The 122,032-nt window shown below is 41.8% G+C and overlaps 1 protein-coding gene across 1 annotated transcript; it reads right to left on the bottom strand.

Annotated features, from left to right (window-relative positions):
- Positions 1-17,338: 17,338 nt before the first annotated feature.
- On the bottom strand, positions 17,339-107,955 carry carmil3 (capping protein regulator and myosin 1 linker 3). Its single transcript, XM_053438375.1, has 40 exons — positions 107,898-107,955; positions 102,919-103,013; positions 91,796-91,846; positions 90,259-90,318; positions 90,049-90,170; positions 84,401-84,495; positions 83,747-83,817; positions 83,471-83,544; positions 76,743-76,818; positions 75,244-75,332; positions 71,835-71,929; positions 70,298-70,384; positions 65,223-65,332; positions 62,301-62,378; positions 57,164-57,240; positions 50,941-51,045; positions 47,379-47,448; positions 47,185-47,266; positions 44,280-44,376; positions 44,128-44,182; positions 40,917-41,089; positions 39,975-40,043; positions 39,503-39,596; positions 37,937-38,035; positions 37,691-37,810; positions 36,092-36,205; positions 34,957-35,132; positions 34,777-34,864; positions 32,341-32,466; positions 30,162-30,228; positions 29,510-29,697; positions 28,358-28,437; positions 26,504-26,623; positions 24,979-25,144; positions 23,110-23,479; positions 20,760-20,866; positions 20,459-20,666; positions 20,088-20,159; positions 19,618-19,737; positions 17,339-17,943 (listed from the first exon to the last, which is right to left on the bottom strand). The coding sequence occupies exons 1-40, from the start codon at positions 107,953-107,955 to the stop codon at positions 17,903-17,905; spliced, it is 4,245 nt and encodes a 1,414-aa protein (XP_053294350.1). The 3' UTR covers positions 17,339-17,902.
- Positions 107,956-122,032: the final 14,077 nt, after the last annotated feature.

The following is a 122,032-nucleotide window of genomic DNA, read 5'->3' as shown; positions in this document are numbered from 1 at the left end:
TTAGAAAATGTTGATCTAAGTGCCCCTTTCGTTATCTACAGATCAGGGACTAATAGACGCCCCCCCACCATTACGGTTGAACTTCTTTCATAAAACCCTTACATGCTCCGATAGACTCTTTAATAAACCGTAACCCTGAGGATAACTTGACCTGGAAACAAGACCTCAATAGACCTTTTCCTGGGGATATGTGGGAGGCAATACTAAAACAGTTCATAAATGATCCCTACACTACAGACGCAGCTTCGTCAAATTTAAGATACTCAGGCGTACCCACCATTCTAAAACTAAGGGGGGATATGACGGATGCAATGCAGCTTCAGAGACTCTGTTTCACATGTTCTGGGCCTGCCCCAGCCTTCGCTCTTTATTGGAGAAAGTGCTTACATCTTGAAGCATATGGCAACACTCGAAGGTAATAATATCTCTGATATGTAAGCCGCCATATCAGGTGATATGGGAGCCAGAGTCTGTGCAGTAGCGATCGTGGGATGGAGATGCGGTATCAAGGTCCCGCCGATGCACACGCACACCGGAGTCAGTCAGCTTTAAATCATGATCATTTCACCCTGTTAATACATCATCAAATAACTAACTCACTAAATTTACTGATGAACACTTTAACTAAGGGCTAGCTAAAAGGACTGAAACCATCTTTGAGAAAAACTTAATTAGAGAGTTTCCAGGATTAACAACACTAGTTCTAACATGGAATTTGACATTTTAATTTGGTCCATATTCAGTCCATTAAACGAAAAAGGTGGGATTGATGAGCCTTACTGCAGCCGGCCACTAGAGGGGCGATCAAGATGATTTGGCATCACTTTGGGGAAGCTGTCATGTTGTGTATCTTTTGAGACAGCCAGTGACTTGTCACTCTCCACTCTGTGGCTCTTCGGCCTTCCTGCGGTGTGGAAAATAACAACAAGGAACTGTGTGACAATTTCGGTGCTTCACACATGATATCTCAGTCCATTCCTTTCCTACAGTTCTTACAATTAAACTCACAATCAAATCTTAAGAAACACTACACACGCTTATATGGATGGCCTTCTTGTTGATCAGGCTGTTGATAATGGAGATGCCTTTATTAACATCACATTTTTAATGCTTTTTGTTACCTGGTACAAACTTCTTTTTGTCTTATTTCTCGTTTTCATTTCAGACCATTCCTCTCCAAAATGCCCATGAAGGGGACTGTGAGCACTGGTGTAAAGTAAAACCTGGATGCTCATAGCTCTTTGCCTTAAACAGATCCTCCGTGTGGGATTTAAGTACTGTGAAATGACAGTGAATGTCCTGACATCCTTTTAAGGCCAGTGTGGTAAATGCCTGTCACACTCGAATCAATACCTCTCCAAAACGCTGATCCGGATGATGAAGTCTCTTCCATCGTAATACCCATCTCCTGAAGCCCTAAGATATTAATCTTCTCTCATTCTCACACTACAGCCCTTTCTGCTCACTGCCGCTCTTCGCTGAGTATTTTCCAGAGTACATCAGGCCTCCAGACACGTCGGCAGGGCTGCACTAGACATACTGAATGGAAGTGGGAAGGATCCCCTCAATGGGCCTGCTGAGCGTGACTTAAATTTTAAGCTTTCACTGATCTGTAGACGTAATTAAGTCTCATTAGGACATCAGCGCTCACTGCTGCTCCGCGCTGTGTGAGAGGATCACAGCACAGACAGATGACACAGATAAGCGCTGTCATTAGCCACCAAGACGGTATCGACGCGGATAGGCCTTCTCCCTGCCAATGGAAGCGTTCAGTCATTAGAATGTGGAGCGGTGCAGTCTGGGAGAGATCAGGTGGTCAAGGGGCAAACCAAAAGGTTTCTTAGGTGCCAATAAGTCGACACGTGCAAGGTGAGAGAGTACTTTATGGACTTATTGTCATCACATGCCAACCATCCACAGATCTACAGCAGATAATGGCACAGCTGGATTTGAATGACCTTCTTCCCATCCATTGTAATTAAATATGACATGGTGGGTGAATATGACTTGTGAGTGTGAAAATGGATTATGCTAACAGATGTTTTGGCCAACGGTTACTGAAGTATAATCAATATTTGTTCATTTACCAAATGCCCTTTATTTCTTTTTAAGATCAAATCCTTGCATTGAAACCCACATAGATACAAAGAGAAGATACTGCCCTCTGTCTTTGTAAAAGAAGCTGCAAAGGTTTAGCACCAAATATATATTTCTGTCCAAATTAAGTTAGATTATTTAACACATCTCTGTTTTCCTTGGTGTTTGTGTTTGAAAATATATTATTTTAAAATAGCCCATGATATCATATACGTCTAATCACGGCAAAGTAAGGCAGTTATATTTATAAAGCACATTTCATACAAAGGTAGATTCAAGGTGCTGTGCAGGCACATTACACAAAATTAAATCAGAAAGAAAAATTTAAAACAAGTTTAATAAGAGGCAATAGAAATTGAAATTGAAATTAAAAAGAATAACATTTGTAGATTAAAAAAATAAATGATACAATTCATAATCCAAAGAAAATCACTGTCTGGTGTCCTCTAGACAATGCAATACAGTAGTCTGCACACGTCAGGCCATAACATGGGTTTACTTTAAACTGGGATTCATAAATATTAACATATTCTAGATTATTAATTTGAAGATCTTAATTTAAAGAGACAACATGAAATGTAATGAAAAACAACAGCACCCCAGTAAATCATCCAATGAAAAAAACTGAATATAAAATCTTCACCGCAGATAACTGTTTAAGCACGTTTATACATTGTAAAGTGGGTGTGTTTATATCAGGTTCAAATGTCAGTGTGTGTTTCAGATTAATATGTTAAGATTATTTCTGATGCAGCTGCAAAAGAAACCCATTCGATTATATTCCAGGACATCGTAAGGGATTCCAATGCCCCAATATATTTAAATCTGTGCTTTACATCTCTCACTATGAATAGCCTGACAGCAAAAACCCAATTATACGCCCCCGGTCAATTTGTCAAACAAAGCTGCTGACCACTGCAAGTACCGTGACATGCCCTTTACATTGTGTTATCAAACTACTTGGGATGTAGATTGGCTCCACTTGCTGGGAAGTCATTTTCCCCATGGGGTCATCTTCTGGTGTGATTCTTTGTGTCAAATCACAATTTAATGGAGGCTTTTCCACATTCAAGCTCGGAACGTAACAAGTACATTTTTATTGATGCTTCTCATAAGACAAGACAAGCCTCATTTCACAAGGTTACAGAGATGACATTGAATTTAGATAATGCTGCAGCCAAGAGATTTACAAGGAGCTTTACAGTGAGCCAGCGTAATACATTGTGTTTTTACAGTGTCACATGGCTGAGTAATGAGGTTACAAGGTTGTATTTGTTGTTTTAATTGACGACATGTAATGTAAGGATGTCCTGTGAAGGTTTCTTAACACCGGCAGCACTCTGTGCACATGCTTCATGTCATACTAAGGTTTGTGTTTGCTTGGATGGGTTATGTGAGTCAGTGTGGACTCAGCAGGCACCCAACAGTCCCTGAGAAAGGCCGTTAAGACTGCAGGTTCAGGTCCCACGTGGGAGGTCTGGAGACATCCAAGTTCAATGACCTGGATTTTTTATATGAGGATGTGCACTTTGATGTAAAGAGAGAAACTGCTTTGTGTGTCTGTAAAAATCCAGTTCTGCAAATGACCTCCTCTGAAAGCTTCCCACTGCAAGGACAGGGAGTTGCTTAGTGACTCTGGCATTGGGATGAGGAATATAAACCTTGTGTTTTTATGGCACATGATGCATTCTGTTTATTATACACTTTCATCTGTCTGAGAGCTAAACCCCTCTCTCTCTCTCTCTCTCTCTCTCTCTCTCTCTCTCTCTCTCTCGCTCTCTCTCTCTCTCTCTCTCTCTCTCTCTCTCTCTCTCTCTCTCTCTCTCTTCCCCTTCTTTCTCCGCTCACCCCAACCATTTGAGGCCCACTTTGAGTCTGGTTCTGTGGGAAGTTTCTTCAAGTTCAAAGGATTTTTTTCTCTCCACATCACCACATGTTTGTTAATTGTGGGAACTGTTGAGATATCTATAATTTTGTTGGGTCTTGGCCTTACTATGTAAAGCCTTGAGTTAACGCAGCCTATGTTGTGATTTGGTGATATACAAATACAATGTTGAATGTTACAAAAGCAAACAGGAGGTGGCTGAGAGTTCAATGGGATGTGTATATAAAGCATGTTGCCATTCATATATATGAAAAATAACTTCTTGAGATGCAGGTTGTTTGTCAAGGGTACATTATTATTGAACACTTTAGTGTGTACTAACTCTACTGAGTCAATCTGTGTGTCAGAGTTTGGTGAGTGAGAGAGTGTGCCGGAGGCTGAGGGTGTGTCAGGCATGGGGGAGGGGCAGGAGCAATACGCCAGGGCTGTACAGGTTTTCTTCTCAAGTGCTTATGAAAGAAGGAAGGCAGTAGCATCCGCAGCTGACGTACTGCTGGACGTGACAACAGGAAGTACAGCGGTGGGTTCCAGCACGGTGCCAGACACACAAGCAAAATGGCCGCCAGGGACGCCACCTCCCACAATAACGAAACTCTCATCTCCTCATTCGGCCCATGTAATGGAGACATATCTGAAGGAACCGTAGGCACAAATGTTCCAACAGGAGAGGCCGCAGAGCTAACACGAGAAGACATAACATTGACAAATTCAATCGTGTAATAAGGCAACCAGCTAATGGCAAAAACCAGTGTTGAACCAATCAGCAGAGCTGTAGCTTTCTTGTTGCGGCGGTCTGCGGCAAGGGTCCCCCGGCATCTGTGGAGGTGAGAGATGATGAGGCCGCAGTTGATGGCGATACAGAGGAGGGGGGCCACATAATAAACCAGGAAGGCAGGAACTAGGAATAACAGCCACTCGTCTTGATCGGCTAACCACGTACAACCGCCATTAAAGTCGATGTAGGTCACCTTGGGTAACGCCATGGTCACTGAGACCAGCCAAATGGCTACCACAGTGCATAATCTACGGGAGAGGTAGACAGAGTACAAGTTTATTTATTGTGCCGGAGGATCACCTCAGACCTACTCATTTCGGTTCAGCCTCCGAAGTCTCATTAGATCAAAGACCCCGAAGGTTGCAACCACTGATTTGGTACACAGCTCATGTTTTGGTCCTTGTCAGGTTATGTACAATGCGTTTATCAGACCTATTTAGTTTTTTTTCGGTTACCTCCACCAAGGAGGTTATGTCTACTTCAGTGTTAGATTGTTAGTCTGTTAGTTAGAAACTTTACAAAATGAGCAACCGGATGAATTACCAAGTGGGGTATGGGACCTATTTAATTCTGCTGCGGATTCGGATCAGGGGGCGGAGCCAAGATATCACTCTCTGTGCCATTGTGAGATTTTTTAAACAGCTTTATTAAGAGGATTGATATCTATGAGTCTATGCTTTAAAAAGCTGCAGAAAACTGCAGAGTTGGAGGATTTCTGTTCCGGGCATGTTACCCGTAATACTTTCCCATTATAGATAATCACTCCATCAATCGTTAATAAAACATATTGATTAGAACAGCTTTAAAGTACAAGGCTGGGGCTATATTCGTTTTTTATTATGACAAATTCGTTAAAAAAGACCAAAAGTGAAAATATGTCAGACTTATTCAACTTTACCAAATAATGTACGTAAATCTTTTTAGAGAACATACTTCAAAAGGAGTCTACAATGCATTTGTGGGGACTATTGTCAGCCATGGGTCAACGGATATTTTTGAGGTGACTACTTTAGGTGTTTCATCAGACTTTCACAAACACACCTCTGCTCCCCCCATGATACTCACACTTGTGTCAGACTAGCAGGCGGTCTCGTCCGCGGGGCAACAATACGATACCGCAGCACTGACAACGCTGCCAGGCTGAAGCTCTCCACTCCCACTGTGACCGAAGTCATAAACCCCAGGAGGACGCAGGTCCCGCCTCCCAGCTGCCAGTTCTGGAAACTAGCGCTCAGAAGCACACAGGGCAGGGTTAGCAAGGCGCCCAGGTCTGCCAGGCTGAGGTTGAGGAGCAGGACGGAGCTCGGCTTGGAGCGACTGCGTGGGTTCCTCACCAGCACCAGCCACAGCAAGAGGTGACCTCCGACCCCCACCAAGAGAGAGATCAGGCTGACCATGGGAAGCACCACAGTGAAGGAGATGGTGGTGTTGGTGTAGACAACGTTGAAGAGGAGGTTGACAATGGCAGGCATGGTAAAGATGAGGCTTTAGCAGCTAACACATAAAAGACAGGGGTAAAAGACAGATTTAGAAATTGAGGACAGTTGATACAATACAAGAAACGGTGGGTCGATACAATGCATAAGGATTTCAACAAAAGAATTGGAGTAATTCCGCCAAATAGGATTGTGGTGGATGAAGAGTGAAAGGCTAGATGAGGGAAATAAATGAGCAGGAGGTCATGTCGGGGGTAAGAGGAGATAATTGAAGAAAGAATGTGGGAAATTACCAAGGAGATGAGACAGGAACGATGATGGGAAACCGAATGCATAATAGAGAGAAGGATATTTTAAGGGGAAGAGAATTACCAACAATTGTGAGAGCGAGGTAGAGAATTTAGAGAGATACGCAGAGTAATGGTCTTTTTGAAAACCAGTTCTAATAGTCATCTTATCTACCATGTATTGTTCATTTTTATAATGTCTGCCTCTCCTCCTGTGTCACCTGCATTACAGAGCTCACCAGGCCTTTCCCTGTGACTGACAGGCCTGATGATTCAGATGAGACGGTCCAGTCCCCGCTCCTTCCCTCTCAGGAGACTTCAGCAACAAACCCTCGGTTACATCAGCAGTTCGACCGCATCACAACACACACAAGACACCTCGCCTCGGCAAGCGCATGGCACAGACACACAGGAAGGGAGCGTGTTTGTTCCCCGGGGGATAAACAACAAACACACACACACACACACACAGACAAACACAGACACACATGGGGTATTTGTGCAGAGGATAGAAGTGCAGTCTTCGGTAAAACATTTTTAAAAAGCAGTCAGTGGACCAGAGCGCTGCAAGTAAACAAACCACTTATCCCCATAACTAAACACGGCACTTGTTTGCTGTTGAAGCGATGACACGACTACCTACGCACTGACATTTGGGAAGTCTCCCTGAAAAATGGATTTTACTTCAATGTCTGTGCAGAAAGTCCAACATTTGCCTTCATCACTTAACCCCAATTGAATTTGGGATGGCTTCGTGGATCGATTCAGCCTCTTGAACATCCTGAAGAAAACAAACCACAGCCCTTTGATGGCAGATTAAAATAAAAGCTCCTTCAAACACCCTGGGAATTTTCAAGTGAGACATGCAGACTTCATCCATTTTTTACTTTGCCACATAAAGTACGCATTGAACACTTAAGGAAATCTGTTTATTTGTTTATTTCAAAGTCCTAGATGATAAAATCGATATCAAACTGCTGTGTGTGTGTGTGTGTGTGTGTGTGTTTATTGATTATGCAGCTGGAGTTACCCTACCTTAGCATAAAGACAAAAAGCAGGCAGTCACAGCTAATGATGTTCTGCCTGGAATTAAAACACACTACCAACGCCTGTAAAACTCAGTTAGAGGTGATGTAGGTTTAATTAATACCAATAACACAGTGTATCCTGGTTAACATAAAGAACCTGAAGGACACTCAATCAGAGCACATACCACCACCAAGGGTTAGGGTTAGGGTTAGGGTCCCCTTATGTCCCCTTATGAAACCATATTATATTCACCAGATCTGGATTTTATATTTTGATTAAATTTTGATTCATTATTAAATTATGATTAGAAGGTTTATTCTTTAGATGTTGCATTGAATGCTCACCTAAACATATGTTAAATGCAGCTGTTGTATACTGATAAAATTATAATTATTTGAGCATTTAGCATATTCCAACATCCATATTTTAACATAACACAACAGCTATTTAATGATAAATGACAACTGTTTTTGCAATTACATATTTTATTGTGATGTGGTCCGGTCTTTCAGATTTCTATAAAACTAATTTTCTCAGACATTCTTATTAATTATCTTTAACTATTAGTTTCAGCCGAATCAAAGTCATTTGGAAATGATGGAGCGTAGTGGTGGGAAGCATCATTACTCCAAATTTGTCAAAAATCGGATGAACTCTATCCTCGATATTGTTTGTGTGAGGGACAGATGGACGAACAAATGAACAAGCATTTGTTCTTTCCTTCCTCCATCTGTCCCCTTCGTGCAGAATCTCACTCAAACTTGAAATCCTTGTCCAAATTTCATCTTCGGGGTGGATGATTATGTGAGGCTTTGCACAACACAGAAAAGGTCAGCAAGGCAGCTTTGTGTGTTTTTTCACAATCCACTCCAGCTAATGATTTCCTGCAGTGAATAGAGGTCTTATATGAATGCGATCACAGGAAGAATTATTTAATTGAGGGGGAAACATGAATGAGTAGCCTCATTCCAGCCGTATTGAGTTGTATTTAACACATTATAACATCCTAACAGAGCTCCATCGTATTTGTATAGATGTTGTCAATCTAGTTTGATTAGTATAACAGCAGATGAGGAGTGGAGAGCAGAAGCAGTGGAAAAGAGCTAAAAGTGAAAGACGGGTCAAATGAGGAGAGACAGCCAAGAACGCAAGTGATGGGAGGTACAGAGATATGAAATGAGCAGCACCGGGCTAAACTAATTGTGTTTAATTTTAGACACATTGACCTCGTGCTGAACTGATTTACTGATTTAGAAGTTGTGAGTGGCTCTGGGCTGTTTTCAGTCCAACTATTCTCACTCCTGAGCCACAGTACGGATTTATCTGGGGCATGAAAATCAATCCAGACTGTGGTTTGCAGAGGAAAACAGAGAGCAGAAGGAGACGTCCGAATTACGCAAACTTAATCTGGAAATACAGATGGATGACAAAAAAGAAAAGGCTGAAATAAGTGTCTGGAGAAACATAAGGGAAGCAGATGCTTCCTTGACAGACGCTCTGGTTATGAAATGATTTGATGGATAAACATACAGTGAATCATATGCTCTTCACACTCAGATTCTTGACATGCCGCCATTATCACCAAAACTCCAAATGACTATATGAATTTATTAGATGAATGGTATCCATTTCTAATCATTATAAAGAAGCTGCTATGGAAGCTTGTGAGGGATCAACACCTCAGCAAGACAATGATTTTTTAGAACATGACATGACAGCTCCCCAAAAGTGAAGTGGCTGGCTGCAGTATTGAACTTAAACCTCGTCCATGTTAATGGATGGGATATGGAAATTAAAAAGTTCTAAGTACAAGTCAAATGAATGGTTTCTGTGATTTCAGCTATAGTTCTTATCACACTGATTCAAGTGGTTCTTTTTCTGCTAAGTTTGGTTTGAATTAGTTATTCGAAATAAAACGTGTTGAAACGTCATGATTGACAGATAAGACGGATACATACTTGGTCTTTAAGGATCTTTCTCGGGAAAACAACAACTCACGACAGCCGAATTAGCTAACAGCAACAGAACTTTGTCTTTATTTCCCCTAAAACAGTGGTCTTCAACGTTTTTCTGACCTATTACATATGCTGTACTATATTGTGTGCCATGTTAAACTGTGCCTACAATACCATTTAGGATAGCTTATAGTTTCATGCGAAAAAATACCTTGGATTGAAAATAATATTTACTGTCAGAGTTATACTCCTCCTGCCTTAGTGAGATGTCCGACCCTGGCGGGTGGCACACAACGTGTCTCTTCTGAGAGGGATGGAAGTTGTCAGGGCTAAATCAGCCTCAGGCTACAGCCTTAACCAAATAATATCCTTAAATAAACAACTAACTAGTCATTTGTTTTAATAAGATACTAGTTTTACGTTATGAATAGGTGCTGCACAGAGATGTATGCTGGCCAGCTCCTATGACTGCAGGAGGAATCTTGGGTAGCTTTGATTATGTTTATCAATTTTTTTTTAAGAATTAACCAACTCTGTGATATAAATGTGTAGAATTCATGTTAATGTGTATTTTCAGACATATTTACCTTTTTGAAAAATTTATAAATAATTCAAACAACAATTTGTCGGGCCCCCAAAGGGGGAAGATCAAGGCCTTAAAGCTTAGACATTGAACCATGAAGCTACTAAACACCAGCATGTTCATCTGGCTCCTGACAGCATGCTAGCATTTAGCCTGAAGACAGAAGTCATAGGTCTCTGCCTAAAGAGGCTTATGATTTTATTGCTTTATTAAACAGTTACAGTGATGTTAGCCTGACATCAATATTTGCTTTGTTCAACCCAGCGAAATAAATTCCCACAAAGCAAACCAATAGTTAAACAGTATTGCTTTTTAATTGTCCTTTTCTAAAGCACTGGATAATGCAATATTTGACAAGGCAAGGATAGAGAAGTTGAAGACTGGAATCAGAGCTCCCTTAGGTTTCATTGGTAATATTTAGGGTCTGCACTAAGTATTTTAAGGAAAATACCAAAGTAAGGTATAGAACAAGAAGAAAATACAGAATTACATCCATGTGTGCCAGAGCATCCACATCAAGAGTTAAATTACAATAATGTGAATAGGTGCTCAACAAAAACGCAAACATGTCGTTCAGCACTGTTCAATCTGAAGGTCCTGAGAGAATCAGAGATTTAACAGAGTGCTAAGGTGAGGTAAAACAGAAGCCAAGAATTTAAGTTAAGCTTTACCACTTAGACCCAGGTGGGGACTAAAGGTGTAACTTGAAAAAGCAGGCAGAGCCACAGGAAAATATAAAGAGGATGTATGTGCCTCACTTACTGTGGAGAGGGACCGGCTCCAGGGAAAAGCCCCCTGCTCACCATCAGAGGATGTGCTGTGTAAAGAAGCGAAAGGGAGGACACACACCTGGGTTCTTCTCTGCATCTGCTCCTCCTCTCTACACGCACACACACACAAACACACAAACACACACTGACACACACAGAGCCACTGATGATAATCAAAGACACAATGAATAAATTCAGTATTAAATGTGAACACTAAATGGGCCAAAAGTTACGGGCACATACTTTGAGTAATTTTTGGTGAGAATGTCATCATAGTTTGGATGAAGCCCCTTACTTTCAATTAAGATACTTCTTTGTATTACAACCCAGACTATTATTTCTAGTATTTCAGCATAGGTTGTCATATAAAGACTAGCTTCAAACTCTGTGTTTAGGGAAATCCTGTTTCAAGGTGAAAATGCCTCACAGCATAAAGCCAGATAGATCTTTAAAGAAATGGTTTTCAGAGTGTGTTGTGGAAGAACGTGATGGGCCTACTGAGCCCTTACCTTAAAACCATCCAACACTTGTGAGATTAGCTGGAATGCCAGGCCTTATTAACTGCAGTGCCAAACCTGAAAGATAGCCAGAGATTTGCAGGCACTCTCATAGCATCGTTTTTGGCCATACGAGACAGCTGTTTTCCACAACAACAGTTCTAAAACCCTACATAACCCATCTCTCCAGCACCCAACACCACACAAACACAGTGAACAGCTGTTTGGGGAGCATAGTCGACCATCATCTGCCAGATGTTTCCCTCAGGAGTTGGTAGAGACCATTGTAGAAACCCCAAAATAGAGCTAAAAGAAATGAACTGCTACAATTCACGTTATTTTCTTTGGAGCAACACACAATTTGTTCTTGGGTGAACTCAAGGGTCCCCCCCCCACCCCCCCCCCCCCCCACACACACACCTCCCCTATAGGTGGGACAGTTAAGGCTACTATGGTTTTTATCAGTGTTGTAAATTCAAATCACACTTTGAGCCTCTCCAGTGTTTACAAGATCATGGAAAACAAAATGTTAAACTAAGAAGCTGAAAAACCATTGGTGACTGACAAGAGTTGAGGGTTTTATGCAAATATGATGCATATACTGTATATATGAGCTTTATTGGAGAGATATGAACAGTGCTCTTTGCTCTACCATCAATCCCTCTCTTTCTACAAATGTTTGTTATAATATCTGTAACCTTTTTACCATGACTAATGACCCATGAATGATTATTTTAAAAGTAATTCATCCAGAGATACCAGGTTGGAATCCTTTTGCCACTTTTATCTAGGAGTAAAAGCCGGTCCTGTATTTATTCTGGTTTGGCTTCTAACTTGGTCAAATTCTCTTATGACAGTAAGCGTGCTGCAAATGTAGGCAGCAGGAAACTCCAAAGTTTCACAGAGCAGTTCAAGGAGAACCGGGAGATAGAAAGTTTGTGCACTGTCAAAATGATTTGAAAGACATTATTTTAAGTTTAAAAAAACAACAGCATTGTGCTGCTTTAAAGGGGACATATTATGAAAATTCCACTTTTGTATTGCTTCTACACGTTAATGTGGGTATCTGGCATGTCTACCGTACCAAAAACACAGGAAAAAAACAACTCCCGCCATTTGTTGTGGCTCTTATATTCCAGAAATTATACACTAGAGTGCGTCGAGTGGGATTACGACCAGAATTGACGTCACAGTCAGTCCCCGGAGGCGGAGATCTGTCGGAGGAGGAGACCGGGGTAAGTTACGAGCCACAGCCCCCTCCTCAGCTCAGGGCGGTGGGTGTTAGCTGGGAAGCTAGCCGAGGGGGGACGCTAACCAGCCGGGGAGCGGGGTGAGAGGCGGAGGTCTGGCCGAGAAGCAGAGTAAGGTAAGGGTAAGTTACGAGCGTTTGTTCCGGGGACGTGTCGGTGTTTGTTTACGGGTAGCAGCAGCAAGCTAACGCTAGCTTCTGTGTGTGTGTGTCGCCCCGGTAGAAGCTGCAGGTATAAATAGAAAACAGCTGTGTTTGTGGAGCTTTATTAGAAAATAGCAGCGGAACGTGTTTCAGGACACCCCCTGGTCTCCGGCTGCATTGTACCCGTGCTTGTGCGATCGCTCAGCCTACAGATCCCCTGAGGAGTTTTTGCTGTATTTCTGACCAAAAGACACTATGCATATCTATATCCTACTTCTAATAAATATGATTGATGCAGTTTATGAGGTTCCCCATGTTATTAAGTCAAAGCATGTTCTAACTCTTAAAAAGTCTTTAAGTTCCTCAAGTGTGAAAAGTTACCTCCACACTATGACTTGGTTTCCTCAGTCAGTGTTCCTCCTCTAGGTGTTTGTTGTCTACAGCTCACGCCCACTCAAACCAGCGCCTCAGCTCATCCAACTCCGACCTCATTATCACATAAACTTACCTAAACACCTACACAAGGGCAAAGACAGCTAGACATGCACACAGCTTTAACAAACAGACAAGGGGGAGAGAGAGGGGGAGACGTATATAGTACAGTATGAGAGAGGATGAAAAGAAGGGCAGACTGACTGCCTCCACCGGGGCCTGTGTGGAAAGTGTCAAACACGCCTCCTCCATTGGTAGAGATGTAGCCACATTTTATGAACCTGAGAGGAAAAACACAGCGACAGCTGCGTTGGTTGGAGATGGCTGAGTCGTGCAGAGTTCAGGATGGAGACAGAGGAATCCAGCAAGTGTGTGGTGCTGGGCTGCGTCATGTTCAACCTTTTGGAGGACGGACAAAGAAGTGGAAACCTGCGATAGGCAGGGAAACAGAAGCAGTAACATTTATAGTTTTATTGCTTCACTTGAAGTTGTCATAAATAAGCTGGTTTATTGCTCTCTGAGGTTTTAATCTTGATGCTGTTTAACCGGATGTAGTATATTTGTCTTTTTCATGTGTTATGATTTGTTATTTTGGCTCAGTTGGCTCTTTGGGACTTTTATATATTGCATGTGCTGTTATATTATATTGTATCCTACAACAGGCCCTACATCGATAGCTATAGAAAATACAATTAGCCATATGGTTGACAAATGCTATTAAAAGACATTTACACCAAGTTCATACCACACACTGATCCTAAGCTGGTTTTGAGTTTGTAATGTGTTCACACCATGTAAAGATGGACGAAGGCCTCCACCTCCTCCTACTATCCAGCAATGCAGCTAAAATACAGTGGATACGAACACTGCCATCTTGTGCATATAGAGCCAGTGTCTGTGCAGTAACGATTGGAGGATGGTAGCAATGTCCCATCGACATATGCGTTCGACCAATCAGGAGTAAGTCTCTCTCAGCTGTCAATCAGAAGTGTTACCTCCTTCACACAGGAAACGTGAGGAAATACAGCACACTCAAACCAGACAGTAAACATATTAGAGATGTTGAGAGTGCATAGTGTCTGGTTTGATTTTTGCACTGGTGTGCAGCTTTTTGGGGGAAATAAAAGAGGGACTAACGGTGCTCTCAGTGAATGTTGTCACCTGACATTGGTATTAAAGTTGAGTTGACGTAGTGTTATAAATAATGCTCCACTGGTAAAATGAGAAACAAAAGACTCATGTCATCCTTTTACATTAGCCACACTTTAAAGGTTCAGCATGCATGATGAAGGAAGGGAAGAGTTGGAGCCTTGAATTCCGACAATCCACTACACAGACGGTTTCTAAAGATGGAAGACATGACAGCCTCCCATAAGTGAAGGCATATCATGTTCATCACCCCCTTGTGGCTGGCTGTAGTACAGGTCAAAACCCCGGCTCTTTCATATTAGCAGATGGATGGAATGGACAAAACTAATGATTCAAAATACAAGGCAAAATAGTTTCGTCCAAAAATGGTTTCTGTCATTCTAGTCAGCTCTTATCACACTGATGTTCAGACAAGTGCTCATTTTTCTGGTAGGTTTGGTGTTAATGAGTTACTTTATGCCATAATACAGGGTAAAACATCTTGATTGGCAGCTGGGACTGACTCTCGATTGGTGGAGCAAACGTATCAACAGGACCTCAAAACCAATTTTCACTAGTGCTCAGACCCTGGGTCCAATAGGGCAGCACCTGTATCAAAAGAGAAATTGTCTTAATTTTTGTGCAATGGTAGGAGATGGAGATGTGTCCCCCTTCATACACAGTCTATGATCCACTCTTAATAGAGATTAGAAAATAATGTGTGATCAGGGTCTTTTAAAGTAAATATATAGTGAATTACTTTACATTAGTAAGCAGCCTTGTGAGCTCTTACAAGCGCCGTCCTGTGTGCGTGCAGGTAACCTACAGCCTCTGTGTTTGGACGGTGATATAACAGGGCCGTTTCCTGCTGTGATGACACTAATCTGAAATCCTTTTATGTGTGGTGGGATTATATTACCCAAGACAGAAACTCAGCAAGACCTCAGATCATTTTTTTTTTTTTTTACCACACAAAGAGTGAAACCCTGTGTGAGTCATGCTTTGTTAGCTGCTTCTGTGCTGCCCAGTAGGTGCATGGTGGAACCATCAGTCTCACACAAACTCCTTACTGGCTTTCCACTGATAACACAAGTGGCTGAGCTGCTGACCTCTGCACATGGGCGGCTGAGGCTGAGGGGGTAGAGTGGTCGTCCTCCAAACTGAGGCCCGGCAGTTCGACCCCCAGTCTGACCCATCTGCATGCCGAAGTGTCCTTGGGCAAGATGCTGAACCCCGAATGGCCCCCCATAGAATAAGAAAGTGCTGCGAATAGATGCTCTGTATGAATGTGTGGGTGAATGTACCAACTGTACTGTAAAGCGCTTTGAGTGGCCATCAAGACACTATATAAATACAAAGCCATTTAGCCATGTAACACACACACACACTCTCTTAAAAAAGATCACTTCTCTACAAATACTGCCGAAGGAGCGAGCTTGCGAACATGAAGATAAGCAAGCTCAAGATGAATAAGCCAGAACACCCTCAGATATGAACATGCAAACACACACGCACAAGTTTTGTGTGGTTGACCACTGTGTGTGTGTGTGTGTGTGTGTGTGCATGTTGAACTGTATTGAGCCGAGCATATGGTGTGTGGGACTGTGTGTGTTGATGGAAAGTTAATCAAGCTTATCCTGTGACCCAGTGAATACCCCTGTGATCTGCAGTGGATGGAAGGCAGATCAGGTGACTGGATGGAGAGAATTGGAGGCGTCTCATTGTCACTAATCAAACAGGCCGTTCATTATTCAGAGAAGCTGTTGAGCTGTGCAGAGGCTGATCGCACCTGTGTGGCCGAGACAGACAGAGCATGCAATCTAGAGCGACTGCACAGGTCTAATATGCAGCTTACATGTCAGAGATAATACTTAATGAGCATGTTTATACTGCCAGTTAAGTGCTGATCTCACTCATTAGCACGTCTCCTCTAGAATGAGAATCCCCATCATGACAGCTGTATCATCATGTATGGAGCGGCTTCATTAATGCAGCGACAGAGGCACGACTATGGTAATGAGGACAGTTCATCAGGACTTGTCAGTGGAACAATGAGAAAGAGCCTTTGGATGAGTGTTCGGTCTCTGCTGCCATCTGCTGCTGAGAGGAAGCTACAGTCAGTCAGAAAGATTCAGAACATCACCGTGAGATAGTTAAATGAGTCACCATCTGTTCCACCAAGTGTTATTCAGTGCCTTTAAAAGATAAGTATGAATCCATGTTGATTAAGAATTAATTTACATTCTCATTTTACCCCAACAGATACTATACTATACAGTCTCAACATGTCTTTGAATTTGGTTCTTCACTGATGTTATATTGTTATTGTAAAACAGTGTGGGACTAAAATGGTAAAAATCCTTTGAAGAAACAAAAGGTGTGATTTCACTTTTAGTATTTTTGTGAGGAAAAGGTTTACCCATACACATATATGCAGATGTTGCGCAAGATGAGGAGATAGATACCTAAGAAAACATTTAAATAGTTTACTTTAAATAGATAAATAAAGCCCCGCTTCAATGGCTCCAGAACCAAACTTGTTGCAGAAATCAGTGTGGTATCTTCTCATATCTCTTTCAGCAAGAGGGCAATAACACAAATGTCAAACTATTCGTGTAACATGTAGTCACCGAATCGACGAGATGTGGACCTCTATGACATCAGGGGTCTTTCCTTAATGCCTGAGCCACAGAGGACGTTAAACTGTTGAGTTTGACCTTATTGTGTAAAACTGTTTTGTTTTAATGTCGTCCAGGGTCTACCCCACCTCTCGCCCAAAGTCAGTTGGGATTGTCTCCCGCCCCCCTGCGACCCATTAGCTGTGCAGGTGACATGAAAAACTATTCCTTTAGTTGCTTGTTGCACCTGCAACTTGTACAAAGACAAATACATTGGATTAAATACATCAAGAAAACTTAAATAGACTAATTCCTTCTGTAAAGTCAATTTTATTTATTCTGATTGATAGAAGCATTTTTAGAAAATATACTCATTGTCAGGCCTGCAGAATCAGATTAAAACTGTGATTCACGAACTTAGATACTCTTGAAGAGATGGGAGCGCACAATAACACAATTCTCAGTCATCACCGGCAGCATACAACAAAAGCATACTAACAAACACATTTATCAAATGATATATTATAACAAATAAAAACATTATTGTTAACAAGTAGTTACCACAATGGCTAGTGCAGTCTTAATTTCAGTATTTACAACATCATGAGTAATTAAAGTAAAATTTCACTTTCAGTAGCCGCAGATTGTCAGCAAAGGACAGGGAGGGGGTGAGAGTATTATCAACATTAAATGATCTCTGCACTAATGCATAAAACAACAGTTACTGAGCATACTGGAGAGACACTGAAATACTGGGTGTTTGAATGACCAGTACTTTATGTACTGCAGGTCACAGCTTCTTTTATGCCTGAGAAAAACCATAGCAAGTGTAACCAGCTAAAACAGAAGAGCATACAGCACATGCACTTTCAGCAACAAATGTCAACATGGATTAAAAGAAGAAGATAAGAAACAGCTGCGTCAGTTGAGTGCACAGTTTTAAAAGCTCGTCTCTCTCCAGTCCTCCATGTTCAAGTCCGGTGTTCCCTGCGAACCTCTCCCGCTCCACTGGTGACGTCATAGCACATCTCTGTTACCGAGCTGGGGACTGTCACAGCCTAAAGAAGCAAACATAACAGTGTTGCATGATTTAAAAGCTTTATCGTCATGTGTAATGTCTGAGATGTCGCCGGTAGAGACAAGCCCACAGACGATTGCCCCCCAAACCTTCCCTCTCTCTTCTGAGAGATTACGCATGATGTGTACTATACAGTTTTATTCCACTTTCAATCAATAGTCTTCAGTGAAAGAGCTCTGTAAATCCACTGTATACGTATGTACCCTATACAAGCCCACACAGACATGGCAGCTGGTGAACACAGCCCAGCCTTTAGCAGATTACAAGTCAGATTTGATTCAAGAGTTTGAACGGAGCTGGAAAGGAGGCCAACATTTGATTCATTAACCACAAAGCTCTCTAAATAAATGCCAGAGCTGCTGCAATCTGCTGGGTGTGTAAATATTTAATCTACGTGCTTTGGTTGTTTCTGTGAACTCCAACTGGCCAAAGTAGCAATTAATGTTGGTCTTAAGCAACAATAATCAATATTCCATATTTACAATGGGTCAAATACAGTTTGTAGTGCAACAGAGAACTATCTAATTACACACTTGATCTGAGCTCCATCAAGTTTCGATTCAATGTTTTACATTAATGACCATGTGTGAGATGTTTCAGTCACCGTCCTGCAGTACCAAACATCACACACAGTCAGTTAGCAGCTAGCCAATGAGCATAGCAGCACATTTAGCGGCTAAATGCTACAAGGAGAATACACATTGGACTAGCATGGATCAAGTGGCAGGGAAAGCTTTTCTAAATGAAAACTAATGTTGGCCTGTGTCTTCTGGGTGTTCTAACACAACACCACATCATTTGTATGAGATGAAAATATGCCAGATGTGTTTTAAGCGGCTTTAAGCCTGCTGCGCTGCCCCCAGGTGGCCAAATGATGCGAATGTAAGTTTCCTAAAGAATTAGTAGCAAACAGATTACCCACAGAAGTAATCCCTCTTACACTTTAATTCAGGTTTATGTGCCTATTGGCCTGAATACAAAGTATCTGCTTGATGTTTCACACACCCTATATGACCAGCTCAGCCACCATTTGTGTCACGTGGACCCTTTTATCACTCTCCCACTGATGATAATTGAATTTCCCTGCAGCGGGTTTTTGAATTATATAGTTCTGCATCACAGGGGTAATTGGCGTTGGTTTTGCCGCGTCATTCGAAGCCCCTGAATTCATCTGCCTGAGGTTTTCCTCGTTGGTGCCAAACCTCTCAGTGTGGAAAGTGATATCGAAGCAGCTAAACACGGCTGCCTATTATAACAATAATGGAGCACGGTATCAAATAGGAATCAGGAGTGACAAAAGGTCCTAATTTGTCAAATGATGAAGCTCTCGTTTAGTAACACGCTTATCCAGGCAGCGTCAGATCCGGCTGCCAGCTGCAGTGACAAGTATCTGGGAAACAGCCAAATCCTCTTTTTAAATGACATCTGGTGATGTCTTTCTTTGGTCAGTCATTTACTGAATACCGGAACAAGCGTGCCTTCAACACACAGGGTACGACTCATATATGCACTGCTCAGTGAAATGAAAAAGTTTACACACAGTCAAATATTTGGCAAAACTTACACATGTTTTGTTTGACTTCAATCAACTTTCTAAATGTCGCAATAACTTTGACGGTGCAAACTTTTCCTGGGAAGTGAAACAGATACATACACCTGGTCCCGGGAGAATAGTCCAGAGATCTGTTTCTGTACTGGGGGAAACAGGGCTTTTTCACAGGGAATCTGCGATCGGAGGACCTCTCCAGATCGTAGGGACTGTCCCGTTCCATGCCTGAGGGAAAGTGGCAGGAGACACACACTCACAGTGGGGTGCAGGAACTCAACCGGGGGGGGGGGGGGGGGGGGGTTACAGGATAAAGCTTCAAAGTGGTGCACAGCCAGCGTGTTCTACAGGCTTGGGAGCACATCAAATACAGACTCGTGCTGCTTTCATTTGATAAAAAATAACAAAGGCTGTAAGCCATCGTTATGAATTATGGTCAAAAACAGCAAGATGTGCATTCAGCTATGACATCCATGTATGTAGTAGCTAAACAGCATGCATACTGTGTATATATATTATATACGCAGACAGGTGCAGAACAAAAGCAGCGGTCTAATACACAGTCTGTAAAACTGTACCTATGTCAAATGAGTTGGACTTCGTGTTGTGATGTGATGTCACTGGGAATCCATTACGTTCTTCTTCCTCATCTGATTGGTAGAATGATCATAATCATAGTCATTATCATCACATGCACACCATCTGATTCTCTCTTTATGGCCTTACTGACGACAACATATTTTATCTCCCTGAAGTTCTAGTAAAACTCCCAGAACTTGGATATTAGCATTAACAGCTACCATGACTGTACAGAAAAACAAAGAGTGCCATGTGTGTGTGTATCTATTATATATATGCCTGAGAAAAATGACAATAAAGTTGCACCAATGGGATAATACTTCTCCTATCAAGGCGGTGATAGCAGTCCTGTAAAATGATGTTACCGTACCCTGACTGATGGCAGGGTCTGTCTCCTCGGTCCCAGGCTCGGCAGATGAAGCCAGTGGGCTTTTCCTCTCAGCGTTGCCCTCGTCTTGACTGATCGGCTGAGCTGGAGGCAAACTCCTCTGCTCGCTGCTGGGTTCTTCTCCTGGACTGACAGGTGAGGTTTTGGTGTTTTCTGGAGAGGTCTTGTCTCTTGAGAGGTCAAGACTGGACTGAAAGTGGAGCATACAGGAGTATTCAGTGAAGTAGGAGTCTAGTGCGTCAGAGATGCTTTTTTCCCCTACATGCCTGGTTACATACTGTACCTTATTGGGAATAGGAGGACGCTGTCCATCTTGTCCTCTTGTTTTCTGCTTCTCTTCTCGGTTTTTTTCACTCTGGTCTCCTTCTCGCTCCAGCCTCCCGGCCTCTTCTGGTGACAAAAAAAGAAAAAGACAACACAACCTTTACAACGATCGAGCGAAGCTTCTCCTCCTGCAGAAGTATTTCATGTGCTGTCTGTTTAACCAAGTAAACCTTGGTTGGATAAGGGCAGAAATCTTTTCCAAACATGGATCAAATTAATGAAAAAAGAGACCTACGTATAAAGTAAAACTATGTAATGAAATAACAATGACCGACTTGTTTCTCTTGCATTTACTGCATTAAGACTAAGGGACTACAATGAGCAACCTAGACAGATATAAATAGAAAGATATATAGACAGAGAGATACATATACAGAGAGATGGAGAAAGATGGAGCATTAAAGAGCGGCACAATGATTGAGACAGAGAGATTTATATAAATAGAGAGAGACATGGACAGAGAAGGAGACTGATAAAGATAAAATGAGATAGAGAGTTACAGACAGACAACCATCTTTTTTTACATATTTGTGCAGGTGTTAATAAGCAAGTTCATTTGTTCAGTGATGTAATGTGGAAAACTATGCTGCAGTTATTTTTAACGCTTTCCAATCAGAGGGGAAAAGTGAACATCTCTGAACCCTTTCTCCATTTTTAATGTCAAGTTGCAGATTCTTACATTGATCATATGACATGACCAGTTGGGCCTCCGGCTGATCTTTTAATTCCTTCTGAGCCAGACGGCAGGTTTACAAGAAACTGAAACCTGAAGAGGTTCAGCATGTTACATAGTCTAGACCTGAAACTAACAATAGCCCTCAACAATTAGCCTCTCTCTTTGTAAAGGCCCCTGAAGTTCAGAGCTGCAGACCTCTGGGACTCAGCTTAGTCAGATCAATGCCACTCTTCTCCTTCATCTCTCATTAAACTCACATTGACAGAGCTCCCTATAACCAATGTTCGCTTAATGAGGCCGAGTTTCCAGATGTCGAGCTGCTTTATTTCAGGCTTTTTACCCAGAGACTTTGAAGTGGGAAACAGACACGCTTCATAAAATGTAGAGAAATAAGAGCATGACAACATTGTTCATCAATTGTTCATCAACAGCATCTAGCTTTCATTGCAATGCACACCTCCTCAAATAACATCAATGCAATGATGAGTTTGGAAAACTTGAATTACTAATTGAATATGGCACATCACTGAAACTACAGATAATTAAATCAAGAGTTTAACTTCACGATGCATCATCAAACCATGTTTCAAATTACTTGTAAATGTATCCATTTAAAAAAAGAGTGAGCTAGCGCAGCGATATTTAAATACTTGAGAATTCTATTGTTTACCCCATTGATTCATTTAGTGATTAAAAAAATATTTCGCCTTATTAAATAGCAATGGTAAATAAACAAAAGAGAAGAAAAAAAACTTCTGGTTTCCTTTTTAGAGGATCCAACATCCAACACTTTGGTTAAACTGCAAACTAAACCCATTTAGTACATTGAAGTGCCATCTGGTTTAGAGAAAGATGCAAGAAGATGTCTAAAGACATTAAAAAGGTTCTGGATGTGGTAACCAGTCCACACAGACACAACACAGACGTGTGAACATGTCCACGAGGGAGAACGAGGGAGCGAGAAATAACAGTGCTGCTGCTCACATGAAACAACGTTAACAAATACCCAGTGACTGATCTAATATGTCATGTAAAAATAATTCTGACCATTATGAAAGTGTGATGAGATGAATTGGACTGAGGCGGCCACAGTTTGAATAATTCACGCGAGACACTGACACTTCAAGGGGAACCACAAGAGTGAGGCTGCCCACATTAGGTTGTCGAAACACGGTGACCACTGGGTACTACATCTGAGTAACTACAGTAATCATTTAAAACCTACTACAGTGATAAGGAACGTCTGTACTTCACTGAAACCGATACTCAAAACAATCATTTACAATCAAGTCCCCTTGTTGTTTCCATTACTGATATTTGTTTGTAACTGTAAGAAGCATGTCATTATCAATTAAACAAAAATGCTTCTCACCAGGGTTGAGTTGTTAAAGTAAACCAACATACTTGCATTTCATTAGGTGATCAGCTCAATTCATTACAAGTGGGACTTATGCAAATATGAGGTGTCTTGTGTTTTGTGATTGTTCTTTTACACTTTGAATGTACACACACCATTTTGTGTTTACAAAGGTAAGAATTCAGAGAGTCAGTATGGCTGTTTGCATCAGGTAAATGAAACAGTGAATACCTTAAAACTGTTAATACAATACTGTTAATGTTTAACTTGCAGTACCTAAACTCTCCTGCAGGTGTCTCTGCCTCATGGCAGTCAGACTGGGCTTGGAGCACTGTGGTGGCGGCTCTGGCCTCAGCCCACCTGGGGTCACGCTCCCACCGCCGCTGTGTGTGTCCTCCTCCATCTCGGCCCGCGAGTCTGTCAGAGGTACGATCCTCTCCTGCCGGCCCGCCTCCATCTGTCCTCCCGTCTGCTGTATGGAGGACACCACGTGGCCGTTAGTCCGAGTGTCTGTGGGGGCATCTGAGATGGTGGTCGATCTGTCGGTGTCCTGGTCCATCGCCTTCATGTCACAGGAGCTGCTGCCGTCTGAGTCATCGATTTCCGCTCCAATGCAGCTGTACACCATGCTGACCAGGTCGGTGGACTGAACAGGGACGGAGAAAGAGAGACACATCAAATCTGCAATCAAACCTTACAAATATTACACCTTATATATTTACATTTATGATATCTGGTGCTCTCTAGTTTCCAGACTTGTGATATGATGATCTACTTAGATCTGCTTGGTTCACGCAGCTCTCCAGTCTGGTGGTAACAGTGGTGAGAGTGAAGCTTATCGATGAGATTTTAAATTGTAGTGAATTCAATTAGGCCCAAGCTAAATTGTCTCATTTAGCAAAGTTCCTCAGAGCCTCTCAAGGATCAGTGAGGACCCACAGACTCTGTTTTGAGAGTCGAAGGGATTTAAATGACTTCAAATCTCTTCACACACACACATGCATGTGTTTTCACATGTGTGAGCGCACGTTTGAGCAAAGATTTAAAGGCCCCCTATCGTTGAAAGAGAGATTTATATGTCAGTTTGATTTGATTAGAGCACTGAATCCACAGAGATTTGCACACAGCCCATATTCAGACACTGTGCCTTCAATGGAGGCGCCAACACCCAGGTAACATTGTGATGTCACAAACAGTTTCTCAGCTACTCTCTCAGTACGGCCCACTAGCTTTATTAACAACACAACAACACGCAGTCATTGTGTCACAAGTTTAGGAGTCAGATCTTTGGATGTCAGGAAGTTGTATATTTAATTTCACAGAGGCTAAAACTGCTCCAAGGTTTTGTTTGACCCCTTGTTAAGTAGTCCTTAATGTTTGCTTGTGAGCAAGATGGCACAAAAACGTTGAATGTAAGGTGACTCTTGGGTCTTGGCGGAGATATGAGCTGCCATTCTAAATCTTTATAGAATACAGGAGCTCTATAGTTGGAATTTGACCTTCCAATTCATTTCTGTGCTGACTGACCATCACCAATTGTATTCACTGGTGAATTTTTAACAAACTACAGTGGTCTCCTGGTCGTGTGTTACTCAGAAAACTGTGCCCACTCAGAAGACAGGCTGAGAAACCAATACAAAACAACCTGTTCTTGCTGGAGGTCCCAAGTGAAGCATGAGAGAGATGTTAAAATATACTCAGATGGATTTTTGCTCTTAAACCACAAATACACCTTTTTTTTTTATCAAATTTTCAAATAAAACACAGGAAAAGAGTAAAAGGTAGTCCTCCACACTTAAGACAAACAGGCTGAGACTGAGAATAGCAGGTGGTGGGCACAGCACGTATCTATATATGGTGTCATGTAGTGTGGGACTGTAGGATTTGGAAGACGGATGCTGACAACGTGGATCCTGAGTTTGATTGGAAGCAGACTAGGAAAAGAGGACTAGAACAAATTTGCGTTAACTTTAAATATTCTTCTATGCCAGATAGGTGCAAAGTTTCACAGAGCAATGTGTGCTAAAAACACTATACCAATATGGAAGTAAAATACAAACTCTTGTGCTTTCAATAGCACAATTAGATATAGTGCAGCATTGAGAATTCAGTGGTCACAGCATCAGACTGTCCCAGACGGTGTACCTGTCTCTGGATGAGGCAGGGGGGGCTGGCAGGCCTCATTCCATGCCCAGGTGCAACCTGCATCGGCCGAGGAGACGCTATGGTCCCGTTGGCGCCTGGAATAGAGCCCTCCGGCCTCGTTGGGTCCTTAGGGTGCTGAATCATGGAGTAGACGTTCTCTGAGGCGCTGCGGGGGCAAACAGACGGAGAAACAAAAACATGTTTGATGTCTGAGTTGAGTCTTGATCCTTGAGGCCAAGACACAATGAGTGGTTTGTCCTCAAACTGACTCACACTGCTGTATTTGTATATGCTGTAAATTTAACAAAACCTTTTTAATCTCTTAAGAGGCGGGTGAGATTCGCTACAATATACAATAAAAGCATGTGTTTCATAGGGTTGGGTTTTTTCCAATACCTGTGGTAAATCGATACTTTTAAAACATTTCCGGTGCCATAACTGTACCAGAAATGATACGTAAATGAATAAGTGAAAAACTCTTTTAACAGAATCACAAAACCCTAACCCAACAACAATAATTTAACACTAGATAACAGATTCAGCAAAAATACTCTAGTTCGATAAATTGTCTCCCTACTGCCGTGGGCAGGGTTGTGTTAACAAGGCCTGTGCAGTGATGTTCACGTCCCCATTGGCAGGGCAGGAAATGGCTTATGAACTGAAATTCAGCAGCAAAATCTGCACTGGGATTCAGTTCGGTAAGTACCTGCCGTGTAGGCACCTGATTTCAGTGCCCAACCCCCCTGCATCCTTTTCACAGAAAAAATAAATAAAAGAAGTCCACAGTTAATGGACAGATCTTTGTTGCAGATACTATATCACTGTCCTGCAGTAATGAGGACAGAAGAGATGGAGTTGAGAGGAACGCCAAGTTAACGCAGCAACAACCTCTTTGATTGCTAAGCAACAATCTGGAGGTAAAACGCAGTAAACAGTTTTAAGAGGCTGTTCTTATCTGTAGCTGCCTGGCCTTCGGATGAGTCATCCATTCTCATGTTCCTCTCTGTCACGCTGCTGTACTGTTGTAGAACTAGGCTGTTGACCAGCAGAGGCGGCTGCACCACCAGGTTTTGGTTGAGTCACAATCCTATTGGGCTCAACTTGGAACCACTTCTGTCAGCTGAAACCCATTGGAGCTCCCACTGAGTGCCTCTCCTCCATGTTGTCCAAGCGTATACTGTTGCTTTTAATGTTGGAGTTTGCAAGGAGCGCCAGTCTTTTCTTTCTGCTACTATCCGTGTTATTGATTTAAAAAAAATTAAAAAAGAGTTTAAAGATTGTACGTTCTCATTTATAAAGTACGGTTCCGTTGTAACAGCAGCTTTGATGCACCCAGTGCCATAAATTCAAACCAAAGTAAAAAAGAGACGGCAAAATATTTCCCCCCATTAAAATATTTATGAAGCTATAAAGCAAGGTTAATGCCCAGCACTGGCTTAATTTAACAGCCGTCTCCTTCTCTAGGTCTGTGCATTTCAATGTTACTTTCACTCCCTTCCACTCAGCCCCTCAGCAGTGTACTAACTCGGAGTCCTGATTAGAGATGATGGAGTTGCGGCTCTTGCGGAAGCCAGAGAAAATGGACAACACGCTTCGTCTTTTCTTCCTCCGCAGCGACTGTCCCTGATGGAGGGATGACAACTGACTGAAAGGACGAGAAATCAGAGGGAGGAAAGGAAGAGAGATGAGGTTATTGGTAAAAACAGAGTGAAAAGGCCTAAAAACAGTAAGATCGAGAGGTAGAGGTCATGTCCCTGAGATGGACTGATCCATCAGCCCCAACTGTAATTGACAAGTTTTCTGTAGAAGTCTGCACTGACAACCTGATCCCTCACAGCTGCCTACACTGTGCATACTACATTACTTATGCTAATGCTCCATTTAACACTGACAGATAACAGACTTTGTATTCTGAGTGGCCTGTCTAGATGGTTTAACAAGTTTGACAGAAGGCATAGTTTTTGCTGCCAGTTAATCTTTACTCATGCACTGTCTGCCATTGTTGGCATTGAGCACATTTTATCATGCAGCCTCATCATTGGCTGGGAGCCGTCACCATCATGTGGCTGGAGAAGACAAACTGCAGCTTTGAGTTGCACGTTTATGAGCATTGTTGTGGATCAACCTAAAGTTTTTGAGCTGTGACATGAATATGCTATAATTTGGTAATAAATGGCTAGAGTCAGTATCTAGCACCACCTTAAAACACTGAACCCTAACTGGGGAGGTTGGAGGATTTTTTTTCAATACAACCACTCACAACGCACCAATTTGAATGTAATTTTACAGCAAACAAAGTATTTGTTTTTGTATTTCTGTAATGGTTAATATGTCACTGACAAAGAAAAACGACAAGTCAACTTGATCATGGAAGAAATTGGTGCGGTTTCTCTTGCATGTAGAAATAACTGTACGTAATAAACAGGAGGAATCCTTTTTGTGATGTGTGTGCATATTAATATATAGGTATTATTGGTGCAACAGGTTTTATATTATTTTGTGTTGTTGGTTCTCTAATGTAAGACCATGCATCTTATTCAAATGAAACACAATTCAAGTGATACAGTTACATTCAACTCTATGTGATTGAGCATTGATGACATTTCTATATTTAATGCACTGATAGTATTAGAAGATAATTCAGAAGCTAAATCACATTCACCAATTGAGAAAAAAAAAATCAGAGCATTATCTCGTAATTATAAAGTCTCCAATAATTAGGACTCAATGTGTCAGGATTACAACTTGGCATCTTGTAATTAAATCTCCACACGATAATTTTGAGAAAGCTGTGCCATAAATATGATAAAAAGTCCAGTTAGAATTATTTATTTTCAGAATTACTTTGGACATATAATCTAATCCATCCATCTATATGGTATCATTGGTACTATAAATGTGTCAATTTAACCCTGGCATCTCAAATTACTGGACTTGACATTACAATAACAGCATTTTTCCAACACGTGGGTCATTAGAAGTTAAAAGAAAACCAACTGACTTGAAATGGTAAATCCCTATGTAGGCAGTACCTTGTTTGCATACCCAGTAACAGGCTACTTGTATATCAGTTGAATATTGTCAAGCAATAGCATAATCTGCCTCAGGTCCCATTCACCGACATTGATAACTTGGCCAAGGAGGTTAAAACTACGAGACGGATTTCTTTACTTGGTGGAAGGAAAAACCCATTGAATTTAGCTGTGGCTCCGAAACGATTCATTGATCTTGATTTAAAAAAAAAAAAATCTGGAATGTTTTGGGAACTGATATGAGTGTGTGTGGTCACCATGGTAATTCGATATTTACATATTTTGTTTATATTGATGAGCATTTTTTTCATGACAACACATAAATAAGATGTGATTCCGCCAGCTACCTGTCAGGTAGAACTCTCTTGCTGTAGAAATCAGGCAGTCCATCCTCCAACATGTTGACTGCTCCGTTCTCTGAGCCATGCTACACACACAGACACAGATAGAACAATAGAATAACAAAGATTAATCTGCCACGTCAACAAAAAGCTAAAAGATTGGCAGAGGGTATTAGCATTTCAAATGTTTGGCTGGTAAACCTGAATCCACTGCCAACAGAAGTCTGTTTTGTAAAACAACTCCTCACCGTGCTGCCCTAACTGAGCTTGTGCCGGGTTTGAACAGCAAAAAAATTAAATAAAGCTTTCATAAAAGTATCTAAACAAACTCACTAAGTTGGAGGCCGCCCCCCCAGCCCCTAGGAGATGGCTGTGTATGATTAACATTTGAGTCACTCAGACACATGCGACAGCTTCCCACTTTAAAAGGAACTTATTTTTGGAGAGTGCCACTGGCATGCAAAACAAAATGAAGAACAAAGGTTCACACAAAACAGTCAGTCAACAGATTGGAAAGAATATATATACATATTGGGCTTATTTTCTCACCTCTAAACCCTCACTGTCCTATAAAATACATGGACCTCTTTCACACTGCAATTAAATATATGTACCATGCTGCCACTAACAATAAAACAAATTAGTATTATCCGTCATAAAATCAAGGCAGAATCTCATAGTATTCGTTGAGTGGGAGTAGGGATGTCACAAGTACTGAGATGATGACAACATTCTAAAAACGCCACAGTACTCTTTTTATTATAATTTTACATTTTACAGTACTGTAGATATTGTATAAATCGAATATATTAGTGTGTGTGTGGGTGTGTTTGTACAATGGTTGTTCAGCCTCTGCTCTTTGCTTACAGTCATGGAGCTATACCTGATAACTGAAATCTTGTAATTTTCCAATTCACCACTGTTCTGTTTTTCTCTGTTAATAGTCTTTTCTTTGTATTTATTACTTGAAGGCTACAGAGCCACTTTTGTGTTTTTCGCTGTGGCATTGAATTGGGTACCAGGAATCCTGGAGCGAGGAGGCAGGGCACCTATACTGCCGCCAGCCACCAAGGGAGAATTAAGCTTTGTCTTCCCTTCTGGGGAGCAGTCATGTCATCCATCTTTACATACAGTCCACGCTATATAGCATCAACTCACAGATTCAGGGGGGAGGTGCCCTGCTCTGTGTCTCCGCGGGGGGCGTGGCCGGACTTGGGTCACGTGACGTAAGGGCGAGCCGTTGGTGGGGAGGGTGGACAGACACTCCCATGATGCTGAGTGGGTGAGAGGGGCAGAGTGGGGCTGGGCAGGTGGGGTGGGAGACGAGTTGGATTCGTCACCTAAACCTAAAGTGAGACGGAAGACAGGGACGTTGGCAAAGCTGACATTTTCATTTTCTCTCTATGAATTATGAAAGAGCTCTCGAGATCAGACTTTTGTTAACTCAAATATGACTTTTAAATAAATTTGATATAAAAAAAAAAAAGAAACACCAACAGGTCGATTGCTGTGAAGCAGAAAATGGTTCACAATGTACAGAAACTCTTATTATACTAATAAAATGACCACCAAAGTGAAAAGAGTTTAGCCTGAGGACAACATCAGAGAACAATGTTAATGCTTTAATTCTAACATAACTCGCATGCAAAAATGAATTTTAATAGGATGAGCTTTGGCACAGACTGAGAAAAAGTTGCATATTTGTGTAGCTGATGAAATGCAGTACTTTTTTTTCTCCATGTACTTGAACGTCAATTGACCCTGAACCTATGTGTTTTTATTTAAATACATCACGAGGCAGAACACTCACTCAGTCTGGTGGAGACAGGACGGATTCTTCTGGTTCTGGAGCTCCGCTTCTTAATAGCCATGGTATCCTTTCATCAGAGGAGACAGTTATATAATCAGAGGTGGTTTTATTTGTGAGACAAGGTCCAGGTACACTCAGTTTATTAGGCAGAGCTGGCTACAACTAATAAAAGCCGATGTACAACACTGCTGCCATAAATCCCAGCTCCATGAAGGTTTCGATGTTCAGGTTTTGATGAAACGGTTTCAGAGACGTGTTAATTCAACTTTATGGTCCTGTTGGAGACTGCAGTCTGTGCTGCTGTGGAACTGCCTCTTGTTATGAAAGCTGCTTCGATTCTTTTTGTTCTCCAAAATTATGAATCCATCCACCCACCCACTTATTCATCCATCCATCCATTCCTCCAACTACTGACCAATGCACCCATGCATCCATCCACCCACATATTCATCCATCCATCCACTTATTCATCATCCATCCATCCGTCTACTGACCCATGCACCCATCCAAATCTCTCCGCTCTTCCGCTCCCTTCACTGGTTACCAGTGGCTGCCCGCATCCGTTTCAGATCATTAGGCTCCTAAATGGTGGAATGAGCTCCCCAATGACATCAGGACAGCAGAAAGTCTACACATCTTCCACAGCAAACTAAAATCACATCTCTTCTGACTATACCTTGAATAAAAAATACAAATAATCTTTAGTTTAAACTAAAGATTTTGCAGCTCTTAAATGGTACTTACTTATAGCACTTTGTAGATTAGCTTTCTTGAAGAAAATTGAAATTTCTTGATTCTTGTTGTTCTGAGTTTGTACCCACATGGTTGAATGCACTTATTGTAAGTCACATTGGATAAAAGCGTCAGCTAAATGAAATGTAAGTTATGTAATAAAAATCGCTGTCTGTGACTCACATATCTCAAGAAATGTTCATCTCATCAGATTCACACTTGTCACACGGTCAAATTCATGGTGTTTTGGACACATGATATGTTGAATATTAAGAATGTCAGCACAGGCCGAGTACACAACCCCTTCTTAACAATCAGGTTTAGCACGGGCACTGCACTATTGATGTATAACTCAGCACAATTCAACAGCCCTACAATGTACAGTACATCCTCAAAACGATGTCTCAGTTACTGCCCATACTGAACATTATAACCTTCATGGAGGCAGGATTCACTGCAGGAGTGCTGTGGGTGTTTCCCCCCATTGAACGTATTTGGTGCAGAATCTGAGGAAAAATAAACCAATCTCTACTGTGCTGAAGAGAACAGTTTTAATAATAAACAGTAAGGCGAGAATATAAAAAAAAAGACTTTGTGTTCAGGTTCGCCAGTGCCCACTGCAGGGGTAGGAACACTCTCAGTAGACTGGAAAGGTTTAATCTGTGTGAGAGAAGCATCGACTCGCTACAGTAACTAAGTCGGCTGGCAAATGGCTGCATGCACTGACTGAGAGGGAAACGCTTGGAAGACATTGAAACTGAAAGTCTTGTTTGTTTTCTCTATGGCACAAGGTGCGAACACTCATGGAAACGTGAAGGAGTCCTTCAGAACCTGATGCTCAGATCATATCTGTTTTATTTTTAATTAACTTATTGAGTGGACTTCAAAAAAAAAAACATATCCCTGTGTAGTTATTTTTGTAGTATTGCTTAAAATGAGCAATTACATTGGGAAACCAAAAAATAAATGGTGGCCATGAGATAATGAGCGTCCACAAAAAAATTATAATGAGATAATTAACAACACAGGGCCCTAAACTGTGTTTACATGTCCAGTGCCCAGGGAGAGAGAGAATCAGGAGCCAGCCTGGGGATATCGGTGCAGACCAACTGTTGTAAGGTCGAATTTTGATCCTTATTAACTTATGGCTATGACTTGTTTTTTTCCTCTAATTGTCTAAAATTGGCTCCGTGTATTAAAGTCACAATAGTCTAAGATTATGCGACACTGCATTGTTCTTAAAGAGACATCAAACAGCCCCAAGGAACATTTTCAAACAGATTTTTTAAAACAGTCAAAACTCCAATTAGACAATAAGTGTTTCAAAAAATGAAACTATCACATTTCAGAAGTTGAAGCTGGTGAATGTTTTCTCCCCTTTTGTTCAGGAACTTTAACTTTATCAGTATATAATCAAAATTGTTTAAAATCAAATAACTGCACTTACTATTCCCAGGTTGACTCCGAGGTCCTCATCAGTGAATTCCAGAGACTCCACTATTCTCGACTGTCTGATCGTGCGTCTTCCCGTCCCAACGTCGTCCCAACGCTTTGCCTGAGACACCTGCCGCAGCTGTGACACACACATCAAACACGTGCACCGTCACATATACGCGACAATATGCCTCAACACAGTCTCAGAGGAGACGCATGTCCGCCAGTTGAACTTTGCACTGTTGCGTTTGTAAATCCTGAGGGGAAAAACAGAAACAAAAAAATATACAGACATAATATAGAGAACAAAATGCAGTCTCTTCATAATCAAAGTGGACGGAGGCATAATGAAGTACACTCCGGTACTTCAGTGAAACACAGGAAGGAGGATGAGATGTAACAGTTGAGTCAGTGAATTGAATACAAAACACAGCAGTGGAGTGTCCCTGCCAGAAAGCTATTTCTGCCTCAGTTTTCACTGGCTTCACTTTAAACATTTTAATTTTATGGAGAGGAGAACGTGCAGGGTGCGATCGTGTCCTCAGCTGGCTCATGATTTAGCTGCTATGTCGTCTCTGAGGACATGGTTCTCCTTGCTTTATACTTTTGATCCTTAATTCCAAGAACACCAGATTTTCCAGAGCCTAGAATATTCACATCGAAATGTTTCCAGAAGCATCACTGTTTGACATGTTAGAGAAAGACTTACATTTAAGTTTTGCAGAATGACGGATTCTTAACTCAATACATTGAAACACAGTTTGGTTTTGATTTTGACATTTTATTGTAATATGGCAGCATTTCTTGTTGTTCTAATTGTTACAGGCTGATATGGCTTGAGGCATAGTGATATAACAATATCAATAATGTTTGTGATCTGTAATAGACCTTTTAAACACTAATGGATACACGGCTTGGAGAAAACATGCTTGTTCCCTTTCAATCCATGACACATCTTTCTATGAAAATATATTGACTCACAAACCATCATGTCATGCACAAACACGGCACATGTCCCTGGATGTACACAGCCACGAGTGGCTTTCTTGAAGCTGTAGTAGGTTAAATATGGATTATTATTTAGATAGAAGTAATAAAAATATGTTCCTGTTAGTAAGAAGCAGGTGTGAGAACAATCCAATGAATGAGGCAGAGGGTGTTTGGATGAACATCAATCCCAGGCAATACTGGATGGAAACCAGGTGTGTGTGAGTCGCTGGACATCGTTCATTTAATTTTGCTGTCCAGCTTTCTGGGTAAGAGCGGCCACACTGTGTGAGCTGCGTGTCTGAGGCGTGTCTCCTGAGACCACTTTCAAGGTCCTAAAACATGTTTAAATTAATGATGAATCACACACCGACATGAACTCACAATTTACCATGGGTTTTGTGTTCTCCCCATTCTGACTGAAGTTGGACTGGATGTGAAAAATACAACGTCACATAAATACAGCATTCAGGTTACAGCAACATTTGAGTCACAAAAGATTTTGAGTTGTTTCCTGATGTTGCCAGGCCACTGTCAAATAGGATCAGACCACATGTATACACACACACACACACACACACACACACACACACACACACACACACACACACACACACACACACACACACACACACACACACACACACACACACACACACACACACACACACACACACACACACACACACACACACACACACACACAGCTCTCTTGAAGGAAATTTGAGTTTGGAACTCTTAATAAATAACACAGAAGAATCTTTTTATTTAAAGACGAAAGTTGCTTGTTTAGTAATATTTCTTGCAGAAGCTTCGAGGAAAAAATCAATAGGCTTCTCATCCCTGTCCATTAAATATGAGTCTGGAGCCAGGAGAGTGTTAGCTCAGTTTAAGACTGCAAAACACAGAGAAAACCAAAGGCAACAACGATCTGCCTACCAGCACCTCCGCTGTGCTTGTAACTTGTTTGTTTGATTCAGACAAAAAGTGAAGTGTAAAGAAACGCGTGGGACTATTTCTTGGCTCGCGGTAGAAACTTCCTGCAGTCCTGTCATCATCACAGCCAGGTTGCTAGGCAACCAGCTGAAACAGACTACAGAAAGTATTTAAAAGATGAAATCTGTGATGTTTTTTGTCGGATATATATTTATGATCTATCTTAAGATCATGTGCTCAAACACAGAAAAGTGTTTATTTGTTGCAGTTGGTGACACTCTGCAATCCTCGTGGGAAAAGGTGGATGACGTTTGCTTGGCGATGTTATCTTGTTTATTGGGAATGTATTGTTAGTAACATTTCATAACTTTTCCAAAACCAAGCTGAATCCACCCTGAACACCACATCAGACTTTCAAATCAATACATCTGTGCTAGAAAGTTACAAAGTTCAGCTTTAGACGAGAAGTCTAAAGTGTATTTTCTACCATCCACAGAGAAGTCATGCAAAGTTACATTACCAGTACCAGTGATTTATGGGTAGTGTAGAGCTCTTGTAGAATCTGATCCACTATGGAGTTGGTCAGGTAAGAGACCACAGACAACTTCACCTCCCTGAGACAAAGACAGAAACACAAAGAGTTCAGTCCGTGTCTTAGCCGAGCTTCCTTGCTTGATGCTGCCGATTCACCAGCTCCCTCTCTTACTCCAGGGCTCTGTTGATGTCCTCCGCTGCTCTCTCCATCAGGGCGCTGCGGATGGAGGAGCGAGGGATCGAAACCTGTTCGGAGATGGACGAGAGAGGCGGGCTGAGTCTCTCGGCTGCCGAGCAGGACATGGGACACAGTTCGCGGCACAGAGACACCATAGAGTCCACAACGACCTGGACAAAAAACAACAACAGAGAAGTTATGTATTATGTATTTTCCAAATAAAAATCTCAATTTAATAAAATATATATACTCTATAATATTTTCAAAACATTTAATTAATCATTCACAGTGTGATCTGCTCGCTTAACCTTTTCTTATATATGACTCAGTCATTTCAATCTATGTTGGTAACGAGGCTGCCCACACACAAAGGTCAGTCTCACACGAAACAGATTATGAGAGACAGGTACACAGAATAAAGAGTGATAAAGAGGTTCTCACTGAAACGATGAGGTCTGACTGCGTGGACGGTAAAAAAAAAAATGAATGCACCATAGCACGAGCATGGAGGTAGCTAATTGCAGTGTGAGCATGCTGCAAGTAGCACAAGTTATAGATCTCTTGTGTTATTATGATTGAAAAAAAAGGGTTGGTTAATTATGAAACTGTAGAGGGACTAATTAGAATATGACGGACGGCCAAATTCAAGATAATTAATGGGAAACACTGGTATCTGCAATGCAGAAATCCAATTATCCACATATCAACCAGTAACTCTTCACTCTGTTCATACCTTCACCAGTTCGGCCCAAACCTGGACATTTTGTGTGGGAATTATTCACCAATCGATATTTCTTCAATGTAATTGATTTTGACCTTTGCAAATTGGAATCGCAGCCTCATGCACGGTGAGAAAATTGGAAAACACAAACAAGGATTTAAATTGGGCCTCAGTAAGTTGATATTCAATAGATTCATTCCTCGGGGCCTTTTTTATCATTCAACCGCCTTGCGCTGCAGAATCCCAACATTACCAGAATGGAACTAATTTTTTAAAAAAGTGGTTCCCCCTGTGAATTTAAATTCGGCATTTCTTTTGAAGTCAGCATACCTCCGCGGCTCACACAGTCACACGCTATTAATTGGCAATTTAAATGCAACTAGTCGAGGGCTGTACTGTTTAAAATACCTGCAGCTCTTTGTCCGCGGCTTTGGCCAGTTCTCCTGCCAGCGTGTCCAGGCGCTGCCTGACGGGACCGTCCACCGACAACACGTGGGCCAGCTCACACAGAGACGGGTAGAGCTGAGACACACAGCAGGGCAGAGAGAGAGGAGAGGAGGTTTAGATCAGTGGAGGACGACTTGAGTATCAAAAGTAAAAGAACTCGGAAAGTTGGATGTCAAATATGGATTATGTTCACTTGATGTCACAGGGGGCTCATCCCTGTCTGATATACACTGTATGGCTGTGAGATTTATTACATTTAAACTGTGTGTTTGTGTGATGCCATAATAACTTATAATCCAAGACTTTCAACTATTAATTTTACATTCAATAACTCAATAGCCCAAACCATCCTTGAGCCTGATGCAGAGACTGGTCTTTATGAAGTCTAGACCGACATGCTTTTGTTTAGGATGGAAAAGCATAAACATTCATGGTGACTAAAGTTTTCTGTAATTTTCTTTGACAAACCAATAGCTCATCATTCAACCTGAATTAATTCATCAATTCATCAAGTTATTCATCTATTCAGGATTCGACTTCTAATGACTCACCAGTCATAAAGAAGTATCACAACGCCTCTTATAAGAAGTCGAGTTAAAGATTTTTAAAAGAATTGTTTATGTCGATTCAGTATTAGTGAATCATTAATTAACCATTAACAAAGTTATTTGTTGTAACATATTAATCCTGTAAAACAACTGATCCATCTCCCTTCCTTCAGTCTGAATGTGAGTGTAGAGTTCAAACGCCATTATAACAAACGGATTTCTTAGCTTTCTGATGACATGTGGGGCCATTGTGGCTGCTAATGTCTGTGCTTTTGTTTTTATAGTACATTTGGTGTGTATGCTGCACAGTTTCTATTTGCTCTGAGTTCTGGGTTGGTTTCCTTTCTTATTTTATTCAATTTTTTGTTTACTTATTCATTTCTTTACACGGTTGTTGAATAAAAACACTTTGATAATGTCCAGTGAGAGAATTCAGACAATGAAGGGACGGAGGGTAAAGGATAAGGGAAGAGGTGAAGTTGTGTATGAGTGGGGTCTGTTGTTCAGTTCGATGTGTGTGAATGAAAGTAAAGCTGGAGGGCGCTTGTAAATTGGAAGAAAAGAGACATGGAAGCAATATCCTAAAAATGTTGTGTTTAACTTTGCCCATAAACATAACATTTACAGCTTCTATTAAGATTTATAGCAGCGAGACTTGGTTGCTATATAGATCCTTCAAAAAACCAACAGTAATTTTTGAATGCACTGTATGAACTTTGTTAAAATGCATTGTACTGTATGGAGGATTATTAGGATTCTGCTCAGTAAGTCAGAAGGTGATTCCTCTGTGAGGGATGCTGAGCCAAAGAGAAGCTTCCCCAAGGGAACAATAATACAGATCTCGTATTCATAAAGAGAACCATATTAAAAAGTGGTGAATCATAAAATACAAAGTAACTGGTCACTATCGCTGCAAGATATATGTAATGGAGTGAAATTTTGATTAAATTCCTACAAAGTAGATCAAAAGTGTCACACACACACACACACACACACACACTCTCACACTCACAGCTCTGGAGTTCTTGGCTTCTTTGAGGATCTGTCTGGCCGTCTGGACCTCCTCTCCTTCCTCGGAGCCTTTCAGGACACACACCTGCTGCTGCACCCGCACACACAGGCGCTCCATCACCTACGCCCACACAAAATTGATGCAGATAATAAGTAACAAACACAAGACATTCAGTGTATGATCTAAATAAGGAACTTGACTCGTTCAGCATCCTGCGAGGACACACACACACACAAATAAACAAACCTGTTCAGCAGTGCTGGTGACGAGACCCTGGTGAAGCCGGAGAGCCTGTTTCTGCGAGAAGCGCTGAGTCTGGTTGTTTCTAAGCAGGGCACGCTGGATCTGTCTCACACACACATACACACACACACACAGAAAACCAACAAGGAGCGAGAGGAGCGGAGATGACAGCTGTTTACAAAGCACAGTGTGCAGGAGACAGGTCCATTTGCATGGTAATAAGGAAACTGGAGAGAGAATTTTGATCCCCAGAAATAAAGTGGGAGCCTTTGATTTATTTTCTTGACTCAGCAGGTGGAAGTGTTCACTGCTTAATCATCTTATGTAAATCAAGTTTTCCTCAAGGGCTAAATCCCTGAACGCTGAAAAAAGAAATAATATGCATACATATACACTCCAAGCAAAAAGGAGTATGATAACCAGGAATGATTCATTAGGATAGAGCCAAAGCACAACCAGTTCCGGTCGTTAATAGTCCAGTGGTTTTAAAGAGAGGTAAAAATATACTGTTGATATTTGTTTTTTGTTTCTGTAGCGTTATCAGGAATGCTCCTGTAGCGTCCGAGCCTCCGGGAAGGGGAGATGCTGAGTGTGATTGACTGACATCTGAGCCGGCAGGGAGTAAGACTTCGACATGCAATGTAAACAGACCTGCTCCGTTAGCTGCAGCTTACAAGCCGAGTGACGGACAGAATCTATTTGGCAAATGTAGAGGAGAGAACCTTCACTCGGGATCGAAAGGGACAGCTCTTTATGTCCAGAAATCTATTATGTCTAATGATGTTAGCGAGTGCACTTTCCCCTCCTGGACGACTGTTAATGTACACAAACCAGACAATCTGCACAACAGGACGTGTGTTAGAAAGAGACACTGCTACTAAAAGGCTGATGTTTATTGTTGTTTCATAACCACACCGACTGATAGATGCAAAGATGTGGGGCACCTTCATAAATAAAAGTGTGAATGTCTGCCTCTTATGACCCAATCTTATGATACAGTACAGCTAAAGGCATGATAGTAACTGAAGTAAACAGAGCAACACTTGCCCCTTGCATTGATCACCACAAAGGGGCCCTCGAGTGAGGCCCTTAAACCTGCCCCCGACGGTTCCTTTGGGGCTGAACATTTGAAAAGTGTCCATCACAACGCCCCAAAGCCCAAGATGCCATCTTCAACTGCCTGGTGTGCGTCCAACCACGAGGCTTACGCTCAATCGGATTTGCTTTGCAATTTTTTAAGAAGCCACTCTACAAGTAATGCAACTTGCATTTTGTAATCTAATCTGTGTAGCAGGAGTAAGATTATGCAACAAGTTGATAGTCGATAGGACTATCAGGTTTCTCATGAATAAAAATGCCAAAACTTTTAATGCGGATTTGTTATACATTTCAATTTATAAATACCTTCACGCTTAATCATTAATTCTGATGCACAAGCAAATGAAAGTGATTCATCAAACTGATGACTCAGCCTGACCCCCTGCGGTCAGGAGTTACCTCCTGCATCTTTATAACTGGATGCAGAATATTTAGACATCACAAACATCAGAGAAGCGCTGCTCCTCTCACCTTGGTCAGAGCTTGGTCGGTCCTCTCGGGGGCGCTGCGGTACGCCTGGGCGATGTCACTGAGGGGGAGGGGCATGTACTGCAGGGTAAAGTTACTGTTTAAGTGAAGAGAGAAGGAAGAGAAGGGGGGGGGGGGGGGGGGGGAGAGTGATGATATTAAAGTTGCAATAATAAACTGGAAGGATTATGACGTTAACAAGAACAAACAGGAAACACCCAGGGCGTTTATAACTGATTTCTCCAATTCCCTGATACGCAAATGCACCCACACACTCTTACACACACACTCTTACCCACACACACACAAACTTCATACCCACGATTGGCTGGCACACAAGTCAAAAGGCTGATGAAACAGTGTGTAATAGTAAACACTGTACAGAGATGGTTATCTGCCTATCTTATGAGTGTGAAAGTGATCCGTTATATGTGTGTCTGTATTCTTTTTGGTGTGTGTGTTGTGTTCATCTTACTGCTCGAGTGCTCTCGCCACATCTTGGAAGCCTGTCACTGTGGTGTTGTTGCGATCCCATGCCACACTCCTGAGAGGGATCAAGCCAGCGGGAAATAGGGGGAGACGGGAACAGAGGAGAAAAACATGATCAGAAGCTTTTTAGAGCTCCCCACACACACAGACACACACACCAAATGCACATACACACGACAAAATTACAAATGCACCAACAACTGCCGTTCAACCAATGAGCTTCTGTTCCATCACAGGGCAGTTTGTCCACCTAACATTGTCTCGCTCCTGTTTCTAACACATCTGTAATTTCCAGCCCCTTTTTCTCCATTCATCCGTCCTCCTTCTTCTCTTCCATCTCTCTCTCTTTCTCCATCCCGCGCTCTCTGCCCTAGAAAACCAAAATCTCACTCCATAGGCGGTCTCTCTCTCCCAACCCATCATAACTTTCCCCCTCTTTCCTCCGTATCCAACCATTTCCCCCGTACCAGCACTCCCATCCTACCCCCCCATCTCGATGCTGTCCTCCTTTCCCCAACTCTTGCCCCCCCCATCTCAGAGATTTTACTCTCTACTGCTTTCTTTCTCCAGCACACTTCAAAAACATACACGAGTTTTCACACAATCTCTTCTCTTATTTTAGTGTTGTACAATATGGTGTTTGCCTGAAGGCTATTTCTTTCCACCCCTCCTCCGTGTTTTCTCTCCCTTCTAACGATTTGCCTCGCCATCCCTTCAACTTCTCAGTCTTACCTTCTTATCTTCTACATATCAACCGTTGTGTGTCCTGTCCTCAAACCATACCCAACATATTCATTTTCATAACCTCGTCTTTACTTGTCCCACTCCTCTTCTGCTCTAATCTGCAAGGTAATCTCTCTTGTTTCCCGTAGTCTGGTTATTTTAAAATTACACATACACAAAGACCCCCCAATACACACACACACACCTGAGTGTTGTGTTGATCTGCAGGGCTTTGCTGAGCATCTTGGCCCCGGAGTCCTCCAGGAGGTTGCCGCTCAGGTCCACCTTCCGCAGGCAGGCGTTGGAGCCCAGGGCGTTGACCAGCACGGTGCCACGCTGGCGAAGCCTCGAGTCCGACAGCGAGAGGGAGTGCAGGGTCTTAAGAGAGAGAGAGAGAGAGAGAGAGAGAGAGAGAGAGAGGGAACACAGAAGAAAAAAAAGACAGAAGATTATTTGAAAATATTCACTTTCAAGGGTGAAATTAATTTGGGCAGCAAATTGCCCAAAATGTCTTAATTTAGTTAATTGGTCATATCATCCAGATTTAATCGATTATAAGCCGGAATGAGATATTTTTATTTTATCTATGATTTTATGAATGGCAATCATGCTGATTAATACAAAATATGTTAGGAAATTGTGCACAGTAGTTTTCGGAAGTCCAGTAATACATTTAAACAATAAGTTATTGTTATTGCCATAGTTTTAACTTAATATGTAATAATAAGCAGCTTATTTTCACATTCTTTCTTTTTCCTGTCAACTCGAGCTGTGTTTTTGCCATAACGACCCTCCGCTTGAATAAATGGGAAAATCTGTTGTCTTAAAACTGCTCTAAGCCAATTTGCCACTTTTACAATTCAGACACTTTTAAGTGAAGATCTGACAAATAACAACAACAACTTTACTACATGATAGGTTCTATACACTAACAATCACCATGTGAGTTGAAGTTTGACTACATTTATTAATTCCTGAATATACTTCATAGTAGCTACAAGCGAATTTTTAGCTGCACAGACAATCCATAACCAGTTTTTTGTTTGCACAATAGGTTTAAAATAAGACTATAGCTGTGTCCTAAATCCCCCCCCCTCATTCACCTATCCCTACTTTACTTTACTATATATAGGGTCCTCTCTTTAGAGAACTGTTTAGTGAGCTCATCTGAAAAAGAAAAAAAAACTATCGGACACTACTCTGTGCAGATACATCATTGTCGCAGGATTATGATGTAACATAACATTCTTGGGCGGAGATAAATCCAACAATAACATTTTAAATGTTTATTTTTTTCTTTGTTCTACTTAGTTTCTGCTTTGATGCGCTGCGCTCCTCGTTTTTACATTTGTACGGATTGGGCTACAGCTGCCTCCCACTCTCCTCTTGTCTCTGCCGTGAGTGCAATTGCATGATGGTCTATATTGCTCGGTTTGTGACCATCAGTTGTGCATTACTTTTCACAATGCATTGTGGGAAACATTAAGTCCACGACATGGTGTATACAACATTTCAAAAACTATTCGGAGAGTACTACAAAATGGTGAATTTACCATATAGTGATTAGTGACTGATTTTGGACACAGCCTTTAACATATTGAAAAATTTACACTTTCTAGGCAAGAGGGAAATATAAAGATTGATACTACTCACATTTCCCGATACTAAATTTAAAGCTGCCCCTAGCATCAGGGTGGCTGAAGTTAACTTAAAGTCAAAAACAAGAGCAAACTGCAACTTTTTACACTTTGTCTTTGTACAACTTGTAGCAGACAAGATAACCAACAATCCTGGAAAGGATTCCAAGATTGTTAAAGGAGGGTATACTCTCTTTTTTCAGCCCGTCCAGCAAAAGATAAACTTTGTTTGTTATGTAACAGTGACATGTTAGACTACTCATGCATATATAGTTCAGAAATATTACTGTATTACAGTTTGCAAGTATTTCTAAATAAATAACTTTACCTCATGTTATTATCAGAATTTACAAGGTGCTGCTATTAAAAAAAATTCATTGCGGTTGACATATTCACTTTTTATTAATATTGTTATTATACAAGAGGTAGAGTCTCTGTCACCATCAGCATCCTCTCTGTCGGGGAGGGGGGATGTGGGGACGGAGCGCTTGTGGGAGCTAAACAGCACAGAGCAGCACAGAGGTCACAGGTCGTCGTGAAATGTTTGCTGATACTTTTGTTTGGGTAGTTCACTTTAAGTTTGAATTTTCCTTAGAGGCCGAATTTAATTGCGTCTCAGCCTCTGATTGGCTTACGTTGGCTGATATTCTTATCCTAACTGACCAATCAAAGGCAGAGTAAGAGGGTATGGAAAGCAGCATAAGCATTAGGGTGATAGCTTTAGCTGTCCTAGGAAAACATTGGCTTCCAGCACAAAGATGATTGATGTAAACAACAGGCGATTTAGAAGCGGATCTACACTAAACTGATTGAAAGACAAGTGGTGGCGTATATACCCTGCACTACACTACTGCTAATAGTTGTTGCTTAGTGGATTTTGCCTCCTTTGCCCGAGCCAGGCTCACTGTGTCCCCATGTCTCCTGTCGTTTTGGTGAGTTAGGTGAGCTTAACATAATAAGCTCAAGACCTTAACATGTATAGAGAAACCCAACAGTTAAGTTACCCTTCTCAAGAAAGTGAATTTCCCCAAAATATCAAACTACTCCTTTAAGAGTTTTTTTCCCCCACATCTTGTTTATGTATTTCTTTCAGCTGCTGGCACTTCTCATTTTCTCACTTAAATTTTAACAGCGTTCTGTGAGTCACAGTTGTGTGTCAGCATGGGGCACTGGATCAAAGCTCCCTGCAGGAGGAAGATGATACTGATGCGCGTGTCGTCATCACAGGGGTGAGCTAACAGGGCGACCTCCGAGAGACTCGGTATAATCCCTTTAAACCTACACGTTCACGGTCATCCACGCCTTTGCAAGTTGGCCGGCATCGCACACATCACTCCATACTCGGCTCAGGAGCATAGTTGTGAGCTATCACCATCAACAGTGGTAAATAATTAAGTAAGCTGCTTGTCATGCTGGATTTGCCGAGTGGAGGGCAGAGGGAGCCTTGGGAGTCTCGCAAATAAACTGAGACCGTGATGATTCATTCGGCGGGACCCACAGACATCATGACATCACAGGTCCACTGACGATATGACTCATGTGCATGTTTGCACCTCGTGTGTTGGGCAGGTGGGAGATTGAGCTGAAATGCCCATGAACGAGGACACAAGGATTTAAACGGTGACATGGGCGCGTTTGTGTGTGTGTGCAGAGGGAATGCGTGTGTAGCGACAAATCTGTGAGGCGTGTGTAGGCGTGCATCTGTGCATAACGCCACAGAGGATTCTCGCGTTTGTGCGCATGTGGAGTGAACACAATATGTTACATAATCCAACTCACACACTCTTCCTCTTGCACCAAATGAACTAGTTTCTGCAGGATGTCGTCCAACACCCTGCGGAGGCAGATAGAAACAGAGAAAACATTAGACATCAGTATCAATCTCTCGCCCTCCTGCCATCTGCACTGCCGGTTTCCCCCGTGGTCCCTACCTGCCCTTGATGTTGAAGTTCTTCCCCAGCATCAGGTGTTTGAGGGAGGGGTGCCTGGAGAATGCTGGGATGACAGCCAGCAAGTCGGCATCCAAACCTGTAAACAACACAGCTCACATCACTAGAGTACAAGTGCAGTGCCAGCCAGGCTACAGTCCGCTGAGGCTTTGTTAAAAAAACACTTTTTCCATTAAATGAGATAATGAGCATGGACAATTTAAGAGAGTTGACACCTTGTTTACAAAAAGACAAGTTATTAACTGATTAATTAAACTGGAACAAAAAGTCAGATTTTAACTTCATGAAAGTTACACCAGTGCCTCGCAGTTTAATTTGAAAGGTGTTAACATTTCTGGCTCTCAAAGCTCATTTTATCGTCTCACGGCCCGTTTTTGGAACAAACTCTTCCTGCCCACTGAAATTCCAAAATACTCCCAATTAACCTCACTTCCACCCACTCGCGCATTCAAAAGCTCTAGGATGAGGAACGAAGAGGAACGTGGTAACCATGGCAAGATATTTCACCGACAAACACTGAAATGGCTCTTTCAACAGAGGAAACCATATCTGTTGTTAGATATTCTCACAATGCTCTAATTAGGGCCTGAGCGGTGACTGGAGCAAGGACACTATTGCTCCTTGTATCCTTCTTTGTTCGCCTAAACATGACCAAGATTAATATCAACCTGACATGAAATGCTATAGATGATTGGCCCCAGCTAAGCCTGTGACCTTCCGAGGATAAGTGGTCTAGATAATGGATGGATGGATAAATGTTATAGATGAGTCATATTAACCATGGTATGTCTCATCTTTACCAACACGATTAGAGTTTGTGTAAAGAAAACTATGACGATGCATTTGGCTGGTAATACGTTGTTTCATTTTTAAGCCTTTAGAGCTTAGCGTGCTGCAACTCATTTTACAGAAACGGACTGCTACAGTCAGTGGGGGCAGGGCGATGTGCTTTCAGTCTGAGGATGGAGCTAAACTCCACATCCTCAGATAGAGTACAACTGGCCACTGGCAGCCTATGGCCAATAATATCTGTCCCACCAGTAAAGCTGATAAAATAACAACGATTTTATCAGCTTTACAGACCTCATGCAAATAATGAAGGAAATTCAGTTTCATTTTATGAAAAACAATGACTATAAAATCTGATTTGCAGATAAACCAGGTAGAATGAACACAAAGCTTTCTAACTTTACTCTTTCATCCAGCACACAAACAATAAAAAGTGACAGTATATGATATGATCTAAGTAATCATTCTGAAGTAGAGTCCAGAGCATTATCACAGGGAGAGGCAACAACAATTGCAAACAGGCAGGTTTACTGCACTAGTTTTAAATAAATACAAAATAAAACTTGGTTAAGAAATTATCCAAGGTTAAGTCAAGGTTGAATCCCTTTTCAATACCAGATGAGCTTGGTTCTTTTACAAATTTAGCTTGTCTCATCTCAGTGGAGGTATTAAAGGTAAATTAAAAAAAAATAAATGTCTGCAATGATGCTTGCAGTTTTTATTTGAAATTAATTTCCATTGGTGTCAGTGATAAGAAGCTGTGACATGACAGAGCAGGAGGAGGAGGGGAGCACCAGAGACTTGTTAATGGTTCTCCTTTGATCAAACTAATAAAGAGATGAGATGGGAAACAAGGCACAGTCATCTCATCTGCTTTGTTTTTGTCAGTGGGTAGTGGTGAGCTGGATAAATGATAAAAACAGGACAGCAGCAGTAATACATCCCAAGATATGCATTTGTTTGCATTGTTAGCAGAATGAGAATCAAATGTAATGGTTAAGTATTGAATTGAGAGAAAGTGATCTTTGATTTTCAAACTATAATGTATGCTCAGATGCCACATTCATTATGGCAAGATATCTTATAACGAAGGACCTGTCTGTGTTTATATTCTACTCAAGTGAATTTACGTTACCAGTTCTGACAGAGCACTGCAACCATTACCTGCACTGGTTGAATTTATTTCATGTATCGGTTGCTTGTTCACCGAGGGGGAAACATAAGAAAATGAATGATCGGGATCTGTACAACAGAGGCCAAGATATTGTGATATTGCGTCTCTAATATAGATCGAAATCCAAAAACCTGTGTATTCCAAAAATCCAACAATGCAGCTCAACAGGGTAGGTCATTAAAGTCCAGCCGACTTTTGGCGAGAGGCAGGGTTCACCCTTGACAAGTCACCAGTGTATCACCGGGGCGGCACACAGATACAAAGAGCTATTCACACCGATGGACAATTTAGATTCTCCAATTAACCCAACATCTGCAGGTTTTTTGAACCGAGGAAACTGAGGAAGCAGTAGAAACTTGCAAACTCCACATAGAAAGAAGCCTGGCTGAATCAACTTGAGACATCATGATCATTCAAATCGAATCGATTCATCCGTGAGTCCAACAGGTTTCTGCTGGATCTGGAAAAATGCTTGTGGCATTCTTAGGATGACATATTCACGAGACAAGAAAGGGTTTTGCAAGTTCACTTTAACCTGAACCTTTTTGATCAACCACCAAAATCTTTAGTCTAAGGGAAAGTTTGCTACAAATTTAAAGAAATCCCTCAAGAAGGATTTGAGACGAGGACAGATGAAAGTCCCTTGAAATATCTTGTTAACAAAAATGGGACGGACGGACAATCCTAAAACATAATGCAACCAGCTGGACGGAGGCACAAAAAGAAATGGTTGCATCAGGAAACATCAACTATTCACTGGTTCCATTGTTTAAAGATGAGCTTTAAGTGAAAAACTGAACCAATGGTGTCCCCACCATGATGCCTGCCATCAAAAGGGTTTCAATGTGACTGTACGGCAACAGACAGATCTTAATATGTCCCCTTGTGGGTGTGAGAGCACAAATGTGTGGTTGTGTTTCTTACCATTATCAGAGATGTCTAAAGTCGACACGCATGAAACTCGAGGAAACAGCTCCTGGATCACCCCGGCACCTGCCGACCTCAACTGTAGGAGGAAGACAAGGAGAGGAGCGGAGCATGATGGGATAGCCACAAGCATTCATCTATGAAGTAGATGAGTAAATATATCCAGAGCAGCGCAGATTGACAGAGCGTACCTCACAGCTGCTGATGTCCAGGTGTAAATCAGTGATATGAGGGTTATTGGACAGACCCAGGAACAGAGCCCTGAAGGGAAACACAGGCAGAGCAGGAGGGGAGAGAGAGAATGGGGGAGTAACACAGACAGAAGCAAACAGATTAATCGAGAGGCAGAGAAGGAAGGAGGAGTGAGCAGAATGATAGCCAGGTACGAAGACAAGGGCAATTAATGGACAAAGGTGATGAGAGAATGACGGGGTGAAAAGAGCAAGAAACAAGGATCAGTCCAATTGCTGCTGTTCCTCCCTCCAGCAACCTGAACACATCATCCGACCCCCCCTCGCTGCTCCTCGTTCTCATCCGCACACCTAAAAGCTCTAAAGCCATATTAAAGGATTTAGGAAAAAAGTAGCTTAAGAAGAAGAAGATTCATAGCTCAAACAGAAATCTCCTGAAAAGAGGGTATTTATCCAAGAGACATGGTCATTTGCAGTGCATGCACACACACAGCCACAGGCCAAGCAGGGTGCAGTAGAAAAAAACAAAAACAAAAACTGTATTCGCACTTCAAGGCCCCGCTGGAAGTTGTTCACATGTAAGGGTTGTACAGCATGAGGAGGTAATGAGCATAAGTGCAAGGTGGGGAGTCCACTCCTACATTTTGGCAGAGATCCATCACTCAACACAAAACCACCTTGATTGTTCACAGTTTGCTCTGTTTTCTCAGCCTATTGATTGTACTGGTTGGCTACAGAGGAGCAAACAGCGGGCTACATACCCAACATAGAAACTGCAATCTAGCCCCACTCTCACTTATCCCTACAGGGATACTTGTTTTGCTTGGCAGCTCACTGGGCTGGTTTGGTTACAGATCTCCTGAAGCTGCTCAGGATGAGGATGCAGACTCCTGCACAAAGACACATCAGCACAGGGCACACCGGGCCACTGTGGAAACCTTCATACTGTGTCCTCTGATGGAGGGCCAGTCCAGTCACATGACAGCAAATGGCTCCACTGGTGAGGAGAAACGTTTGAAACCTAATGCCAGCCTTGATGATTCAATATCACTGATGGATTTGGATACAAACTGCTCCCCATATGGTATCAGCTATTTTAGTAACCAAGCCTGAGACAACAAAACCATGAAGGATAACATCCCTGTGGGTGCTGAGTGGTTTGGCTCGTTCTGCCGGTGGAGTGTACCACTGTCCTCTCTCCGTGATTGAGCTGTGCATTAGGTGGAGATTGCAGGGAACATGAGAGTAATGCATCTAAATTCTTGTAAGTGTCTCCACCCACTGCTCTACACAAAGGCACCTTACAGCAACATGAGTGGATTCAGCTTTTGGACGAGTGGTGGCAAATGGTTGTTGAGACTAAGAGAGAGGCAGTTCACCAGAATTTTAACATTCTTTCAGATCTGTGAAATCCCCTGATTGAGCAAATACAGCAGATGGATTATAATCTGAGGAGTAGCACTGGCTCAAGGGTTGGAAATGAAGACACATGACTAGATATCTAGTGTATTGGTTCATTTACAGTATTTAATTTCTTAGTTTGAATAATTTTAAACAAAATTAATTTAAATGATGATAAACGTGCATTAAAAATAAAATAAAATGCTTGCAGACTGGCGGCACTCTATGATGCCATCTACCTGTGTCTGATCTGTAACTGCTCTCGCTCTCACTGGGCCCTTTGGTGACAAAGAACTCAACTAGCCACTTCAGTTTAAAGTTATGACATCATAAAGCACAACAGCATGAAGCAGAAAGTACACACATTGACAGAGTGCCACGGACATTTACATTTCATAGATTTGCAATTTAGCTTTCTCTTCACTGCAGACATTGATTTACGGGATTCATTTAGAATCATTTATAATAAAGCATCTAATTAAGTGTTTTAATTGCTTGACATCTGGAATATTTCAGATTTATTTATTTTACGCCTACTGTGTAACATTAATTTTGGAAAGGCTGGTACACAAATTGTAATAATACCTCAATGAAATAATTTTTTTGCAACAAACATTCCTTTTTTATATTCCTACAGAAATCCAATCAGTACTTTGATGCAATAATAAACTTACGTAGAATTATGTGACATAAAAGTGATGTTTAATGTCCTTATATTTCATTCATGATGCCGCTGCATAGAACATTGTTAGAATTGATGGTATTTGCTTGTCACTATATTTTATTTACACAGACTATAAAACGGAACATTGTTTTATAGAACATTTGGTGGATGGTCTGTATTCATACAGAGCTTTTCTAATTTTGATGGTCTGGATTTACATCTTTCTCATAAACTGTATATCAGTATAATATAACATACACTATCTGATGTGTTTATTAGTGCATCCTCTTGGCTCTTCTGCAGTTTATTAGCGCCAACTCAGTGTGTGCACCGTGTCCAGAGGTTCTCCATATGAGGGGGAAGAGGTTCAGTTGCCAGTTGGCTGTCACACACAATGATGCACTGAAGGTTGAACACTACAGTCAGCAGAATAATGATTACATGAACACAACTGGAAACACTACAGCTTAGGCGGCATTGAGGAAACACTGACAAAACACTTTACCTATTAAAAAGAGCATGAGGGTATTATCCACAAGTACACCACGTTAAACAGGGATGTACCAATTTATACGCTTTACTAAACATAAATAAAACAAAAACACAAACATAGTCGTATAAAATTCAATTAGAAAATAGATATATTTGATAACATATATGCATTTCTGCACAAATTTGAGATTGTGAATTTCTCCAGTTATTCACCAGGCTTGTGAATCTCAATGTGTGAAAGTCATTGTAAACATTTTAAGGTAACGCATGGCCATAGATTACTATTTTAGAAATAAAATGACGTAGAAATGTAACGTGGATTGGATACCATAATGTAAATGACTTTAATTTACTAACAACTGACATATGCAAAACCACATCTTCAAATCGTATTCCATTCATATGTCAAACTTCAGTAAACTGAACATTTTAAAATGTATTGGCATTTAAGCCAAACTGAGTCTACATCTGAATCCTGATGACACCCTACAGTTCATAGTTCCCTGTTCAATGTTTCCTGACCCCATTTCTGTGGACGTTACATGCCACTGGGATTTAAATGGTGTATTGGTAACGTTGTCAGAAATGTACCTGGCTCTGCAACTCATTTTATCTTTTCTTCTTTCCCCGTTTATAGAATGTGAGTGTCTTGACAGTGCATCGTTGTTTTTTAGTTTTTTTGGGTTTATTGGATCAAATTGCTAATTTTATAATGTCCATAAAGGAATTAATGTGTTTAATGAGTACTGTGGCCTAATATTTGTGTGATTTGAGAGAAATCACATCCTCCACACAACTTGATTGTATTGGTATTACTGTTGTACTGTCAAAACAATGGAACGCAAAGGGAGTCAAACTGAGTTTGAGATAAAGATATACATTTGCTCCTTTTTCTTAACTTTATGTGTTTCCATCTTTACATGTAATGTGTATCCATGATATGCTCACAGACCTGTAGGGTTTCAAATGTCCCTTTAAATCCATCCAGGTGTGACAGTGACTCACCTCAGTGAATCCGGAGGGACTTTCATGGAGGCCAGGCTGACGTGGCTCAGGCTGAATGCTGAGCTGAAGAACTGGCGGAACGTTGGCAGAGAATCTCTGGATTTTCTAGAAAAGGAAAGAAAAGAAGAAAATAGAAAGGTTAAGAAATATGTATCAGAGAGGAAGGCAGAGGAGGACAGAGAGCGAGCGCTAAAGCCAGATCACGATCAGGCCTTTAGACTGACAGGTTAAAAAAGGTGATGAGAGAATGATGGGATCAGATAGGACGCCGGTCGAGACAAGGGAGAGGCTGACAGAAGGACGTGTTACGCTGCTGGTGATTGACAGAAAGTTTTCCGCAGACAAGCCGAGAAGTGACAGAGCGGAGCGACGGGAACGAGGGAGCGAGAGAGATAAATAATTCTAAATCAGCCAGATGCTGGCTGTGACATTAAGGTCAGTGTTATATCAACCAGACACCATGAAAAGGTTGGCATTAATTACCACCACCAGTTAAAACGGTAACACTGACCAATTATCCAACCATCTGCCTGGCATGTAGAGAGCATTAGCCCAGCATCAGAGGAACTGCAGAGAATATGCCTGTGCCCATGTACAACATCCCTCTGAGTCATTGCACATAAGGGGAATATCCTCCGTGATTGAAGGATGGCTGTAGTACACTGGTTCAGATCAGTGTTTAGAAGTTGTCTCCGCAGCCAACCTGCCATTTCAGCCCCCACTGCACAAACAACTCGCCACAGGGGAGGATGAGGAGGGGGTCTGGAGCCCGCAGGAGAACGTGATGAGAGGTGAGGAGGAGGAGGTGGAGAGAGAGGGAGGATGAATTCATCTTCCAGACAGATGAAGTTTGTTTCTCAGGAAAAGATTATGTGCTACCTTTCTTTTCAGGCAGCTGCTATGTTGTTTACCTCTACAGCACAGAAGTCAGATTTAGCACCATTTCCTACTGATTCCCCCTCGTCTAGAGACATGAGGAGCGCTGTTTTCAATTATGCACCTTTAATGGAAACACACGCACACAAAACTGTATAATTTTCATTGTGAACAGTCGAACCATTAACCATGATTTACAACTTAGCCCTAAACTTAGGCCCAGGTCCCCATATCTACTGGTACTGGAAAAGTCAGGGTTTATACTGGAAAAGGTCCTAAGGAGGTAACAAAACCAAGTGTACACACACACACACACACACACACACACACACACACACACACACACACACACACACACACACACACACACACACACACACACACACACACACACACACACACACACACACACACACACACACACACACACACACACACACACACACACACACACACACACACACTTTTTGGCATAATGGATTCCCTAGTCCCTTACTCTTTGAAGGTCATGTAAACATTCACCTGGTTCGTCTCATCTTACAGTCCAGGGAGAGACCAACAATTGAATAATGGGCCGGAACTCCCACTGCCCCACCTGTGTCTGTTAAAAAACATATTTTATTAAATTAGAATAATTTATTGTGATGGATGGGATTTGAATAGACCGATTCTGGTTTACAAAGTATTTTATCAATTTTTTTGATTAGCCAGAAACCCATGTGCCTATGCCCCTCGTAGCACTCTTTAGGGGATTGCTTTTTAAGCAAAACCCAACACTTAACTAATCTTAACCCTAAAAAAGCTCAACGAGCTATTGAAAAAAATGAGGAGCTGCAAAAATAACTTTACATTAGAGGATAATAGGCCCAGATTTTGGGTCCGATTCAGCCGATTCTGAAAATTGCGAGGGCGTTGAAGATTGAATGCTGATCTGGACAGATTATGTGGTGAACTGATCCTCTACTGGGAGCAGTTTAAAGACATAATCTTAAAGTCACAGACTAAATCACAATGGTAAAGAAAAGCGATTGGGCAATTGAGCAGAAAAGAAGGAACAGCCATTGAGTGCGAGCTGACTGGAAAACGACAATAAATACTTGTGTCTAGAACCGTAACATGGCTGCCTACAGCGTAAATAAGACTTCTCTCTCCTGTACCAGGGGGACAGTAGAAAAGTAGGACAAACCTGTGTCTTGGTAACAGCAGGAGCACCATTAATGTGTCCTGTTGTTTGTGGAATGCAACAAACAAACAAGCACAACCAACTGAACGCCTCTGGCTGTCAGCCTTAAAGTTATTGTTATTCTTAAGTTACGTTTGATCACACAAGTTTCTTTGAGTTCCCAAGTCACTAGAATTGCCACTCAAACATTTTTTTTTTTTTTTCAACGCTGTGTGTGGTACTACATCGCGACTCATACATGGCACAGTGAGTGAGTTTTCTGAAAATTAAAAGACCAAAAATTGGTTACATCTGTTGTTATGTCTGTAGTCTCCCAAGTTTTAAAGCAGTTAGTTTGGTGTGATGATGATGGAACTAGATAACAAGTCACCGAAGTTTCAAGAACTCACCCTGAAGGCAAAAAGGAAGGTTGCAACCTACTTTCATCAAAAAGTTTCGATATCATAAACCCAAAGGAGGTTATCTTTCTGCAATACCGAACTGAAACTTAAATAAAAAAAACACTGTAGGGGCCACTGGGATGAACTAGTTGGGAACTTTCTCGTTTGCTGTATACTTCTGTGAGCGTTTAGTCACATGACTTTCATCTGCAGCAGAACTTCCTGATGTCATACAATTTTTAAACATAGCGCCCATTACCATGGTAACCCTGCAGCTCCCTAAAGGAAGAAGTAACAGAGCAAACAACCCTAACATCTAAATAGTTCAACATATCAAACCCCCAGCCAACAAGGTTCGGTGAACTCTGTTCATTAGGTGGGTCCACTACACCACAGTTTAGTGTGTTGACACTTCACAACACTGCTGTTGAGTTTTAAGTTACTGAACTATTTTCTCACACCTATGTTTTAATATCACATTGTCAGTGCATTACAGAAATATTTCAAATATGCCTAAAATTATCTTAAAATGGCTCTTCCCCTCTTTTCACTTTGACGTGACTGCTGCTGTTTTAAAGACTTAAAACACCAACTCTTCTTCAGCCTATATGCTTCCACTGACACCTGAACTACTGTCACTGTTTTAGCTTCCAACTGACACTTTATTGACACTTCACCGAACTGACTCAGCTTCTGCAGCTTCAGTGCTTCCACACAGACATTTCAAAGGCTGCAAAACCTCAGCACGGTAGAGGACAATTAAACTGTCTTCAATATTTCAACGGCTATTTCTCAGAGTTATGGTGGCATGTGTCATTTTCTTTCAAAATAAAATCACACATCACACATTAGAGAGAAAGAAAAGATAACCTCACGTGTTCTTACCGTTTCCTCTCATGTAAACCGAGGCTAAAAAGAGACATCGCCAGCCTGTAGCAGCAGTGTGTGCAATTTCAGAACATCATAACTGAAAAACCTCTCTACACTCTCCTCTCTGATCCAATTTTGTCATGCGCCCATGTGTTTGGCACAGCTGTTTAATAGATATGAGACCCGTAATGTGACTGGCAGAGTATAACATGACTAATCACTGAACCCCTCCAATTTCCTGTCCACTTTGTGCATATCGTACGGTGAGGAGGAGCCCTTATTGTCCTTGTACATATGACCCGCCGACTGTTATGATTGCACTGGGAAAATTCGATTAGCACTCGCCAAAATGGTTTGTCACTTGACAACATTATCTACTGAAGTTTTTGGAGGGTTTCGATTTCAAGCTTTGTATGTCTGCATACACTCATTGCTTGTCGTTTTGCTTCTGCAATGCATACATTTTTCTCTGTGATTAACTTATAAGCTAAGTTCCTGCATGAGAGAAAGAACTGCATTGCATGCCACAACTGCAGTTCTTCAAACCCTGAGCTCTGTGGCTGCGTGGATGGTAAAAATATTAAGACCCTCGAGCTTGAGCGATTACCCAATAGCCTGCACACACGGTAGTGCAATAGCATAAGTGAGCATTCAGCAAATAGCTATGCACACATTGCCGTGTGTAGAATTTAGTGACAATAAATGGTGAAGTTCCTTATTGCAGCTGAACACCCATCACCTAATCCTCCCCTTCCAAACATGAAAGAGAACCTGCGGTGACCTTCAGTTGTCATAAAAATCAAACGGTGTTTAGTTTGTCTGGTTTGAGTTATTACAGCAAACATGGCGGCCTCCGTAGAAAGGACCCCCCCCCCCATGTAAATATATAAAGGGCCATTACAGGGTAAATAAAACAGCAATTTGTATAATTTAGATGAAACACACTAATGAAAAAAAATCACTTGGATTATTTTATATTCTATTTCTGTCAATAGATCACATTCACCTAAATCTTACACACCACAGTCTTGACAGTTAATTTGAAATAGTTGTTCTACTTGACCGAGTTAAACGTCTTCCACACAGCTCCAACATCCAACACTAAACTTGGATAGAAGATGCATGTAGCAAGAGGGTTGAGGGGTTAGGGTAGAGGAATCTTTTACATCTTTTAACCCAGAATGAATGTGAACACTTAATCTGCTATAAAAAGTCAGTGGAAAAGGGGCTTATTAGAAAAGATAATGAGTTAAATATGGGGAAATTAGGATAATATCACGGTATTAGATTTTGAGGGAAAAAGGTCCAAGATGAGATAATATTGAGGCGCATGCAGCTGCATTACAAGCCCCCCCGTCATTGGTTTTGATGACCTCAGAGTGTGTGGGACAAAACGTTTCATCGACCCATTCGTAACAGTTAGCATCCAACCTGCTGAACGGCTCCTGTCTCATGAGCAGATGCAGTGTCACAGTCTCTTTCACTAAGCACTGTATAGGGAGCTGTATCAGCAGCTTGTTACCACACACTACATGTGTTTCTATCTTATCTACACGGGCTGCTCATTGTTTCTTGTGAACGTGTGCATGTGATTGGCTGAAGGAGGAGTGTGAGGTGGTCCGTTCCATATTCATGAATGGCAGCCAGGCGGTTCTTATCAGCTCTGCTCAGCTTCGTTGTCACCGCAGCACCGAGGCCGTCTCACTGGCAGCACTGAGCCACCGAGCATTTAATACCAGAGGACCCGTGACCGGCGGGAGGTGGAATGAACTACCGACAGAGGGAGGGGAGGAGGAGGAAGATGTGAGGCGAAAGAGTGGTGGGGGGAAGAAGATGAGCGGGGATAAGGAAAGAGGAGCAGCAAATAGAGGTAGAGGAGGAAGGTAGTTCCCGTCCATACCAATTCGCTGCAAACTCACAACCCGAGACCACTCATTTACACGCATGGTAAACAGGAAGACATGCATCATACTTGTGTCCTACACATGTAATCAGTTGCATCATTGTAAAATGCAGAATTTAACTGCACAAATGCTGTTGGCAAAGGTAACAGGGTCAGCAATGCTTGAAATTGACCCAAACCAGAGCTGAGTGAGGAAAAAGAAATGAAAAAGAAAGGGGCAACAACAAGGGTGAGTGGAGGGTGGAAGTCACCAGTAAAAAGAAGCAGTGAAACTGGGAATCAATCAATATTCCCATGTTACACTGGAATGACGAAGAGAGAAGAGCTCCAGTAAGTGACAGAATTCATGTTATATTAAAGGAGGAAGCAGGGAAGAAAGGGGGAAAAGAGAAGAGGTGCAGGCAGACATGAAAAAAAGTCAGAGATCAAGAGAGAGATGCAGCCTGCAGGGAAACAAATGCAGTCGTGGGAGCCTGGAGAGCGGAACAATAACTCCTCTCAAAAATTAGTCCCATTTTTCTCTGTTACTCTGTAATGTAATATGCTGAGCAGGGAAGCTCATGGGCTCCTGGGGGACACGACATGATGCGAGCCAGAGCCGCTTCTGCCTGCTAGCTAGATAAACACAACCACATATATATATATATATACACCCACACACATACATGTGTAAAACACAAACAAACACACTTGCTGGCAAACACATAAGACAAAAAACTTGTTAGCAAACACAGAGGTGTATATTAAAGACGGATGGGAGTACACAACAGAACAAATGAGGGGAGAGAGTGGTGCCTGCGTGCTAATTCTGTCAGTGAGGTCCAGGGCTAAACACTAATCTACACTGGAAACAAATGATGGTGTTTGCTGTTTGAGGCGCCTCCTGACTGGAATACCTCCAGAGCTGTTTGGCTGAGTCAGAGCAAGAAAACAAACGTGTTTGTGTGCTTTAAAGAAAAAAAAAAAAGGAAAACCTTAACAGGGATTTACACAGTGAGGTTGAAGTCCCACCTGTGAGAGAAGGCGTTCTTGGACAGGTTCAGGTAGGAGAGGTCAGCGCAGCAGCCCCGCAGCAAAGCCCCGAACAACTGGTGGAGAAACAGAAAGACAAATGGCTCGTGTTACAGGGACAGAATTTGTTCTACAACAGTTATGTCGGCCATGAGGCGGCACAAATGGCGGTAGCACAGATTGACACTAATGCAGTCTGAACAAAAATCCAGATCACAATGGAATGTTAGTCACAGTAAAATCAGGATGAAAATATAGACTGCATAAAAACTGTGTTTGCAATTTGTCTCAGGATAGATTTTTTCATTTTTGTGACGTATGGTCGGGGTCAGCTCAGGAGGCAAAGCGGTTGTCTAGTAATCATAAGTTTCCTGTTCCAATCTGAGGCTCCTCTGCACAGATGTGTCCTCCCCTGCAGCTGGCGCTGCGTCATCTGTGTGTGAACGTGTGTGTGTGATTAGGAGATTGAGACATTTATTGTAAAGTGTTCAGCTTGGTCGATAGAGCAGGAAAAGTGCTATATAAAATGCAATCCAATTACTTTTTACAATTTCTCAGCAATATGGCACCATCAGGAATGACTGTGATGAATTCTCCAATATGGGTTTCTATCAGTGATTGAACGGACACATATGTTGCTGCTGAAGATCGGCTGTGAGTACAGAGGAAGACGCAACGTTACTGCTCCTGTGTGTGCACGTGAGGAGAGCACTTAACATCCCAGTGCTACAGTTTCACTGGGAAACAGTGATAGAAGAATTTGGCTCAGGTTTGACTTTGTGCTTGCACACGGCAAAGAGGATCCCAGACTGTGAACACAAAGACAATGACTTTAAGTAAACCAGTGCCAGGCAACCATTTTGGCTTATGAGAACAGACAGACACTCAATATCTAGCTCAGGCCCATGTCCCGATTCAGATGACTTCAGTTAAATGTCCCTTCAAACTTCTCAGATGGTTTCATTTAAATAACTAATCGATGCACAAAAAAGAAATATCAGCCAATATTTCCCACAACAAAACATGTAAGAACATCCAAAGCATTAATATAGAACCTTCTTCTCTACCAAATGATTCATGTAATGACCCTTATTTTGGGAACCAAATGACTAAACATCCATGTATTTAAAGTAGTAAAAATGGTTCAAAACTTTTTACAGACATTTGGCTGTAAATGATGTACATTTACGAAAAGCTAGGGTTAGTAATTATGGAAAAGCAAGAGCAGGCTACATAATGCAAACGATACATCCCACCTCCTCCCTTCATCCCTGTCATCAAAGCTATGCCCATTTTGGGTTGTAAGTCACTGGGTCACTTTTCAGATGCCTTATGAGTTATTAGCAGTTCCAACAAGGAGTAACGTCTCCTCCAAACATTACAGGTGTACTAGAGCCTCCGTCTGGCCTGCCCAATGATTCATGTCCCCGCTCCTCTTGGGAGCCTTCAGAGGGGCCCTGACCCCTGGGAGCCAATGGAACGAATATCCTGTTTGTTAAAGTAGTGCAACTAGTGTTTAATCCTGAAAGTGAGTCCTTTCACTTTTATACGTTTTAAACAAAGTGCTGTAAATTGTGCATGATGGGATTTTGCTGATGTGTCTTTGCAATAAAAATTTCCCAGCGAATATCTTTGTAGGTTTACAAACTTTTTTTACTTCAAAATATATTTCTTTCCGTAGCTAATCAAGTACTGTGTAGAGAAATGTGAAAATGAAATGTGAAAATGAAATGTGAAAATGAAATGTGAAAATGAAATGTGAAAGTGAAATGTGAAAATGAAATGTGAAAATGACATGTGAAAATGACATGTGAAAGTGAAATGTGAAAATGAAATGTGAAAATGAAACGTGAAAATGAAATGTGAAAATGAAATGTGAAAATGAAATATTCACACCTCTGGCAGTTTGACTTTTAATTATTATATTTCCCTGCACACTAGGAAATCAATGAAAGCCCAGGTTGAATTATTGATTTACTCCTGACTTTAAACTCGAAGTTGTGTCCTAATTGTAGCTTGGAGTGTTTCCACTATTCATTGACGCACAGAATGTTTAGCTAAATTTTGTTCTTGAACTTTTCCGACAAATGTTTGAATTAAGTTTTGAAAGAATGGTTAAAAGCTGTTGCAAACCATTCTAAACTTCTGGAAGTCCCTTTTCTTCAATCTATATGCTAATTTTATACATAAAATAAAAAATAAATCACAAATTTGGGTTAATTGAAACCTTTAAAGATCAGTTGCTTATTTTTGTTTAATATTTCTAGGTCCTTGTCCATTTAGGGGTTAATAGCCTCTAGCTCTGACTGCAACACAGCAGGAAGATACTGCTTTTCAAAGCGTGTAGGGAAAGTAATTGTCTGTCAGAAGTCCATTAAATCCCGAAAGCAGGACCCAAATGGACAATAACACGTATAATTGTGTTACACTGAATCAAAGTCTAGCCACGCCCATACCAGGAAAAACTGAATGACTTACAGCTCTTCGATTTGTTATATTGACCATCAATCAAATGTCCTGTTTTTACATTGAAAAAATCTGACAATTTCTCTGATTGTATGATCAACATAACATCAGGCATCAGTATGGCCATTCATCTATTGATCTGTTTCAAGGAGTTCACACAATCTAACTTGTGAAGACTTCAAAATACAGAGATCATATAATTATAGGGATCAATGTCTGGGAACGTCAGAAACAATCTTGAAATTAAGACAAAATCCAGTATGTGTGCTTATTAGGCAGGAGAGCGCTCTAAGCAAATATGATCAGCATCAAAAACCCATTTTCTTGTGAGACTTTAGGCAACATCTCATCAGTCGCGACAGGTTAAACTATCAGACAAATCCATTTTTCCCAGGCACTGCGATCCATCACCCAAATTGACTAATCGACGCCGGGGGTACGTCAGCGCAGATTAAAAAAGGAACTTGTTAATAATTCAATCTCATAGGCCAACACTTAAAAAGACTAATTTCTCCTAAGACGTTTTTTTTCTCCACAGGATAAATGAGAATGAACGAAAACAGGACGTGGAACAGCTGTCACTGAGACGTCTCCAGGGGAGTTTCAAAAACAGATAAGACAAGAGTTTGGAAACTTGCAGATAACGCAGAACAGATGTGACTTCCATTCATGCATATGATTCTATTCAAAATTCGGTGTCCCACGTTAACAGGAGGGAGGAGGTAGTTTCACAGGTTGGAGGGTTCCTCCATGAAACCGACTCCTTCCTGACAAGCTCCCAGTTTTTCAGTGTTAAAAGAATAAAGTGCAGGTAGGAGACATTGTTAGAAGAGGATTCAACATCCTTTTCTCGAGTATCAGAAGAACAACAAGAAAACTCCATTACAAGCTCTCAAAATCCATTTTTTACTGTAAGTACACAAGTATTCAGCCTCACTGTTTACGCTGTTATTCAGCTACTGCTTATGCAAACCGAACATGCCCTTCTGCTGCGAGTTCACTGTCTGGCGTCTGTTTGTTTGTGAAGCATTCAAGACATGCAGTGTGTGTTTGTCGTTGAGGTTAATACCGACAGCATTAAAAGAACACTTTATTTATTAAATTATCTTTCATACAAACTAGTGCCTACATCGTTCAACAATAAAGAATGAGGCAGGTTGCAGCAACAGATTTTTACCTCTGCTTAGAAGGAGGTTATGTTTTCAACCTTGTCCATTTGTTTGTTGGTTGGTTGGTTGTATTAATTGTAAGCTTTGTAAGAATCATACAAAAACTACTGAATGGATAACCACAAAACTTGGTAAAAGGATGCAGCATGTGTCAGGGCAGAAGCCTCTATCTTTTAATGTGGATCCTGATCCTGTTTTTCAACATTCTCACAACTTTCCCGGGGAAAAAACACGTGGAAAGAAACTGGCATGTTTAGGGAACTGATATTTATCAGTGTGTGAAATCTGTAGGAGCTTGAATGAACTTAAGGAGAATGTTGAGCCTTGGCAGCTCTACTGAGTGAAACTTGTGATGAAGACGCGTTGAAATATTTGAATCATTTATTTCTTCCGTTCTTAAAATGTATATTTATTTATCTTTTCTATCTTGTCGTCCAGCACTGAAGTTTTATATTGCCGCTAATAAAGTTTGCCTCACGCTTCCCTTCCAAATCAAAAATATGAAAGACCCTCTTTTGAATCAAGTTTTAGTTTTGACTGCTCTGAGCTTCTGTAGAGAAATGGCAGTGGACCACGCCAGACTCTGAAAGAGGACCTGCTCCAGATTGGTGGGGCATTTTTAAAGGGCTCATTCTCAGCTAACCCTAACGATGATTCTTCATTTCTCTCTGCTAAAGATCCTCCTGAGTCCTACACACTGGGCCTGTTAAGTGAGGTCTGACATTTAAAAGACTGAGCAGAGTAGATCTCCAACTTCTCTGCAGCGGAGGAGGAAAAAAATGAAAACAATTATATTTATGTGTGTTTTAGCCAACCTCGCACCTCCCTTCTGTGCGTTCAGCCCTCAGCAGCAACGCAGCACTGACGAAGCAGCCGACAGAAAAACCCTGACCTCCCATTCAGCCTGCACTTTTCACAAACTCTACATCTTCATTATTCACTTATCGTCATTGTGTGTATTCACAGTGAAGCTGTCAAAAGTGTCATCTCAGCGGTAACCAGCAGGGGCAGACACATTCAAGTGGGGGGGGGGGGGGTCAGTGAGCTCTTTGAAAGCGAAAAGCTCTGTCATCCCTTCAGCTGGTGGCGTCTCTGCTAATGTGGCGAGAAACCGTTTTGTCACAGTGGCAGACGCTGTTTAAATTTAGATGCAGCAACAACACAGACAAATTCAAACCATCTGAAGTGACAAAGATATGAACCAGTACATGAAACAATGGCTCCTGTGTGCTATTCATACACTGCATCGCTTGTATAATTCATAAGCGTACATCTGTATTGTAGCGCTCTCTAAGAGCTTCTACCATCACTAAAGGCATTAGCCCAGGGAAGAGCTCCAAGAACAACTGTGCGTGAGTCAACTGAGGCAACAGTGTTTTTACATGGAGGGTGATTCATATTCAGGACGGTACCCCTTCCTGGCGTTGGCCTGAATTCCATCTGCAAGATGAGATCAGGCAGAGATGGGGGGATAGCGACTGTAGCAGATGGCGAGTACTAACCGAGTCCACGGTGCAGTCCGTCCCAGACAGGTCCAGATGAACCAGGCAGTTGGGCTGCGCCAGGAACAGGTACAGGTTCTGCACAGGAGAAACAGGAGCGTTGTTTTAGTGAAGGAATACATGACATGCACCTTCATACAGTACTGTGCAAAAGATCAAGGCACTTTTTGATGTTTATATTCTTCACTCTACATTAAGCAAAACCATCAGGGAGGCGTCTGATCAGTCCCCAGCTCATCCTGCATCATTGAGCCCGATTCATAGAGAACTTTCTTCAGCGACAAGAGTCCTGCGACAGATGGTCTGGTCCCCACAGAACACTGATCTCTACATCATAGAGACATGATGGAGTATTACGTTTTTCTCTCGTTTCCTGCATTTTGTATGAAGATAAGTGATAAATAAAAACTGTACACTGGATTATGTAAATTATTGTGCCTAAAACCTAACAACCAAAAACCAAAATATGAATCTACCGACACATTGGATTATACCACACACCCCTACTCTCACAAAATGGACATGTACCACCTTACTGCACATACGCACCTCTGCAGTGTATGTGCCTTTGGTGCAATACTTCCCTGGAATTGTGCAATAATTCTTAACTGCACAGACCATGTTATACGTTTAAATATATCTATACTCTCTTATAGCAGTGCAGATGGCAACAATCATCCATCCATCTATCTATCTCTATATATCCATCTATCATATACATTAAAATAAAGTATCCATCTGCATTAGAAGTTTTCATGTTATATTGTTTTACATAAATGAATCGGAGCAGATTGTATGTGGATTTCTTCCATGGAACAACAGAAAACAAACCATTTCATGTCAAAGTGAAATAATTCAGCATGAATTATTATTTATTTTATATTCATTGCTTAACAATTCTATAAAATGTGCAATTTTTCACCCCCTTTAAAATAGGACATAACGTACCACAGTCCTCACTATTTCTGCCGATAATTGAGCCGAGGTCAGTCGTGTTTTCAGCTGACTGTTTAATATATACATCTGTATCTGGTACATCTGAAATGTTGCGAGTCCGTTTTGTGGCAAGAGGGTTTCTGCCGGTGTCAATACGTGTTAAGACCATTTAAGACAATAACACATTTTACAAATCATTACCTTTACTTCCTCATAACTGTAGATGGAGAATAACAAGGGAAGTAGTTTGGAATGTATGTTTACATTATTAAGATCTACCAAAAGATATTTAAGGCACAGTTATATAATAATTTAACATATTGAATACTTTTTTAGGCCAGGTTACTGAACCCTGTATAAAGACAGTGAAAACCACAAGTCAGAGGATGCTTACGAGACCATTTCATATTGAACACCCCTTCGAGTCCAGTTAAATCGATCATTAGGAAATAAAAAGCATGCGGCACAGCTGTAAATCCGCATATAGAGCAGGCCATCATTAAAAGCCAAGTGAGCGTACACAGAGTCGAGTGAGGGAGGTCGGCTGCCAGGAGACCAATCACACCTCTGAAGGAGTGGGAGGCTTCATAGACTTGGGACAAACGACAGCTGATCTCATGCTTCACCTTTCACAACTACCACATGTGGGGGGGGGGGGAACACTAACATCTGAGCTACAGCTTGTCCAAAGACTCATGGGGAGCTGAGGTCGGCTGGAAGAGGCTTCAATATGTGGTGGTGGCAAAATGACACTGTCGGGCTACGACTCTGCACAGGGTCATGGGTGGATCGTGAGGGTCATATAATGCAGCAAAAATAGAGAGATTTAGAAATACAGAGATTCTAGATAAAGACTATTTGGGATAAAATTTGTTTTCCAGCAAGGAACAAGCAGAAACATGAAGCCAAAGCTACACAGGGACTTAGAAACGAAATTAATATATTGGAGATTTTTTAGTTCAGATCTCAGTCCAATTCACAGTTCTTGGCTGAATTTAAACATCCTGTTCACTCACAATCCCCGAGCAGCCTCACAGAGCTCGAGCTGTTCCACAAAGATGGAAACGAGTAAATACTTATAAAATGTAGATTGAAAAAATATTCTATTTGCTTTGACAATTTCAGTTTTACCTCTGACAATATAGGTTCTCCATTGTAGGATATGTTTTTAAACCAATTTCAGAAAAAGATAAATTCAGGCATTTTTCTATCCAATGTGACAAACGAAGAAGATGATGTAACAACCTTATGCAATACAAGAAGCACCAATCCCACTAAAGCCATTTAGAAAAAGAGATGATGCATTCACAGTACGTTTGTATCATGTCTGAATGTGAAGGTTATAGATGCATACAACAGGTGGAAGCAAAAACACTTCTGATTTCAGACATAACTGAACGCCTGAAATTACATTTCTGGAATTCACATATGAGAACACCAGTCTTTGAGTCAGTTGCAGCGGATATTTTTCGTATATTTTCAACACGGCCACCTGATAAAATGTCTGGAAAATATCAGCGTATGCCCATGTGAGAATATACAGCAGGAAAATATCTGGTAAATACACAGCGAGCCAGTAGGTGTGTTAACAATGTTATTGTTAACACTTGTTAATTCTTTGTTAAAAATAAACAAAGAATATAAATTGGATGATAAAAGGAGCCACGCACATACAGAGACGAAGATGTCAACTTGAAAAGACCCAGATTTGAGATATGGGCCGGCTTTGACGTGCTGTGAATAAAAAGAACCAGAACATTTCCCCAACAGAATTTAAATGTCATGACCTAGCTAGTACTTGCATATTCTACCCATGTTCCAGACGTTATCGCGGCAGATTCCCAATGCCTGACCCGAACAATCTCCACCTGTGTCAAACACCTACAACCTGGGTCCAGACATTTTGTATCCATGTCTGAAAACTGCCTCAGTAAGCAAAAATTCCTTAATGGACAGTGAAAGTGTCTGTGAGTGTGTGTCCCTCACTGTGGCGTCCTCTCCAGACAGAACCCCAGGGTTTTTGCTCAGGTCCAGATGCAGCAGAGAGTTGGAGTAGTCGTCGCTGGAACACAACGCCTGAGACAGAGAAACAACACCTGATGGAGAGGGGACAGACAAGGAGAAACAATGAGGTCGAGGACACCAAGTTTAATGCATCCATGAATCATTGAACCACCTTATAATCAGCCTAGATGACTAATAAGCAACTGATAAATAAAACGGTACATGATGGAAAAGGGTAAAGCAAGACCTGTGGCAAAAGGGTAAGTGCACCCTGAAAACAAAAAAACAAAGAAACTCATTCTCTCCGATCAGATCACTACAATTACACCCACATGCCCGAGCCCCTCATTCAATTCCTCAACCTCCAAACACTGAAGCAAAGCACAGAACACCAAGGCAGGTGGAGGATTAAATATGAACTCAATAACTACACGGGAGAAAAAAACAGCAACTGCAACAAATAAGAAGAAAATCCCCAAGCATTGTTACGTGTGTAATATTCATTCCGATGTTTCTCCTCTATTATGGCTGCCTGCATTTCAGACCTGGGGAGCGTTTCTGTTTGACGCCAGCAACTGCATGTGCTACTCTGAAGACAAACTATTCATCCCCCAATTTGTAGCGATCAGGAGGGAAATGAGGGGAAGAGGGGACAGGGCGTCTAATCCCCCCCCCCCCCCCCCCTCCATTGACCCATCAGCTGCTCAATTACGCGGCAATAGGAGACCTCTAGAAGTCATCGGGCCTGTGCGACACTATCACGTGTGAGTGCATGTGTGTCAAAGCATGCGTGATGAATCTGTCTGATCACATCTCAGAAAAGTGCATGACCTAAGTGTGGGAGTGTTTTAGAGACAGATGAGAGGGGGGGGGGGGGGGGGGGGTCTGTAAATATTCAACAAAAGAAAATCAAGAGCCCTTGCAAAGTCATCTCAACACCTGACGTTCAAGGTGAGCTCCATCAGTGCCTTCACTCTGAATCACGGTGTCCATTTATACAAGAAAAATCACAAGAGTGTTTTCCCCTCTGTATATATATATCCACTATAAACATTTTGTTATGTAGCAGACTTTAAGGGATAGATTACCCAAAAATAATGATTCCCTCATTATCTACTCACCACTATGCCGACGATGGAGGGGTGGGTGAAGTGTTTGAGTCCAAAAATCAAAGTATCAGGGGCAAACAGTGTAGCAGCCGAATCCAATACAACTCAAGATATTAGTGACCTATCTTCAGAGGCAAAAAACATAACATGCCTCCATACTGCTCGTGTGGTGTCATCAAAGTGTCAGAAATATTTAAAATCATATTTTTCTCTTGTTTTTTTTACGCCTGAAGAATAGTCACTATTATCTTCATTTGTACTGGATTTGGTTGCTGAACTGTTTGCCCCCCAGAACTTCAGAAGTGTTTTGTGGACTTAAACAATTCACCCACCCCTCCATCTGCACAGGGGTTAGAAAGATGACAGATTTTCCTTTAAGAGCTTTCAAGATTGACTAAATGTTTTGACGAGACTTTAAGAGTTGGTAAGGAACTACAGCCATCAACATGTTACCTCACCTGAGCTAACGGACAAACCGTTGACATGTTTCTTTCGGTCAGAAACTCAACGTGCTGCCCTCTAGTGGATAAAATACCGATCAAACGTGCCAACGTGGATGCATGGAATTATCTGGGCAGGTTACATCTCTGGCAAATGGACTTATCTCTTTTCTTACGTAAAGGCAGCACAAATGAGGCAATATGATAACATCTTTTAAATGAATTTCCGTCTCATCAGTCTACATTCAATACCCCACCAAGACAAAGGAGCATTTTAATTAGATTTTCTTTACAAATGTGTTGGAGAAAACAGAAATATCACAATGACGAAAGTATTCTGGCCTTATCAGTAAGTTTTGATGGTATTGTTTGTGGATAGACATTACCAGGTCTTTCCAGGATCTAGGAAGTCGGTGTACTTTCTATCTACTGCCCCCCCAACAGCATGATGCCAGCACCACCTTGCCTTAACGATGGGAAAGTACTGGGCCGATGGCTTTTTTCCTCAGGACATGATGCTAAAAACTGGGGCCAAACAACTCAATCTTTGTTTGATCAGACAAAAAATCTTGTTTCTCAGTCTTCAGGTGTTTTTTTTAAGAGGTAATACTAGAGTGGCCAGTGATTCTTGTCTTTCTGGAAGTTCTTTCATCTCCGCACTCCACTTACACAACGTACAAAAAACGGGCCCGTGTGAACAGCACAAGTCGCATGGAATCTGAACTTTTCAAATCAGATGTTAAACACTTTTATAATTGGTGACTGATATTTTGAAATGCGACCTCAGTCTGAACAGACATGTGACCGGTATCGAAGTCCCATGCAGCTTTTATGTAACTCTAGATCGAAATCCCTTATTGTTTCGCAAAGGAGAAGGGGCAGGCAGGAGACACCCGGCGGAAACAAACATGGAAGACAGCTGCGACCGAGGTAGGACGTGGAGGGACAGCGGGGTGTTACACCTCATAAGTACTTGGGGTGACACGCCTGTACAAGCAAAAATCATATTGTAATCCGTCTGTGTTTGAATATCCATCAAGAGAAATATTAAACCATAATCTGTGACTTCCGTGTTTATTATGGACTTCTTCTCCTTGTTTACTTCTGCACATGAGCAGTTCACATTGGAAGCTGATACTGGCTACATTTTTAAAGACAATGAGAACAGGTGACCGACTCTAGAAAGTTTCCACACTGTTCCGGCTTTTTCCATGTAAGAATTATCAAGGCCACTGTGGCTCTCGGGAGTTTTCAATGCAGCAACATTTTCTGTAGCCTTCAGATCTGTGCCTCGACGCAATCCTGTCTCTCAGCTCTACACACACTTTCTCTTGGTTCTCTCAAACTCTTGGTTTTCTTTTTCTTTTCATATGCATTTTTTGAGGGCTAATATAGATAGATGTATACCATTCGAGGTCATCTCCGATCTTTTGAATTTATCACATCTATCATTCAGAACAAGGTATAGAAACATCTCCAAAAAAAGAGCTGACCTTGAATGTGAGCCAAAATGTGAGCCAACCTTCAAATGTCACAGCAAAAGGGTCTGAATATTTAATTGATATTTCACTTTCTTTCCTTTAAAAATGGAGGTTTCACTTTGTCATAATGCAGCAAGAGTGGATCAATGAGTGAAAAGAGGGAGTTCAAACTATTTTATATTATAAGGCTAAAACATAACAAAAAAAGGTCTGAGTGCTTTCTGAACACACTGAATGCCACAAATACACTTATGAATGCATTCAGCACCTGCTCATTCATGCTGCTCAACACACACAGAGAGCGAGAGAGCAGTACAAAGCATGGGAGTTGAGATACAAAGGTTTTATGTTTTCAAGCTGACCTGAAAAAAGTAGCAGATACAAATAATGTCATGTCTTAGAATTGTTAAAATAGTACCATTCAGTGACCAACATTCAGATACTACCGATAGAAAAACAACTTTCTGCATGTGTGTATGTACTATTAATGTTTGTATTGAACTCAATGTTACATTTTATACTGAATTAATTAAAATACAGTGGGAACGGGATGTAGTGGCAGCGGAAATAGTGATCAACCGTTTATATGGATCAAAAAGCTTCGGACAGAATGGTTCCTCTACAAATGCTGTTTAGATAATTTGGCTATAGTGATCAGCTGATCTGCTTACAGTGTTCCTTTTGGGTCTTTTCATATTGGATAAAAGTAATATTTTACAGTTTTGCGGCTCTGTCAGTAATGTACGGCTCCTCTCTGTGTCTCTAGAATTTGCTCTGCGCACTGCCAACTGAATAGAGCCCAACCAAGCGGGCCGCCATCCCCTCCGGCTCTCCATACATTGACTAAGTTTACAGATTCTGTTGTTTTTACCCATGTGTATTCGAACATGTCAAATTATACTGTTTGAGTGTGTTTGAGTGCATGTGTTGGTGCGAGAGACAAGCTGAATAAATAAAGAGAGAGAGGTGAAGAGCAGTGCGCCTGTTTGTGTGCGTGTGTGTGTGTGTACATTCCATTACCTTTCTCTCAAGGTCTTGGATTTTCATATAGATGCCACTGAATTTGGTTATGGTAACAAGTATTGATCACTTTGTCCTTGGCCAAATTGACCACTATAAGTGGATTCTACTGTATCAGTAAAAGGTATCTGAACCACACAAATAGCATCATTCCACCATGGTTAAATGTACATCAATTAGCCTTATGTTCCTCTGCTAGCAGGAATCTAGCTCGTTTAGCTTGTCTTCCTTAAAAGATGATGGATTTCGTAAATGTCTCTGCTCGGTCTTTATAAAGTGATTGACCATGTTCAGCAAAATGGCCACAGATGATCAACCCAGTTACAGGGTATTCACTTTGGTTGTTTTTTGTTTGCTTCTTTTTATAATTATTTTATAATATATATATAACATAGTTTGCTTGGTAAAGCTCAGTCAGACCAACTCAGTAAAGAGTAAAATATGCATATAAACATAACACAATAACATAGCATAATTCAGTATAGCTTCATTTAAAAATCACTATCTTTTGATGCTAAAAATATCAAAAATGCTTTGAAATATTCTATAATCCTAAAAACACCATCATGTCCAGGCTCATGGATTTATGTCAGTATCAGTGTTATCTGTTAGATCTGCTGTAATACTCGAGGATGGCTGTATCGTCTGGGATGAAAGAGATGGAACTGGGACACTGCTCTAATGCCCTCGCAGGATTTTAGGGGAAAAACAGATCAACCATTTATGCTTCTGGCCTGAATATCATTTGGTGGATGGATCATACTCTCATGCATCCCTCAGTTTATCTGTCGGTAAATCTCAGCCCAAATACAACAGCAGTATTACGGTTTGTCACACGCGACTGAAGAACCTGGGTTCAAGCAAACATTTTACCAAAAGCTTTTACACCATCTGCAAAATTTAAGTTGAAATCCATTTATGTTTAATAAGAGCATGGACAGTCTATGGTTTCAGTGCAGTGTCAGCCACTAGGGGCCGCTGCTTCTTATCACAAGGAGCATTCCTACCTTTGGAGGACAGGGTGGTCTTGGAGAGGTTGAGGAGGCGCAGTCCCTTGTTGAGGCGACATACCTGTTGAATCAGGTTGGAGACTCCTGGTAAAGGAGAGAGGAGACAAAAAGAGGAGCATAAACAAAGAGAGGAGAGGTGATAATCACGATAAGATCACCAAAGATAAGACTGTGTGAAATTCGGTGCAGCTTGATTTAATTTAAGGGGACTGTTGGGTCTTGGGGGAGGGCCATTCTGGTTTTCTGTTATTTTGAAGAATCGGGCATCTCTAATAAATCAATAAAGCAAAAGAATATGCTATAGCGACAGTTTAATCTATAATGAAAATCACTTTGTAAATTCCTACACACATCACCTCCTGAGGAGTCAGGACTAGGACAGGTGAGTCAGCCCACGCACAGTTTTGCTGCATAACATAAAAAATGTATTCTATTTCCAATACTCAAACACTGTGTACACTTAAACCCACAAGTACAGTGCAGCTAGAGGAACTTCACACCAACATACTTCAGAGCTCCCTCTCTCCCACATACCAGGTGCAGAGACAAACCCATATGAATACATAAAACATGTCATGCTGGATTACATAATATTTAGTGACAGTTTGGTAATGTGATCAAACACATTGTACCAGTAAAAAATGTTATTCATTGTAATGCCGAACTTTTTTTTCTGGCTCCTGCATATTTTAATGGCTCTCTCAGTTTTAATTATTAATGTGCATCTTCTGAACTCTTACTTTGAAAAACAGAGAAAACACATTGTAACCACTGCAAGCAGTCACAGCGCTGAAGGTCACTCTCTGATGTGGTTATACTGAAGGTACAGTATTATTCTGATGAGGGCTGCAGCACTTTTTTGTAATCTGTAATCACACACACTGTCAGTGCGTTCACACTCGTCACTCACACACACACACACACACACACACACACACACACACACACACACACACACACACACACACACACACACACACACACACACACACACACACACACACACACACACACACACACACACACACACACACACACACACACACACACACACACGGCAGTAGGTGTGATCAACAACGAATTGAAACGAGTGGAAGAGACATTGGGTCAGAGAGGAGGACAGAAATTCGCTAATGAGTGAAGCGCACAAATCCAATCCGCACACTCTTACTGTCATCTCTTTCACACTCACATAGGGGAAAGGTGTATAGTGGTTCAAATATAAGTGTGAGTGTGTGTGTGTGTGCGCAGATAAACATAAGAGGTACAATTTGTGTGGCAAGTTGTGGGCGAGAGTGAAAAAAATATGAAAGCATTTCTCTAAAGAGAAGGAGCAGCCACAGACACAGAGAGAGAGAAATAAACGAGAGACAAAGATGAAAACAACGTGGAACAGGGAATAATGCTTCTTTGAGGACAGAGATTGAGTTTGAATTCTTTGAGAACAAACAAAAGCTGCGGCGAAGTAAAAGCAGGGACCCTGAGAGAGATGGCGGTGTGAGGGAGACAGAGTCCACAGAGTGAGGGCCGGTACCTTGGTTGTCTAGCGTGTTATGAGCCAGGTTGAGGGAGTGGATCACAGAGGCCGGGTTCTCTGAAAGAGCCGACGCCATCTTCTGCGGGAAATCCCTGAAGAGAAACATTAAAAAGGAAAATGAACTTTACAATATGATCACTAATTGAATATTGGTCTGCAGGACCTGACATAATTCACCCATAATTCACCTACATGCTTCAGATAAAGTTAATAAAACTAAATATATCTTGGCGATGACTGAAATGGAATTGAAATGGATTTGGTCGTTGCCAACCTGGTCAAATTGTTGGCCATTAAATTGATCATTATTTGGATTTAATTAAGATTTTTCCTTATTTAAATAATGATTTGTCCAGCTGCAAATGTTGTAAATAAGCACTAATGAACCCGCTGTGTGATACCCGCCAACAGCACCAAGCAGCAAAGAGCCAGAACTGGCAACAAGCTGGTGAATATAAATAATGCAGCTTCTAAAATGTCAGATAGTTTCATCAGGAACTGCTGAAAGTCAAAACAGAGCTGAAGGAGGCTAAATATGAGAGTCTTTATTCATCAACAGTATATACTTTTTGTGGAGTATGTTCTTATATTTTCATATTTGGCATAGTGATTTATGTACCTGATATTTTGCTTATGTAACACAGGAATTTCCCAGTTTGGGATCAATGGAGTCCATCTATCCATCTATCTACCGTATTCACTGTATCCATTTATCAATCCATCATTCTATCTATCCATTGCATCTATTTATCGTATCTTCTGTATCATCTGTATCCACCATATCTATCTACCATACCCTCCATATCTTTCTTATCTACCTTCCTTATACACTGTATCTGTCTATCAGTCCAAATTCATTGTATCATCCATCGTATTAACCAACTAAGCTACCCATCAATAAAATCTAACCATCTATCGCATCTATCTATTGTATCTACCTTTCATTATATCTTTCCATCTATCTATCAATCTTTTCTACCCATCTTTCCATATAATAAACCATAAGTTCTGTATCCTCCATTTCCGTCTATCCATATATCTAGTCATCCATTGGCCAGAATAATAACCCCTGAGTACTGCTTCTGACTGCTGGATGCATAAAAAGTCAACAGCTAGCTAACATGATCATTATAAACATATTCGTATGGTGATACGAATATGGTGATCTCCTCTTTTTCTGCCTCTGTTTCCAAAGCCAAAAGCACCTTTTACCAAACTGCAATTCAATCCTTATTTTCTAACCCCAAAAAACTCTTCTCCATATTTTCCAACCTCCTCGACCCCCCCAGTTCCCCTCCTCCTTCCTCCCTTCTACCAAGCCACTTTGTCAACTACTTTACAAAAAAGATAGATGACATACGCTCTTCATTTTCGGATCCTCCTTTTGTAACCACACTTCCATCAACTTCATCTTCATCACCTTCGCTTTCCTCTTTCACCCCCCTGTCTCCCAATCAAGTTCTGACCTTGGTTACCTCCGCCCGCCCGACCACCTACCCCCTTGACCCCATCCCATTGCTGTCTCTGAGCAGCTCACACTGCTAGAGCAGCCTCTCTCTCCTCTGTCCTCATCCTTCTAGACCTCTCTGCTGCATTTGACACAGTGAACCACCAGATCCTTATTTCCTCCCTTCAGGACCTGGGTGTCTCGGGCTCTGCTCTCTCCCTGCTCTCTTCCTACCTCAATGAACACACTTATTCGGTAACTTGGAGAGGATCTGTCTCTGAACCTTGTCCTCTCACTACTGGGGTTCCTCAAGGTTCTGTCCTGGGTCCTCTCCTCTTCTCTTTGTACACAAACTCTCTCGGCTCTGTCATTCACTCACATGGCTTTTCCTCCATTCCCTTCACTGGCTACCAGTGGCTGCCTGCATCCGGTTCAAAACACTAGCACTTGCGTACCATGCTGTGAACGGATCAGGTCCAGTCTACATCCAGGACATGGTCAAACGTTACACCCCAGCATGTTCACTCCGCTGTGCTTCGGCTAATCGACTCGTTGCTCCCTCACTGCGAGCTAGACACTGATCAAAATCATGACTGTTTGCTGTCCTGGCTCCTAAATGGTGGAATGAGCTCCCCATCGACATCCGGACATCAGAGAGTTTACACATCTTCCGCCGAAAACTAAAAACACACCTCTTCCGACTATACCTTGAATAAAAAATAAATAAAAATACTAACATTTTTTTTTTTTTATTCTTGTCGTCCTGGGTCTGTACCCTCGGGGTTGAATGCACTTATTGTAAGTCGCTTTGGATAAAAGCGTCAGCTAAATGTAATGTAATGTAATAATTCACCATTTTAATTGTGATTTTTATCACAAACACTGCACTAACAGCGGATCATGCAAATGTGATATACTGCATGACAAAGGATAATCAAACAGTGTGTGACCTAAACGTATTGCCTTTATTTATCCTTCCTGACATATGAATTTAAAACTAACTATTAAAATAATTTAAATATTTAAAGGAACTCCTTGGGCAAAAAAGTAAATCACAGTTAAAAAATAAAGAACTGTTTTCGCACCTTGTTAAGCCCTATGAAGCAAATTGTGATTTGTGAATATGAGCGATACAAATAATATTAGATTGATTGTTTGAGTGAATGATTGATCTAGGATCTCTTCAAAATTTACAATTAGGGATGCTTTAATATTGTGTATTTAAAATCACATATTAGAACGTGTAAATCAAGGGGAGCCTGTTAGCTGAGATCCTGTTTGATTATCTGACATCACGCAGTATATCATTGTTGAATATTCAGCTTTTGGCGCAGTGCTTGTGGAGCGCCTGTTATACAAATCGCCCTCAGTATTGAAAGTGATTTAATAGAGGGAATGTATGAGATCTTGGTAACTTCCCCCTGCAGTAAATCACCGTGCCTTGAGGCAGTCTATTCATCTCAATTAATGCTAAATAAGGAAAGTGCTCAGCTAAATGATACGAGTCATGCGTAGAGGGTCTAATGTCTTGCCCGATAAAGCCTGAAATTTCACTCATGTTTCATCGGAGAAAGACTATACACCTGCGAGTGTCACGCACAGAGAGGGGGGCTTTACTGCAGCTTTACTGGATGAAAGAGCAGAGGTTCGGGGAGGTGAGAGCCTGGGAGAAGAAAAGGATGAGACTGAACGGAAAAGGTCAAGGCAGTGGAGGGAAGGGAGGAGAGGGGGAGGGTGAGGAGCGGAGAGGTGAGATAGGTGAGAATTGAAGATACAGGAAAAGGAGAAAAGGAGAGGAGGGGAAGGATGGAAAGGACAAAGGAGGTGGAGAGGTGGTGTAGTAGTTGACAGGTGACGGTGTGAGGAGGAGAAGAGGAGAGGTAATCAGATTTAACAAAGGGGAGGTCGACAGGCAGGGCGGTTTATCATTAATAATGAGTCAGGAGAGAGAAGACCTACGATTTGAGTCCTGCGTTCTCCAGAGTGAGCTCCTCCAGACTGTTGGACTTGCTCACTGTGTGCAGGACCTGGTCCACCACCTCCGACCCCTGAAGAAGAGAAAAGACAAACACATAAACCTCTGGCTGAAGGTTCATGCTCGCATAGAAGAACGTAGGTGGCGAACGTGAACTACAAGCAAGCAGATTTGACATTGTACGGGCAGTTTGACGAATGCAGTTACTTACATGCATTCGGTTCAACTCATTAATGATGAATATTATATGGATTCCAGTTGAGGGCCAAACCTACTCACTGTATGTACACAATATAATTTCCTTAATCAGTGGCCCTAAAGGGGCCCCTAGTAATTGATTGAAAAATAAAACATTGATTAGATTTAGAAAATTGTTCCTTGCTTGTGAAAATACAAATTCTCAACAAATGATCATATTTCTTTTAAGTTTGGTTAGGATGTGACTAGTTTATAAAATCAGATTTCAGCTGGGGCCAGGGGGGCACTGGACCCTGGATCCCTCCCTGAACCGAGTTACTTAAAAAAACAAGTATCTAATATTTGTTTTAAAAAGGTATCCTGTAGAGTTTCTCACAGCTCAAGCACAATGCAGCATATTTTAGATGTTGGTCTTAGACACAGACTCACATACAAATGTGGTCTAAATAATTCCAGATTTAAAATATTCAAAACGAAATCCGTACTCCAAATGTTTTACGCAAAATAAATACCTTTTTCCCCTTTATTGAAATTCAAGGGCAACCAGAATGTTTCTCTTTAGGTTTTGTACTCGTCTGTTGGAATCTGTCGCACATGAGAGAAACGTTTGTGTGCAGGCCCTTGAACTCCCCCCCACTGCCACCATTGAACCATTTCTGTGAGAAACACTGCAGAGAAAGTTAAAAAAAAACATTTCTGCATCCATCCACTTATTTGGATCCACAACAGAATATATGTTTTTAGGTGACCAACACTGAATATTAAACAACTTGTTGAGGTTGTTTGCGAGGACTTCCACAAGTCATTAGAATTGCAAAACCAAGTTTTAAGGGGTTTTAATGATCAATATATTTAGTCTCGTGCATTTCAAATGATATTTATCTGTTTAACTTGGTGAAGACTCTTCCCATGTAATTCCCCTTCGATGGCAACTACTTACTCTAATGCATGTTATGAATATTTAATCGCATTATCTTGAATTGGTACATTCAACTTTGCCGATAAGCACATGACTCAGTGTCCTCTTTTGAACTTGTGTATCCATCTGCCATTTCTGACATGAAAAGTGCTGATCAATACCTCGAGCATGATTTACTTCTTCACATCTGGACAGAAGTTTGACTTAATTGATTAATGAATAAGTTTAACAATTTGATTCAAACAGATAAAACTTTATTCTGAAAAACATTCAGGCTAGAAGGAGAAACGTAAGACGAGGACACTTATTGATGGTCAGCATCTGGCAAGAAGATTTATAAGTGAGGAAGATAAAACAGATAGTTACTATGCGCATGTCTTTGCAGTACAGCTTGGTGAACCAGGTGTTGTATGCGATGGCTGCCACGATCACTGCCAAGTCCCTGGAATACACACAAAGACACACAGACACACAAACACACACAGACACACACACACATGCATTAGAGATAAAATTCAAATCTTTAAATTAGCAAACTCCATCTGCTCAGAACCATTTGATGTCATTGATCAATAAATTCATATTATCACAGGCCAACTTTTTCTTTGCTCCCTGTTCGGTTAAAAAAAAGAAGAAGCAGTTCATCACAGTGACAAGGAGAACGCTACGGGCAGGGCTGCTTTCTAAAAGGTGAGTGATGCTGCAGCCCTGCTGAGGAGGAGAAGTGAGGAATGAGGGGGAAAAAGGAGAGAAAGTGAGAGATGTGAAGATCGATGGCACGGTCAGTGGATTATTCAATAAAGCCACAGTCTGATCCCGGCTACAGACCTCAAATACTGCTACATCCACTGGTACATAAACAGGCACAGAGCCCACAGACAACTGTATGTGTGTGTGTGTGTGTGTGTGTGTGTGTGTGTGTGTGTGTGTATGTGTGTGTGTGTGTGTGTGTTTGTGAGCTACAAGTAAAAAAAGTGAGAGAAAGAAAAGAGAGTGAGAGGTTCAGAATCCTCCGAGGTCCAACTACAGCCACACTGCCGCTACACCTGCAATACATCACCAGACAAACAAGCAGAGGCACAGAGAGAGAGAGAGAGAAGGGGCTCAGAGACAGGGGATAAGACCAGGGAGAGGGAGAAAGAAAGAGAAGGGTAGAGAGAGACAGAGGAGAAAATATATCATGGAGGAATAAAAAGTGTAATCTAGCCAGGGAGGGTCTGTTGCCAGTAACGGCAGTAGCCAAACCATTGCACTGTATCTCAGAGGAGTAAAATGACTACAGGCTGTGTTCCTTTTTCATTACCCTGCCAGCCATCAGACCAGTCTATACTGTGTGTGTGTGTGTGTGTGTGTGTGTGTGCGCGCATGTGCGTGTGCGTGTGTGGGCAGATGATGCACACGTCAAGATTCATCATCAGCACTGTTGTTTCCAGTTTTGACAGCAGGACATGTAATTGACCTCTATGATGTCTCACTCAGTCATGCATGTGTGTTGGTGTTTGTCGTCTTGTACTCATACATGAGGAAACACCAGCGCAGCAGGTCAATCTGGTGCTGTTTACGTCTTCACACGGATCCGTTCAGGTTCAGACTTGGGTGTAATGGGATTAGGACTGTGGTAGTTGGGTTTAGAGTTAAATGCCTTTTGCGTAATTAAAGTAAAATGGCAGAGGTGGAATGTAATAGATGGTTTTCAGTACAGCTACAAAACCTTGTTACTGTGTATCATTATGTAAGGCCAGACAAAAACAAATTAAAAGTAAAATGTGCCCAAAGGTCCTTTTTTACATTCTAGCACAGTGCACTCATTTAAAATGCTTGTAGCGAATGCACTAAGGATTGCTAAGTGGTGCAAATTGAAGCAATTGTTTGCCATTGAGGGAAATAGGCTAATTTGTTTTCTTGCAGATTTAGATGAGTTTATTGATACTGGTATGTAACTAAAATTAGCAGCCAGTTAGCCAGTTAAAAACACTGTTAACATGGAAAAACTTCTAAATAAGCCAATATAGGTCTGAATTCCCACTCATTAACACACAAAGTGTCTAACTGCTTCTTGTAATGATAACTACAAGGGTCCTCTTAGAGAGCACACCTCCACCGATGTCCCTTCTCGCCATCTCATCGCAGTGTTTCGCATCAGCGGCCCGCCATTTTGTCTTGTCGCAGTTTAATAAGCAACAAACAAGTTTTTACACTTCTCCAAATAACATAAGATACTTCTTCTCCTTGATGTTTTGCTCCATTGCCGCATTGTATAGTTGTGTGCAGCACTATTTACTGCGCACACATGTAATTATTCAGTGAACAGTAGGTGTTTGTTGTGTCTTTTGGAAAGAGTGAAAATTACCCGCCCTCATTTCCAGTCTTTATGCGAAGCAAAGCTATGAAGCTCCAGCTACATAGTTTATTTATGAGTGGCATCAACCCTCTCATCAAGCTCTCAGCAAGAATACGCATTTCCAAAAGCGTCAAGATACTCCTTTAAATTCACATTATTATTTATACCCGTGCATATGTTTGTGTGCAGCCCAGCATTAACGAATCACATGAGCATGTCCATTTGTATCCTTATGGACCATGCAACCCGTCATGCACAGTAAAACCTAACTTTATTATGATCTTTAACCTAAAAAGGAAAAAAATAGATAAAGACCTTCTAGAAAACCCAAGTACTCCAACATGTATTACAGCCCACATTTACAACATAAAACTGGTGATGATCTTGATATTCTTAGACCTCAGCAGGAACGGGGGCCGCGATAAGAGTCTGCCCTGAGGTGCTACTGGAGAAAAGGTCACGGGGGTCATTCAATTCAAAGTCTCCCTGGGAGCATGAATGTGCTCTGAGTGGTTCATGGCAACAGGCCTGTTAGATCATGAGATGTCTTGTAGGCAAAGCTGAGGCAAGGTCATGAAGCGTGCACAATAAACAGGGTTCAGCCTCTGGGGAGAATGAACATGCTCAGTATATTTCGAGGCACTTTGCCGGTTTGATTTTCACACGGCCTATGAACAAATGAAGTCGCTTCTTGTATCAATAGAAAGAAGGTTAGGAGGGGTCAACATTTTTTTTTACCCTGTGGGAACAATTAGTATTTATAGCACTATCCTGGCCACAGAAAAGGCACATATGGCCTAATCGTTGGCACATGAGTAAAGATCAGAGGGCGGTAAATTTAATTGTAAATCATCCTCTGAAGAAATGTATATTAATAAGAAGTTTCAAAGCTATCTGAACGCTGGCAGGATGAACCGACCATTTTAACCTATTGGATTTTTAAGCTTAAAATTGTGCTGTGTTGTACAGAATCTCAACAGAGAATGACTCAGTTGCTGCAACACTGACAGGTGAGGTGGATAGTAGCACTGAGCTGTGGAGCTGCTTCGGCTCCAGCATTAAAAACAACAACAAAAATAACCAGAGTTGGAGAAAAGTTGTAGATTGCTTCCAGACTAGTGTTTGTCTGTGTGTGTGTGTGTGTGTGTGTGTGTGTGTGTGTGTGTGTGTGTGTGTGTGTGCGTGCGTGCGTGTGCTCTCAAAATCAAGATATGCCCCAAGAACCTCTTATCAGGGCAGTGAGGTAAAACAATATCTCTTTCACTTACAAACAGAAATGTACAATTCACACACACATTCACACGCATTGTACTTCTATCTAAGGGAGGACACTATTTGGGATAATGCAGTCCCTAGCATATGACCCTAACCTTAACCATCAAAACTAAATGCCTAAACCTTTATTTAACCTAAAACTAACAAAAATCGACATTAATGTGGAGGGACACGGAGGGGAGGAAGAGCTCAATGCACCACACAACAGTCTCTCGCACACATTCGTGGAAATGTCCCATTCATAGAAAGATACTTTGGTCACAACCACATTTCCTTGATTGATTTCTTGCCTTGCTCAGATTTTTGTAACTCTTTTTGTCAATCCTTTGCTTCCTCTGATAATTTGGATTTGATACAACCTCTCCAGAAAACAAGGAGAATCTTTAGCATTGAGCTGTGGGCTCAAGGGAACAATAAGTTAAAGGACGCGCCTAAAAAACTGAATATGCAGACAGCCTACACTACACAACCTTTCACTTTATCACACACATCATATAAAATAATGCAGGAAAAACCACAGTGATGCAGTGATTTGAGCTCTCCATAAGAAATGTATTAATATATTCATGAGTTGCTGCTGCAATCACGCTTCTATGAATGGCTTTTTGATTTAGCAGCATCGCAAAGCTTGGCTTCTGCGATGACACGTGCATTTTGTAAGTGTGGATGTTTCCTTTCAGTGTTGTTTTTGTTGCTGCACAGAAAAGCAGAAAGAGTCCATAGAACTCAGAACAAAAAGACAAGTTAGGCTGAATTCTCCATTTGCATGTCAGCTGTCACATCTTTTTACGATCGGCAGCGTTCGAGCGACACACTCTTCCTCAATATGTCTGCATAGGGAAACAGGGGACTTTAGAAGCGAGGTGGAGGAGTAGACATATGGCATCGTACAGCTGTTTCCGAGCCCTGGATTCGTTCTCTGACAAGCACATCATTCTCCTCCTCTATGATCTTCTCAAACTTCTAACAGCCCCGAACAGAGGCAAGAGGACAGAAAGGGAGCCAGAGAGAATAAAAAGACTCACACACTCAACATTTACCCAGGGAGGGTCTTGTTAGACAAATAGCCAGACTAATGTCAGATGAGGCGGCTGAGGCTGACAGCTGATGGGACATGATATCGTCGGGGGAAACGGTTTTTGCAAAACAGAATGAAGAGGAAGCATCGTCCAAAAGCTATCTGCAGTCAGGAAGTATTAGCACAGTGATGCCTTTTTATTTTTTCGGGTCTGTATTTCAGCACCGTGGTTTTAAGTGAAATAGGCAAGGTGTTTATTTTCAACCTCAGTTAAAAATCAAGAATACCTGCATGATTATTGGAGGAGAACTGCAAATGCATTTTAGTGATACAGAGTTCCACTGAATAGGACATGTGCAGCAACCACTGGGGGCAGCAAATATGCTCCGATGTAACTTCTCTGTCAGAAATACAATAAAAGAGCAACTCATGCACAAGACACCCAGACAAAGAGAGGATTGTGGGAAAGAACTGCATCATACATTGTTTTAACCAGTGCAGTAGCGGTACGGAACCTGCCTGTTTAGAATGGGCTGTGTTAATGCTCCGGAACTACATTAGAATTGTTTCTTGCCATTAGTGAGTCCCCCTCAAACAGCTCTAATATATACTGTCACTTTTTTTTATTGTTTCTGTCAGATGTTGTGTGTGTCGTGTAAAGTCTTGGATACAGAGTGAATTCAGAAAACTCTGTGTTCATCTTACCTGGTTAATCTACAATGAAGATTTTTATAGTAAATGCTTTTAATAAAATGAAACTGAATTTGCTTTGTTACTACTGATATGTGTGGCTTTTATACGAGTTTGAATGATATGTCGGCTATTTCTTAGGTCCATTAAGAAATCTACAAAATCTTAAGATTCAATTTCACAACTTTGCATAATGAAAACTTAGTAATTCAGCTCAGTATAAAGCCTTACAGCGGCAACATAAATGAGGAGGTTTTCTGAATGTTCTCGCCATGACGGAGATCAGCAGCTGTGAATCTCTGTCTCAGACCATATCGGAAAATGGTGGAATAAAAATGATCACATTATCAAATTATCTGGAGGCAATTTTCCCCTGATGTTCGACCCAGTTGACGACAGCTGCAGCAGTTTATCAGGGGACGTAAGAGGGGACATGTGCATGTCCAAAGTCCCACCAATCTTGCGTTAACTTTTTGCAATACACATGCCAAGTGTGAAGCTGATAAGATGAATGAATCGCAAGATATGCATTACATACAGATGTGGGTAAATAAATGAGGCCAAAGAAAAGTCAGTAATATTCTAAAACTCAGTGCATTTGTGTATTGCGACTAAAGGTTTTCCTTGGTCACATCGATGCACCAAACATATAGCTGGTGTGTCTCTGTATTTTAGAGAGTCTCAGTGCTTCCTCATCTCATCTTCTCTGCAGAGTTTACACTCATCCCGCCCCCACTCACACACACACAGATACCCGGACGCAGAAGCAGAGATGAGAGGTGCTGAACGAGGCGGTGTATGTCGAACAGTGAAGACCAGAATAATTTCTGTGACAAAATATCATCCAACAAACATGTTTTTATCATGACAGGGCTACCTTAATCATTTTAATAATGCACCAACTTAGAAGTTTGCTTATTCGGTTTACAGCTTAAGTTCCCTGAGAATTTATATCCCGTCAAAATTGGTATTGTACATGTAGCTATCTTTAACTGAATCAGAATTTGGGAAAATATGTGGCGATCGCCAGCCCTTGAGAAATAACCAATACATATGGCAACTGTCAAGAAAAGTTATAAAAGGTGTATTATTGCGGTGCCAAAAGCTGCAGTGAAAGATTTTGGGTGCACCTAAATTATGATCTGGGTGCAACTAAATGAAAAAGTTGGTCTGGAGCCCTGGTTAATTTACTGCAGCAATGTTTCATCTTTATTGTAGAAAAATCACATATAGAAGTATAACATTCCCAGTGAATGCTCATCATTAAGAATGATGGGGGTCTACATCTGTACTGGACCTTTCAGTTCTTTCAGGAACTTAAGTAACAGGACAAAAGGCCCCTTAAACAAATGAAATACGGAGGATTGACTGCATTGTAATTCTGGCAGAGCATGACAAAGGATCATGCCTGATGTCTGCTGATGTCTACGGGTTACAAACAGGCCAGACAGTAACAGAACTGACACATATCTAATATAATGAGTTTGTGTCCAATTACTCTCTGTCCCCTGAACGCCCCCTGGAGCTGATGTAAACAACCCCAAATTAATGCTGGAATTCATCACTTAACCCCTGCTGTCAACACTTTGTTTCAAATCCAACGTGCTGGAGAACAGAGTCAACAACACACACACACACACTCACACACACACACTGCACTGTATAGCTGCAGTCTATGTTTGGCATGCGTTTATGTATCTCTCCAATCAGCGCATGTTGTTGTGTCATAATGAGCCTGAGTGTAGTTAAGATGTCAGTAATCTGTGTCACCTGCTGTCAAGATGGCTGAAATCCAGTAAGTTGAACTCCCTGTTGTCCTGAGAGTGGTAGATGGTGTCAACATCCTGTAGTCGAGATGCAGGGCGGGAAAAAAGGGAAGATGAGAGAATGGAATAAACAAAGAGTACCAGAAAGTTAGAGGAAGAGTAAGGGACAGCAACATGAAAAAACATCCTGGTTTTCCACAAAAGATAAAAGAAGCTGAAGATCAAATGAAAACACAGAAACACAAGGAACAGAAGCGGCTTAAAATAGCGTTGTCCTCACCCATTGCACTTCTTCCTTGCAGCCAATCCCATTGTAATCGCAAAGGGCTTCATACGTCTCAGAAAAACCTCCTGGAAGATGGAGAAACCAATGATAACAGATCAGAAATAAGCGACAGAATAGAGAAGGGCAGACGACATCTAACGCAGGAATGAAGAGGGCGAAGCGGTGCAGGCCAAAGATGAAAGAGGAAGTCGGGGAGAGCAAGGCAAAGACGGTCAGCAGTGAGAGCGAGACAGAGATTAGCTGTAAATATTGAGGTGAGATGAAAGTATCGCACCATGAAAGAGCTCTGCCTGTAGATTAATAGGATTACGGGCAGAGAGGCAGTGCACCAGGCAACACTGGTTTTCTGACCCACTTAACGATGAGTCTCCAAAATGATTTGGCCTGAGTCAGTGAGGCGACGAATGGACGGTCTCTGAAGTGTGTGTATAGCTGCTTTCAGACACGCACCAAAAAGTTCTGGAGGTATTGTACGTGAGAAAGCAAATGTCAGAGTCAAATATCAAGGATTCCAATATCTCGGGATGAAAATGAGGTGCCAGAAGGTCCTGGCAAACTCCAGAAATTGTTCAGACCAAATTTTCGGGGACATTTCCCAGATCTTCTTGTCTCATGCATTTGGTCAACATGGAAAGGTAGAAGACTCACCACAGGTTTTCTGAGCGTCCAGCGACGATTCAGACGTTGGTGAAAACTTCTGGCTTCCGTCAATCAGGTCTCCCTCGGCTCGACAAATAGGAGGACTGAAAGACAAGAGGTGAAAACAAGATGAGGGTTCACGACCATGCTAGCAGCTTCACAAATGTACTGTACTGTAGTTAGTGCTTTGAGCTAAATGCTAACATCAGTATCTCAATGTTTAGGAGGTATAGTAAGTCTACCATGTTCACCCGATCTTAGTGCCCAACATACCATTATTCGAAACAAGCACTAAAGTTCAAGTACAGCTGAGGGTGAATAGGAGAATAGACTGTTTAAAAAGATGGATTGTACATAAACATTTTTCATCTTCCTTACATTGTACAAAAATGAATCCCAAATAACCCAGATAAGAATGCCTCCATGTTGCAAATTTACTGTAATTTGGAGCCAGAGTCAGCCCAGTAGCGTGGAGGTATCAAGGTCCGGGGGATAAACGTGCTCCACCAATCACGAGTCAGTCTCATCTGACAATCATGATGTTTTCGCCCTTTTTTAAAGGAACAAATAACTAATTAAAACCAAACTTATCAGAAGAAATGGCTCTTGTACAAATATCGGTGTTATAGGAACCCACTTTTAAGTTTGGCCCACGTCCCATCAACTAAGATGGATGAGGAGGAGTTTATGACCTATAGTGCAGCAGCCGACAGAGGGCAGTCAAGAGGATTTGGCTTCACTTTTAGATAGCCTTCATGTCATTAAAATTCATCCAAAGGGCATATTTCATGGTCATCGACTAGTTTTTTAGACATGGTTTATTAAAAACGCAATTATCAACCTCATGGTGGTCATTCAATTTCGCCGAATCAAAAAGTCTATCCTGCACACTTCTGGACTCCATAAATAAAAATCTGCCTTTTCCCATCTAGTTTTTCAGATTAAAACAACCAAAATTATTTAGTTAGAACCCTTAACGACACCAATAGACAAATACAAAAAAATTATTTCTGCACCCAAAGCAGCCTCTGGAAAGCTGCAGGGACTTGAGGAATTGTGGGTTTGGACAGTTTTCAGCACTCAGACATTTTGTGTGTTGTAGACTCAGGATATTTGAATTCAAGCTGTGAGGTGCCTCCTGATAGGAATCGCAGCAGATTTTAAGAGACAAGGAATCGAGGGAAACGGGTTCACGCTGGAGTCGTCTCAAAACAACTGGAAATGAATGTAGCTTGGCCTGCAGATTTGGCCCACTAATCCACACGTTCAGCTGTTGTAGCGGAGGCTGTGACACACAGCTTGTGGAGGCAATTAAGGGACTTGAAGTGGCAGAATGTAGTCGTTCTTCATACCACGAATAATGTCTGAAACTAAAGAAAGCCAAACAAAAAAGTCCAAATGCGATGCACAGCACCTTGAGAGTGGTGGAGTTTAGCAATGACAACCTGAGAGTGGTGGAAAGTGAGATTTCCTTTTCATAATCTTTGACATTAGGACATTTGATCTTAAGATAGGATGGAAAGTAAGATCAGATTTATTTTTGTGGATATTTAGTTTGTAGAGTACCTTATTTTTCTAAGCCGATAATTTAATCACTGGTATTTACGTTCGATATTCCCTATATCTGTTTTATTCTTCTCATAAATTTCGATATATAACTTTATAATGTGGAACATTTAGTTTAGGTGACATTTAAGGTTGATGGACTGATGTGATGTAAGATGTATTGTATGTATTGTGCTACTTTGGTTTTTCCGGTCTCCCACATTGTGGATTCGGACGTTAAACGTGTACGGAGTTACACCACAAAATGTTTAAAGATGGACGACATGACAGGTCCCAAAAAGGGAAGCCTAAGTGTTCAGATCGCCCCTGGTAGTATAGGTCATAAATTGTGCTTCTTCAATGTTAGTGGATTTGAAATGGACCAAATTAAAGGGATAGTTCACAGAAAAAGGAAAATTCCCACATTATTTACTCACCACTATGCGTTTGGAGGGATGGGTGAAGTTTTTAAAGTCCTCAACACAATTAAGAAAATTCTGGGGTAAACAGTGTTTCAGCCAAAGTGACCCCTTCTTCAGACGTAATAAAACAGAAAAAACATAACATGCCTCCATACTGCTCGTGTGGTGTCATCCAAGTGTCCGCAAGCCCCAGCATTCATATTCGCCTCAAAGAGTGTCATTTACACTGTGTTTTTAGTCAAATAGATTTTACCTAAAGATGGTATCTGTCATTTAAGGAAGTTCTTATCAAACTATGAAAATGGGTTGAGACCTTATGATTGACAGATGAGACTGACTCAGGATCGGTCAAGCATGCGTTTCATTGTGACCTCTTAATGTTGGCTCCTCACCAAAATCAAACTCTGGCTCCTATTCCAAAGATGGCAATGTTCATATCCAGGATCGTATGGCTTCATATTTGGATAATCGGAGACAGTAGAGACGTGTCTTCCATCAAACAGTCTATGAGTTACAGACAAAACTGTCCCCACACTCTTGTTTTACCTATAGATCTAACTTGAGTTTATAGGTAAGACCAGGAGTAAAGCCTGCCTTACAATATCTAAGGTCTGAGAACAAGCTGTACGGCACAACGCTGGGAAAGGAAGAGCAGCTGTTCTGAGTGGGAGGCCACAAGGTTAGACTTTGAAAACCACTGCACCAGAGTAAAATAATGGTATCAAAGTCATTAGGAAGTCTCCACTGGGCTCCGTGTATGTCTGTACAATCTTTTAAGGCGGTCCATCAAGTGGATATGACAGATTCTTCGCTCTGGAAAAAAGCAGTCACCCAACCAATGCACACAGTGCCATCCCTAGAGCCACGCTGCAAGCATGGCGGAGAATTTATCATTTTTCATTTCTCTTTATTTTCTTTTTAGGAGAGGCACTATCCTTTATGTTTGAGTGTTGTAATTAGAAAGACTCTGGTCCCAACTACAGGTTAAGAGGAAATGTGGATGGCAAATATTATGCTTTTCCTTCCCCAAGCGCTCACTGCTGTAGTGCCCTTGAGCGAGAAAACTCTGAACACCCTGCTGCTCAAGTGGAGTTCTTCAGCACCCTAGAGACAATGCACTGATACAACAATGTTCCCAGGTGTGAGTGAGGAAATGAATAAAACCCTCCATTCCCTGCCAGCACTTACCCTACGAGGTATTGTAAAATAAAATGTCAGTCTCAGACAACGGTGTTATAAAAAGCTGCCAAAAAGTATTATACTATACTACTATATTATAGTAAAGATTCAGAGTTTAAATTAACTCATTCCAGTAAAATAAAATGCATCTGCAGAGTTTTCTCAAAATCATAACTTTATCTTGAATAGGTACAGTGCAAAATAAATGGTCATGTCACTGCACTATACATAATGGGCTAGAGAAGACTGTATCTGCTGAAGAGTGCAGGGTTAGGGTTGGACCATCTATGACTCTGTGGTGGAATCAGCCATCCTCTTTCGACTGGTCTGCTGGGGCATCAGCGTCTCGACTGCTGACAGGAAGAAGCTGGACAGCGGATTCAGAAGGTCGGCTCAGTCCTGAGACACCCCCCCGACCCAGTGGAGGTGGTGGGAGCAGGGGAATAAGAGCTATAGCTATCATCTCTGATGAAGAACCAGACCAACCCCTGCAGGACACCATCGCAGCACTGGGCAGCTCTTCCATCTGTGCAATGCTGTTACTCAGTTTATATTTTGTATACATACTCTATTATTATAGTTCCTTGTTTTAAAGTTATATGTATTACCTTATAGAGTAGCTAAACCGAGTCTGTATTTGATATTCCCTTTTTGTTGCTGCAAAAAATATGTGTATAATTTCCCCATAGTTGGACAAATAAAGGACTATTGTATCTTAATTTGTGGGAGACTTGTTTTTTAGCTACAGCTGAGAAAGTAAAGGTGCTGAATGTGTTGAAATAGCTTGTGACTTTGCTTGAGTCGTAGATAAATACAACATAAACTGTCAAAGTTCCCGTGGAATGCAGTTTAAAGCCACTGTTGTCCGCTGCAGCAATTATAGACAAAAGGCACACACTCAAACAAAAGCATCCAGTAAGCAGAAAAAGAATAAATTCTGACATGAGAGAGTAAATACTGTGTTTGTGCATAATGCTGTGCTGTACCTGCTTTGGCTTTTTGATGGGATTACACCGTTATACTGTCGCATTCAACACTAACCGTCCTTAATCCCATTTGTCAACGAATCACACACACAGACACACAACACCTAACCACATCCGTGACCTTAATCCCCACCTCCTCTCCACAATCATCATCCGCCTCTGAAGCGCGAGTGCACGTTATCGTGATACCATCTGCATGATGTACCACAATGCAGCGGCACCAATCCGTTACAAGGCTGCACAAATCAAGCACCACAACATAACTTCCCGCCTTCTCTTCTCCCCCTCTCCCTTTATTCTCTTTAAATGTTCTCGATGGACGCAATCACAGGCAGCGGCTCTAATGGAAAAGAGCCATTCTGAAAGATGATAGAGTGCAGAGATAGCCTTGTGCAGGTCAATAGCCGGAGAAGAGTCAATCCCATTGCTCTTAGAAATTGTAGATGAGGGAATACACTCTGTGCCTTGCTCGCTCACCCATACATCCACAGGACATCGGAACACAAAATGTCCGGGACTGGAACTTAAATGTATCCAGGCTCTAACTGTGTACAAATGGATTTTTGACTGGAGGCCTGTGTCTACAGCTCTGTCAGGGACTGTGTGTTACTGCTACACACTCGCTGCGCTACACCATCGTCTTTAGAAAATAAAAAAGAGCCAACACAATGCCTCCAGGTTACAGCCTACTCAGTGTCAGCCGGCTGATTCAATCCCAGTGATTGCTGGGTGTTAAAGTCGCCTGTGACACAGAAATGGGTTGGATGAAAACTACAGCAATACTAGAACACAAGTAATCCTGCCCGAAGGTGAAGCTGCCAACTTGTCAATGCGCTGTAGAGAGTTGTTCAAGAGATTCTGCACACTAACAATCATGTGATTTTAGAGCTGTTAACTCAATTTCATAACTGTACTATGATGAAATACATAAATGATAGTTTTACTATCACAATTGTTACCGAATGTATAAAAAAAAAAAAAACTCCAATTAAGGGTTGAACTTGGCTCTTAATGTCACAAACCATCTTGGACCTTGCACCATCTAATTAAAAGGTAGGGGCTCATTTGCTTAAACTAAACAACTAAACCAACACATCATATACAATTCAGAAACATCTCCCATGCTCTCCTGCCCTTTTGTGTCTTTAGACATGGCTGCTTCTATCACGGCTATCTCATAAACACACACATCGTTTCTCCCTCTGGCCGAGACAGATGCCTGTGACGGCAGTTTCCTCTGCAGTAAGGAAACTGCATAGGCGAGAAGCCTCTACTACGTTAGACATTTCTGATGCAAAAGTGTGTGTGTAGATAAATTAGCTTTAGCAAACTAACAGATGTGTCGTGTGTGTGTGTGTGTGTGTGACAATACCTGGGTGTGGGTGAGAGAGAGATGGGGGTGTTCTAAATTCTAAAAGGCATTTTTTTAAGTTTGAGGAAGAGGCACCTCAGCCAAAATCTATGGGGGAAGAAACCAGACAAACTTGGTTCTTTGCCCAAGGTTATGATGCTCGATGATGCTTACGCGTAAATAGAGTTGTTGAAGACTCTGGAGAGGGCGTGGTTGATGTGATTGACCACGTGATCAAGCTGCTCCTGGGTCTGCAGCCTCAGCGAGTAGGTGGTCTTGTCTGTATCGATGACAACCTGCAGTGTGGGGAACATTCCTTTTTCTGTAATAACACTTTAAACTGCGGACAAGGGCAAAAAGCTAAAAAAGCTAAACTGTTCTCACCTGGTGCTCTGGGTAGGTGTTCATCGCTCGGATTTCCAAGAAGTTGAAGGTGACCTCAACCTGAAAACAGCAAAAGAACTCATCTGTGGGCCACAACAACACACTGCCTGTTTTACAACATCTTTAAAAGCGTGATAACACCTCATTACAACTTGGGTCTTGTTTTCTGTTTATATTAAATCAAGACTTAAAGTATTCTCATCAAGGTAATTGCTTACATCTGCAGCAAATTTTTTTATAAGATGTCAGATGGGGCAAGAAACACGAGTTTACAGGCAATCATGGAGGTTTTCAGCGAACCATGAGGTTAGCATAATTCATGAAAAAAAGATCTGATAGTAAAATTATTACCTGAACTTGAAAGTGTCAATTTCCATCACAGGGTACAGGCCAACTCTATGGCTGTTAATGCATTATTGTATAGTATATACTGTATATTTATATACTATTAATGAATATCTTTTTACATGTATTTTACAAACTTTTTTTTTTTTTACCTTTATTTTGTATTTCTAATTATTGTTATCTTCTTGGGGTTCACATATTTCTATTCTTGGCTGAAGCAACCCCCCCGTGGATTATTTAATTATTTTGGATTGATTATTTTGGATTGATTACTTTTGCACAACTTTGTGGAACAAAATGTCAAAATGAGGAGGTGCGACAGCAAACCCTCTTTTTAAGGCCGACGTGGATTCAACCTACTGCGGGACTGGCACCTGAATTCATTTCCACACAGATAGACAGTCTGCCAGACATCCATAATTTCTATGAACATGCATTTGAATAGAGAAGCCTTCTGGTTTCTAGTTTGACCAATTGCCTTTGAGCAGGCTTTGGTTGCCTGCAGGGAAATAGTCTGTTCAGCAATGTGCTTTTTAATTGTTCTGATTTATATGCAGAAAGCTGTTAATGGCAATTACACCAAATGTTGCAAAACTCAATACACCTAGAAAAAGCCTCACTTTATATCCGCCAATGGGTTCAGATATTGGCAAAAATAGGACCAACGTTGAAATGACGCTGAAAATGTGCATATATGTGCATATACATCCTGAGAGTTGGATGAGGAGAATGATGCCACAGTTGCAGCATGCAGTTAGCTGAGCTTTACAGAGAGAGGGGAACCACAAGAAACGGCTAACCTGGCTTTGTCCCCAAAATAAATAAATATGCCTACTAGCAACTCCAAAGCTCAATAATTAACACATCATAACTTGTTTGTTTGATTTATCCAAAAAAAAGTATAGAGCCAAGGTCAGGATCTTCTCATCAAACTCTCATCGAAGAAAGATAATCTACAAAGGTTTGCCTGAAACCGCCAGTTTTTTGCCACCTGCCAAATGATTGTCTTCATTGTAATCATTATCAAGATGCCTATCATTCTAAAACATCATCAGCACAGTCATCATCATCATTATCTTCTGCTCCAAAACTCTGCCGCTTGTTTGTCACGTCTCCTGTGAATTAACAGCGAGATCAAAGCTGCCCAGTGAAAGCCCGAAAATTCCTCTGGGAGTCTGGGGAGAACATTTACCTTGGTGGGCACTTTGACAGCAAAGAGATACAGTCTCCATGTTGCCAGGACCTGGGGGGAGAGAACACATTCATTTTCTGTCACAGAGCAGGAAATGCAAAATGCAAATCGCAGCAAAAAATAGCACGGCATCAACACCCCATAAAGACAGCAAATCATCCACGAGTATCATCCGCACGGCTCGTAAGTCATTCTAAGCACTCTAGACATTAGCAAGCTAATGATGATAGCATGCGTGTGTGGAAGAAATATTACAGCGAGATAGGGAGTCACGTGACCGTCCGATTTATCCGGCTAAGTTGTGTTGATGGAACAAAGTGGCACTTATGCAACAGATGCCTCAATGCGTCAGCGAGGAAAACTAATGCTCAGATGAGGAGGAGGATAAAGAGGACAAAGAGGATGGGAAGAGTAAAAAAAAAAAAGAGAGGTGGGCTTTTGCCAAAAGAAAGACATTACCATTTAAAAGTGTCTTGGGTAAATTAAGAGAAGAAAAATCGTGAATATATTCACGTCTGCCTATGTAATTAATCTCATTCATAATTCAAAAATCCATAATTAGCATACCCCATGCATGCACCATGCATACCCATCCCTCCCCAGCTCCCACTCCACATCATGCCCACACTCTCCCTCTGCTCTTTTTCAGCTGGCTTTAAGATTCCACTCCTGACGTGTCCATAATTCCCTCCCTTGCACCCTGTCATTCCTGTGATTTCTCTCTTCATCTCCATGGAAATCTGTTCATCTTCCCCCCATACTCTTCCTTAATCCCTAATCCCTCCATCTCCCTGTGTGCCCACAGCGCCCTGTCTGCCTCCCTCCTGCCGGAACACCTCACCCCTGCTCCCTCCCCGTCCCATCTCACGACTCCCCTGTCTCCCTTTCCCCGGTTGAGTTTTTCTATTCTTTTTCTGCTCTGTCGCTTTCAATTCCTCAAGGCCTCTCTGCGCTGAATGGCTAATGGCGCCCCGCTGAGTGGCGGTGAGAGGAAGAAAGCAAGCAAAACATACAAAGAATGAGGAAGAGCGAGAGATAGACGAGGCAATAGAAGGACAGAGACACTGGATTAAATAAAGTCTTCACATTCCCCTCCTCTGTACTTCACCAACTTCCCAGCGGAATTAGCCTCGCAGATCAGCCCTGTTTCTTAACTACACAGATATCCATGGCAGGCTCCCACAGAGAGGAGACAGGAGGGGGAGAGCACTGAAAACAAGAGACTGGAAAGGAGAAGACAGAACGATACCCCCACCAAGGAAAAAAGGGAGCTTCGGAGAAAGATTGTTAGTCCAACCACAACTCCAAAGTTTGCAAACTCTGGCATATAAATCCAGGAACGAGTGTGTGTGTGTGTGTGTTATTTTCTCACACAGTGAGAAAATAAGACAGAATCATATTCTCCCTTCAAAAGCCTTTCAACCTGACAGAAGGTTCCGTCATGTAAACACAGGCATCAATAATGCAGGCGGCCGATTTCATCCTCTGATGCTGAACAAGGCCTCTTGCGTAGAGTTTCTCCTCTCTTGATATATCATTTACAGAGCAGTGAGGCATCATCAGAGAGACGATCAATACTCCATACAGTGATGCCGTGCCCGCTCGGGACGGGGTGTGTGCCGAGGCAGAGGGAAAATCCAGTGGATACTGTTCATCGTGTGCGGTGGAACAGATCAGGTTTGAGCCATTACAACAGGACGCAGCCGCCTGCTTTAAACTCGAAGGTGCCAAAACTTCAGACAGACACAGAGGTCACTTTCACATCTGGTGGCAAGATTGTTTTTATTTCCTAAATGCACTTGATTTAAATACCTGGAGTGAAGTCAATTGCACAGTATTCCACTGTTATTTAAGGGAATTGTATCATCAGTGTGTGCACAACAAAGTACATTCTCACCATCTCATTCACCAATATGTATGATTTAAAGTATTTGAAAACACAATCTATTTCAGTTACAGTGCCATTTTTTTTATCTAACACAGCATTAAATATTGTCTATATCAATTCGTTTAGCTATTATTTTCTAGAACGGTGTGTTTCATTGAACCATAGACTGTAAATGAAGATGGACAACATGACAGTGCTCAAAAGTGAATCAAAGTGTCTTCATCTTCCCCACATCTGACCTGCTGCTGTATAGGTCATAAACCATGCCTCCTCCATTATTTGGATGGGACAGGGGCCGAACTAAAAAGTCAAAGTACGTATCATATTTATTTTAAAACACCAAAGTATGTTCAAAACCGTTTTCAGGCATGTCCTGTAGAGTGTCTCCGGTGAATTGGAGACTCTTTCTTATTCATTCACTGTACATATTTTTCCTGTCTTAAGACTATTTATGTGAGTTTTATTTCATTCATATTTTTTCTTTATTATTTTATATTCCTTTCACTAAAGTATTGCAGGTTACTTATTACTTACTGAGGCTTATTTGTGACTGTTGCTGCTGTAAAACTGAAGATCTCCCCACTGTGGCAATAATCAAGGATTACCTTATCTTATCTGGGATGTTATAGGTTCAATTCTTGATAGTGGGAGGAAGTGGAGACACATCGTCCATCTTTATACACGGTCAATGAGTAGAACTCACTGGGTGGACAGTTTTCACAGTAGTGTTTATCGTCTCTTTAAGAAAGTATCAGACAGTCCTGGCTCAAGCTGTGCAAATAAATGAAACAGATAACACATCTATTGGTTTTTCTCAGGAAACAAGAAATAGTTTCCTACTGAAGCATCAAGGCTCAAGGATAAATTGGATGAATCAGAGCTGAAGTCAAGCCTCATGAGCCAGAACCAGAATATTTTACCCTAATGTGGACTTCTGGCCACCCCATTTCACCAGGGATCAATGGAAGACCCTAAAAGCCACAAGAGCAAATCGTTTCCCACCAAGGAACTCCTCTGAGATGAGATGGTCAACCTTCCTGACCTGGTAAGCCAAGGACACGGCAGGTGACGATCTCAAAGAGCGAAGAGGACGAACTGGAGGAAGGGAGGGACTGATACGGGAAGATGATGGGATGGCTGGGTGGCGGGGGGGGGGGGGGGGGGGGGGTAACAGAGGTGCCCTTGTTGTGATGGCGCAGTGTCACAAGCACAAGTTCAAAGAGCCAGCCAGCCAGCCAGCCCCTGAAGCAGACTGGGAGGGCAGGGTGGGAGTGTGTGTCATGCAGAGGGAGTGTGTGTGTACTACGTGCACTAAAACAACAAATGTTTCTCTCTAGATGTGTGTGTCTGCATGCGAACGCAGTCCAGAGGGCAGAGGGCGGGGGCTTATATTAATCATAAGCTGTCAGGGGCTGTGGGTCTTGCACTTCAAACGAGATGGTGCAAATCAAAGTGTGTCGCTGGGTCTTCTGTGTGTGTGTGTGTGTGCTTGCGTGCGTGTGCGTGTGTGTGCATGCGTGCGTGCGTGTGTGTTGCAGCATTGCCTCAGAGGGTACAAGCTGAGGATCAGTGCCAGATTTGGCTGCCCATGGTATTTTTGGCTCGCCCACAAGGGCATTTAAAAACATAAACACACACACACACAGCAAAATCTGAAACATTCCAATACAACATTTGTACATGTCGGGCATCCTGGTACAGCACACACACACATTGGGACTCCCATGCACATATAATGATGCACAATAGTTTTTTAAGCTGGCTTTGGACTACACTCTCACACGCACACAGTCAGCCACCATCAGCAAGTATGAAGCAAGTATACTCGGCATCATAAGAACACACCCCTGCCATCACTCGATGTGTCAGCTTACGTGCATGTGTGCGTATCTGTCTGTGTGTGTCTGTGTGTGGGGATGAGACAGAGGGTTTGAAAGCATAGATGCCCCAGGTCATGCTTTATAAGTGGACTTTAGAGTGGCCGAAACAGAGTCGCAGAGAGATGGAGCTACACGAGGGGAAAGACACGCAAAGCTAAAAAAAAAAAAAAAAAAAAGATTTTAGTTCCAGATTCTCTCATAAAATCCAACCAGTCCAATGCTCCTAAATCAAAGAGAAGGCAAGCAAGCACTCTGAGACCGAAAGGACCGCTAATAAAGAGAAGGGAGAGGAAGGGGAAAGAGTGATAATGGGATGGGGTCATAGGGTTGTGCTATCGATGGGAGTAAGAAATGAGTGTGGAGATGTAGAGGAAGAGTGGAGGGGAGTGGGTGAATTGGCTGAGAGGATAAAAAAAAAAAAAATAAAAATAAAAAAATAGGGTGAGGGGAAAATATCAAATGCGAGCACATGTGAGAATGTGGGATGAGACAGAGACGAACAGCAGGGGTGGGAGAGGCCAAGTGGCGAGGCGAGCGGGAGAAACAGAGAGGCGGGGTGATGCAGGGAGATGAGAAGAGAGAGAGAGAGAGACAGAGGCAAGGAGAGAAAGGAAATGAGTAGGATGAAAAGATAAAACAGACGGAGACACTCTGAGTGGCCTTTGAAAACACTCATTCACACTTTGTCTGCAACTCACAAGGAAAAAAAAAGAGAAGGTCAGCCGTCACATTTCATAGTGCCTCCGCCATAGGCTACCAACATGTGTTATGATAATCAAAGGAAAGCAGAGTCCTAATTACAGCGCAGAGCTCTCACCACGCGCCATCAAATGGTAAATCCTGGATACTTGCAGAGAAAATGACTCCACGGCGATTTCTCTCGGAGGGAGAACCCATGAATAGAAAACTGTGGATGATGCAGCGGTAATGTTCTCCATTATGCAAGCATATTACAAACACAACAAAAAAATGTGAAGTGTTGTTGGGAGACTGAGAGAATACAAGGTTGTGCCGCTAGCACGGAGTCGTCTCTGCTTTGCTGCTTTGTGCTGTGCTTTCTTTCACAGTTCGATGCATAGTCTGAGTCTCCCTGCAACAAAAGTGTCATCTCAGCCGGAAGCAATGTTTCACCGTTTCACCACTTAAAATGTTTAGGTTGATTATGTAATCCAGCGAGTGTCTCTTGCTGTCGGACTTCGTTTGCCGCAATACATTTGTTTTTTGCAGCTTGAAGGATAATTTGTTCAAAACTGGATTCAGCTTTGGCTCAGATTTAGCCTCAGTGGTCATCTAGTCACCGTCCTGCAGGATTGGTCCACATGCAAACCACTAGAAAACTTTTGCAATGTAAAGATGGTGATAATGCATCCTTCCACCAAGGTTTGTGGTGATCCTTCCAAAGTTGTTGAGTGATCTAGCAAACACACAAACCCACCAACAATCTAGAATGGCACACAGTTGAGTGCACATCACAGCTCCTCCATTCCCTTCACTGGCTACTAGTGGCTGCCCGCATCCGTTTAAAAAAATGTGTACTTGCGCACCGTGCTGTGAACGGATCAGGTCCAGTCTACATCCAGGACATGGGCCAACGTTACACTCCAGTCTGTTCACTCCATTCTGCCTCGGCCAATCGGCTTGTTGCTCCCTCACTGCGAGCTAAACACTCATCAAAATCACGATGGTTTGCTGTCCTGGTTCCTAAATGGTGGAATGAGCAATGTCAATGGCTCATTCCACCATTTAGGAACCAGGACAGCAGAAAGTTTAAACATCTTCCACCTCAAACTAAAAACAAACCTCTTCCGACTATACCTTGAATAAAATAATTTGGAAACTAAAAATTTAGTAGCACTGAAATAGCACTTACTTATAGCACTTTGTAGTTTTGCTTTATTTTTGAAGAAATTGTACTTTCTTAATTCTTCTTGTTCTGGGTTTGTACCTTCGGGGTTGAATGCACTTATTGTAAGTCGCTTTGGATAAAAGCGTCAGCTAAATGAAATGTAATGTAAACCTCTTCGCAAAGGCCAAGCCGCACCTGATTTCTAACACTAATAGATTTTTGTTTTCTTCCACAAAGTGACATGGAAATCTATTCAACAGTTCCATACAAATCTTGCTTACAAACAAACAAACATCCTCCTTAGCGGAGCAAAACAATCCCAGGCTTGGATATAGACTGGGTCCTTGGCCTGGGAGTCAACACCATTCTTCGTCCACAAATCACTTCTACCTGGATTCATTGAGAAGCGATGATGATGATGATGATGAAGTCATAGACGCCAATAAAAGAGTCTTTGGAAATCTTCCCGTCTGTCTGCTCTGAAAAAGACGCGTTGCTTGGCAGCTGCTCTGCTCTCTGCACCAACACACTGAAGAGGTTCAGTCAGCTCTCTGGTGTCAGAAAATGTATCAATCAGATTAAGTGAGATGAGGGAATGATAAAACAGCGAGCAAGTGAATTACAATATATACATTGATTCAATGGTTACAAACTTATTAAGATTAATACTGTAAGAATTACAAAGGGTTGAATTTGACCTTGGTGTCAATGGAATCCTTGTCCATTTTAGTTAAAGTTAACTTTAACTAAAATTGTCTGTATCACAGACTGTATATGGGAATGTCTGCTTCTGGAAAGTGAAGCCAAACCCCCTTCATAGCCATCGAGGGGCTGGCTGCAATAAAGGCCATAAACCACGCCTTTTCCTCCATGTTTAACCGAACTAAAAAGTCAAAATACCTTTTTCTCAAAAATGGCTTCTCCCACCTTTGGTAGTTTTTAATCACATTTTTGTATGTTCAAGTGTTGATATTAAGTTTGGATTAATTTTGATTCTATAAAAACAGGTTTTAGGCTGACAGATACAAAATATATAAAAAAGGTATTTTATTATTATTTTTTACAGACAGATTGAGGGATGTTTTGATTCTCCTGTCTGGTGTCCAACTACATTTAGAATATTAGGGTTGCTGCTGCGCATAAGCGTAACAGTCCAATTTCAATTCAATTTACTTAACTTCACCAGGATAATCCATATTTTTCACAGAGCCCAGGGAACATGAATCGAGTAACTCACAAAACTAAAGCAAATATTCGAGAAAAATTGAGAACTGAATTGTTGATCATCTCACCACCATTCAGGTGTGTGAGCTCTTTTTGGGTCATCCAACAAAAGAACACAACTTTTAGGGCGTTTTCCTACATGGAGGTACAATGAGCCAAACCCAGGTTCAGGTCTTTGTTCCGACATGTGTTCTCTTGAATTTGCTACATTTCTAAGTGCATTAAAAAAGAAGTCTTTCCATTTGAATTGTGAAAATGAAGGAAGTGCATCACTTTGTTGATCGAGGTTTTACCAACAGCTTAATGAACGACCTCGTCATGAAACATTATCAGAGGCTACAAGCAATTCAACTATCCACTTTTTTTTCTTCTTCTATTGTTGAATGCTGACTTCTTGCAAACGGTTCAAAAGTCTGAACTATCTGCAGTTTGAAAACACTTATTGAAACTGTGAAACTATTTCAGTTAGATCCTGACTGAAACTGAGACCGTCTTTATGGTCTGTCAGCCCTGACCATGGTCTGAGGCCCCTTTCACACAAGTTACTTTACCAAACTGAAAAGTCTGACATTTCCCACAATGGAACAAGTAACTAATATCTTCATGAGAGCCTCCCAGCTGGTCCTTAAACCTCTGTTTATAGAGACGGATTGGAAACCTCCTTCTCCCAATCCACTGAACATATTATACATCTGTACAAATCCATTTACCAGCAGTGAGTCACCTCCGTGTCGGGACAAATAACCTAACCACAAGTCAGACAGTGATGTAGTTTAGACTAGACAGAGCACTGAAGAACAAACACAATTTAACAACACAAAGACTGATACAAATTCAATAACATAAGAAAGACACAGAGGTCCAGAGAGAAGATTAATTCATGAGGATGAGGTTAAAAAACAACCAGGCAGGAAAGAAATATAGAAGCTTGAAAACAAAAAGGTAGACATGAAAAAATGACAAGTGCAGAGAAATTAAACGAACAAAAAAGACAACTCCGTAAAGGGGAATTAGATGTTGAATATTAAAGAAATGAATCCCAAAGAAAGATATTGAAGATTCAATACAATGGTGACCACAAACAAGTCAGACACTACTGGATATTCCTTCAGACCGAAAATAGTCTGTTATCAAATTGAATTTTCCAATCTATGAATTTTATTTACAGTATTTGTATATACCCATAGGTACAGATAAAGCAGATTTCTGAGAAGAAAACAAAAGACTGTACAGAGTAGATAGAAGCAGCAGCAGTGTCGTAGTAATAAGAAAGAAGAAGAGAATGTTAGATATAATATTAACTATTGACTTTTATGCATGGATTCATTTCTGTGGAGCAAAGCCAATAGAAAGGGACTGCTGACCATAAATCATCATTATATATATATATATATTACTTACACCAACTTCCTAAATATCCTCCGCGCTGTAACCACCCCCCAGACCGACACGTACACACACACGACCACAGCCACAAATCTTTAAAAATTAATGGCCCTAAACATGACCTCAAACCTCAGTCCCGCTGGAGTTCTCACGAGCGGGACCTCTGCAGAAACTAAGTGGAAACAAGCGAGTGCCCAAGTGTGCTCTGGACACTGTCACACAGCGGCAAGTCTCAGCAAGTAATAGGCCCCTTCATTAGGTAGAAGGCGAAGGAAGTCAACAAAGGAGAAAACGGATCGGCCGATCAGGATAAATAAGTGGCGGAAGAGCCTAATCGCTAACTAGGGCATCACACCACATCAGCCCCCCCCCCCCCCACACACACACACACACCCTGTCTATTCCCTTTCCTCTAGTGGGATGCCCTCCCCTCTTCTGCCAACACCCCCCCCCCCCCCCCCCCCCGGTACCCCACCAACACCATCGCCCCCTGTCTCCGTCTTTGAAGATTTGTTTCCTGACTTGGCTCTAATCTTCAGATGGGCTGATCTAATAACGGCCGGAAGTGTGTGTATGTGAGTAAGTTTTGATGCACTGAACCATGTGTTTCTGAGTAGATGCCCCCTGCACATGACAAACTGCATGTGTGTGTGTGTGTGTGTGTGTTTGTGCACACCCATGAGAGAAACATGCATGTTGATGCTCTCCAGCGCATTGCCCTGGGTGGCGTTTGGATGTCATGCTGAGCCCTCCCTGGGTCTGTCTGAGATGGGTCGTGGAGGGAGACAACGCAGCATGTGTGTGTGCTTGCTTGCGTGTGCTTGTGTGTTGCAGCATGATGGCTGGTACATTCAACACAGACAGACAAGCAGTGTCTCCAGGGGAAAAAACGGGGGAAACAAAGAAAGAGCAAGATGTAGAACAAAGACTTCCGTAGATGGCGCAGTAACGGGGAACGCATTTTTTCATATCAGGGGCCACAATTTACCAGGAGGGGCCAATTAAATGTCAAACATCAATGCATAATACTTAATTCACAGTGCTGAACATTCCTTGTTTACTGTTAGATGTATAGCTTTGAGCAAGGCCACAGATCATTGAATATATTCTGAAAGTTATCCCTCGTTTCAGAACGTGAATATTGTGTACTTCAAGAAAGCTTAGAAAATAAAAATTATTAACAAAGCATCAGCATTATTGTTAGAAAATGACAAGTTTAATAAAAAAAAAGTATAAAAAGACCAGCGACGGGACGGGGGCACTTCAGGGCCCAATCGGCTTTCAGCGGATATATGCCCCCGAGCAGTAAATATAAAACTCTTCTTTCAGCAAACTTAAAGCAGTGGAAAAGAAATGAAAGCTATAATCCTGCACTGATTCGACCTGCTAAATCTACTCCAGCCGTGAAGGGGGGAGATCCACATGAAAGGGAGGATAAAGGTAAGAGAACGCCACGCCTTCGGGCTTGGAAAAATTATTTTCACTATTAAACTTCAGCTTCGCATTAGGGAGCAATGCTCAAAACACATCCTCCAACTGCCATGTATGACATTTTAAAGCATGTGAATATGTTGTGCACAATGCCCAGAGAGACTGAAACAAACAGTCCATTTACAAACTCTCGTCTGTTCACCATTCATACATCCAAGCAAATTTATCCATTAGGGTGAAAAGATTGCCTTTTAGAGGGGGAGGACCTTGACAACGTGCAAGAATGAATGCCTACATCCATCTCTCTTCTTCTCTTCCTCCTCTCTCTCCCTCGCTCTCCCTTTCTTTGAAAGAATTCAGAGCTGTGGAAGACGCAGCAGCCAAGGCCCATTTGGATAGTAAAAAAAAAAAAACTCTCATAAGGCAGAGACCTAATTGAATTGCCTCTGATGGAAAGAGGAGCTCAATAACCTTTTACAGGTTTGAGTAAAGATGGAGGGAAGGGCACAAAAGGGAAGAGACGGAGGAAAAGTGAATGACGGGTGGCTGGTGTGCATGGGGGAGGAGGTGGAGGAGGGTGGTGACGGGGAGGAGAATAATCGAGATGGACAGATAAGGAGGGGAGGGAGAGAGGACACAAAGAGAGGGGACGACAAAAATAGAGGGGACGTGCGGTAATGATGGAGATAGATGGAAGAAGGGGGGAGATGGGGGGAGAAAGAATAGCGGAGAACTGCAGAGAAGTGCAGATTAATAGTTTTGATCCGCTTATCAGCTGGTCCTTTTTTTTGGTGTGTGTCTTCAGAGGAGGAAATGAGCTGGCTCTGGTGCACGGCAAGAGCGTGCACGACTCTCTGATCAGTCACCAATGTGGTTGACTAATTGACAATTTCCCAATAACAGCGGTGGCGTTGGCTTGCACACGCTCCTGGAAAACATCGCAGGCTGCCCACACACCCTCTGGCATGTACGCACACACACACACGCACAAACACACACACACACACGCTGAGAAATAAATAAATAAAGGATTGCTCTGCATGTAAGGGTAACACACACACACACCCTCTTGCCTGGGGCATTAAGGCCACCCTGCCACATCTAATAAACTCTGAGGATGGACTCAGTAGGCCATGGCATGGTGTCCACTTCACTCTGCTTAGGCAGCATCTGCCTCAAACCTGATTCTCCAACGCGTCTGCTGTCTCAGGATGTGTAATCTGTGACTTCTCGTGCCTCTTCCAATCTGTCGCAATTAACTTCCATCGATTTACATTTTGTCCGTTAACGAGCCGGCGCCGCTCTGTTCCATATTCAACACACCTCGCCCATTAAGACGATCCCTCTTAACTACAAGAATATCCCTTTCAGGTCGGCCCGGTGTGGCGGCGGAGTGGGGGGGTGGGGGGGGGGGGGGGGGTTGGGGGTGGCTAGGCGTGGTGTGAGGGTGTTGCTCGGCATCGCTCACCAGGATCCTGTCCTCGGATTTGCCGCTCCTGGTGTCCTGCTTGATGGCTCGGACGAACTTGGCGGATTGCTTGTCCAGCACCTTCTTGATGCTTTCTGGAGGGAGGAGCAGAAAAAAAAAGAAGAAGAGGGGGGGAAAAAAGGAGAGCTCATTATATTATGTAAACACATAACATCAGGAAAAGTGCTGCCCTGATATGCACTCAGATGCACGGTAGAAAGCTTTTAAAAGGGGGCATGAAAAGAGAAAGCACAGTAAATGAGTAGCGACACGTAAGAGATGGAGCAAGTTTATCTACTCATACAAACTGTGTTACCCGTCTACAACTCACCGAAAACAACATTGGAGCTATTTAATGACAACTGTGAAAAGAGACTGCCAGCAAATATTAGCTAATAAGACACAAGAGGTGACCCAGTGCAACAGTAAAAGTGGAAACACTGAATGTGACTGCAGCGAACACAGTTTTTATTGTGCATCATTCCCCGACTAAAGCATCTGCTCCAAGACTCATCCAGCGTACCCTTGATACATGAAAATATTGGATAAATATGAATTAGGGTTTCACCAATTCAAACATCTTTCTTGCGATACAGATTTTCACTCATTAATATCCAGACTTCATCTATATACCAGTGATGCTCTTGAGGGTCCTGGGCGGAGCTGGAGTCAGATGGTGGGGTACACCCTGGACCGGGCCAGCGTAGGGACAAATAACCATTCTGACCTATGCGGTCAATTTAGAGTTTTCATTTAACCCTAACACAAAACCATTTGTCTTTGCACTGCGGGCAGAAGGAACAGAACCCGAAGAGAACCCATGCAGGACATGAGGAGAACATGCACACTCCACAGAGAAAGGCCCCACCTGAACCTGGGAATCAAGCCTTCTTGCTGGGAGGCAACAGTCTTAACCACCACACTGCCCTCAAATAAATCTCTCTTCTGACAAAGAAGCTTCCCAATGACCTAATTTCCTGCAGACCTAAAATCTCTTTCCCAAACTAATGCCGCACTATGAGGAAATTACTGGAATCATTTATAAACTTGCAGTCAGTAGCCGAGCGCCTCCACCAAGGCAGTTCAAATAAAGCTGCACCAAACACCGAACTCTGCCTTACTTCTTGAAATAGTCACTGACATTTTGAAAAATCTAACAAGTGAGAAAGAAAACTCTGGATCCACCCCTATAATTGAATCTGCTCCAGAGGTCGATGGGTTCTTCCTTGGCCTACACCCCATCCTACCACCAACTTTCAGTGGCATATGTTCAGGAGGTTTTTCATAATCCTACTTACAGAGAGAGGCACAAACAAACAAACAGCTATGAAAACATAACCGTAACCTTGGTGAAGGTAATAAGGCAACATAAGACCAAGGATCAGCTGCTGTGACAGCAGACACAATTCATTTAATATTGACAAAGATAACTTGGATATGTTTTACAGTTAAGCATGGAAATGTATTAGAGCAGCATATTAATCAGCAATCTCCATCAACATCACCAAAGCACATAGAGATCACCTTGACAATTTATTCTCGACCTCGACAACAGCAGCAGATGAAATAATATCCATCAAGATCTAAGAATTATTCCTTCTGGAGCTTTGAACAGAATCTTCATCATCTGATTGATGATCAAGATTGAAGTGTCAAACTCCACGGTTTCCAAGCCTTCTAAAGTGACCGAAATAACTCACAATATGTAATACTATAACAATAATAATTAAAAACCTGAATAAGGTCACAACTAAAAGTGATCAAAGACTCAAACAATAATCAAGCATAAAAGTATATTTTAAGGAGATCCTGTAATTCTCAATATCTGCTGACATATTTGCTGTTTAAGTACTTTTTAACCAAAGATGCCAGAACTGATCTTCAGTGCAGTGGGAGACCGTAGAGTAACTGCTAAAGTGCTATCAATAGGATAGGAATACGATGGTTAGTCACAGACCTGGTCAAACGTGAGAAAGTGGACCTTGAGATCGGATTGTTTTGTCGACCGAGAGCAGAGTTCATCCCTCCAGTAGAGCTACAGAGACTTAAAGGAATCAATACCAAGGAGATGAAGCACTGTGGTGTGTTCTTTAAATTTGTCATCCACATGTACACTGTGCTACTACCATGACCTTCATTAGTAAAGTAAGCTCTACATCACAGAGAATATAGGCCTCGTCGACAATAGAGTGGATATTTTACTCTCAATTTTGTCTTCATTTTACAAATTATTTCCTTTAGACAGGAACAAAAAACAACTACAAAACTATCGCGCAAACAAGCATGCCAGGCCAGTAGGTGGCAATAAAGTCTACATCACTGGTCCATCAAATACCAGAGAAAAACATTGCGAGTATGCAAAGGGAACTTTGTGATATCGGGCGAGGTGAGGTTTGTGAATGCCATTAATGCGGTAAAGTCACACTAAATTTAGCTGTAAACTTGTAATTAGACCTAGCAGTGCTAACCTAGCGTAGAGATACTGGTACATTGATGTTGACGTTTCTGGCACATCCTCATCACACAACGTAACAGTGGACATGTGTGAAATCAGCTGAGACTTCTTTGTTTCCAAAACACTCCAATTATATGGACACAATAAAAATGTTATCTGCAATGTGGAAGGTGTCGGTAAAAATTAGCATTTTAGTGATTTAAAGCAGCTAGGGTGCTGATGAGAGGCCAAAACACAGTGAAAACTCTGTTCAGCTGAATATCATGCAATATAATGAATTTGTTTGGACAGTGTGTAAGGCATCAAATATTTAGGACACCAGCAGGTGACGATTTTTCAACAGACACACAGAAGTAACTCTGGTGTCCTGGGGCTTTTGTTTGTTTGTTTGAGATTCTGTTCCGTTTGAATGAAGCCGTGAATCAGAAGCTGTGCCCACACCAATGTAATGTCTCCATGTTGGAGCTGATGATGCTGTCAGCGTCTTAGGAGAGAGACCGGTTAACTACTCCTTACATCAGCCACACAGGGGGGAACATTCACAGAGACAGCTCCAAAGACACAGAGACGAGGACAGGCAGACGCACATACATACACACACACACAACCTCTAACTGAATAGGACTCATAACTGGGCTATTTTTAGCCTCAGAGAAAGAAGAAAAAAAACAGCCTAGCTCATCTCGAAAGGAGCAAAACCCAAGATCCAGAGATGCAGTCTATGGGGGCCTCTGCTCCATCACGCCAGGCGACCCTGTTGAAGCTCACTGAACCGTACAAGAGGCCTCCTCCATTTACATCTCCTCCATAACAATACGACCTGCTATTCACAGACACAACGTCCCCCTATACCTCCCTGACCGCAAACATGTGCCCGCGAGCTGTGTGCGATATTTCACAGTCCCGAGCGGGGGCCACCCGTACTACATATGCGCTCGTGGAGCCCACCAGATGGAGATACAGTGAGTCACGACGCTCCATTGTGTCAGTCGCACAACTCTCCCACTGCTGCACACTCATGTTTCTCACTTTCCACATCCTGCGGCCACAACCTTGCAGTCGGCTCTCACACTTGAGTGAGAAGCACCAGATGCAGGGGAGGCCGAGGCAGGGATGGTACTAAGGTGGTGCTGGGGGCGGGGGGGGGGGGGGGGGGGGGGGATGATCACCAATCGGAGGGATCAGCCGAAGATGCACAGAGAGTTACTGACGTTAAGCTGGGCAAGATCCAATCGCTTAAACCTTTTAACACACTGAAGCCCCCCCAAAAGGGCCGGTGCTGTGACCTCGGCATCTGCTCCCAAGGGGGTGTGAGAGAGGCAGGAGGTGTGGGTGGAGGGAAGAGGAAGCACCACGATGGATAAGTCCCTTTTCTTTCTGCTCATCCTCGGTTCCCTCTCATGTCCCAACGACCTCTTGACACCGAGATGGATCTGTGCACTCAATCCCCCCCATACCACCCCCATGGAACACCACCTCCCCCCTTTTTACCCTTCCCGGGGCAGGTGTGTTAATGGCCTTATGCCGCCTGGCTCTTATCACCAGGCCAGACAGAAGGGGCTTGACCAGGTTGAGCTGGTAAACAGCGGGATTTAACTCGCCGCGTCAGGGTAATTAGCCGTGAGTGGAAGACACAACTTCTTAAACACCTTAACATCCAAACATGTTGGTGTCAGTGAGTGCGTGTGCGTGTGCGTGCGTGTGCTCGTCTTTGCTACCTCTTTAAGACCGTTTCTGGCATAAACACTGAGATTACCTGGACCAGTAGACCTCCTCCACTGTCCTAATGTCTCTGTAGCTGTGTGTGTGGGGGGGGGGGGGGTCCGGGTGTCACATTGTGGGGACCTGAATCTGTTGTCTTTTATGTGGGGACAAACATCTTTAAGGTGTAGACATGCTTTAAGGATAGGTCAAGCTCAGGTTTAGGTTAGTTTTAAGTTCAGGTTAAGTTAAGGGTTTAGGAGGCAAGTCAAAACTAAGTAAGTCCAGAGGGTATCAATGTAACGTCCTCTGAGGTCAGTGTATGCGTGTGTTTGTGTGTGTGTGTGTGTGTGTGTGTCCAATATAGAGCACAGAGAGGCTCAGCTGAACGCATGCTGCCTCGCTGCACGCAAAGCGCTCCCAGTCGCACGATAACTCCCACGCACACACGCGCACGAGGAGAAGAGAGGGAGAGAGAGAGATGAAAACTCCTCGGTGAACGCGCACCAGAGCTGCACAAGTGTAAACTCTCCAGAAACACAGACAGCGTACAGACCCGGGACATCGCTGCAGGACCCGTGTGCTCCACACACTTCCCCTGCGCATCATCGTGTCACAGACTCTGGAGTTCAGCCTGTGGACACGTTTCCTGCATGTTTCTAAAACGGTCAAAGGCTTGGTGAGAGTTAAAGAGCAGAGGGGACAAACTAACCGAGCGCGTCTTCTCCCGTCCTGTCAGGAAACTACGCACAGAAAGATCCAGACACACTTTCTCCCCCCCCCCCCACCCCACCAGAAGAAGTCACCTCCAGTCCGGGCTCACCTGTCATTTCCCGGCTGACGCTGACGAAGCCCGCCGATGAGATCTCCTTCGCGGCCATGGTGCGCTCCTCCCGCCGGTCCAGCCCCTTCTCCGTCTGTTCCTCTCCGGTGTCCCCTGCTCGCTAATGTCCACGCAGACCTTTTCACTTGTCTCCGTCTTTGTCCCGACCTCCGTTCGTGCAGGTGCTCCGGCCGCAGCAACAGCCTGTACGGAGCTGTGTGTGGTGCGCACTGACAAGAGCAGAGGGGAGTCTCTCTCTCTCTCTGAGTTCTTCACTGAGCCACATGAGAGAGAGAGGGAGGGAGTGAGAGAGAGAGGGAGGTAGAGAGAGATAGAGAGGGGGGGGGGGGGGAGGTAGAGTTTATAGGAAGAGTTAGAGACCGTGTTCATTGGACCTCATTTGCGATCAGTGTGTCTGGTTGAGCACATGACAGGGGCTGACATTGAAAAGGAGTAAGGGCTGGGGCCCATGACCCAGAAGGTGTCCAATTGCCACATGTCCGGTACCTTGCAGTCATTTTCTGATTATTGGCCTGGATTAGCATGGAAACAAATTGTGACATGGTTTATAGTTTAAGTGATTATTTTCAACTTGGAAATACATTTTAATCTGGAGCTCGAAATGTCAGGTAAAAAGTGAAAAATTTCACTCACAGTTTTGCGAAGTCTCAAAGTGAGTTGTGAGTCAAAATCCGATAGACACTGAATCGTGTTGCTGAGATAAATGATCGTGTGAAACGAAGATGTGAGGTATTTATTTTTGCTCGACTTCAACAACAATAATCACAATATATGCAGACTTTTTGGGCAATTTATAATATCAACTACAGACTGTGAAGTGTGAATCAAATGTAATCAATGAGAAAATGTTGAACTGGCACAGTACTCTTAGCCTAATTGGGCTTCTTAAACAAAATTAGAATTTTGAAATTTGATTTAATTGCATAATTTTTGAAATTTTACAATATTTTTTTAGCTTTTTAATGTTTAATGTTTTAATACATAAGTAACTTAGCACAGCAGTGCTACAGTAATTGCTGCTTATTTAAATAAAGTGAGCACACAATAGCAAAACTCTCCTTTTCTTTAGCTTAACAAGGCTTTTTTATGGTAGCTACCCTTTACTGAAGCAAGCGAAGAGCGAGCAGTAGCTGCTGCGGCTAGCTGCTTTATTCAGCGTATCCTCTTCAGGGCTTTGACTCTGAAGATATTCTCAGTGAAAGCCACAGCTCTGTGTCAAAAACATGCAGAGGCGGTAAAGCTCTTTATTATTAATTCATTGATTTACTTCTCCTCTGCCTATTTGATAATGATTTCAGACGCTGCCAGAGGCTTTTCGGTTCCTGTAGCCAGACGTGTAGACATGCGATACAGGAAGAGCATTTTGGAATGAAAATGAACTCCCATAACATTATTAATATTAAAATAAGAACTGTGAAACAAATTAATTTATGTATTGGATTCAAAAAATGTTTTATCTTAGCTCACATGGTCCTCCGTCTCTTAAATTTGACTTATTAGGGCAATGTGTGAACTCTGTGAGGCTCTTTTTTACCTGTATAATCTTTATGTCACTGAAATCAGAATTGCTTTTTCAATAGCGTCCTGGTGAAAATGGACAGCATAACAATGAGGTTAGGATAAAAAAACATAAGACATAACAGGAAATTAGGAACAAACTTAAATGCCATCACAGAATAACAAATCCCTTTTTTGAAATTATAAAGCAACTAAAAATCACTTATAGACACAACTTCAATGGGCTGTCAAAAACCATAAGAGTATGACCAGTGAAGGTTAGTTGGCTATATCAAGATTTTAAAATACCTCCAAAATATCAGCTGCCACTGGAGAAGCTTTACTGGAAAGGACAAAAGACAAAAAGCTCCTGTTTGAAGCAGTGGGTCTAATCACTGAGTGGAGGTCAGACTTCCTCCCTTTAAATTTCCTTCAGGACTACAGTCTGAACACAAGGGCCATAGATCCTTCTGTCAGACGGGCAGAAGGTGAATATTTCTCGTCTTACTGATCATGAATATATCCAGGTTTGGATCATTGAAAAGGTTTTAATAACCACATACGTTGTGTTCTCCCCCCATCGTGGGAGGAATAAGTGAGTTTTGACCTCCACAGTGTTTAAACTATAGATCTTCAAAGAAAAGTAATGGTTTTATTATGTCTTCCGCAGAAAATTGATTCTGTGCTGTTGATAGATGTGTTTTCATGGCTGTACTTCTTTAATGATGTGAGGGACATTGGAGGAGCCGAGCCATATTTCCAACTGTTCAATTCAGTGGCTTTCTCCTCTGAGTCGCGGGTTCGCCACACACGGCTGCGGTATGATTTGGGTATGGAGAGCTGGGGGGGGGGGGGGCAGGTCTAAGCTCAAGCTGTGAGTAACAATGATGTATGATGCACCCACTCGTCTGAATGGCTGCTACTTGTCAATGTCATCGCTTGTGCAGCAGAGTTAAGCTGTTTTTCATAGATGCAGCCAAAATTAGACTGTGTAATTTTAACTCTTCTAGTCCCGCCACTGCTTAATGTGACAAATGTGCTCGTGGAGACACATAATGAATGGGTTGTGGGGGACACAGCTGTCTCTGGTGTCATTTCCAAAAACTGGAGGTCCCCTGGTGGGACCCCGAAGCCACAGGACCAAAGTCTGCAGTCTGTTGTACGGCCTAGAACAAAAGTGCAGTCCTCTAAATGCATGCATGCGTCTGTGTATATTTGCCCATGTGTACACGAGAGCTTTGTGTCTATGTCTCAGTTTCTTCACCCTGATGAAAGAAGGCTCAGTGGGGGGGCCTTATTCCAGTAAGATTGCGGGGTGGGGGCGGAATGGGTAGGGCCAGGATAAGAGGTTTATAGACTGGGAGACTTCAGCCGTCTCCAGTTTCCATGGGGTTAATAACTTCAACACTGTTCAAAGACGCACTTGAAAGGACGGCCCATTACTTATTCATCAATGCAGCATCTCATAGATATGAGTCGAGATAACGCCCTCGATACTCGTCTGTCTAGGTGCTGTTGGTGCACAAATCTGCTTACATAAAACAACGGTGCAATAAATTGCGGTTTTACACAAGGTGCTGCTGCTCAATTTAAAGCAGATCAAGCTCGTGCAAAAAAAAAGGAAACTCATTCAGTGAAAATCTGCTTGTGCTCCCTCTTCTGCACACTTGTGATAATCATTTGGCAGACAATAACTGCACAAGACAACACAGCATCTGTGCATAAGAGAGGTGAGACAATCCACACATCAGAGAAGAGGGAGAGAAGAGGAGGGGGGACAGGGTATAATAAACTGGCAACCACATCCAGCCTGTAACAGCCAGCGGATATAATAGAGTGTTAGAAGCTGCTGCCTCACTGTTCTGCCTGATGTCAGTGATAACTCAAGATGAGGCTTCAAAGCAGGTCGGTGGATTTGTTCCCAATATTCACCTCAGGCTGGTTTATTCTCCTCTGGGTCAACGTGCTTGTGTAGATGAACACACGTCCCACAGGCTGAGCAACAGTGCTGTGATACACTGCCCTCATCTGGTTGAACAGGGTAAACATCCATCCATGGACAGTTTATTATTCTTGTAAACAGAAGTTTGTTTTTCTGCAGTGACATATTCTGAGCTGCATTAATATGGATGGATGTGACTCTGTTGCTGTTGATCACTTAAGTTGTATCAATATGTACTTGGGTGGTAGAAAATGAACTGCTTCTACCCCTTTACTATAAATAATACAACAAGGTAAAATAATATCTTTAAAACCCACACAATCCAACTTCCACATATGTAAAATGACAAAAGTATCATAATTCTTTCTGCAGAAAAAAGTTTCTCATGACATTTTACATCATTACTGTTACATATTTATGTGGTTTAAATGTTTTCAAGTGGTTTAAACCATTTTTTAAAGTAATGGTCTTCTGTGTTTCTATTGACAAATATACATACATACATACATACATACATACATACATACATACATAGTTTTGGCTAAACTGATCTGAGAGATTTGTCAGAAATTTAATACAAAATAATTCAACTGATGTCAGCACTAGTGTGTAATCTTTTAAATTGTAAGAATTGTTGTTTTCATTACATTACATTCATTTAGCTGACACTTTTATCCAAAGCGACTTACAATATGTGTATTCAATCACGAGGGTACAAACCCAGAACAACAAGCATACACAAAGTAAAATTCCTACAAAAAAGCAAAACTACAAAGCTCTATAAGTAATTACCATTTGAGTGCCCTCATTACCCTAGAATTGGCCCTGCATATTAAACTACTTTTTATTTACATCGGGAGATGTTTTTTTACAGTAGTCCAAACTGGACAAACTAAACATCTTTTAAGGATTTATGATAATTGAAGGCTACCACAGGTTCTCTGTCATGTTTGGAAGGAGAGGGTGAGGTGAGTGGTATTCTGCAACATGCAACTTCACCACTAGATGTCACTGAATTCTACACACTGAACCTTTAAGTGCAATAACACAGTAAATGTAAACCGTTTTAAATCGTTAGTTCCTTTGTTGCTATCATCAGCAACAAAGGAAGTGGAAAATCCCTTTAACACCGAAAATGGATAAGAGCATGAGCCGAACTCTTTGGACCTTCATTTCATGGCTCCATTGATCTGCTGCACACAAAATGACTGAAAGGACTATTGATTGGACTCGAAGCCAAAAGGCCTCAACTGTCTTTCTTCAGATATCTTTGAGATCTCAGATGTCTGCGTGACAGAACTTGACATTGTGCCTGAGTGGGAGGGGGAGCGAGGCCTTCACTTTAACAAATTTATGGCCAGAAGCTCACATCAAGGCTTTGACTATTTATTTCAACAATCACGTTGAGTTCGGTGTGGTGTCTCTGCCCCTGGAATTTAATTTACGATGGTTTGATACAGACGCTGATAGAGCTCACAGGGCAGATCCTCACACACAAAACTTTTGAAGGGTCTTTCATCCTTTGTAAGAAACGTCCTGGAATCACATCAATTTACTTTACTGATCTCCACTGGACAGAGTTCTGTGTTCCATCTGCCTTCCCTGCACTCATCAATCAGGTCTGCATTTTTTGCCCTCTTTCTTTTCACGGGCTGCCTCCACACCCTTCCTCCAATGGCACAGTCAGCTCTACCAGCAGCACAGAATTTCTTCCAGCGGACCACAGCACCATGACAGGATGCAGTGTGTTGCTACAGATCTGTCTTGGAGCAGCCTGCCTTGTTCAACCTCCCAATCTCCACTCCATCCCAGACAAGAGGAACAAGGGTGCCGGTCTCTACCAGTGGGGGTATCTGTTGCCTCCCCTTGCCTTTAGGAATGGAAATGATGTATGAGAGGCAAAAGGTTTTTTGAGTATTATTTGAGATGTGCGGAAGTTCCGAAGTTGGAATCCTCTGTTGCACTAGGACACTACGGAGAGGAGCTGCAGAGAATGGAGGAGGGGGTAGAGCGTTAGCAGGGTATTTCTTATACCTGGAAGGGGCATGTTTTATTTGTGGTCCTGCTCCTGAAACTCAGCTAAACAGATTCAATTAACAGCAGATGGGGTCGGCTCCGTTCTCATGGGTGTAGCTCATTCACAGGTCACATGATGGCAGCATAGCTATAATATTATACATTCACCGTGAGATGATTTGTCAGTGTTGTGTTCTCAACTTGTTTCTGCTGCTCCCTTGTGGCACCAGAGTGATAAATTATTCCTCGACACGCACTGAAAAAAGGCACCTCTGTTACAGAGATTCTTTTTGTTGCCAGGATCTTTTTCATTTAAGTCTTTGGAAACCTGAGAGACACTGCGGATGTTTTTTTTTTTCTTTGCCTGTGTGGATTCAGGAAGTTAGATCGGGTTGTATCCAGAATAACAAAGTAGGTTGTAGGGTGAGACAAAATGTTTGAGCCCTATGTTTGGAGTGGGTGGAGAAAAGAAAGATCATCTGCATCTTACCTGCCGGAGTGAGTATTAGAAGGATAGAGAGTGAGAGAGAGAGAGAGAGAGAGAGAGAGAGAGAGAGAGAGAGAGAGAGAGAGAGAGAGAGAGAGAGAGAGAGAGAGAGAGAGAGAGAGAGAGAGAGGCTGTTGTTTGTTTTTCTTTTTTGTTGCTTTTCCTGTAGCTTCACCTTTCAGTTCTTCCATATTAATGTGACAAATCTATTGATTTTCAGGCGAACCTTTGCTGTTTTCCCTTGAAAAGAATCAATAGTACGTCTGTATCTCAGATCTCAGGCGTGTTCAGTGGGTGACAGAGAGCAGGCTTCTTCACGTGCACACACAACAGAGCACTGCGTGAGAGAAACCTGCAGACATAACTGCAATGCATTGCTACACATTTACAGGCATACCGTATATGTAACTATATTTAGGTGGAATAACTTTATATGATCCTTTCCATCCATCTCTCTGTGTTTTTCTTATCAGTGACCAAAATATTTTGAAACACTGACCAATTGCCATGGAAGCTGTTGTGTACATTCACACTCCCACTTGAAATCACCATCATCAGGCCACACTTGACCTCTTATATAACTAATACGACACCGTTAAATTATATTAAATAAAATGTTATTTGTACAGCAGTTCCCAAAACAAGCGAACACATGGTGACTTTGGAGAGGAAAACTCCCTCTTTGACTGGAAGAAACCTCCAGAAGCCGACTCAGTGTGGGCGGCCATCTGCCTCAACCGGTTGGGGCGGGCAGAGAAGAATGAGGAAGAGAAGAGAGGTGAAAGAGAAGAGAGAAAAGAGAGAGAGACCAGGAACAGTTGTGTAGCCATCATGTTCAAGGTCTGTCACACTGGTTGTTATAATGGAATGTGATAATAACAATACAAGTTGGGTAGCCGATCCGCCAAGAAATTGCTCACTGAAGGCTTTATTAAAAAAAAAAAAAATCATTTGAGACTCACACATTTTCACCTTTACAGTGTTTTCAAATAATTTCAAGTTCTTCAAGAGTCTGAAGAAACATGTGGGTTTCAACAGAAAGTTTGAAGATGCTGCAAAGTATTTTCAAAGTCATTTCAGGTCCTCTAAAAAAGCAAAAAGAGAATAAAGCAGGAGATAGAGAGGTTATAATGGCTTCAAAAGTCAATATTCAAGCCTTACATTTTGACAGAGGATGGCAAATTTAGCACATCTGCCCAAGCTTGCATTAGCTGAGGGTAAAAGTTGAAGAAGTGCCCGGTTAAGCACTCTCCATTTAGTTCAACAGCAAGTGGCTTTAAAAGAGCTCAAGTGGAAGAGTGGGCAAATGTTCACGGATTTAAGGTCAGAATTCATGGGAGTGGCAGTCGCAGTACTGGTCATCACCATGTCCACTACCATAGTGGACTATTACAACTAGTATGTGAGACAAATGAAATTAAAAAATCAAGGATTTAATAATGTGAATCTTATCCTGTGGCCTTCAGTCACCAGATCTCAATAGTTTGACGGTGCTCTCTGCCAGATCATCAAACCTTCATTCTTGTTCATTCCTGCAGCCGGGTTCAAAGAGTTGCAGAATCAATGGCAGCACACACTGAAGCATGTTCTGGCAGCTTGTGGTGGCCCAACATCTTAATAAGTCATCTGTATGTATGTTATGGATGTGTTTGTCCTTGTGCCTGTTGTGGTTAAAGGATTTCGGGACCCAAATGCAGTTACACAACAAAGGCGGGTTGGTGCGGTGAAGATATTTAAATATAAATAGACCAACAGAGGCTCCGGCAGGCAGGCAGGCAGGCAGATGCAAACAGAAAATCCCAACTCAAAGAGTCTGATGTGAAACACAAGGGAACGAGAGGAGACGCACGAGGAAACACAGCGAAACTGAACAGACAAAGTGACAGACAGTGAGGAGGGAACACAGAGACTAAATACAAACATGAGTGGGTTTATGTATGTGTGTGGCGGGGGGGCAGGTACAACAGGGCATAGCAGGTGGGTAATCACAAAGGCTGGAAACACACTGGTGCAGGAGGAAAATCAAAGGCAAAAGCATGAGTGTTAAAGAATAAAACAAAGGCACTAAAACCAGGAAGTTACAAGGAAGGAAGATGAGCAGATATTGCAAACAAACTCCTTTATTCCAAATGTTCCATTAAGAAAACATTATGTATTATCATCACCATCATGCAGAATTATGTGAAAGCAGACACTTTACATGATGATGGAAAACACGTCTGCACTTAGTCCCATGATCCAGAAATGAAGCCGAAGCATCACAGATAGGAACGCTGCCATCTTGTGCATTTGGAGGTCACGATCATTGTCCAGACAATACTCGTGGCCGACCAATCATGAGTCAGTCTCACCTGTCAATCATGACGTTTCACCCCCGTTTTTATCGCATCAAATAACCAATTAAAACCATACCTTTAGATTCAGCAGATATGTGGAACCAGAAGCGGACTCAGAAACAGGCTAGTGAAAAGGAACGATGAGGAGGGAACCAGTGGAACCAGTGGAGCCATTGGTTTCACCTTCATGTGGAGAAGACAATGGGCTGATCGATGATGATGGTCTCTCACCTGCTGGGACTGTTTGTTCTTTTTGCTTGCTGTTGATTGAATTATTATTGTTTAAACATCTTTTAAAAGTTTTAAATTAATATGAGTCTTTATGAAAGAATATTACTTTTACATGTTAATATAAATTAATGACATTTCTGTGAATAATGTATTTTTTTTTATTCATTTTCTTATTAACTTCTTCACAATGCTAATTTGTCATATTGAGCATGACATGCATAATTAAAGGTAATTTTTTCTTTTTTTAAAGCCTAATACTTGTGTCCCAGATTGCAAAGTAACCTATAGATTATCAATTTAGGGCAACTTCTCTTTTTTGGCACAAAGAAAACTAAAACCTGTGTCATGTCTCCACTGACAATAATATCTCCATTCTTCCTTCTGGTGTGAAAACATCTTAAGGATTACAGGAAGGTATAATATGGTGGTCTAATTTGTAAAACAAATATTGGAATAAATAGCAGATGTCAAAATTACAAACCACCACTGGGAAAAAGGGATTAATGAACACCAGTTAAATAAGTGTAAATGAATGAATGGTTTAAAGAACACATTGGCAACTATCATAGTTCATCTCCAAAACACACACAGGAAGCCGTTCAAATGTGTTTGTCTCTTTGTTTTTTTACATCAGTTCAGTTAAGACTAATTGTCTAAGACTTTATACGTCTCATCAAGGTTGTAAAGTTTCTTCTGAGGAAGGAGCCAATCCTTTTGAACAGGCTCTTCCTCTCTCTGACATCAGGTGACCCATCAGGGGGCGTCGTCTCCTCAGTCAGATCACGATTTTACGACATCGTGATTGACAGCTTCAACAACTCAGCTCCAGCCCTGCTGCTCCTCCAGGCAGATTTGTGCTGCCTTCATAGGAGCAAGGAGAATTTGTAGACCTGACTTACGGCCGGAACCTCCTCCTCATCAGACGCTTCCTCCTGAGAGTCAAATATCTTTATCAACAGGTTATTGCCATTCGAGTCGCCCATCTTGCAGATGATCATCTTTATAAATGCGCCGATCGCACCGAGTAAAAAATGACCAGATGTATAACTCAATTAATCTGTTAATAAAACTGTCAATTCATCCAATCATCTATCTTTTAAACTCTGCTGGTAACAACACACAGTCACCTACTCCAAGCTGGTGTCCAGCTTCTCCTCCATGTGTCTCGTGGACACAATCGGGAGCGGCAGAGCCTCAGCAGAAGTGATCCTCAGCTCAGGGTCCATCTGCAGGAGAAGTGTCAGCAGGTTGATGAAGGCTCTGAGATGTGTCGTCTCATTTGGCTCCTGGATCTCTGGGTAAATCTGGATTGGAAACAAAGATGATCGTTCAGCCTGCTTTCTGTCTCTTGGCAACAGAACTAGAGTTTACCTGGCCACACATATTTGTGTTGTCAAATATCACAACGACCCTGAAATTCTGTCTCTTCTGTTATCTTATACTGAATGAATGCAAGCAAAGATATAGAGAAAAATCACACTCTTTCTGATTGAACCAATCCATGAACTGTATGAAACATGGACATCCGCAGCCCCAAATGAGCCCAAAAAAATTGGCGCGCAAACATTCAGCATCCTTAGGGGCTAAGCCCCCCCTTTCTTTCAATCCTAGAAACGCCCCTGCCTGGCCATATCTCACTGACTGACAGTGGCCTGCTCTCTCTGTCTCTGAGAAGCTCGACCAGATTCCTGTTCAGCTTTTCAAACACCAGACAGGTGTGTCCTCTCTGCTGGAGCTTTTCATAGAATTGCATCACATTGGTTTTGACTGGATTCTGAACCCTCAAAACTTCCAGCATGTTGATCTGGGCGAGGGAACATAGACAAGGGATGGAACTGAATCAGCAGTTCATTTATATAATGAGACAACATGTAACAAAAACCTTTTTCGTGATTTATTTTTGTTAGTTTTGAAACAAGTTTTGAAATGGTTGACTTCAACATCCTTCTCTGTGGACAAGTTCAGCCACTTATCGACTTTGCCGAAGCTTCCTTTGCAGATTATGTCCAGGACGTTGTAGCATCTCTTCTTGCTAAGCAGCAGTTTGTACCCCTGATGCATCACTTACGTTCATGTAGAGAAATGTTTGGTTTCTGTTCTATGACCATATGAAGACGAGTTACTGAATATGGCCTCATGACTGTTTCAATGAGGGAATTTCCAAGAGATTAAGAAGAGTGACGTCCTACTCCGGTTTTTAAGGTGCAGAAATACAAAGTACACAATTACAAGCAAAAGTCTTACATCTAAATTTGAATTTAGTACAGTATTAAAGTAGTCATTGAAGAGGCAGGATATAACTGTTATATTACAATATTATGCTTAATTTGAACTGTAACTGAGTAGTCATCATGTACATTTTAATTGACTTTGTTTTTCTTAATTTATAAAAGAGTGACTACATGTATTATAACAAAATAATACATCCCACACATACACACACACAAATTAAATTTCTTATACTGGCCACATAGAACAGGGCTATAACGTTCTCCTCTGTATGTTAAACAGACTTTGTGTTGGCATCTTTTATCTAACTCTATGAGCCGTTTGTATTCTTCTGGTTTTTCCCCAACTCCAATCCGCATTCTACATTTCCGGGATTAGGTTCAATTCCCCATGGAGCAGCTGGGGAATGGGTCAAGTGAAGCTCCTGTGAGAGACTTCAGCACAAAGAAACTTGAGATTAAGATTGAAACACAATACAGCATTTGGTTTCAGGATAACAATTTAATAAAGTTCACAGACTTACAGACTCAGTTGGTTTTATATCGTCGCCGTCTCAAAACCTTTCTCTGCAATCACTGCCATCAGTCCCCTGCTGATGCACCGATGGAAAAGGCAGACCACAGCTGCTTCTTTAATAGCTGCCGTGAACAAAAGGCAAACAGAGCTGTCAATAAAGTTAAGGGCGGGAAAGAAGGAAATTATAGATTGGGCACTAAGAGAGTTTAAATAAAGAAGTGGGACAGATGAATAAAAGAAGAGCAATGGCTACATAATTAGGGCCACAATGAATCCTTTAAAAGCAGATACTTAGAGCCGTTTCCTCTAAAAGTGGTTGAAAGGAAACACTCAGTGATCCTTGTGTTCCAGATGGTCCACAAAAACGAGCACTTTAGCTGTGATTCCCTAAGTAGTATGTCGTTGTTTATCATGTTTTATTCTTAAAAAAAAAAAAAAAAATTGTAATGATCACGTGTTAGAGTAATAGTAGGTGTTGGTAATACTACAAGATAGCCTGATCACACACAGATCCATGCTAAGCACTTAAATCCAAGAAACTTCTCCTGCCTTTTCTACAGGATATTCATGGTCATCAGAAGATTTCATTTAGTAGTGTGACCAGATAAAAATCTTCTCTTGACCAACACTTTGGTAGATCCATCCATCCATCCATCCATCCATCTATACATCAATACATACATCCATACATCAATCTATACATCCATCCATCCATCCATACATACATTAAACAACATACATACATACATACATACATGCATATATACATACATCCATACATACATCCATACATCCATACACCCATCTATACATCCATACATCCATACACACATACTGTACATACACATTCTCTGTGAATTTTGCTCTGAAGGTGCATGGCTCCCAGAGGATGATTCATGGAGACCTATAACTAGGGTATGAGAGGTTGTCTCAAAACTGTCAGTTTTTTCCTTGACTTTTGCTGAGAAATGAAACGGTCCCCATAGAATCAGTCCTAGTGTTTGGGGTGTCTCCAATGTTATTTTTACACATTTATTTTATTTTGTAAAAAAGAAAAACCTTCAACTCAATGAGCAGTTTGGCATGAAAGTGTACGAGTATTCATTACGAGCCTGCAGGTGTTTGTTGTTAAAATTAAGTTATTTCTCTCTTGCTTGTTATCCATGGCCCCCGATAGGGTCCTTAAATATTTTAGCATCCTCTTAAAAGACAAATATCTTTTAATGACATTCCCTTTGACCTTTACATAAAACATTTCTCCTTCACATAATTTAACCTAAGTTTAATGGACAGTTGTCGTAAGGTGCTCATCCTCTGGAGACTCATTCCTTTCCATTATGGACACCCAAGTACTGTTTCAGGCTGAAAATGTCACCTTTCTACAATAGTCATATGTAGTCCTCTCAGGGGATAAACCATTTAAATTGTGATCTACGTACAATTTGAATGATATTTTGTTCTGTAGTACTTTAGACTTTAATTTGCTCCTCTCCTTCTAATACAGATTGAGCACATAGCTAATATATTCTGCATTGTAGGACAGTGATATGAACTGTCTGACTTGGCTTACACTATTCTAATAGACTTCTATAATACCATGATACACTACCCTGTCTACTGATGACTAACGTTAAGTGACAGATTACACAGACACATATGATCACACACAGATTCCTATATAAAAGATGATGTAACAGGTTATCTTACACTTTCATATTAGTTCCAATGATTTAACTAATTTAAATCAGGACCCTGTAACATTTCTTCTTTTTCAGAAGGTGATTAAAGGTGCAGAATTGATAAGTCCACAGGAGCCGTGTCCTTGAGAGAAGTCAACCGACAAGGGTTATTAAAAAGATGGTAGATGTTGTCTTGTGTTGTCAATAAGTCATTTCTTCACATGTCCTCTTTTTTTCCCTTTGCTCCTTCCCTCTGTTTCGCTGAAATCATAGACTTGAAACAGTGAAAGGACATTTGTCACTTGTGCTAAGCCAAGGACAGCAATTCCTGCTCTGTTTGTTTTGTTGCCTTCTGGTTATTGAAAAGTAATTTGATCTGGAGTCTCTGATCGATTAGTGACTTTCTGTCCAATCTGTGCTAGGACTGCAAAATACCAAGAGGTACAGCGATTTGGAAATGGGCTCTGTCACAGAACAGTATTGCTGTTTGAAACAATGATGGTGATATGTTGTCTCCTAAACTGCGAGTTCTTCTGCTAACATTCCTGTGTTCGGTTCAGAAAAGGCTGTGCTGCATTTCTTGACCCGGATAAATGACTTATCCTTTATTAGGTCTAAAACAGCCCGGAGGAAATACCACTTTAAGTGCATGTGAACTCATGTCAAGACCAGTTCTCACCCAGAAATGATTTATTCTGAAGAAGTCAGATTCATGACTTAAAAAAATAACCAATAATAAGATCAATAAATCAAATTTTTCATAGAGCACTAAAAGCAGTTTTAGACAGAGAAAATAAAGACAGCAATACAAAGGACACTAAATGTACAAAAAATAGCAGGGAACCTTAGACCAGACAATAACAGCCGATCTTAAAAGCTGACATGTTGGCACTCCTTTGTGTTGTAGGAGTTCCAGAGGAAGGGAGCAGCAATGGAGGAATCCCTGTCAACCAGCCAGGTCCGGAGCTTGGTTCTGAATGGTTGGGATAAGAGGGCTGGCATCCAATCAGCTGCGGGAGAGACTGTGCAAAGCCGTGTGGTGACTGTACATAAAACTAGACGACATAGAGACTCCAAAAAAGTGAAGCCAAGTCTCGATCTCCACTTGGTGGCTGGCTGCTGAATAGGTCATTAATCCCACCTCCTCCATGCTAGTGGATGGGACATGGACCTAGCACATG

The sequence above is a fragment of the Pleuronectes platessa genome, chromosome 13, assembly GCF_947347685.1.
Source record: "Pleuronectes platessa chromosome 13, fPlePla1.1, whole genome shotgun sequence".
Classification (NCBI taxonomy): Eukaryota; Metazoa; Chordata; class Actinopteri; order Pleuronectiformes; family Pleuronectidae; genus Pleuronectes; species Pleuronectes platessa.
Note: the sequence above shows the minus strand (reverse complement) of the source record. Positions and strands in the feature narration are given on the sequence as shown.

What these genes read in the sequence shown, in the direction of transcription:
- carmil3 (XM_053438375.1), bottom strand. Translation starts at nt 107,955, where the DNA reads ATGGCCGCGAAGGAGATCTCATCGGCGGGCTTCGTCAGCGTCAGCCGG. An exon ending in CGGACTGCACCGTGGACTCG is followed by an intron (nt 57,241 to 62,300) that starts GTTAGTACTCGC and finishes TTTCTCCACCAG; the next exon opens with TTGTTCGGGGCTTTGCTGCG. An exon ending in GTCCAACTCATTTGACATAG is followed by an intron (nt 19,738 to 20,087) that starts GTACAGTTTTAC and finishes ACTTTCCCTCAG; the next exon opens with GCATGGAACGGGACAGTCCC.